Consider the following 132243-nt stretch of genomic DNA (forward strand, 5'->3'; position numbering starts at 1 on the left):
AAGAACACTGATTTCAAAGGCAAACCTGGGTTTGAATCCTGGTTTCAGCACCTTATGCAAGTTGCTTAAGCCCTCTGTGCCTCAATTACCTCATCTGCAAAATGGGCTTAAAAACAATACCTACCTGATAGGATTGGTGAGAGATTTGAATGAACTAATGCTTGTAAGTCCCTTAGCTCAGAGCCTGGCACAGAGCTAATGCTTCCAAAGTGTTCCTTGATATTGTCACTCAATCAAGCCTCTTCATTTTATAGACAAGAAAACTAGATTCAGAGAGAAGGGATTTATCTGCGGTCATATGGCCAGTTAGTGGCAGAGCCGAGACTGGAGCCAGACATCTCATCTCATCTCATCTCATCTGGTACAGACATCTTTCTACTGTACCACACAGAGCATCGTGCATTTTCCCTCATTTCCTAACTTTAAGCAAAAGAGGTTGGGCCATTTCCCAGTTGGCCAAGTTTGTGCTGAACCAGCAATGTTGCCAGAGTCGGGCATCCTGGAGTGCGTCCTGCAGTGCCGGCTCCCCTGTGAGCAGGAGCCAGCTTGAGTCTGACAGTAACAGATTCTGTTCTAGGAGCTATCGAGCCCTGATATAACTGATCCACAGAGCACTGCGCAACTGTCCTCTTATATTATTATTATTATTTTATTTAGAGACATCTGTTGCCCTCTCAGGCTGGAGGGTAGTGGTGCAATCTGGGCTCACTGCAACCTCCGCCTCCCAGGTTCAAGAGATTCTCTTGCTTCAGCCTCCCGAGTAGCTGGGATTACAGGCATGTGCCACCATGCCTGGCTAATATTTGTATTTTTAGTGGAGACGAGGTTTCACCATGTTGGCCAGGCTGGTCTTGAACTCCTGACCTCAAGTGATCGGCCCACCTCAGCCTCCCAAATGTCCTCTTATTATTAATTTACTTTCTGAAAGCTGAAGCTCCAGAAAGAAGTTCACTAGACAGTGACACCACCACCAGCTTTCAAATATTTTGGGAACAAAGTCTCTACGTCCAGCCAGCCTCCAATCCACATTCTTGAGAGTCTCTTTCTCTCCCCCCAGCCATCTCTCTCTCTCCAAAGACCCTCTCCTAATCAGAGAGACCGGATCATTGCCTATACTATGTGTCACTTTCCCCCACATCATACTATTTCACCTCAAATGCTCTTCTCTCTCCCTCTGCTCAAAGGACACACACCGACCACCACACATATGCCTAAGGTCTTTTGTTCTTTGGAAAGTGTTCAAATTGTCCACAGGAATATTTGGTTCTTGCTGGAAAAAGCCAGTAATCTACAGCCAGGGTAGGTTCAGTTCCTGGTGTCTCTGGAGAGGACAGATCCCATTAGCTCTGACAAACATCCCCAGTGTTCCTGCTCCTAATCTTTGTCAAATTTCCCAAAATCCAGCTAGACCCAGGGGCTCCTCGCAGGTAGTCCAGGCTGTGTCTGCTCCACTCAGTAGTCAGGTGGCCCACAGCTGCAAGGACCAGTCAGCTTTTTCTCAAGCCTGGGTCAGGCAAACTCTCTACATTTAGTAAACAGGGGCAAGGGGGATGCAGGGAGAGGTCTGAAAGATGGAAACGGAGAGAAGGGTTATGGTTAGGCTCCTTTCAACAGTTCAGTGATAAGGATGCCATAATTCTGTAGCAAAAAGATTGCCCACCTAGAAGTTAGGAGGGCTGAGTCCTAATCCTAGATCAGCCACTAAATGAACCACGTGCTCTTGGGCTGATCACTTTGCCTCTCTGCCTCAGTTTTCTCATTCTGCTATACAAGTGGGTTTGCCTTGAGAGTCTGTAAGAAGACTTCCAGCACTTCTGAAACACTGAAGTTTTTTAGTGACAATCTTTAGTTCACATGACATGTTACAGTTTTTCAAGAACTTCCACAAGCAGGCATCATTTGGAGCTACTGTGGGTTTGTTCCAGACTACTGCAATAAAGTGAAAATTGCAATAAAGTCAGTCACACAAGTTTTTTGGTTTCCAAATGCATATAAAAGTTATGTTTACCCTGTACTGTAGTCTATTGAGTGTGCAATAGCATTAAGTCTAAAACATCTTAATTAAAACATGCTTTATTGCTAAAAATGTTAACAATCATCTGAGCCTTCAGGGAGTCATAACCTTTTCGCTGGGGGAGGGCTTGCCTTGACATTAATGGCTGCTGACTGATCAAGGTGGTAGTTGCTTCAGGTTTGGGGTGGCCGTGACAATTTCTTTCTTTCTTTCCTTCTTTTTTCTTTTTTTTGTTTTTGAGATGGAGTGTCACTCTCTTGTTGCCCAGGCTGGAGTGCAGTGGCACGATCTCGGCTCACTGCAAACTTTGCCTCCCAGGTTCAATCAATTCTCCTGCCTCAGCCTCCTGAGTAGCTGGGATTACAGGCATGTGCCACCACACTCAGCTATTTTGTATTTTTAGTAGAGATGGGGTTTTTCCATGTTGGTCAGGCTGGTCTCGAACTCTCAACCTCAGGTGATCTGCCCGCCTCGGCCTCCCAAAATACTGGGATTATGGGTGTGAGCCACTGGGCCCAGTTCTGAAACTAAGAAAACAATGAAGTTTGCCACACAGATTGACTCTTCCTTTCATGGAGATTTCTCTGTAGCATATGATGCTGTTTGATAGCATTTTACTCACAGTAGAACTTCTTTCAAAACTGGAGTAATCTTCTCAAATCCTACTACTGCTATCAAACAAGTTAATGCAATATTCATAATCTTTTGTTGTCATTTCAACAGCGTTCACAGCATCTTCACCAAGAGTAGATTCCTTCTCAAGAAACCACACCCTTTATTCATCCATAAGAAGCAACTTCTCATCCATCCAAGTTTGATCATGAGGTTGCAGCAGTTCAGTCTCATCTTCAGGCTCCACTTCTAGTTCTCTTGCTATTCCCACCACATCTACAGTTACTTTCTCCACAGAAGTCTTGAACCCCTTAAAGTTATCCATGAGGATTGGAATCAACTTCTTCCAAACTCCTTTTAATTTTATATTTTGATCTCCTCTCATGAATCATGAATATTCATAATGGCATCTAGAATGGTGAATCCTTCCCAGAAGATCTCCATTTACTTTGCCCAGATCCATCAGAATCACTATCTATGGTGGCTATAGCTTTACAAAATGCATTTCTTAAATAATAAGACTTGAAAGTCAAAATTACTCCTTGATCCAGGGGCTGCAGAATGAATATTGGGTTAGCAGGCATAAAAACATTTATCTCTTTATAAATCTCCATCAGAGAGAGCTCTTTGGCAATGAGTTGCATTGTCAATGAGCACTAAAATTTTGAAAATAATTTTTTTTTTTCTGAGCAGTAGGTCTCAACAGCAAGCTTAAAATATCCAGTAAACCATGCTGTAAACCAATGTGCTGTCATCCAGGGCTATGTTGTTCCACTGATAGAGCGCAAGCAGACTCTATTTAGCATAGTTCTTTAGGGCTCTAGGATTTTCAGAATGGGCAAATGAGCATTGGCTTCAACTTAAATTCACCAGTTATCCCCTAACAAAAGATTCAGCCTGTTCTTTGAAGATTTGAATCCAGGCATTGACTTCTCTCTAGTATGAAAGTCCTAGATGGTATCTTCTTCCAGTATAAGGCTATTTTGTCTATGTTAAAAATCTGTTGTTTATTCTAGCCACCTTCATCAATGATCTTAGCTAGATCTTCTGGATAACTTGCTGCAGCTTCTGCTTTGGGACTTTCTGCTTCACCTTGCAGAAATCTCCATAGGCTTCACCTATGGAGATGGCTTCTTTCTTTAAATCTCATGAGCCAACCTCTGCTAGCTTCCAACTTTTCTTCTGCAGCTTCCTCACCTCTTTCTGCCTTCATAAAATTGAAGAGCGTTAGGGCCTTGCTCTGGATTTGGCTTTGGCTTAAGGGAATGTTGTCACTGCTTTGATCTTCTGTCCAGACCAATAACACTTTCTCCATATCAGCAAGAAAACTATTTTGCTTTCTTATCATTTGTGTGTTCCCTGTAATATCACCTTCAATTTCTCTTAAGAACTTTTCCTTTGCATTCATGACTTAGGTAACTGTTTGGTATAAGAGGTCTAGCTTTCAGCCCTTCTTGGCTTTCAACATGGCTTCCTCACTAGGCTTAATAATTTCTAGCTTTGAATTTAAAGTGAGGAACATGCAAATCTTCCTTTCACTTAAACAGTTAGAGGTCACTGTAGAATTATTAATTGGCCTAATTTCAATATTGTTGTATCTCAGGCAATAGGAAGGCCCTAGGGGGAGAGAGAGGGAGAGAGAGAGAGTTGGCGGAATGGCCAGTTAGTAGAGCAATGGAGCAGTCAGAACACACAATTACACTTATTAAATTCTCTGTCTTATACGGGTGCAGTTTGTGGTACCCTAAAACAATTACAATAGTAACATCAAAGATCACTGAGTATCACCAAAACAGATAAAATAATCACGAAAAAGTTTGAAATATTGCAAGAATTACCAAAATGTGACACAGAGACACAAAATGAACACACGCTATTGGAAAAATGGTGCTGATAGGCTTGCTTGACACAGGTTTGCCACAAACCTTCAATTAAAAAAAAAGCAATATCTGCAAAGTGCAGTAAAGCAGAGTGCAGTACAACAAGTATATCTGTACCTTATTTTGTTTATTTAATCCTCCTTAAAAACCCATTGATGTAGGTGAGGTATTTGGCAGATGACAAAACTAAGGTATGTGGTGAATAAGCAGTTATGGGCAAACCATGGCAGAGCTTACTGCCAAAATGAATGATCTCCACTTCTAGCCACTTCTGACTGAAGCTGCCCTTCTAGGGTTAGACCGCTCTCCCCAGTGAAAGGTCAATGAGACGGGCTCCTGGGAAATGCCAAAGAGGCTTTGTTGCCTTGGGTTCAGGGGTCAAAGGTCTAGACTGTTCCTTAAGTCTTTTTGACGTGTTTTTAACATTTTTGGACCCAAGGGCGGGTTTGACTTAGCTCCATACTCCACGTTTGCTTGCCTTTTGAACTTCAGAGATGAAAGGCAGATCCCATAGCACTTAAGAGATTTTCCAGAACACTAGCTGGTCAGGGCAGAGCTAAAGCTAAATCCAGGCCATCTACTTCCTATGGCTGAGCTAGTGCCCTCTGGAAACATTGGCATATGGTGGTGGCCTCTGCTGCCCTGGCTAACTTGAGTCAGGGTCAGGGTCTTCCTACCTGTAACCGCTTCATCCCCACCCCAGGCAGTGAAGCCCCACCACCTGTTTATGAGGTGGGTGGCCACAGAGATAGGCTGATGGTGAGGGGGTTTCACATACCGCGATAACTAAGGCCTGAGCCCCACCCACTCTCCACCCCTGCGTTTAGTCCCACTTGACAGATAGAAGATCCTAGAGTCCCTGAGCACTGCTAAGGGCTGAACTCTGTCCTCCAAACTCCATGCTGATGTCCTAACCCCTAGCATCTCAGAATGTGACTGTATTTGGAGATAGAGTCTTTAAAGAGGCATTAAGGGTAAACGCAGTCATTAGGGTGGGCCCTACTCCAACATGACTAGTGTCCTTATAAGAAGAGGAAATGTGGACACAGACACACGCTGAGGGACAACGCATGGGAAGACACAGAGAGAAGGCAGCCATCTGCAAGCCAAGGAGAGAGGCCTCTGAAGCAACCAAGTCTGCCAACACCTTGATCTTGGATTTCCATCCTCCAGAATAGTGAGAAAATAAATTTCTGTTGTTTAAGCCCCCAGTACTTTGTCATGGCTGCTCTAGTAGACTCATGCAGGCCCTTGCTCCAGACGCTGACCCCCTTGACCCTCCCTCGCTGGCCCTGCATTCTCCTCCACACACCCCTGAGCCCCAGCCCCAGATTCATCAAGTCCTTAGAGTCAGGAGAGTGGGCTCCATAAATCTGCAGCCACATTTTCCCATTTCAGGGCCTTTGAGGAATGCTGATTTGTGCTTCAAAGTGGGCCAGGGAAGGATAAGCTGCCTTTGGAGCATTTGAGAGACTGAGGAGAGAACAGGAATCACTGAGAAAACGGACTGATGAGTATGTTGAGTCAGAATCCTGCCACCCATGACAAGTCACCTCCCACCCCTCCAGAGTCTCCAGCTAGAGCACTTGCAGTAACAGTTTAGTGGGCCTTTCCAGGCGGCCAGGCATGTGCTGCCCTCCGGATTCATTAACAGGGTTTCTTGGGGTCAGAGGAGGTGCCAAGGCCCTGAGAGAAGCCAAGCCCCAGAGGACCCCCAAGTTCTCCCCTTAGACTCACATTCCTCTTGTAGGTGGGAAAGGGACGGAGAGGTGGAGGGGGGAACGCCCTGTTCCACACGCTGTATTTACTCTGGGCATAGCCAATGACTCCAGGGCCTTATCATTCGGCCCTCAGACTGGGCTGGGCAGGTCTGAGAGTTAGGGAAAGTCCGTTTCCACTGCCCTCAGGGAGAGAAGAAAGGAGGCGGCAAGGGACAAGCTGCTGGTCGGACCCACAATGAAAACGCTCCTTCTTTTGCTGCTGGTGCTCCTGGACCTGGGAGAGGCCCAAGGATCACTTCACAGGTAAGGAGACGTCCCCGCACTGTGTTCAGCTGAGTAGTCCCCTGCCCTGCAACTCAGGGCTGCTCTGGGATAGGAAAGCTGACGGGGAGATGAAGAGGAGGAGAAGCTGAGGGCTTGCATCAATGCATGGAAGAGGCTTACCCAGTGGCTGCTTGTGTATGGCCTTAATCTCCAGTCCGCAACAAGTCATTCTCCTGCCTCCACCTCCACGGAGGTGCCTTACCAAGTCCCAGGGGGCTTCTTGTGTTGCAAAAGAGCAGGAACCTGCAGTTGTGGTTTGTAGCTCAAAGCGCCCCAGTACTTCCCCAGGGATCTGACTGTCACTGCCCCCAAGAGTTTTTCTGTCCCTTTAAATCAGCCCTTCGTGATGTTCATGTAAAACTGCAGACCACCCCACATCTCCCATTTTCCTAGATCTCAAAGAGCTCATCTCCAGGAGGGGAGCCATTTCCACTCTAAGATTCTAAGACTCTACAGGGCAGAGATGAGGCCAGGCAGGCTGAGTGGCAGAGGACGCTGATCCCACCTGTATCCTGTGTGCTGTCTTGCAGATCCCCCCCTCTGTCTTCTCTAGCTGGCCCCTGAGAAAATGGGACGGGAATGGGGGGAAGAGGGAGGCAGAAGTACATCTCCTGCTCACATGGGGGTTTGTCTCCAGGGTGCCCCTCAGGAGGCATCCGTCCCTCAAGAAGAAGCTGCGGGCACGGAGCCAGCTCTCTGAGTTCTGGAAATCCCATAATTTGGACATGATCCAGTTCACTGAGTCCTGCTCAATGGACCAGAGTGCCAAGGAACCGCTCATCAACTACTTGGATGTGAGGCCTCCTGGGATCAGGGCTGGGGAGAGGTGGGAGCAGGAGGAAGGCCCAGCATTAGGGCATGGCCAGTGCCACATCAGTAGCACTGAAGGCCATTGTGGATTTCTTCACTTGGATGATGATCCATGGGGACTGATTCCCTGGGTCCCCATGGAGTTGGCTAAGCAGGCCCCAGTGTACCCAAACATCAGAGCTCTCTGCAGAAGGAAAGGGCTGGGGTGAAAGCATCATCCCACACTGAAGGCCCCTGCTTCTGCTCTCAGCTGGGCAGCTTACTGGCTGTGTACCCTTAGGCAAGTTACTTAACCTCTCCCAGCCCCAGTTCCCTGGTCTGTAAAACAGGTGGTTCTTCCTCCACTGCCTTTCCTACAATGTATTTATAAGAATCAGGTTAGCGCAAGTAAAATCAAATGAAGTAGCCAGAGGCTTGGTTTGATTTCCTCCCTCATGGCCATTTCTCTCCTCTTTTTACCTTTTACTTTCCAGTTTTGCCACTTCCCAGGCTCTGTAAACTCCAGTCTGTAGTACCCCAGGCTCTGGCCCCAGGGAGCTTTCCCTTGACTTCCTGGTGAGCACTCTTGTCCCTTCCCACCACCCACACCCTCTTTCCTTCTCACTCTTCCTTGCAGATGGAATACTTCGGCACTATCTCCATTGGCTCCCCACCACAGAACTTCACTGTCATCTTCGACACTGGCTCCTCCAACCTCTGGGTCCCCTCTGTGTACTGCACCAGCCCAGCCTGCAGTAAGTGGGGCCAGGAGCACCAGCAGAGAATGTCTGGGGGCTAGTCCTGGGAGTCCAAGCCTGGTACTCTGGGGAAGGGGGGCTTAGGTTCCAGAAACTAGCCATCCCTGCCACACCAGCTTCCCCTCTCCCACCTTTGAGTCTGCCCTGGAACTGCTTATAGCAGATATAGAGCAAGGCCAAGGAAGAACTAAAATGTGGCTGCTGTCCAAGATAGCAACTTTCATACTGATCAGAATTAATAGAAAGAAAGCCATTGAAAAGAGAAATCTTTGACATAATGACTCACTTCCTTTGGAACACCCAAAGGAATATAGGGGAAAGTTTAATTTAATTGGTTATTTCTGAGCAGGTAGGTGAGTCGGGTTCTAGTGTAGATAGTCTGCTTGCTTCAGGAGGCTTGGTAGCCTTATCTCCTGGTACACAGAGGTGGGGCTGTTGGGGCACAATGGCATGGGTGGGTCCATTTGGCCAGAGGTAACTCAGAGGTTTCAGTGAGGATTGGAAAAGAAGAGCTACAGAAAGATGTCTTGTTCGACACAGGACAAGTCCCAGAGACAGAATGTCTCTGGAAACCCCAAGGCTAGAGATGTCCATGGGTTGGGAGAAAAGTTGGGAGTAATTTCCTGGGGCAATTGTTTATCCCTGAGTTTCTTTTGAAGCCAACCTCTGACCCACAATGGGTGGCAGGGACTGTGGCAGGCACCTGATAAATGGCACTTATCTTGGTGTGCCTCATGAGGTCATTGTGGACAATCAGGTTTGCTCAGAGACGGCTATTTGGTCCCCAATTAGGCCACATCTGTAGCTAGAGGAAAATGTAGTTGCTCACTAGGGAGGGGCATCGCCAGGCTTCTAGGGGCCCCCACTCTGTGTTGAGAGCTGAGGGAAGAGACCCTGCCTCTCTGGGGCTGGGTGGCATTAGGGCAGGGATGCAGCCAGTGAGCCGATGGCGTAGGCAAGAGCAGTGCACTTCTTTCCAGAGACGCACACCAGGTTCCAGCCTTCCCAGTCCAGCACATACAGCCAGCTGGGTCAATCTTTCTCCATTCAGTATGGAACCGGGAGCTTGTCTGGGATCATTGGAGCCGACCAAGTCTCTGTGAGTGCAAGTCCTTCATCTTTTCTCTCTTGGACAGAAGCTTGGGAGACTTATTCAGAGGTCTTACATTTCAAATCTGCCTCAGGAATGGGTGGAAACAGGGGTTAGCACTAGCTTCTAGGAGAAAGGGCGAGTAACACTCCCCACCTGAGATGGTGGCAGTGGGTCAGTCTGCACAGCACGCTGGGCCCTGGGGGAGGGCAGCGCAGGGGGACTCTGGAAGGAAGCAGTGCCCAGTGCACAAAGCCTGGTGGCAGGGTGCACAGCTGGATCTCCAGTCTCTAGGGCATTGAGGAGATAAAACCAGGTCGCCATCTTGAAGGATAAAGAAGTCCACACCAGGGGGAGAGATTTGGACTCAGTAAAATAAGGGGTCAAGGTCTGAAATGGGAGTCCAATCACAGAGGCAAAGCAGAAGCCCAGTTGTCCAAAGGCCAAGGTCCAAACTGAACTCAGTGCTGAGCTCATGAGGTGTTCCTCAAACTCCCTCTGACCTCTGACCCTCTGACTCCCTCTGAAGTCCTATGAGTCCTAGAACCATGGGAATCAGAAAAATGTGGGGACAGAGACCCAGGTACTTTTTCAGGCTTACGGACAGCAATATATGCCTGGGCCTTGGGAGAAACAGAGGTTGACCTACCCATGGTGAGCATTGGTCCATGGGGTATTCCCGAGGCCAGCAGGGCACAGCCTTCATCAACGTCCCTTAGAGTGGGTGGAGTAGGACATATTATCAACTGAAAGAACACCAGAAGCAGAAAAACACCATCTATGTAAAAATATCATACAGATAAAACAATGCACTATATTTTCTATTGGAACTATGTATGCGTGTGTATACACACATTACATATATAATATATAATATCCATATATGAATATATGTAATATACAGTATATCTGTATATGTAATATGTATCCACCTGTATATATTATATAGATACAATATATAACATATTATAGTATATAATAATTGCATAATTATATTATATAATATATGTTATATATTATATAATTAATATAATATGTAATACATTACATTAATATATGTTATATAATATGTTAATTCTATAATATATAATATATTATAGAATATAATTGATATAATGTATTATATTAATAATATAGTATGTGTTATATAATAATATGTTGTATGTAATAATATATTACATAATATATTACGTTAATCTATTATATAATATATTGACATAATATATATGTAATGTGTATATATTCTGTTATATATAAGATTATATATATTATGACATATACATATATATTATATATCTAATTACATATAATATATATATAAAAGTAAAAATAACTATTTAGAAGGCTACATCCCAAATTTATCATCGCGATAACCTCTGAGATGCAGGGAAGGGACTGAAATTGGCATAGAAAGGGGAATTTGAGCCTATAGCTTGTCACTTATCTGTTGGCTCACCTGGCTGGTGTAGGGCAGCAGTCAACCCCACAGCAATGTCAGCTGCATTGCTCCTTCCCTCAGTTTCTCTGGCTCCAGGGCCAGGTGTGCACTTACCTCTGTAACAAATCATCAGCTTTTGCTGCATAACATCCCCATCATTGAGGTTGGAGACTTGGGGACAGTGAGAGAACAATGTGGGTTCCAGTCCACCCTCACCCTCATGGGTTCCAACTGGCCCTTTTTCTCCCACTTGACATGTATCTTCCCTTTCTGCTGTGCAAACTATAGACTGTTGCTGCAGCATCAGGACAGAAATAATATCCTAAAGTACACTGTTTAACTAGCACCTACAGTTGCGTATAATCATTATCTATATTCACATCATTATAGCTGTATCTATAATCTATAGTACCTCCTAATGGTTCTGCTTCTCTTATCAAACCCTGATTGACATAATAAATATATGACATGTGAAAATTTGTAGATGAAGCTGATGCAGCCCTTAAAGGGACCATTTAGCCTGAAATGCATGTGTTGTTAATAGAAATGCTAATGATCAATTATCTAAGCTCCTATTTCAAGAAACAACAAGAAAATGAGCAAACCGTAAACAAACAATAGCAAATCAAACGCAAAGAAACCAAAAGGAAGGAAATAATAAACAGTAGAATGGGACGCTAATGAAATAGAGAAATCACACGGTACAGAAAATTAACAAAGCCACGAATTAACTCTTTGCAAAGAGTAATAAAATTGGTTAGCCTCTCACATGACTAAATAAGAAAAAAGAAAATACAACTTAACAATGTTAGAAATGAGAAACAGAACATTACCAAAGTTATCAAAAATAGTTTTATATTGATAAATTTTACAATTTTCAAAAAATCAGCAAATGCCCTGAGAAATACAGCATACCAAAACTGATGCAAAAACAAAAAAACAGAAAATGTGCATCTTTTAAAGATATACTCGGTTATTAAAAAAATCTTTCCACAAAGAAAAGCCTCACTGATAAATTCTCTCAACACTAAAAAAAACAATCTTTCACAAACTCTTCCAGATATTTGATAAAGTAAAACACTTTATAACTCGTTTTATGAAACCAGCATAACTTTAATAATGAAACTTGAAAAGGACATTATAACAAAAGAAAATATAAAATTACAGACCAATCTTTCTCTCATGAATATAGATGCAAAAGTTCTAAATGAAATGCTAGCAAATAAAATCTTTTGGTATATAAAAAGATCATACAAGGGTCATCTTTCTAGGAATTTATCATTTAACAGAATAAAAGGAGAAAAATCATATGACCAATATGATTATATTAGTAGGTTAATAACATTCAATATCTATTCATGACTTCAAGAAAAACTCTTAGCAAACTAGGAATAGAAAGTAACTCCCTTAATCTGATAAAAATGAAGGGCTTCATCTAAAAGAAGCCCACAGCAAACTTTATACTTAATGGTGAATTGTCAAGAGACTTCTCCATAAGATCAAGAATGAGACAAGGACACTCAATCTCACCACTTCTATTCAACATTGTACTGAAAATCCTAGCCAGTGCAACAAGGCAAGAAAAAAGAAATAAAGAACATTAGGATGGAAAAGGAAGAAATAACTCTGTCAATATTAATATATGACAAGATTCTCTAAGTAGAAAATCCAAAAAAACTACAGAAAGGATATTGGGATTAATATGTGAACTTAGTGAAGTTGCTGGATATGAGGTCAACATAAAAAAATCATCTGGGGCCAGGCACGGTGGCTCACACCTGTAATCCCAGCACTTTGGGAGGCCGAGGTGGGTGGATCATGAGGTCAGGAGTTTGAGACCAGCCTGACCAACATGGTGAAAACCCATCTCTACTAAAAATACAAAAATTAGCCAGGCGTGGTGGCACACGCTTGTAGTCCCAGCTACTCAGGAGGCTGAGGCAGAAGAATTGCTTGAACCCAGGAGGTGGAGGTTGCAGTGAGCCAAGATCATGCCACGGCACTCCAGCCTGGGTGACAGAGTGAGACTCAGTCTCAGAAAAAATCATTTGGATTTATATATACAGGTTGTGGATCCTTATCCCAAATGCTTGGGACCGGAAGTCTTTTAGATTTCAAATTTTTTTCAGATTTTGAAATATTTGCATTATACTTACCAGTTTAATATCCCAAATCTGAAAATCCATCATCTGTAATGCTCCAATGAGCATTTTCTTTGAGCCTCATGTTAGCACTCAAAAAGTTTTGGATTTTGAAGCACTTCAGTTTCAGATTTTCAGATTTGTGATGTTCAACCTGTAGCAAGTAAAGCAAATGGCAAATAGATTTTTAATGACACTATTTATAATACCATCAAAACCATCAGCTACTTTGATGTAAATTTAATTAAAAATGCGCAAGAACTCTACTCTGATAATAGCAAACATTAGTAAATAAAAGTAAAAGACTTGCATAAAAATCGCAAATATTAATGAATAAAATTAAAATAAGACCTGTACTGAAAACTAAACCATGCCCATAGTTTGAATGACTCTGTTTCATTAAAAAGTCAAATTTTTCAAATTGATCTATGGAACCAATTTTATTCCAATCAAAACAACAGCATTTTTTCTTAGAAATTAGCAAACTGATTCTAACATTTATATGGATATGTACACCAACACAATCTTGCTGAAGAAAAACACTGGTAAATATTAAGATTTATTATAAAGTTACAATATTGTAGACGTGTGGTGTTGGCACAGAATTTAAAAAATAAATGGAACAGAACAGAAAATACAAAACTATCCACACAGTCATCTGACTTATGTTGAACATGATACTGCAGTATGTGGAGGAAACGATGGTATATTTATTAAATAGTGCCAGGTCATATGAATATCCAGATAGAAAAAAATAAATCTTAACTCCTACCTTACACATTATCACATTTCATATAGGTTCCAGATCTCAGTGTGAAAAGTAAACAATAAAGCTTTTAGAAGAAAACATGAGAAAATGTTTTCATGACCTTAAGGTAGGCAAAATTTCTGAAACAAGTTACAAAAAAACAGCGTACAATAAGCACAATGTTGAGTGACAGAAGCCAGATACCAAAGAGCTCATATGGGATGATTTCATTCATATAAAATCCAAAAAAATAGACAAAGCCAATATATGCCATTAAAAGTCAGGAGACTGGCTTTTCTTGAGGAGGGGCGCAATGATTGGCAGGTGCATGAGGGCTTCTGAAGTTTGGAATGTCCTGTTTTTTGGGAATATAGCAAGCATCTTTGTGCTCATTTAGTCAAGGAAAGTTGGGAAGGAGAAGAATTAGCTTCAAGACAGAGGAAAATCCGGGAGTCAAATCCTTTGCCAGCAATCCCCTGTGCCATTCTCCTGTGGGCTTTCTCCTGCCAGGTGGAAGGACTAACCGTGGTTGGCCAGCAGTTTGGAGAAAGTGTCACAGAGCCAGGCCAGACCTTTGTGGATGCAGAGTTTGATGGAATTCTGGGCCTGGGATACCCTTCCTTGGCGGTGGGAGGAGTGACCCCAGTGTTTGACAACATGATGGCTCAGAACCTGGTGGACTTGCCAATGTTTTCTGTCTACATGAGCAGGTAAGGCCCATCAAGTCTGTGAGGTTAAAGTCAGTTATAACTACAGGGAGACAACACATACACTTGACTTAGCAGTCAAAAGACCTGGTTTGGGTCTTTATCTTGGTCTATTATCAGCTGTGTGATCTTAGTCAAAACATTTAACCTCTGAATATTGAGGAAATGGGATTTGCTTCATCAAGTAGTTGTGAAAACACTGCAAACTCTACTACACTGGCTTAAATTTAAGGAATCTCTGGGATTGGTTCTTCATTGATGCTGTCACTAAATATCAAGCTCCTATTATACGCTGAGTATGATGCTCACATTGGGGACACAGTGAAACAAGAAAGACAGTACCTGCAGGGGGAGGAGGCAGAAAAAAATGAAAAGTTAAGCTGACAATAAAATAATTGCTTGCTGATGGATGAATAAACAAAATGTGGCATATCCAAACAATCAAATATTATTCAGCCTTAAAAAGGAAGAAAATTCTGAGACATGCTACAACATAGAAGAAACTTGAGGACATAATGCTAAGTGAAATAAGCTAGTCACAAAAAGACAAATACTGTATGATTCCACTTAGGTGAGGTACCTAGACTAGTCAAATTCATAGGCAGAAAGTAGACTGCCAGTTGCCAGAGCCTGGGGAGGGGAAGTGAGGAATTCTTAAACCATTGTTGATGGCTTAATGGGTATAAAGTTCCAGTTCTGTAAAATGAAAGGTCTGGATTTTACAACAGCGTGAACACACTTAACACTACTGAATTGTAGACTCAAAAATGGGTAAGATAGTACATTTTATGTTACATATTTTTACAGCAATTTTTTAAAATTGCATTGTTGTTGGAAAAGGTCACGAGGCTCACCTGTTTCTAGGCACTCTTGCCCGGCATCCTCGGAGGGTCATCTCCTCTTCCTCCTTACACAGGACGGTGATTTCTGACCTTCCTGACTTTTTCCAGCTCAGACCTGGCCTGCATTCACACTGTTTCGGCATAAGCCCATTCCTCTCTTTCCCCTCTCCCACATGGAGGGTCCTGGATTTTCCCTATCAAACTATGTTTCCTCTCCAGCATGACGGCACTCAGGACCAGGCCTAGGCAGAGCTGTGAGTAAGAGAGGCAGGTTTTCTAGACACTTCTGTTTCCCCTTGCAGAACTTCCTTCTCCCGTCACCTGGGAAAAGTGGGCTGTAATGGGGAATATCAAGGCTTGGCAGTCAGACCGGCCTGGATTTGAATCCTGCCACTTACATTGCTTCATCTCACTGAGGCTCAGTTTATTCCACGGACCACTAGTTTGATGTGAGTTAAATAAGTTTAGACAGATAAAATTCCCAGTACATGGCCTTGCACCAAGGTAATCAACAAATGTGAGTTCCTTTCCCCACTCCCTCTGTAATACCACTGTCCTAAAATTCCTACAGGTATTCACTTCTCTCCCTCTTTACCACCCTGATTTCAATTTTGTATCTTTCTGATCTTTTTCCTCCTCAAAATGAATCTGTCTTAGGTCCTATTTCTCCAGAATCCTGCTAGGTCCCAGAACATAATCTGAGAAATCAATACCAATGAAAATAAGTTTCCAGGCTCTAGTAAGTCATGATACATTCATATTAGCCTCTTTGCCTTAACATAAGGAGTGAATAATACAAAAACGCCAGGCACTGTCACAACCATAGTGGGGAAGATACTTTAGGAAAAGGTGTCTTTGGGGGTTGCTTCAAGTCACACAGTGTGTACCCACCCAGGATGGTCCTGGCGTTGGTTCTGAATGACAGACCTGCTGGCCCCGTTTCCCACCTCCTTAACCTTTTTATCCAAGAAGCAGACGGACATTCACAAATGGTCAAGGGGAGCTGTTTCTAACCTTGGGTCAAAAAGGCCCAGACCAATTCACTTGCAGTAGTCAGATTCCCGGTCTCAAAGCCCAGGCTGATGTTTCTGCCTACCTGGGTGCTTGGCATGAGACCAAGAAGCAAAGGGTCCTAGCTGAGGCTCACCTCTAGAGTTTTGCAGTGGCCCTTCCTGGACAATTTGTCTTTCTCTCCATGTAGTAACCCAGAAGGTGGTGCGGGGAGCGAGCTGATTTTCGGAGGCTATGACCACTCCCATTTCTCTGGGAGCCTGAATTGGGTCCCAGTCACCAAGCAAGCTTACTGGCAGATTGCGCTGGATAAGTGAGTATTTCCCATGAAGTAGTGACAGTATTAGTGGTAAACTCAAAAGAGGCACAACTCAAACCCAATTAACTGAAAAACCACTGGTCACTAGCAGAGGATGCCAGAAGCTTACTATGGTTGGAGGTATGGAGGTGCTGAGCAAGTGTGCAGGAAGGGACCTCTGTAACCAGGGCAGCAGACACAGCTTCCTTCCTTGTACACGTGGCGTGCTTTTAACTCAACAGACAGTCAATACCAGTGCACAGCCTGCTCCCCTTTGTTCTTTTAACATTAACACACAAGGCAAGGGATGAGTAACATGGGGGGTTGCACAGGTTAATTGGACTCAGATCTTGCCCTCAAAAAACTTGTACAGAAGATGAGATGCACCCAAACCGCTATCCTGCAAAATGGAAGGTGGTCAGTGCTCCAAGAGAGGTGCCACCAACGTGATCCAGCAGACAGGCACGACAGCTTCTATCTGAAGAACGCTCCAGTGTGTCATGGAGGGGGTTACATTGAAACTGAGCCGGGAAATATATACAGTATCTGGACATGAAGCAATTGGGGAAGTAGGACTACATGCCTGCCTCATACCTAGCGCCATGCTAGACAATGCAGGAATTGGAAAAGTGTAGTTCAAGTTTCAATTCAGCTAGGATTGACTTCCTACAAGGTACCAGGCATTAGGAATGCAAAAAATAAAAGGCCTCAATGCTCACTGTCTATTGAGGGTTTTTCAAACTGTAGGAATTCACCTATTTATGGGTCATGACATTATTTTAGAAGATCCTGACCTGACCAGGCGTGGTGGCTCACACTTGTAATCCCAGGACTTTGGGAGGCCAAGGCAGGTGGATCACAAGGTCAAGAGATTGAGACACCTACATTTTTTGATGAATTGGAATACAGTAGAAAATACCAAAGTGCACTTCAATTGCACGAATGGGTGTGTGTGTGCACTGGGTCAAGAAGTAAACAGATTTCTTCCTGTGGATCTCAGTAGAAAACAATTGAGGAACACTCATATGGTGGGTGGAAATCATTGATGTGCTCCAGGCATTGGAGAGCCCAAAAAGGAGTGGGAGTTTCCTAGGAGCCAGGGGAGGGAAGGTGGGCCGACCACAACTCTGTCCCCTCAGCATCCAGGTGGGAGGCACTGTGATGTTCTGCTCCGAGGGCTGCCAGGCCATTGTGGACACAGGGACTTCCCTCATCACTGGCCCTTCCGACAAGATTAAGCAGCTGCAAAACACCATCGGGGCAGCCCCCGTGGATGGAGAAGTGAGTGCCTGCCTGGTCAAGGGAGTGGTGGGGGCAAGAGAGCCAGGCCTTCTCTTGGGAGGTGGGAAGGCTCTAAACGGATCCTCCATATTGGGTTTTAGTATGCTGTGGAGTGTGCCAACCTAAACGTCATGCCGGATGTCACCTTCACCATCAACGGAGTCCCCTACACCCTCAGCCCAACTGCCTATACCCTACTGGTAAGAACTGTTTCCTTATTCTGCAGGCCACAGGGCCCTCCCCACATGCCTGCCACTTCCCCTTTTCAATAGCCGGCACTTTGCCCTCCTTTACCCTAAGCCCTGCCCCACATTGTTCTGCTCTGACGTGGCGTTCCCTCTGGGAGGGACACAGCTGCCTGTGGTGGAAAGACCATGGGGCTTGTTCTAATTTCCAGTTCTGCCATGAAGCAGTAGTGAACTTCCGGCAAGCCATTTAAGGAAGTCTTCTGATATTGCCATGTAGAACTTTTCAACTGACAAAGTTTAATCTCCTCAACCACCAGGTCAGACTGGAGCTATTACTATCTCATTTTATAGGTGAGAATATCGAGACTCAGAGAGTCAAATACATGGTTCAAGACATGAGCTGTTTGCAGGGAGGAGTGGAGAATAAGATTATATTTGTTCTAACATACAAATTAACATTCCTCCTCTAGCAAGCAAATGTCTTTTGTTGCAGTAAATTCTCAAGTTTATAGGGAAAGGGAACTCCTAGACCTTTTGGACACCTGTGAGCACTTCACACCACTCTTGGTCTGAATTTTCAGCATTGTAGGTATTCGGCACCACACTTCAACACACTAATTTTTCCAAGAGTCACTCACAGCATCAGGGTGACTGCATCAGAAGAGGGGTGCTAAGGTATAGACTGAGGGCTTCAGCCCTACCCCTAAGCCTCTATTAACTCCTTACCAAAGCCACCAACAGACAATCCAAATAAAAACAAATGTTTGCTTTAAAACACAGCTTCATGGTAAGTCCCCTAAGCTCCTGCCACATAGGGATTATGGAGCTGCCACTGTGAACACCACACTGAGGACCAGTGAGACATTTAGACTGAGCCCTGTTCATTAGTCCACACGCCCATCAACACCCCAGCACCCCCACACTCTCACCTTCCCCCATGTGAGTTGAGTCCCTGCCCAGGTGGAAATTATTGATGTGCTCCAGGCACTGGAGAGCCCAAAAAAGAGTGGGAGTTTCCTAGAAGCCAGGGGAGGGGAGATGCGTGGTTCTTTCCTGGTATGGTGAGTGGTTCTTTTAGAAGATTATTTCAGAAGATCATGACCTGACCGGGCATGGTGACTCACACCTGTAATCCCAGGACTTTGGGAGGCCGAGGCAGGTGGATTACAAGGTCTTGTGCTGGTTCTTTCGCAGCACAGCGCGTGGTTCTTTCCCACCAGCAGATTTCAATCAGAGCCGCCTTAATCCATCAAAACTGCTGTAAAAATTTTGACTTTTCATGTCCTTCCTCTCAAGAAGTCTCCCTGAGCTCTCTGCAAATTTTCCCACACCCTCATCAGCAACTTCAAATTTCAAATGATTGTTGGAAAGACGACACTTGCCTGGTAGAGCACGTCTTTGCCAAACTAAAAATTAGATTGGAGAAGGTGACACTCTTCTCTTGAACAAGGGATGCCTACTTGCCTCAACTAAAGGGGGTCACTCAAATGTTTGTTCCCAGAACATCGACAAGAAAATAGCAGTGGATAGTCACTAACAGAGTTCTTTCTCTCCCTTAACAAAAACTAAGCTGAGCTTCACTAGAAACTAAAGAAACCAGAATTTAAACCAAGGTCTTCCGGTGCCAACCCTTTTGCTCTTCTAGCCAGGCAACAAGGGTTTCCCAGTTGTAAAATGATGGTGATGGGGGCAGGTGGGAGTATGTAACAGACGAACAGTTCTCAAAATTGTAGAACATAGACCCCAGGCCCGTAAGAATGGACTTGTGCAGACAAACACTTTATTAAGCAACCTAGGGTAGAGACATATGAAGCAGGAGGAAGAACCCACCGACCAAAATGGTGGAACCCACCAGCTATCCAAGGCCATCCAGTGCCAGCCACCACCACCACACAGGCAGCCTCCAGGCAGTACTACTACATTCTTCCCCCATATGTCATTTGCGTCCTTTCCAACCCCAGGACTTCGTGGATGGAATGCAGTTCTGCAGCAGCGGCTTTCAAGGACTTGACATCCACCCTCCAGCTGGGCCCCTCTGGATCCTGGGGGATGTCTTCATTCGACAGTTTTACTCAGTCTTTGACCGTGGGAATAACCGTGTGGGACTGGCCCCAGCAGTCCCCTAAGGAGGGGCCTTGTGTCTGTGCCTGCCTGTCTGACACGCCTTGAATCTGTTAGGTTGGGCCATTCTTTACACCTACAAAAAGTTATTTTCCAGAGAATGTAGCTGTTTCCAGGGTTGCAACTTGAATTAAGACCAAACAGAACATGAGAATACACACACACACACACACACACAGACACACACACACACTTCACACATACACACCACTCCCACCACCGTCATGATGGAGGAATTAAGTTGTACGTTCATATTTTTTATTGATTTTTGATCATGAAAATCAAAAATTTTCACATTTGATTATGAAAATCTCCAAACATATGCATAAGCAGAGATCATGGTATAATAAATCCCTTTGCAACTCCACTCAGCCCTGACAACCCATCCACACACGGCCAGGCCTGTTTATCTACACTGCTGCCCACTCCTCTCTCCAGCTCCACATGCTGTACCTGGATCATTTTGAAGCAAATTCCAAGCATGACATCGTTTTGTCCATAAATATTTCTAACATCCTTAAATATACAGTCGGAATTCAAGCATCTCCCATTGTCCCACAAATGTTTGGCTGTTTTTATAGTTGGATTGTTTGTATGAGGATTCAAGCAAGGCCCATATATTACATTTATTTGAAATGTCTGTAAGTGTCTCTCCATCTAAAGAGTTTAGCACATTTGAACGTTGCTGGCTGAAATCCTGAGGTGTCATTTGACATGGTTCTCTGAACTTATCTTTCCTGTAAAATGGGAGTTAGATCTGGAGGTCTGATTTCGTGGCAAAAATACTTCCTAGGTGGTGCTGGGTACTTCTTGTTGCATCCTGTCAGGAGGCAGTAATGCTGGTGCCTCTCTATTGGTAATGTTAAGACTGCTGGGTGGGTTTGGAGTTCTTGGCCTTAATCATTCATTACAAAGTTCAGCATTTTACCTGATCATTTCAGCGGTCATTGATGATCATTGCTGAGATCCACACTATAATTAGGGGTGGCAGAACAGGGGTTTTTCTAATTCTGCTATCCCTTTGGCATTTGTTAGTTGGAATTCTTCTATAAAAAAAATAGGCCGGGTGCAGTGGCTCACGCCTGTAATCCTAGCACTTTCAGAGGCCAAGGTGGGCAGATCACGAGGTCAAGAGATCGAGACTATCCTGGCTAACATGGTGAAACCCCTTCTCTACTAAAAATACAAAAATTAGCCAGGCATGGTGACACATGCCTGTAGTCCCAGCTACTCAGGAAGCTGAGGCAGGAGAATCGCTTGAACCCAGGAGACAGAGGCTGCAGTGAGCCAAGATCACGCCACTGCACTCCAGCCTGGCAACAGAGTGAGACTCCTTCTCAAAATAAAAAAATAATAATAATATTTGGCTGGGCGCGATGGCTCACATCTGTCCCAGCACTCTGGGAAGCCGAGGAAGGAGGATTGCTCGAGCCCAGGGGGTCAAAGCTGCAGTGAGCTATGACCGTGCCACTGTACTCCAATCTGGGTGATAGAGCAAGACCTTGTCTTAAAAACAAGATAAAACAAAACAAAACAAAACCTTTCCCTCATCAACCATTTGCCCAGGAAAGAAGACAATTACTTGGGGTTTTGTTTCCTTTGTTTACCAGTTTTCAGAATGAGTTAGTGCTATATTAAACACCAAAGAATTTTAAACATTTGATGTGTTTCAACTCACCAGTTTTTTCTTTAATGCCAAATCACCCTATCTTTAGCCAGTGGGTGATCTTCAAGTTAGTTCCTGTGAACTTTTCCAGCCCATCTTGCACACTTCCAGTCCAATATGTGGCATCAGCCATTGTTCCACAGAATCCTGGTTCCTCAGTGGCCTCGGGTAATGACGTCATGTCTCTAAGACACTCACCTCTCAGAGCTGTTGGGAAGAATCAATGATCTTACCTAGGTGGAAGCACCTGGCTAAGAGTGGTAACTTCCCTTCCGATTTGGGTGTCATGCTCAGAGTAGATCACAACTACACAGCTGCACACATACATTTTTTGTTTGGTTTTTACTTTTATTTTTCCTTTTTAACCAAATTATTGCTTTTAAAGTCAATTTAGAACAGCCTGATACAAATAAGCTATCAAAGCAGTGTAGCAGAACAGTTAACACTGGCTCCAGAGTCAGGCAGGCTTGGATTTCATTCCTAGCATCAGTTGTGGGACTTCTGCACCTCAGTTTGTTCATCTGTCAAATGGGCATGATAATAGGAACTACAGTTGACCCCTGAACAACACAGGTTTGGACTTGCATGATTTCACTTATTCACAGATTTTATTTTTTCAACCAAATGCAGATCAAAAATATAGTATTCAGCCAGTGCTGTGGCTCACACCTGTAATCCCAGCACTTTGGGAGGCTGAGGTGGGTGGATCACTTGAGGTCAGGAGTTCGAGACCAGCCCGGTCAACATGGTGAAACCCCATCTCTACTAAAAATACAAAAATTAGCCGGCCATAGTGGCAGGCAACTGTAATCCCAGCTACTCGGGAGGCTGAGGCAGGAGAATTGCTTGAACCCAGGGGGCGGAGGTTGCAGTGAGCCAAGATCGTGCCACTGCACTCCAGTCTCAACGACAGAGAGAGACTCCATCTCAAAAAAAAAAATAAACAGTATTCTCGGGATGCAAAACCCATGTATGTGGAGGATGGACTTATCCTCTATGTGAGTTCTTCAGGGCCAACTGCAGGACTTGGGTGTGTTCAAATTTTAGTATACTTGGGGGTCCTGAAAGCAGTTCCCCACATATACCAAGGGACAACTGTGCTGCGTGGGGTTACTGTGAGGATGCAGTGACATTGCACATACGTAAACATTTACCTAGCTTACATGCCTGTGCTCATCAGGCCACAGACCTTCACTCTGCATAGGCAAGTCTCATAAAAGGCAGAAAGCCCTAGAGTAAATGGTTTTATGATTTTTCATCTAAGACAAAGCACCCTGAGCCATGTGGGAGCCCATTGTCAGACAGCACTCCTGCAGGCTTTCGGAACGGCCATTTCTGTGCAAGGGCCGCCCTGGCTGTTGAACGTGCTGGTCTGGTGCTGGCCAGGAGTCTGAGTGGTGGAGGCTGCAGTGTGAAAGTGATGCCTAAGCCACACAACGTCATTCAGTCTTCACAACGACTCTGCTGGTTCTGCCACAGAAACGCTTCTGTGATCTGTTTCCTTGTTCCCACCCTCCAGTCATTACCTTTCACCAGAAATATTCCAGGAACATCCTGACACTGATTCTGTCTCTTGCCCTCCGACAAACCAGTGTCTAATTGGTAAATATTTCTGAAGCCCAGCTCTAATCACACCCTTCCCCTGATGTACACTTCGCAATGGTGCCCCGCTGCACGCCAAATGCAATCCAAGCTGATGCAACTTCCAGGGTTCCCAGGGCCTTGCCTCAGTTTGATCACCTGTTCTCCCTGGACATCTAGTCTACCCTGCACCAAACAGAATCACCCCGATTTTCTTACTTATACACTTAGTCCTAGGATTCCTTCTCCTCCGTTCATCAGAGGAACATGCTGTTTCCCCAAAATGACTCTCTTTCAATGAGTGTTAAGATGACAGTGAAAAGCTGTCAGACGCAGTGCTGTGAGACACTAGACTGAAATCTCAGCCCATGGGATGCACTGTGAAGGTGCTCAGCTATGACTTGGAGCCCTTCCCGTATACTCTCTCTTCTGCCAGCCAGAGGTTCAGCATCTCCTCTCGCTGGCCCCACATCGCTTCTCTGCATATTGAGCCTGACTTCCTGCTCCATTCACCACATATCTGCACATTCCTATCCTCAGCACCCTTCAAGCTCCAATTCAAGTTCCTCCTTTCCATAAAGCCCTCTTCAACGTCTCCTAACTAGAACTAATCTCTCCCTCCTCTAAATCCCCACAACCTTACGCTGTGTTTCTTATGCCTTTATTCGCTCCATGTTTTATTTCCACTGATAAAATGAAATTCTCCATTTCTGCACCCCCGAAAGGATCTGAAAGGCCCAGATCATTGAATGAACACCTACAGGAGGGAAGGAAGGAAGCAGTGAGGATGAATACAGCGTCAGGGCCTCCTCTGCGGGGTCGAAGCTGGCGTCATTCTCCTCTGGAGCATGTGTCACAGGAACAAAAGGGAAATTGCTGACTTTTCATCCACGTGGCTGGAGGAAGTGGGCACTAGAGTCTGAGGGTGGCTGACGACTTGGCTTCCAAAGGTGTTGGGATAGTTCTGCAAATAGACCCTGAAAGTACCAGTTTCAGTCCCATGTGCAAAGGCTATAAGGATCAGCATGGACAGTTCTCTTCCCATTCCCAAAGCACCCTCGGCAGCAGCGGGCCCCACAAGAATGCTCACATCTTCTCTGAAAGAGGATCAAATGCGCCTCTACACCCCTATGGGGGCTCGCTGTCTAATCCCTTCTCTCTCTCTCTCTCACACACACACACACACAAGTGTTCACTTAAAACTTGGCCTCAGAAAAAAGTAGAAGACTATGGGGGGAATTTCTAAAGGGCAACAATTTAAGAACAAGTCAGTCATCAAAAATTAGTGTTTGGCCTGAGGGTGGCCTGATGCCCGCTTTCCCAAGTCACCCAAATGGAACATTTGGGGTGAATGTGCTCTGGGGTGGAGGTTTTCCAGCTTCAGTGTGTGCTGCCCAGTGCTGCTCTCCACGGAAACCTTTGCCTCCTCCCTCCAGGCATGTTTGCTAATTGAAACAAGGAAATCAGCTTCAACTTTTTTTTCACTGAAGAAACCACACACAACATACCCAGGCCAGGCCTGTACCTGGCACCGTGAGCAGCCCAATGTGGGATTCAAGGATACTCGCTCTGCATCCCCCGGAGAAATGTGTAGTCTAATCGGCCAGATGAGACGTAGGCAGCAGCCACAGAGCAGAGTCAGAGACTTCTGTTGGACACGAGGAAGAACTCCCTGACCCAAAGGATTATTAGACGAAGAATGGGCCCAAGGAGGCACAATCTGCCCCCAGAGATGTGGGGGCAGAAGGGGGCATCCAACCCATTACACGCCTTGAGGGGGCTCCGGCGAGGCCTTATAACCCCTGACCAAGGCCTGTCTAAACTCACTTCATTCTGCTTTCATCCGCCAGTCATAGCAATTCCAGGCATGGTTCCAGGCAGCTCAAAGAGATACCAAATTAGCCGCATGCTAGCGGCGTTTTAAATTGCTGTAGTCTCCTAGGTACTTCAGGTTGGGTGACAATCCTCACTTGAGAGGAGACGTCAGGACTTGCTTCATCTCACAAGCCTGGTGTGGAGTTTAATGTATGTATTTGTTGTGTGTGTGTGTGCGTGTGTGCGTGGCATGGGTGTGTGTGATGTGTTTGTGTGATGTGTGTTGTCTGTGGTATGTATATATGTTGTTTGTGTGTGTGGTGTGTGTGTGCGATGTGTGTGTGGTGTGTGTGGTACGTATGTAGTTTGTGTGCATGATGTGTATATTGTGTGTGGTATGCATATGTGTTGTTTCTGTGTGTGATGTGTATGTGTGTTGTTTGAGTGTGTGGTGTGTATGTATGTGTGTGTATGTGGTGTGTATGTGTGTGTGTGGTGGTGTGTCTGTGGTGTATATGGTATGTATGTGGTGTGTTTGTGTAGTATGTGTGTATTCTGTGTGCCATGTATGTGTGGTGTGTATGTGTGTAGTGTGTATTGTGTGTGGTATGTATGTATGGTGTTTGTGTGTGGTGTGTATGTGTGGTGTATATCTTGTATGTGGTATGTATGTGTGCTGTGTATGTGGTGTGTTTGTGTTTTGTGTGTTGTGGTATGTATGCATGGTATTTGTGTGTGGTGTGTATGTGTGGTGTGTTTATGTAGTGTGTTGTGTGTAGTACGTATGTGTGGTGTTTGTGTGGTGTGTTTCTTGTGTGTGATATGTATCTGTGATGTTTGTGTGTGGTGTGTATGTATGGTGTGTGTGTGTGATGTGTGTGTGGTGTGTTTGTGTGTGGTGTGTATGTGTGGGGTGTGTGTGTGTGGTGTGTGTGTATGGTGTGTTTGTGTGATGTGTGCGTGATGTGTGGTGCATGTGTTATTTGCGTGTGTTGTGTGTGGTATGTATGTGTGGAGTTTGTGCATGTGGTGTGTGTGTGTGGTGTGTATATTGTGTGTATGCATGGTGTTGTTTGCATGTGTGGTGTGCATGTGTGGGGTGTGTGTGGGTAGTGTGTGTGGTGTGTGGCATGTATGTGTGTTATCTGTGTGTGTGCTGTGTGTGTTGGAGTAGGGGAGGAGTGTGTGTGTGTGTGTGTGTGTGTGTGTGTGTGTGTATACAGGTACTGGGATAAGGGCAAAGCATGAGGACCAGAACCTCTTCCTACCAGGCTGGTGGTAGGACTGAATCTTCTACCCATGTGTATCTAAAACCTCAACGAAAACAAAAGGGCCCCTTTACTGGGTGGCTTCCAGCAGCAGAAGCAGAAGTTTCTAAAGCCAACCAGAGGCTCTTTATGGTGCCCACAAATGGGGCATGTTACCCTCCAGGCCCCCGACCCACAGCTCCCACCCTCATCACCATGGGCCAGGGTTCCTATAAACGAAATTCTTGAAGGGCCCAAATCCAGTCAGCTCTGGAGCCTAGCTTTTCCATTCCACTCCACCCCCTCCACCCACACAGCTGAGGTCACCCGGCCCAGCCTCTTTTGCAACTTTCCCAAGTCTGTGCACGAGAGGCAGAGGAGGAAAACTCAAAGGGAAGTGGCGTGGCTTCAACAGACTTTCTTTTGCCTGTCTTTGTCCCAAAGCCTTTTCCCTGGCCCTGCTGAGACCATCGCTCTAAGAAGAGACCACCAGACTGAGAGAGGACTCCCAGCTGCCCTCAGAGCAGAGGCCGAGTGCTGCACAGCCACAGCTGTAAGTGCCCCGGAAGCTTGTCTCAGTGCTTCTGTCTGACCTCGCAGCCCTGGGAGTTATTTGGGTATTTGGGTGGAGGAGTGGAGGCAGGGAATGCAAAGATGAGATTTCCAATCTGGCAGCTGCAGAGTTTAGATCCAGCCCAAAGACCCCACCCTGGAGAAACTCCCAGGGTGTGGCAGCAAGAAAGGACTTCCCTGCCTGTGCGAAGAGCCGGGGCCCAGCTCGGAGACCCACAAAGGCCATCGGTCCCAGGACGCAGCTGCTGGCCCAGTCAGAAGAGGGTGGCGCTGCTGCCTCAAATCTGCAAGACCTGCCAGAAACTAGAGCCCTGCGTGAGGGCAAAACCCTGCTGTCACCCAGAGTCCCCCTGTGACATTGACAGAGCTCCTTCTGGGATGAAATTGTGTTGGCCCAAAGATCTCATCAGGGGAAGCTTGGCCCCTGGAGTAGGAAATTATCACTCCTGTTCTAAATCATAAATATTTCTCCTTGCCCAGTGCTGCAATGCCAGGGGAGCCAATGAATAGAGTCAGACGGATCTGGGTTCTATATCCAGTTCTTGACCCAGGTATCCATTGGGCTTCAGTGGCATTTTGTAAACTGCAAGTGCTCTATAATTGCTAGGTATTATGTATTAATGCAAATAATTTCTTTGGGCTTACAGATCAATCTCCTACCGCGAAAGTCCCACGGAGATAGTAACTTGTCTGTATCTTTAGATCTGCACAGTGCTGGGGCTTAGTAAGCATGCCTGTGCCAGACAGATGAACAGATGGATGGATGAGTGGATGGATAGCTGTTCATGGAAACCTCTAGAATCCCAGCATTGGTCAGGCTCTTTGGTGGCATACAGAGAGGTGTGAGGCACAGCCCTGCCCTCCAGGCATGGACAGTGTACTGGAGGAGACAAGACCCTCAAATAACCTAAAGAACGAGAGCACCGAGCCACCTGAAACCAGGGCTGTAGGTGCACTTGCCAGAGGGAGCAGGTCTAGACCTGCTAGGGTTGAGGTGGGTAAGGCGGAATTATGAGCATTACTGGGAGGCAACAAAGCCTTGTGCTCTCTAATAGCCTCTTTTCACAGACAAACTTTGCTTCCAAGATTGTAGGTCCCATTATTTTTTAGGGTGGATATATTTGTCCTTTTCCAAGGTATGGGTTCGGGAGGGGAGGTGCTGAAAGTGGACAAGAGCCTGGTCAGATAGTACTATGCGGGCGGGAGACTCTGTCTGCTTCAGAATCCTCACCTGCCCCTGCTCACTCATCTCCTGTCAGCAGAAGTGATACCCCACCCAACACAGATGCGACAGAAGATTGTGCCTGGTTTCAGGTTGGAGCCAGCGGGGTAGGGAGAGAAAGGAAGTGAGAAGTGAGAGCAAAGGGGGTTCCAGCGTTCTTGGAGGGCTGGTCCCAGACCCTGGGGCTTGGCAACAACTCAGTCCTTCTTACTCCACAGGAGCTGAGCTACCCTGTAGCTTTGGCAAATGGGCAGGACCAGGACTCCAGGCTTAGAAGTGCTGCCAGGCAAGAAGGGGAAAGAGTTGGGGACCTTCCGTGGGGAGTGAGTCACCGCAAGTTCTGCTCTGTGTGGACTGGGGCTGGCTGAAGGCAGAGTCCTGCATTTCAATCCTGCTTTTCACTGTTACTTAACAGTAAAGGATGACTCAGTCTGGCCTCTAGGAGGATTCGTTGGTTTGAAGCATCTGAGTCAGCTGAGTGGGTGGAATGAGGCTTAAAAAGACGGCTATTGCCAAAGCCCGCAGAGATGACATGGAAAGGGACTCCAACCACTGAGATCTGCATGCGCCTCCTAGGCGAGCCAGCCTGTGTCACCCCACAAGCTGCCCCCACCTCCCACAGACCTGGTCCCAGTCACTCTCTTGTTGCTCCTAGTGACGCTGGGCCCAAGGACTGGGCTCTTATAAAATAGCAGCCTCAGCAAACTCCTGCCCTTCTAGGATGGGGTAGGGGAACCTGCAGTGGCAGCACACCCTGAGTGAGCATCCAAGGGGAAGGAATCAGGGAGGGGGTGGGATGCGGGAGCCCAAAGTTAAGGCTGAGGTAACTTACAAGAATCTTGAGCACCTTTTCTGTGGCCCTCAGGAGAGATACTCCTAGGAGCAGGAGGCAGCTCCATGGGGCAGGTCTAGCTCTACCTTTCGTGGATGTGGAAAAGATAACTCAAGCACAGGGTGGTGCTTGGCATAAATGACCTTTGAGGTCCTTGCAGGAGTGTGCTGGAGCAGGCTCCACGCTGGTAGCTTGAAGTCAGCCATGGTAGAAGTGTTTACACCACGGGAAGTGGCAAGCATGACCTACCAGGGCCCTGGCCTCTAGACTCACCCCCTCTCCCAGTTGGTAAACAATTATCTGGATCCTTCCCAACTTGGAGACCGTGCTGTGCTATAAGATCATGACGCATGTCACCTGCAGAGGAAGCCACAGCCACAAGTGATGTCCATTTTACCCATGAGGGAACAGATGCCCCAAGGTTCAGTAACCCACCCAAGGTCACAAATGTGTGGAGCCAGAATGAGAATTCTGAGTCCCAAACTCATGATCACTCCATGGCACCAGACATCCTCACTCTCTTGCTCACGGAAGTAATTTGTCTTATCTGAAAGTCACGCTCAAATTACTTTGGGCTGCCATCCACACATCTTTTTAAAGAAATGTTAAGTGATTATTTGATATTCTTAAATTACAAAACAACTTAGCCTTGTGTAACAAATTTTAAAACAAAACATATGTAACGTAAGATGATAGCGCTTAGCCTCTAATCTACCTTTCCCATCTCTCTTATGAATCATTTAGTGTATATCTCTCCTTAGCTTTCTGTATCACACTATATAAAACATTCAGTGATTTTCTTTTTTCTTACTTAAAGGCATCATGTATAGCTTCCCACGTCATTATTTCATCTTTTTAAAACCGCCCTTGGCCAGGCGTGATGGCTCACACATGTAATGCCAACATTTTGAGAGGCCGAGGAGGGAGGATCACTTGAAGCGAGGAGTTTGATACCAACCAGGGCTACAAAGCATGATCCCGTCTCTACAAAAAATGAAAAATAAAAAATCAGCCAGGCATAGTGGCATACACCTGTCGTCCCAGCTACCTGGGAGGTTGAGGGGGGAGGATCACTTTAGCCCAGGAATTTGAGGTGGCAGGGAGCTATGATCATGCCACTGCACTCCAGCCTGGGCAAAAGAATGAGGCCCTGTCTCTAAATAGATAAATAAATAAATAATAAAACAGCCAATTGTTCCAGAGTATTAATGGATCAGAATTGATGTAAAGAGTCTCATATTGATGGACAGTTAGATTACAGCAGTGCTTTAGCAATCATCTGTACAAATACGTGTTTGAGCATATGCATGAGTATTTCTGTAGGACAGATTCCTAGAATGAGAACCTAGGCTGTGCGTGTATTAAGTTTGTTTTTTTTTTTTTTTTTTTTGAGACAGAGTCTCGCTGTCACCCAGGCTGGAGTGCAGTGGTGCGATCTCTGCTCACTGTAGTCTCCGCCCCCAGAGGTTCACGCCATTCTCCTGCCTCAGCCTCCCAAGTAGCTGGGACTACAGGCGCCCGCCATCTCGTCCAGCTAATTTTTTGTATTTTCGGTAGAGACGGGGTTTCACTGTATTAGCCAGGATGGTCTCGATCTCCTGACCTCATGATCTGCCTGCCTCGGCCTCCCAAAGTGCTGGGATTACAGGCATGAGCCACTGCGCCCGGCCGCGTGTATTAAGTTTTGATATTGTGCAATTGCCTTCCAAAAAGACTGTGCTAATTCACACTCTATCAACAATATACAAGAGTGTTTCCCTAACACACTTGCCAACCCTAAATATTGTCGTCAATCTTTTTAAAAATTTGAGAATGGCATGAACCCGGGAGGCGGAGCTTGCAGTGAGCAGAGATCGCGCCACTGCACTCCAGCCTGGGTGACAGAGCGAGACTCCGTCTCAAAAAAAACAAAACAAAACAAAAAAATTTTGCCACTCTACTGGGTGAAAATAAACGGTATTTTGAAATGTTAATTTCCTTGATAGTAAGGTTGAGTATCTTTTCAAAGCTTACTAATTCTTTATAAGATTTCAGTTGGTAACTTGTTCACGTTCTTTGCCCATTTTTGATAGGTGTGTTGCCTTTTATTATCTGTATGAGTGCCTTACACATTGTGCATAGCGACCTACTGTTGTATGTCTCACACACACCTTCTACCTTCCTTGTCCTGCCCCAGCATTCCCTTCCTAAGCACACCGCTGGCCTCCCTGCATCAAACCCTCACCCATCCAGCCTCTGAGCTCTCTAACAGGGGCACTATGGAGCAGGGCATGTGAGTCTCATTCTAGTTTTACAGACAGTAGAACCCAGTAGTTAAGAGAGCCGGCTCTGGGGTTAGGCCTGGACTCGAATCCCAGCTTCAAACCCTGCTCTAACACGTGCAGGCTTTCTGTCTTTAAGGCTGAACTGCTTAACTGCTCTAAACATCTGTTTCTTCAATGGTAAAACAGATAATAATAGTATCAATCTCACAGGCTATGTTTGTGTGCAATAAAATAGCTAACATTTCTTGAGTCCTTAATTTGTGCCAGTAAATGTATCACAATATCCTATGAATATTGTATTCTGTCTGTTCAATGTATTATAATAACGTATAATTCATTTACCCCTGACAATGCTATTGTGTATTTGTGTATTCACAAAGCCCTCAGCACAGTGCCCACCAAACAAATGTTAGCTTGTAACGTGAGATGTACTCCAGCCCTGCTGCATGGTCGTGTGACAGCGTGTGAAAGCATTGCCCTCTGCCTAGCATGCTGCATCTCTGACCCTGTGGCCAGTCCTCACACACAGCTCCTGTTGGGCAGCTCCAGTTCTCTCCACCCGCACTGTATCTCTCTGCCACTTTGGCAGCCTTTGTCTGTCTCCTCCAACTCTCCTAGGGTTTTGTTGAAATTCACCAAATCTGAGCCCAATACCCTAGATTCCTGTGCACACAGATTCCATGGGTTCAAACTCTGGTGATTAGGAGGCATGACACAGGAAAGCCTTCTCAGCGTTTTTTGTTTGTTTGTTTGTTTGTTTGTTTGTTTGTTTGAGACCGAGTCTTGCTCTGTCACCCAAGCTGGAGTGCAGTGGCAAGATCTCGGCTCACTGCAACCTCCGCCTCCTGGGTTCAAGCGATTATCCTGCCTCAGCCTCCTAAGTAGCTGGAATTACAGGTGTGCGCCAACAAGCCTGGTTCATTTTTTTGTATTTTTAATAGAGATGGGGTTTCACCATGTTGACCAGGCTGGTCTCGAACTCCTGACCTCATGATCCGCCCACCTTGGCCTCCCAAAGTGCTGGGATTACAGGCACCCGGCCTGCCTTCTCAGCCTTTGATTCTAACACTAGCTCTTCCATTTACTCCCTGTGCAGGCTTGGGTGAGTTGTGATTACTCAGCTTCTTGGAGCTTGGTTGTACTTGTCTCAGAGGGTGATAGTGAAGATGGCCTGCCCTCGGTAGAATACTTAGCACAGCCCACTGCGGGGGCTCAGCCAGTGCTGCCTCTTCTCCCGCTTCTTCCTGCCTGCCTTTGGTTCTGACTCTCTTTCTAAGGCATCATGTTGCTTTTTAAAGCTAAGTTAGCACGTTGTATCAATGCCTTTAGGAAACAGCTTCCCTTTGCTCCTAGGCCCCTTCCAAACTGATAACAAATACTTCGAGAGCCACGCTTTTTCAGGGGTTTCTGAGCCATTTCTCCCTTGGCTGATTTCCCTTGTGGACAGCAGCATCCATTACAAAATGCCAGCCCAGGTTCAAGCCTTGAATTGCCACCTTCTACATGTTGGAATATAGGAAATGTTTGCTGAGTGAATGAATGAATGAACGAATGAGTCAGTGCCAGGATCTTTGTTCAGATATTTACAGCCCATCTTAATCTTGCTTCCTTTCCAGCCTTTCCTCCCTTTACACCTTTCACCTCACCCTTCCCTGAAGCAAATTGCCCACTTTCTCCATTCATCTGTTCCCAAGGCTTTGGTTATTTCATTCCCTCCCCAACCACATGCTTCATTTCTTCAGGACCTAATTCTGCTGAATTCGCAAGCACTTTCCCCATGCCTCTCCTGGGGTACTGTGTATTTTCTCTCTGGTGTCATCACTTAGCCTCTGTCCTTTCTTCCTTGGTGACTCCGTGTGGTGGGTTCCTATTTGCTCCATCTCTGTGCTGTTCCAGTGTCTAGTGCAAGGCTTTGCATGCGGTAGGCATGAAGGCATTTGCTGCATGAATGCATGGATCATCAAGAAGACCCATTGCTCACCATGCCAACCCAGCACTCCTGGGTTAGAGCAGAAGTTCCAGTGCCACCAACTCCAGCTCCTAGGACAAACAGCTCTGAGCAGAGCTTCAAATCACCTTTGGTCTATGATATGGTTTGGCTTTGTCCCCACCCAAAATCTCATCTCGAATTGTAATCTGAATTGTAATTCCCATGTGTTGGGGAAGAGACCTTGTGGGCGGTGATTAGATCATGGGAATGGTTCCCCCATGCTGTTCTTATAATAGTGAGTGAGTTCTCAAAAGATCTGATGGTTTTATAAGGGGCTTTTCCTCACTTTGCTCTACACTTCTCTCTCCTGCTGCCATGTAAAGAAGGATGTGTTTACTCCCCTTCCACCATGACTGTAAGTTTCCTGAGGCCTCCCAAGCCATGCGGAACCAATTAAACCTCTTTCCTTCATAAATTACCCAGTCTCAGGCAGTTCTTTATAGCATGAGAACAGACGAATACAGTCCATGACATGGTTCATGAAGGGGACACTAACAATCCTAAATCTCTGGGGGCTTCTCGTTTTAACTTTGTGTCCCAAGCACAGCTCTCATGGCCAGTGAGGTCCAGCTCCAGCAGATAAAGCATTTTTCACCAAGAAGGCATCTTGAGTCTTTGGGGCTCAGCTGGCTCATTCTCCAGTTGGAAAGCCAAGACTCAGAGAGGGAAAGTAACTGGCCCAAGGTCACACAGTGGCAAAGTGAGAACCAGAACCAAGACCACAGGATGTCCTATTAACAGCTTTTTCCAAGTACCAGGGGAAATATAAGCTGGCCAACTTTTGACACCTTATCTGAGAAGAGTCAAGTCAAAGTTTACTCAGCATGCTTAGTGCATCCAAAGACAAAAGACCCAGGAGTCAGGGATAGTGGATATGCATATGTGCATATATGGATGAAACAAAGGGCCAGTTAAGCATGTATCCTACAACAGTTTTGCTTTACCTTGTCAAACACACACACACACACACACACACACACGCATTTACATTTCTCTTATAGGAACAAGACATATTTATTGTAAAAAAAAAGAATGTATTAAAAAGCATAGAGAAAAAAATTAAAATCATGTAATTTCCTACCAACCAGAATTAATAACTTACATTTTTTAATTGACAGATAAAAATTGTACACACTTACCATGTACAACATGTTGTTTTGAAATATGCATACATTGTGGAATGGCTAAATTGAGGTAATTAACATCTGCATTACCTCACATACTTACTTTTTAGTGGTGAAAACACTTAATATAAACTTTATTAGGAATTTTCAAGAATACAATACATTGTTGTTAACTGTAGTCACCATGCTGTATAATATATCTCTTGAATTTACTCCTAGCTAACTGAAATTTTTTGTCCTCTGACTAACATCTCCCCAGCTGCCCACCCAGCCCAGCCCCTGGTAACCACCACTCTACTCTCTACTTCAACGAATTCAATTTTTTTAGATTCCACGTATAAGTGAGATCATATTGTATTTGTCTCTTTGCCTGGGCTATTTCACTTAACATAAGGTCCTCCAGGTTTACCCACATTGTCATAAATTGTAAGTTTTTTTTAAAGCTGAACAGTATCCATTGGGTACATGTACCGCATTTTCTTTACCCATTCATCCATTGATGGACACTTAGGTTGATTCCATATCTTGGCTACTGTGAACAATGCTGCAGTGAACATGGGAGTGTAGACATCTCTTCAACATACTGATTTCATTTCCTTTGTCTATATATCCTTTAGTGGAATTGCTGGAATTTTTAATATATTTCTTTCCAAGCCTTTTTCTATACAAATGGGAACTCATTTAAGTGTTGGGGTGGTATTGTGTGTACAGTTTACCATCTTCTATTTTCTTTTTTTAAATTATTATTATACTTAAGTTCTAGGGTACATGTGCACAAGGTGCAGGTTTGTTACATATGTATACATGCACCATGTTGGTGTGCTGCACCCATTAACTCGTCATTTACATTACGTGTATCTCCTAATGCTATCCCTCCCCCCTCCCCCCACCCCGTGACAGGCCCCAGCGTGTGATGTTCCCCTTCCTGTGTCCAAGTGTTCTCACTGTTCAATTCCGACCTGTGAGTGAGAACATGCGGTATTTGGTTTTTTGTCCTTGCGATAGTTTGCTGAGAATGTACCATCTTCTGTTTTCTATTTAGATCCTAAGGGATCCTAGGTCATGAGCATTTTCCCATATTATTGTAATATTCTCAAAAACTCCATTTAATGACTGCTTAATAATTCATTGTGTGCTATGATTTAACCACTACTTTAGTGTTGGATGTTTATAAACAGTACAGTGAAGAATATTCTTGAACAAGAGTCTTTACCCACATTTCGGATAATTTCTTTAGGACAAATTCCTAGAAGTGGAGGGCGGGAACATTTTTAGGGCTCTCAATATTTGCTGCCAATAGCTTTCCAGAAACATGTATGAATTATACCCCCGCCAGCTGCATTAGAGAGGAGCCTTTTGATTCTGCAGTTGCAGCAAGACCTCAGGCTGGGGGAGGGGCACTCTTCCATCCAAAGCCTCTAGGCAGTCCTGACAATGGACCCCTTGTCTTGCCCACCCCCATCTCTTCTTCCTGTACGCCCCTCCATCCCTGACTCCAGGCTGGGCTGTCTGCAAGGCCTCTGTTCAATCCTGTCCTGCCTTCTTGGCACTCCAGGCTGCCTCCAAGAGCAGGGTTGGTAGAGCTGAGGGATGAGAGATTTGCCCGTCCTGGAGAGTCACCACCCCTCCAGCTTTGGGGAGGCCCCCAGGGAAAATGAGGGAAAAGATATATGAAGATTGCTGAATTATGTGACTCTTTTGGAGAACCCCACCCAGTCCTGGGCCCAGGGCAGTAACTTGACCATTGAAAAGGGGAAAGCAGAGGCCACACTCAGCGACAATGGCTGCAAGGAACACTGGCCAGCATGTGGATGACCTCTGTTTCCTTACAGGCTCTGAAGCCCCTCTATGAATCCCCGGAAGAAGGTGGACCTGAAACTCATTATCGTCGGAGCCATTGGGTAAGCCAAGCTCAGCTCTGGGAGTTGGGAAGCAGCCCCTCACCCAAGGACAGTGAGACCTCCTGGTGTGTTCCCACCTCCCATAGGTCCCTTTCTGATTCAGGGTGACACCAGCAAGTGTATCCCATCCCCCAAAAAGAAGCTTAGTTGAGAGAAAGAAGCTGCATGTAAACAGATGGTTTCTAGCCCTAGATCTGCAGTGACTCTGCAGTAACCAGCTGTGGGAATTAAGCAAGCCATTTAGCATCTATCTGTCCTCCCATGTCCTACACACACAGAAAAAACCTGACCACCACTGTAAGATATTCCACTGTCTCCAGACTACTCTGCTCACTTTGACTGGCTTCTACGTCTAGAAACCTTTTCCTACTCCCTTCCTATTCAAAATGTGGTCCATGGACCACAGAAATTTGAAATTCAGAATCTCAGGGAGAGACAGTGGCAAGAGGGGCCTGGGAAGATTCTGAGAATGGTATGGAAGCATGTGCATGTGTGTTTGCATGTGTGTGTTCACGTGTGTCTGGAATTTTCCTCAGTGTGGGAAAGACCTCCCTCCTTCACCAATATGTGCACAAGACGTTTTACGAGGAATACCAGACCACACTGGGGGCCAGCATCCTCTCCAAGATTATCATATTGGGTGACACAACTTTGAAGCTACAGGTGAGCAGCCCTCCTTTTCCCTCTTCAACATACATATACTGAAAATCCCCCCCACGCCCTGACAGCCACTCATGTAGCAATGTGCACCAGAGCTAGAACGGTCTAGAGCAGAGATGGGCAAACTTCAGCTCATGGGCCAAATCTGGTCCACCTCCTATTTTTGTAAATAAGACTTCACTGGGGCACAGCCATATCCATTGGTTAACTTATCAAGTTATGCACTACAATGGCAGAGTTGAGTAATAACTGGCATATAGAGACAGAATGACCTGCAAAGCCTAAAATATTTACTATCTGCTATTTATAGAAAAAAAAATGCTGATGCCTGATCTAGAAGGAAGGACATTAATCCAGGAGTTGAGAGACCTCATGCCTAGTCTCAGATTCTCTGGAAAACTTGGCAGGTGATCTTAGGCAAGACATTCCCAAGGTCCAAGTTTCCAAATCTGTCAGATAGGAATAACAATTGCCACCTTGATGACCCAGAGGAAAAATGAGAGCTCAGATGTGAAATTACTCTCAGGATGTTAAATGTTACTGCAAAGGTGTTGGAGTGTATGTGGGTGGGAGGGTTCTTCTGTATGAAAAACCATATGCACCTGTACCAGGCCTTGCTGCTCCCTACCCAGCAAAAGAAGCCTTGACATGATGTAACCCAGCTGGGCCTCCTTCCAGCCACTCATCACAGCCCCATGGGGCGGCTGCTTTCCCCTCCAGATCTGGGACACGGGCGGTCAGGAGCGGTTCCGCTCTATGGTGTCCACGTTCTACAAAGGCTCCGATGGCTGCATCCTAGCTTTTGATGTCACCGACCTGGAGTCTTTTGAAGCCCTGGATATCTGGCGGGGTGATGTCCTGGCCAAGATTGTCCCCATGGAGCAGTCCTACCCCATGGTGTTGTTGGGGAACAAGATTGATCTGGCAGACCGGAAGGTACTGTTCATTCATTTATTCATTCAACAAACATTATATGAGCACCCACTATGTGCCAGGCACAGTGTTAGGTCCCACGCATACAGAGCTGAATCAGGCATAGTGCTTACTTCAGGAATTTCACAGTCTAGTAGTGGATACAGACATTTTAAAAGATAATTATAAAATAAAATGATTATGATACAATATGGTAAATGAAATGACAGAGATACACCTAGGGTATTTAGGGACCACAATAAAGGGGCATCTACCCAGGCTTAGAATATAGGACAGGTTTCCTGGAAGAGTTGGGTTCTGGGCTGAATAAACGGCATGATATAAGCTGAGAAATGAAGGCAATTTTGTCCAGAGACAGGGAACGGAGGAGTTAAGGCATCAGATGTAGGCAGGAGGCAGGTCTCAGTGGAATTTGAATTAATCTGTAGCACAGGATTTCTGCCTAGGGTCAAGCTGGAGGTCTGTAGTTATAAATTCTTGGGTATACAAGTTTTCTGGGGAAGAAATAATTTTTTTATTAGCTTAAGCATATTCCAGACCATCGGGTTAACCGCTTGACAGCTGGTCTGCTCCGTGACGACAGTGACCCCACTTGCGTAGGTGTTTACCATTACAGGGCATTGAGAAGACAGCACTTTTAATCCTTGCCTACTAATGAGGAAAGAATATGGTAGACTGAATTTGTAAAAGATGCTCTTGGGCCAAAAGTCCAGATGCCACCAAAAAGAGCTGTTTAAACTGTTTCTCTTTTTAGTGTTTCAAATAGAGAAAAGTAATGGGGAACTGGATCATCTGAACTGCATTTTCACAATGGTTCAAATAGAGAAAAGCAATGGAAATGAGGCATCATTTGGCATGATGAAGTGTGTTTATGGATGGAGAAAGGGAGGGAGGGGTGGTGCTTCCAACTGAGCTACCATCTACAGAAGGGAGAGCCTCTGGTTCATAGAGAAAGAAACATTTTTGGTTTGGACATGCTGAGTTTGAGGAGCTTGTACAACTAGTTGGAAATGGCCAGCAGGCTTTGGAATGCATAAGAATGAAATTTCAAAGAAGTCTGTGCCGGAAATAGAGATCTAGGAGTCATCGGTTCTGTGGTCACTTCAGGTTGTAAACTCCACGTCAATTCTCTAATTGCAAATATCTAGCCTCAGATAATAAGTAAAGTCCTAAGTTCATTCAAAGGCAAGGTGTCTCCATTTTTCCCCCACTGGGACCAGCTGTGGGTGAGAACCTTGTGGTCTGAAAAGGAATAGGTCCTTAGAATCTCGTGGCCAACCTTGATGTCCACACTTCCTCCTCTTATCTGGGATAGTAATTCCGATTTCAGACCCTGTCAGGAGTGAAGCAGGAAGAGGGAGAAGAGGTCAGGAGAGCACGGCAATTCTAATTTGACTGGTACTATCATAAGATAGCCTTGGTCGGGCGCAGTGGCTCACGCCTGTGATCCCAACACTTTGGGAGGCCGAGGCGGGCAAATCATGAGGTCTGGAATTCGATACCAGACTGGCCAACATGGTGAAACCCCATCTCTACTAAAAATACAAAAGATTAACTGGGCGTGCTGATGGGCGCCTGTAATCCCAGCTACTCGGGAGGCTGAGGCAGGAGAATCACTTGAACCCGGGAGGTGGAGGTTGCAGTGAGCTGAGATCACTCTACTGCACTCCAGCCTGGGTAACAATGTGAGACTTCGTCTCAAAAAAAAAAAAAAAAAAAAAGACAGTCTTGCACTCTCTGGCTCCTCTGGGAACATTTCGCTGTACCTCCCATGACAAGGGTCTTGCATTCTCCTCCTCAAACCCTAGCTTTCAGCATCCCCACCCCATAGGGGTCACCTTTTCCTCCAAGCAGTCTCTAAGTGGGATTTAGCCGGCCCCAGCCTGTTGCTCTTGCTCCCTCTCTCTCTCTCTCTGTTGAATCCACATGTCCTTCACAAGGCACACTCATGCATTCTGGCTCCACTGGGGGGCAAGGGTAGCTGGTGCAGCCTCTTCTCTCTCTGCCCTGTTGCCTGTTGCCTCAGATACCTCAGGTGTGTGTCAGACACCAGTCCACCACATCCACCAAACTCCAGCCATTGTACATTAACGACTCTCCTCAACATCATCTTTCAGCTAGAGGTGGGTTTTTACCTGTTCCTCCTCTTGGGAGAGGCAAGGCTAGTTGTATCCACAACACAACTCTCTCCAAGAAAATCCCTCCTAATCCTCATTTTCAAGCCCTTTATATCCGTGCTGTGGGATTTAGAGTCATCCAAGAGAGTCTTGGTCATGAGCCTTTGGGAATATGTACCCAGAGTGGACTGCCTCCACCTGCTTTATATCTGACATCTGTCCAGTTGTTGTGCCTCTGCCAAAACTTGCATTTTAAGTTCCATCTTGTTTCATGTCTGTAGGGTGTGAGGAGGGAAGCTGGGGGAGTTCAAGATCAAGAGTCCGTGAAATAAGTGGTGCCATCTTCTATTGAGAGGGAGGAAACCAATACAAGGCTTAAGAACCATGAGGAAGCTTTGCCAGTTACTCTTGGGAGAAGTGGGAGGAGGAGCTACTTGGGGACAAGGACAAGATCTGATGGGTGACACCAAGGACTCCAATGAAGGAGGAGACTGTGAGTTTGAGGTGGGGTCTGTATAGGGTACAAGCCAGGAGCAAGGAACTTGGACTAGGGCTTTTTTAACCAAGAGAAGATGAACGACAGAGCTGTGAGGGCACCGAGAAACCATGAAGGAAAGAAGAGGGACCAGGGAAGGCAGAAGGGCTAGGGCTGGGGCGGCGGAGGCTGGGGAACAGGGCAGCAGGAGGAAGGTCCTGGGGAGGTTGAGGGAAAGGAGATCGGGGCACAGGAGACCAGGTTTCTTATTTTACAGAGGCCCTGAGAGGAAGAGGCTGACATGGAGAGATTGTGGGCAGCAAGGGATTTCTGAGGCTACCATGAGAGGTGGCGGCTGCGTGTTGAGGGGTTAGGAGGCCTCACCAGATGGCAAGTGTTTAGTGAATGAGGGGCACCTGGCAAGGTGAGGAGGGCAGGTGGTGACTTGCAGGAGTAGAGGGGGTCCAATCCAAGCCTCAGGGTGGGCGAGCTTTGGTGTGCAGAGAGAGGAAGAACAAAGGTTTGAAAGAGGCAGTGAAGCACCAGGCAAGCCAGCCCCTCTGTGGGATCTGTGGTGAGTAAAGTTTGCAAATAGCCCCAGTGGGGAGGGCAAGAGGGGGCGCTGGGGAAGCATGACTCTAGGAAAAGCCAGGGTTCAACCAGACAGGGAGGTCCCTGGAGAGGATGGAGGAGGGGTGAGGAGAGGATGGAGGAGAGGGGAGCCTGTCTCTCAACAAGGTAGGCCCAGAGAAGGGGTTTGTAGGGAGGTAGAATAGGATAGGGGAGGGGAGGAGGCACTGAGCGACAGTGAAATCAGGACAGGACGTGGAGAGGACGAGGTGGGTGGGAGAGAGCAGAAGGACTTTAATTCTGAGACCTGGGATTATAAAGCCCCAAGAGGAGAGGCTGGGAAGTGCCGGCCCTCAAACGTCCTTACTCTGCACAGACCTAGCAAGGGCTCTGCCTGCCCCTGGTCGGGTGTGGACGTGGAGAAGGGGAATCAAGAGGTACGTTCTTGAGGCGCCTTCTCCTCGGAGCCCGACCCGCATATGTGGGCTCACAGCCGCCCACCTGGTCCATGTGCCTCCGCGGCCCGGACCGGTTCCCTCCTCTGCGGGGTGGAGACCAGAACACAGACTTCCTGAGACTGAGTAATAATAGGAAGGATGTGATTTCCATAATGAAAATAATGGAACAAGGAAATGATCCTCCTTATTATTATCTCCAAGGGACAGCTGGGAAAATATAGCAGCTTCTCCTACCTAATAAGAAGAAAATGAGTATTTAAAAATGTACTGCAGCTTGGCCCAGTGGCTCACGCCTGTAATCCCAACACTTTGGGAAACCAAAGTGGGGGGGATAGCTTGAGCCCAGGAGTTCGAGACCATCCTGGGCAACATGTCGAGACCCCATCTCTAAAAAAAAAAAAAAAAAAAGAAAATGTTTTTAATTAGCCAGGTGTGGTGGCACACCTGTAGTCTGAGCTACTCGGAAGGCTGAGCTGGGAGGATCACTTGAACACGGGAGGGAGAGGCTGCAGTAAGCCAAGATCACACCACTGTGCTCCAGCCTGGGCGACAGAGCAAGACACTGAAAAAAAAAAAACCCACACACACACACATACATACATCATATATACACACATACACATACATATATACACACATATTTATAATATATATTGCTAGTTTAGGAAGGTGAGAAAGTTCTGAAGATGAACAGTGGGGAATGTACAATGTGCACACAATATGAATGTACCGAATGCCCGTGAACTGTATGCTTAAAAATGGTTACAATGAGCCAGGTACATTTTATCTTTAATCCCAGCGCTATGGGAGGCTGAGATGGGAGAATCGCTTGAGGTCAGGAGTTCAAGACCAACTTGGGCAGCATAGCGAGACCCCCATCTCTCCAAAAACAAAACAAAACAAAAATTTTTTTAAAAAGTGTTTAATTTAAAAATGGTAAATTTTATTAGGTATATTTACCACAATAAAACAGGCATATATAGCCAGAATAATTTTAAAGAAATTATTGATTTAGCTTAAAAAAAAATCCCTGCCCCTTCTACAGAAGGTAATAGTGAAAAAAATAATTAATTAGAAAGAATAGCTTTGCTGGCATCTGTGCTACAAGGAATTTATTCACTGGGGCGTGAATCATTTGCTCTGTGCTCAGGTGGGTAATTTCTGAGTTACCAGTGATTCCGTAGACTTAAGATCATGTTTTCTAAAAATATCCTTTGTTATTCTTAGTGATGGTTTAATGGTTTAGTAATTAACATTAGTAATGCTAATTTTAGCACTTGTATAATCGATTATTTTAAATGCACATGAGATGGAAAAGCCTCATAAATAAAATGATGGCAACTGGACTAATTTTGTCAAATATTTGGCCTCCAATGAACAAGCAAAATTGTAACCAGAAAAGTGAAATATCAATAGTATATTGCTGACCAAAAGCAACATGAATGCAAGTAATACTTTCAGAATAGTCATACTTCCCATGTCGCCAACTATCACACCCTGAGCTTGTTTTCAGAGTCAGAGCCTAAGTTATAAATAACTTTCATTTTATAAATAAAAGATGAGACAATTTTTAAAATCATGAAACTGTCTCTGGGATTGGAAGAGAAAAGTGAAAAATACTGTCTGGGGAGCTTTCTTCCCAGGCCAGCTTTCTGAGGTTGCGGTGGGGAGGAGGGGGAGATATAAAAAGAATGTTAATTTGCAACATAATCACAATGATATTTCGGAGTCTGTATGCAATCATTCCAAACCAAACAGAGAGCAGGGAAAAATGAGATTAAAAAGTCTGTCATAACCGGGCACTTGGGTAGATCTGGTCACGGTAAGTCAGAGGAAAGGGTCAGCTGAGATCAGCTGGGACTTTTTATCCCAGTAAGACAGACATTCCCAGGACCTGCAGGAGCCACAGAGACAATTAAACAGGGGCAGTGTTTGATCTGCCTCAGCCTGCACTGTTCTGGGAGAGGGGTGGAATGGTCCTTTCTCCATGAGAAAGACCTTGGCTCCCCTAAATAAATTGAAATAATGATTATAAAGTGCCAGGCTCAGCAAATGCTCAATATGTGGTCATTTCCCCTTCCCCAAATAATTAGACATCAAACTCAGGGGTACCAATCGTCTTTGGAAGTAACCCAGAGGGCTTCCAGAGCATTTCCAAGCCAACATCACAAATTGAACGCCGTTCGCACTTGGGCGGAGATGTAGTCATTCAGCCTGTGCCTAGTGGCTCATGTGTGCCAGACCAAGAGCTGAGCTCCTGACCCTGGGCTCCCAGAGGGAGACAGAAAAGGACAGGCACGGTTCTTATGCAGTGCCCTGTAGAAGGCAGCTCAGATGCCAGGGAGAGCACTGAGCTGGGGCTACATCCAAGCTCTGCCTTCTCTCAGCTATGTGATCTGGGGCAAGTTGCTGAACCTCTCTGAACCTCAGTGTTTTTGTCTATAAAGTGGAACTGACAATGCCCATCTCACAGGGTTATGGAGAGGATGAGATGAGTTCATACATGATAAAGTGACTAACACAGTGCCTGGCCCATAGTAGGAGCTTATTAATTGTTCCTAGGACCCTGCCCTGGGGAAGCAAGGTCAGCTGAGACCCGAGACTGCCCAGCAACAGGCCTCCTGAGTGTGAGCCTGCTTAGCTGGGTTGGAGAAGAAAGTCCTCCCTTCCTGCCCTTCCTAGCTGGTGTCTCTCATGTGCAGCTCTCCTTGAAGAGACTGACAAAGGAGGCAGTGGTGGAAGACGCTCTTAGTTTAGGCCTTAGGAAGGCAGCAAAGTGCAGTGGGCTGTAATTCCGCCAGGCCTGTGTTCAAATCCTGCTTAGCCTCACACACTCTGGGCAAGTTTTTTTCCTCCAGGCCTCCATTTTTTCATCTGTGAAATGGAGCTAACAGTTCCCACCTCCTACATTTATATGTAAAGTTATAGACGCTTGGGAGGTTCTCAATAAATGGGAGTGGTGGTGGGCCTGGTGGGGATGGTGGGGATGTGATGGTGGCAATGGTGGTGATGGCAATGATGATAATACAGGAACCACGCCTATTTCTTTCCCTCATTCAGGTACCCCAGGAAGTAGCTCAAGGCTGGTGTAGAGAGAAAGATATTCCTTACTTTGAAGTTAGTGCCAAGAATGACATCAATGTGGTGCAAGCCTTTGAGATGCTGGCCAGTCGGGCTCTGTCGAGGGTGAGTGGCTGTGGTGGCAGGACCTGCTAAGACTGCCCCCTGGATTGGGGAGCGTCTCAGGAGCTTCCAGAGAAGAACATCTTGGGTACGGGCAGAGATGTGGGTGGGACAGGATTGCTCATCGTCTCAGTTAATTAGTTGTGGAATGGGTTCAACAGCACTCCAGTTCTGGAACCACAGAATGCCAGAGGTAGAAAGCTACCTTAGAGCATGCAGTCAGAGGTCTGTCAATCCAGCTAACTAACCAAATCCCTTGTGGAGTATCTAAAAACTCCAGTCCTATACCTGAGCCCTGGAGATCCTAACTGAGGAAGGGTTTGAGAAGTGATGGTCTAGTCCAATCTTCATTGGTGGAAGGTGCCAGGCATTCACCCAAGTGAAATATCAAACCTGCATGAGTTGCTGACATCTCCCAATCAAAAAGATGAATAGACGTAGACCCCTAGGTACGAAGGTTCGGCAAGAATGTGTTGAGTGTGTGATAGGCACTGTACAGGCCTTGGGACCCTCTGTCTCAAGAGGCAGGCAGATGGGCCCCTAAGTGACTGCAATACAGTGTGGTCTGGTGGGGCAGGACTTGGGGGTAGGGCCTAGAGGAGGGGTGCACAGGCAGCCCATGCTGCAGGGAAGGAGAGGGGTGGGGGAGGAGGCAAGGAGAGGGAAGAAGGGAGTGGGAGAAGGGAGCAGTTTCGGTTGATGGCCAGGTTTCTAGCTTGGCAAATGAAGAGACAATGGATTAGTGATTCCATGAGCCAAGCAAGACAGGGAACAAAGGAGAAAACAGAGGCTTCATGAGAGAAAGGAGTAATGACGTCCATGTGAGCACATTGCATTCAAGGCTCCTGGAGACACCAGGTGGAAACATCTGAATTCTGCAAGGAGGTGGGGAAGACCGTGGAAGGCTGCCTGGAAGCAGTGGCGTGGTTTTAATGTCAGTCTGATGTGGAGTTTGGAAGCCCTGGGATTGGCATGGGGAGGGGCTCAGCTTGTGTCATCATTCTGCCACATCTCATCAACATGGGCTTCTTAGCAGAGGGGAAAGGATCATCGCAGCAATGGTTCTGAATTGAGGAAATGGGCAAATGAGGGTAGGGGACTGGAAGCTCCCTTATGTGGAAGCATCCGCCGCCCTCATGGGATGCCCTCTGCAGCTGCTATGGAAAGAAGTGTTCCAGGCCCCAGCGAGGGGTTGTCCCAGAGAGAAAGAGGCAGCAGCTACCTCTAGCGGCTGCTCAGGGAGCAGAGCCCAGCTAGGCATCCTCAGGCCTCAGAGCCCTGATCTTAGGGTTCCCCCGACCCTCACTGGCTCTTCTTCTGCTTCCCCTCCAGCCCTCACTGTCTCGGGAAAGGGAAAGCAGCAAGGTATCCATCTCTTGGTGCTTGATCAGGAAGTGTGGCTTTATTACATGGGCAGTGTAGTTGGCCCCCGAAGCACAGGCGTGCCTGCTCTTGCTGTCCTCCTGGAGTGCTGAGGAATGCTGTTTGACCTTGGTGGTGATATTGATCAATAATCCTCCACAGGCACAGTGCAGCGACTGCCAAATGCTTAGTCACCAGGAAGCATCCATCAGCCCACAGCCCGTGTCTGTGCATGCTTAGCACCTGTCCTATCTGGGGAAGGAGTATCCTTTATTCTTCAAATGATGTCCTTCCTACTATATTGTGGTTAAATCAGGTCCTTCTGACTGTGTCGCTGTTATGACGTGGTGCTGTTAGTAGACAGTGGCTTGTCTGCTTGCATTTTTTTTATAACACTCTTTCTTGGCAAAAGAATAAATGGGTAGCAATCCCATGTCGGTCCCCCATGTTTATGGGGCATGTGCACTGATCAGAAGTCTGGAAGTCACAGGTGTGGTACCTGCGGTCAGACTGGCCTGGATTTGAATCCTGCCCTGGTTCTCTCAAGTGGACCCCTTGGCAAGACATATGACTATTCTGAGCTTCCATTTCCTCTCTATAAAATGAAAATAATTTGAGTCCATAAATATCCATTGAGTTGTCAGGCTAGAGCTGGAGATACAGCCCTCAGTGCACTTGAGGTCAGTAGAGTGAGACATCCATAAGTGACTGTTCCGGAGTGACAGGAGTGCTGTGGGGGATGTGATTAAGGTGACAAGGTGACTCCCAGGCAGCTGGTGGTGAGGATGAGGATGTCTGCTCTGAGAAGTGACATGTCAGAAGGTTTGGAAGGCAATTCACAGTTTGCAGGTGGAGATGGTAGGCCATGGTGGGTGTAAGCCAGAGGGGAAGAAGGGCAGAGAGAAGGCCAAGGCCAGAGACCCAGGCATGATTTCCTGGGGCTTACAGGAGACACCTACTGTAGGTCATGTTGGCAAGAAGAAGAAACCTGGCGTGGAGGAATGTCAGAGCATGGGGACACAGTTAGTGAGGAAGCCAGCAAGGCCACCAAGGCCTGGTGCACCCCGACCAGGAGTTCAGATGCCATACCACAGGCCCACACCTTCCAGACGGCGCTGCTAGGCTGCCCAGGGTACTCAGGAGCTCACGCAGGACCTTGAAACCCAACAGGGCACAACTTTCTGCAGTGTCTTTGTTACTTAGAAATTTGAAGGAGAAACTTGTTCACATAAAAACAAACACACTGAACTAGGGCATAGAGTGTAAAATTCACATCAATTCTAAAGATGAAACAGAAGTTTACAAATATAGATTTTGAGGTCAAAGAAAAGTTTTCAGACGCATTTCCTATAAGGAACTTCCCTTCCTTCCCAGGGAGATTGTGGGCTTATTTGCTCCAGCCCAGGGTGTTTTGAGAGGAGAATGTGGGAGGCGCTTCTATAATAAGAAGTGAGCCCCCAGCTGGGGTGGAAGAGCTGGGCCTCTGAAGTCTGAACGATCTGGCTTTATACCTGGCTCTACCTCTCACTGTGTGTCCCTGAGCAAGTCATGCAGCCTCTCTAAGCCACCACTTCCCTAACTTTAAAGTACAAATAATAATATCTTCCCCATGAGGTTATTGTGAGGGTTAAATAAAATACTATTGTAGTGCAGAGAGGGCATTACATGCTGTTTTAAAATGGAGCTGCGTCATAGGGTTTTCAGCAAGGGAGCTTCGTGCTGCTGAGAGGATGGGCTCCATGGGTGATGATGAAGAGGCTACTGCAATAGTCCAGGTGTGAGAGGATACAGCTGGCAAGGTGAGGGTGAATTAAAGAGACTTTGGAGGTAGAAACATCAGGAGCTGATGATGATCAAATGCAGGGAGAAAGGAACGGGAGCAGTGTAGGCTGATGACCAGGTTTCTAGCTTGGCAAATGAAGGGACAATGGATTAGTGATTCCATGAGCCAAGCAAGACAGGGAACAAAGGAGGAAGCAGGAGCTTCATGAGAGAAAGGGATAATGACGTCCATGTGAGCACATTGCATTCAAGTTCCTCGAGACACCAGGTGGAAACGTCTGAGTTCTGCAAGTGAGCCTTGTAGTAAAGAGAGCGATATTTGAGGCACCCGCTGAGAGCAGAGTAGGTGTTCAGTTAACATACTGAAAGAGACCGGAGTAGGTGTTCAGTTAACATTGTGAAAGAAACCAGAGTAGGTGTTCAGTTAACATTGTGAAAGAAATCACAGTAGGCGTTCAGTTAACATTGTGAAAGAAATCAGAGTAGGTTCAGTTAACATTCTGAAAGAGACCACAGTAGGTTTTCAGTTAACACTGTGAAAGAAACCAGAGTAGGTGTTCAGTTAACTATCTGAAAGAGACCAGAGTAGGTGTTCAGTTAACATTCTGAAAGAAATCAGAGTAGGTGTTCAGCTAACATTCTGAAAGAGAACACAGTAGGTGTTCAGTTAACATTCTGAAAGAGAACAGAATAGGTGTTCAGTTAACATTCTGAAAGGAAAGGTAGATTACTTAAGTAACCAATTTAGCCACATTCAAGGATTAGGGTATTTAGTTGTTCCAAAATATGATGAAGGATGCCCTAATAATTAAAGAAGAGATATCCACCAGCTTTGGAAGATATGGGGTGGTGAGGTTTTGCTCCAGAAAGTCAGCAATGCCGGCTGGGCATGGTGGCTCACACCTGTAATCCCAGCATTTTGGGATTACATCCGGTGAGGCAGATGGATTGTTTGAGCCCGTGAGTTCAAGACCAGCCTGGGTGAAACCCCATCTCTACTAAAAATATAAAAAACTAGGTGGGCATGGTGGCACGTGCCAGTAGTCCCAGCTACTTGGGAGGCTAAGGTGGGAGGATCACCTGAGCCTGGGAAGTCAGGCCATGGTGAGCCATGATTGTGCCACTGCACTCCAGCCTGGGCCACAGGAGTGAGACCCTGTCAAAGAAAGGAAGAAAGGGGAAGGGGAAGTGGGGGAGGTGAAGAGGAAGGGGAAGAGGAAGGGAAGAGGGAAGGGAAAGAGAGGGAGAAGGAGGAGGGGGAGGAAAAGTTAGCAGTATCATCCCTGCTGGGGCTTGTCAGGCCCAGCTCCGGTAGCATGAGATATCACCTAGAGGCCCAGTTCTTTTGGGGTTAATTGGAAAAAGACAGAATCACCACATCCAGTGGAGGGAAGTGGCCGGGCTGGCAGCTGCTCAGTGAATCACAGCAGCTTTACATGGTCCTCAGGATGCAGGACTTAAGGCAAGGCCACCAAGGCGGCCAGATTGGGGGAACAGAGACAGACTCCCACAGTCACACGCCCACTGAAATGCTGCAAGCATTGGAATAGCGTTGTATTACTTATACAGTTAGATTCACAAGTTGTCAAGAGGCCTGGGGCCTGGAGAAGAGAATGACATAGAAACCTAATTATGGCCTGGAGGTTTTGCAGGAAATCTGAGGAACAAGATGCTGCCATTGTCAAGTGAAAATGATGTCATTAACGGAAAGAGCTCAGCGGTGACTTGGACCTGGGGAGGGTGCAGATGTTATTAGGGCAACACTGGCATGAAAACCTCAGGCTTTCATGGGCAACAAATGAGGATGTTTCTCACACCTACCCCAGACGGCGCTCGCTCTGCTAGTCCCAAGATCCTACCAGGGTGGGGGTGAGAGATGGGGGATCCCCAAGAAACCAACTCCGTGATGAAGGGCTGGACCCAGGTTCAGCACCACGAGCTCTGTGCCATCGGGGTACATTACTGCTCAGTCTGGGGGTGGCAGTGAGTGATGGGGTGTCAGAGGATCTTCTTATGTATTTGAGGGGACCACCATCATCAAGGTGCAGGAGGCAGGGCTGCACACCACCTCCTGAGGTCTAGGGTCATAAGCATTAAGGGTTTGGTGGATATTCACCAGCTGGGTGTCTGGCCTGAGCCTGGGAACTACCGGGGAGATAAAATCAGAGACGAGGAGGCAGCACCCCTGTCCCTGGAAGTTGCCCCCTAAGAAGGACACTTGAGATGGACTGCCAGGGACAATTTTGTGTGATACACAGGAGGCTCTGCCCCTGCTCAGGTCCACACCAATGTAGCACAAACCCCTTCCACATAGAGTGAATGCTCATCACTCACCCCAAGGCCCACAGTACTGGCTGTGGGAGGAACATGACCGCGACTGAGCTCTGTGACTAGCGGAGGCCATAGCAGCATGAAGAGATGGGATTCCTTGAAGAAGAAAGCCTTCAGCCTGAGGAACCCATCTGCTTAAAGAAGGGCCCCGTCCTCCATACCACCCCAACCCCTGAACTGGGAAGCGGGGGCAGGCTCTTGGTGAGAAGTGGAGCCAGCTGGAAAGGCAGAAGCTTGGCAGACTGAGAAGGGGCTTCCTCTGGACCCTTGTTGGGACAAGAGAGACTGGAGAAGCAAAAGGGCCCAGGAGAAACATTGAGTCCGTTTTAGGGAGGGCTGCCTGGATGTGGCCAGGACAGAGGACCGACTGGGCTTTTCTAGGCATGAGTAGGGGAGGCTGGGAGGTGGACAGGATGAAAGGAGGTTGGGGTATTGGGATATATTTCTCCAGGAGAAATGAGGAGTGGCCATCACCTCTCTGCTTAAGCCCAAATGACACCTCAGCTGTCTCCTCTGGAGAATGGAAGGTTATAGGACATGGCTGGAGGTCAGGAGACTTGGGCCACTAATTCAGACACTGACCTGCTCTGGACTCCTGGGAAGAGGCTGGAGGGGAGACACAGGGAAGAAGGAGGGTGGGGAACTCCAGTGGCTTCCCTGTCTGAGCCTTAGTTTCCCAGAAGTATAATGGGGAGGAAACAAGAGCCCAGGCTCTGAGGCCTACTAAGAAATGAAGGGCGGGCGGTGCACTCTGTATCTCAGGACATGAATGCTGGCCTCTCTTTCCTTCCCCAGTACCAGAGCATCTTAGAGAATCACCTCACAGAATCCATCAAGCTCTCGCCAGACCAGTCAAGGAGCAGATGCTGCTGACCTCCGGACGCCTGCTCCGGATGCCCAGAAACAGAGCCTGCCCTGAGCCTGCTCACCCCAGGCTTGAGAACAGGTGACCATCCCCCTCCAGCCCCACTGCCTGCCCAAGCACAGCGCAGGGGGCCTAAGTTCTGCGGCAGAGCCCTTGACCCCGGTGCTGGACCCAGAGTCAGAGGGCAGCCCCTGGCTCAGGCTGAGTATAGTGAGAGAGTCTGGATGAAGCCCGGAATGTCAGAGCCAAACCCTGGCCCCGCGGAAGTCACAGTTTCAGCAGTGGCTCCAGCTTTCCCCGCCCATCCACCCCTCAAACACTCCTGCTCCAGAATGCACATCTCCGCAGACCGGCCACTGACTGGAGTCTGGTTACATCCTCCTGTGGACAGACCTTCCTCACCCGCTCGCACCTCACGCCCCTCAGCCACAAGCAAAGCTTTGGACAGTGGCACAGTTCAGCCTCCTTCAAGGAGCAGACTAAGGAGTAAAGGTCTGGACCCCACATGCCAGGCCTGCCTCAGCTCCTGGCAGAAGCTCTCGTGCCTGAGAACCCCTCTGCTCCCTCCAGGGTAGAGGACTGAGGGAGCACAGGAGAAGCCGCGAGGGACCGTGGCTCATTCCTCCTTGCTGGGTGCTCAGGCAACTCACATAAATCTCTGAGTCTCAATTTGTTTATCTGTCCGGTGGGGGTGAGATGTGCCTTGCCTGTATCACAGTGTGGTTTTGAGGACCAGAAGCTGTGCTTAAATCTAGTAGCTGTTGTCAATATGCATTTATTTACTTCTTTGACAAGTTTATTTTTGCGTATCTACTATGTACGATGCATTGAAGTCCAGTGACAAACAAAACAGACAGGGACTCTGCCCTCCTGGAACCGACATCTGGTGAGGGAGAGATGCAGACTCTAGACAGATATTTCCAAATAGCAGGTAAGTGCTATAAACAAAGGGAAACAGGGTAATGGGATAGAGTGACAGGGGCTGGGATGAGTTGCTATTTTAGACGAAGTGGTCCAGGAGGGCTTCCCTGAGGAGGTGGTATTTGGTCTGAGGGCTAGAGAATGGGAAGGCAGCTGTCACCTGAGAGCTGGAGAAAGAACATTCCAGGGAGAGGGAGCATCAAGGCTCAAGCCCCTGAGGCAGGAACAAGCTTGCCATTTTCCAGGAACAGTGAAAGGACATCCATTGACCTAAGACTCAAAGCTGCCGTCCCAAAGACAAAGCAAAAGGGACCCAGCTCCCTTGGGTGGTTCCTTGATGCTCTGCTGCCTGACCACTAGAGGGCAGCAGTGCTCCTTCTCTTCCAGGCTGAGCAGCAAGTGGATGCTCATGAACACTTTAGGAGCTGGGGTTTTGTCCTTCAGATGCTCAAAGCTTGTTCACGGGGCACGGGGCATGTTGGAGGCATGTTCAGCCCTTTGGTATTTGTGAGGCAGAGAATTCCAATTTCTTAAGCCTAGTAAGAAATGAGCAAAAGCTTCGATATACATGACTCAGGCAAGAAATCAGCATCTGTGGCAAATACTAGAATGAGATGCAAGAAAGCTCACTGCAGGCAGTCTCCATCCCTGCAGATTCTAAGGCTGGAATCTTTTTCTTCTGGCTCCAGGCAGCACAGAAAGGGCCTAGCCTGGAAAGGGCGGACAAGATGTCCTCTCAGGGTCTTCAATGGCCAAGTCCACGCCCACCGCAGAATCTTTCTGTCTACCCAGAAGTATCCTTTCCTGAGTTCCAAGCCGAGCTGGGGATGTTAGCCTATGACTGTCATCTGATTTGGAAGGTATACCTAGGGATCGGGGGGAGATCAACAGGGGAGTTTGGGAGCCACTTCTCCCCCCCACTTGGCTCTGGAGTGTGAACTGGCTCATTCTGGACACCAGCATGGAGCCAGCACAGGAACCGGGGGGTGGCCTAGAGCACAAGCTCTATCTGTGTCCTTCAGAGCTCCCGGGAAAAATGATGTGCCCTCATGGGAATGGCATTTTGCATATCACACAGGCTGTCCTGGGAGTCAGACAGACTGGATTGTCACATGCAGTGTGTGCGCAGGGGCTTGTGCACTGCAGTGGACCTGTGGACCATTTCTAAAGGTGCACAACAAATAATAAATGTGTCCTTCTTTGTTTTTATCTTTTGTGCTACTTAGATTTTATATTTTTAAAAATACATCTACGTGGTTCGACATGAAAAAGATACTAAAGGGCAGACAACTAAAAGTGAACTGAGACTGGCTACATAATTTACAGAACCTGGTGCAAAATGGAGATGCCGGGTCTCTTGCTCAGACATTATTGAGTTTCAAGACAGCAACAACAGAGCCTTCTATCAAGGATGGGCCCCACTGAGGGCAGGTCACTCCTTCATGAAATCAATCCTTAGCAAACAATGAGTCTCAGACACACTGAAGCTAGAATGGAAAAGATTCTGAGTCTGCAAGAGCCAGAGCCACGCTCAGATTCAATACGAGTTCCAAACCACACATTTTGCGCCTTCTTCAGACTCAGGAGCCAGGACAGAACGTTCCAAATGCAGGGTGGGGATTGCAGGAGCTGAGAACCCACAGCCTCCATTCTGTCACAACCAGGGGACACCTCGACCTATCCCCCAGGCAGAGGAAACTGAGCTAACAATCAGGGCCACACAGAGGCCCTCCCTATGCACCACCCCCCACCCCACTCCCACCCTGCTCCCAAGTCTGGGACTGGCCCTCAGTGCCCACCCCAGCAGGCATAGGGATTGGCAGAGGGAGGCAGCATCTGGAGGCTGTGACTTCAGGCCGGGACAAGTGGCGCCCACTGGAGCCTGGTTGGGGGTGTACAGGCAGCACTTCTGGGGTCCTTCAGCACCATCCCTGTAAAGAAGAGGGCCAGGATGAATAAGACCACCCCGTGCCCAGCACAGCCCCACTGCCAGGCACAGCTCCAGGCTGCCACTGAACAACAGGTAATCCAGGCCAGGGCTCTAGGTGGCACACGCCCTTGAGGCTTGGGAAAAAACAAAACCAAATCTTATCACCAAATAAACCTGGGCTGGGCCTGGGTGGCTGCCAAACCGGCAACGGGGATTTTGGGAAATGCTGACTGTTCCTGCCATTTGCTCCCACTCAACAGAAGTCCCCAACCCTCACTGCGAGTTTGGTGGCCTGTCGTGTCCACCAGCCATAGGCAATGCCTCCCTGCAAGGTCAGGCACCAGGCAGCACCCACGACGTGGGAGTCCTGGGACCGCACAGTCCAATGGGGTCCGCAAAACAGTCATGCCGGCAGTGACACCGGACTGGCTGAGAGATATGTGGCAGCCTAGCCGTGACAGTGGGCTGTGCGCACTCCGGGAGGCTCCCTAAGATGCGATGGGGATGGGCCAGGCTAGGCAGGAAGTTGAACTCCTACAGAGGGCCAATGGCCTGTACCGAGATTGTGTACGTGTCTGGGGGTGGTGTGTGTTGTGTGTGGTGTGTGTATGGTGTGTGGTATGTGTGATGTATATGTTCTGTGTGTATAGTATGCTGTGCGTTTGCGGTGTGTGTGTATGATGTGTGTTTGTATGTGGTGTGTATTGGGGTCTGTAAATGAGGGTGTGTGGGGTGGGTGGGTGTAGGTGGCATGTGTGATGTGTGTGGTGTGATGTGTGTGGTGCATATGTGGTGTGTGGGTATGTGCATGTGTGGTGTGTGTGGTGTGATGTGCTATGTATGTGGTGTGCATGTGTATGATGTGTGGTGTGGTGTATGTGTGCATGTGTGCTGTATGTAGTGTGATGTGTATGTAAGTGGTGCGTATGGTGTGGTGTGTGTGCATGTGTGTAGTATGTGGTGTGTGCGTGTGTGGTGTGTGTGTGGTATGTGTGTGATGTGAGTGATGTGTGTGGTATGTGTGATGTAATGTGTATGTATATGTTTGTGTTGTGTGTGAGGTGTGTGGGGGTAGTATGTATGGTGTAATGTGTGTGTATGTGGTGTGTGGTGTGAGGTGTATGTGTGTGTGCACGTGTGTGGTATGTGGGGTGTGCATGTGTGGTGTGTGTGTGTGATGTGTGGTGTGGTATATGGTGTGTGCATGTGTGGGGTGTAGTGTAGTGTGTGTATGTGGTGTGCAGTGTGATGGGTGTGTGTGTATGCATGGTGTGATGTGTGTGTGTGTGGTGTGCCGTGTGGTATGCGGCGTGTGCATGTGGTGTGTGTTGTGTGTGTGTGTGATGGGGAGGGGAGTGGGCTGAGAAGGCAGGAAGGCAGAGTGCCTGCTGGAGTATGGACACCATGGCTCAGGCGTGAGGTGGGGGCAGCACGGGAGCAGATGAAGGGATGGGTCTGGACAGCACCACTGCCCTGAGCCTTACTTGTATCAGAGAGTCTCGGAGCAGCCCAGGAACGGGGTCATTTGCCTCATTTTAGATGAGAGGACTGAGGCTTCCTCTCCCTCCCGGTCAAATCCAACCAAGTCCTGCCAACACCACCCTCATTATCTCTCGGTCCACCTATTTCCTCCAGGTAGCCTTCCTGACCCCCAGACCAGGTTAGGGGCCCCACCATGTGCCCACCCCCGACTCTCCCTTATCACAGTGCCAGAGCATCAGCTCTGCTAGGACAGAAGTGCCACGGGGCAGAGATTTTCATGGGTTTTGTTTTCCGTCATCTCCCCTCTGCCAAGAGCAATGCTTGACAAGCAGTTGGTACTTCATATTTTTGGAATGAATAGCTCCTGCAATATTTCACCATAATTGTTTGTCTATTTGCCCTTAGGCTGTAATCTCCTTGAAGGCAGGACCTCTTTAGATTCATCATTTTGACCCCAGCACCCAGCAAAGAGATTGGTGCACAGTAAGCGAGAAATATTAGTGGAATAGAATAGAATATTAACACAACTATTTAAAAAGAATAATGAAAAGCTTATTATGATGATATGGACTAGACATCCAAGACAGCTCTTTTATACTTTCAACTTCCAGCTCTTTGAATGCATTACCCAATCAAAAATGTAAAAGAAGGACATAAATATTAGTAGAAGGCAAGGGAGTGAGAAGGAGGAAGAGCAAGCAGGGAGAGGGGTGGAATCCCAGCCAGGATCCAGCTGCCTCCAGTCAGTCACATCACATGCCCTTGAATCCAAGGCTGACAAATTTAGATTCCGCTGCAAGAGAAGGACATGCATTAAAAATCCCACAAGCTCACATGCTCTGGCAAAGATGCCAAGTCTGGCAGGTCGGGTGAGATGGCCACTATTGTTCTTGGTTCTCCTGTGTCAGTTAAGAGGCCAGTTTTCTCCTGGGACGTTGGTCAATAACTGCAAATGTTTCCAACCTCAGAGGCTCAGCTCTGAAGATAAACTATCAAGTCTGTGCACTGCTCCGTGGATTACCATATAAATTACCATTCTCAGGGTAGATGGTTCTCAAGGTTAACCTCAAGGTTTGCTAGGTAGTCAACACTTTGGAGCCCCCTTTCCTAAGCTCAACAGTGCCCCTCAAAAGACTCTCCTCCAGCTTATAAGCTGCAAGGAAAATGGTACAACTACTTTGGAGCCGTATTGAGGAAAAATATACCACAAACAAGCCCTGCAACCCTGCAAGCCCACCCCTGAACCCACATAACCCTGTCAGGTGCATCAGAAGACATGATGAAGAATTTTCTTTGTAGCATTGTTTGTAATAGCAAAACAAAACAAAACAAAACAAAAAAACCACAACTGAAAATGACCTCGACGTCCTTCTACAGGAAATTGGATACATAAAATATGGCACACTGTGTTCAAACAATGGAATTTCACAGCAGTGGAAATGAATAAACTGAAGCCACATATATCAGCTGGGTGAATCTCAGAAGCCTGTGGAAGATGCAAAGCAAGCTGCAGACGACATCACAAAACACTGACATACAGTTCAAAACAAAACAAAACTGAAGGGTTGTCTTCACACATGTTTATCAGAAACACATGGTTAAAACAACCAAAAACTAGCAAGGGAATGATGAAACTGGGATTTAGATAGTGGTCACCTTGGAGTGGGGGTGGTAGGAGAAACGGGGGAGTGCAGTAGGGGTGAGGCACACACCGTGACAGGCCTTGTTGGAAACGGTTTATTCCTTGATCACTGTCAGTCATTTTATTATCATACTTTCTATCTTAGTTGTGTGTTAACACATATTCTTTTTTTTTTCCGAGACAGAGTCTTGTTCTGTCGCCCAGGCTGGAGTGCAGTGGTGCAATCTCGGCTCACTGCAACCTCTACCTCCTGGGTTCAAGCGATTCTCCCGCCTCAGCCTCCCGAGTAGCTGGGATTACAGGCATGCGCCACCAAACCTGGCTAATTTGTTTGTATTTTTAGTAGAGACGGGGTTTCACTATGTTGGCCAGGCTGGTCTCAAACTCCTGACCTCAAGTGACCCACCTGCCTTGGCCTCCCAAAGTGCTGGGATTACAGGCATGAGCCACCTTGCCCGGCCAACACATATTCTTTTTCATGACTCAAGTATTCCAGCGTAAAGATCTAAACCATAGCCTGAGCTTGGAGTCAGGCAGGCCTGGGTATGAATACTGACTTTTCCATAGTCGAGTGACCTTGGGCATGTCATTTAGCCTCTGAGTCTCCCTTATCTCACCAGGATGATAATACTTCCCTCGAAGCACCCTACTTATGTATGAAACGTGCCCGGCACATGGTAGATACTCAATGCATTTTTTACAATCTATTTGTGAATTCGGGCATTTGGACTCTGGGATTCCCCGTTGTAGGCTAAGGATACGATAAATGAGAGCTGAATGAATGAATGAGTGAGCAAACAAAAGAATTCAAAAATTCTTTTACTACTTCTATATCTCCTCCTCTGAATGCCCTCTGGAACTCAAATCATCTGGTTAGCATTGGGGTCACTTAAAATAAAATTTAAAATCCACCTACTTAGAGTCTCTGGAAGCAGGTAGTGGATGAGCTTTGCCCCATGAAGATTCTGCCTCCACCCTCCAAACTGAACAGAAGATCCCTTCGGGATGAACTTGCCATGTCTTCCCTGCCCCACAGCATCTGGCACATTCTGGGCCCACCAGCTGCTCCTCATGAAGGCAGCTGCTCATTGGAAGGAAAGGCCACCAGTTGGCAGGTATCTCCCCAGACGTTTACCGGCTTGGGTCAGTCCCTCTTGAATCTATAGGAGTTTCCCTAGACCTTAAAGTCCCTCAGCAACTTTGGTCTTATTTAGGACAGCCTATGATTAGAGGAAATTAAATGGATTTCCAAACCCTGAAAATAGGCCTTCTTTTAGGCCGTCTGAGAATCTCTGCTAGGCTCTGATTTATTTCCCCCTTTGGCTTGTTTGTTTTCTTTCAGGCTAGATCTGGGGAAGGAGATTACCTGCAGAATCATGGATAGAGAAGTATATTTGAAGTCAGACAATAAAGCCTCTGTTTGACCTTAAGACAGACCTATCATTTCCAGCTTCATTCAGCTTTCTCCTCTGTAAAATAGCAATAGTAATGATTTATTGCTTACTTCACAAGGATGCTGAAAAGATAAAATAAAGCCATGAATATATTGGTGATTTTGAAACTATGAAGTTCTTTATAACCTGGTACAGAGAAAGAATACTGGATTTAGAGTCAAGATACCTAGTATTTTCTCTTTAAGTGTTGAGGCATATTATGTACCAGACATGTTCTGAGCACTTTATGAATGTTAACTCATGGTAGTTGTCACAATATTCTTATGAACTAGGTGTTATATTATCATTCCCATTAGGCAGATGAGGAAAGTGGGGCACAGAGAAGTTAAGTAACTTGTCCAAGTTGCACAGCTATTATGCGGCAAAGCTGAGATCCAAACCCAAATAGCCCGGCTCCAGAAACTGGTCCCCTTAACTAGCTTTTCTCCCTCCTGCTTGAGAAGTTTGAGCCTGGCTCTGCCACTCACTAATTCTTCTGTCCTTCATTCATTCATTCCACATACACTTACTGAGTGCTTACTATGTGCCAGTACTGTTCTAGGGCTGGGCATGGAGCAATGAACAAAACAGGCTGTCACAGAGCTTGCATTCCAGCAATTACACAAGGTGTCCAGAAGATTCAATGCTGTGGAAGATGAATTAAGCAGAGCGAGGGGCTAGAGTGAGACCTTGAGCCCATGGTGTCTTCTCTTTGAACCTCTGCTCTCCTATTATGCAATGTAGATACTGAGGCCGGCCCTGCCTCCTTTAAAGGTTTAGGGGGCAATCAAATGAACTATAGAGGTGCATATAGGATATAAACCATAAAACACTATTCTCATGAAGAGGTTGTACATTCACCGCTCTTGCCTCTTTGTTCCTACGGTGCTTTGTTCGTACCTCTAAGCTACAGTCACCCTTGTTTCATAATTGGCCAGGAAGTTCTCTGTGTCATCCAATAAACTAAATATTTGAGGGCAGGACCAGATCCTGGTACAAAGTAAGTGTGAAACAAAGGTATCCTTATTAGTATTAATAATCACGATTTAATGAGTCCCTAATAGTGCCAATTACCACCAGACACTTATGTACAATGCTGAAATTAACCTTCAGTGTAGAAGTTATTATTATGCAGCTCCCAGGGGAGAAATGGAGGCCCAGAAAGCTGAGAAATCTGCCCATGGCCATTCACCAGTGAGCGACAAAACCACAATCAGAACAGGCTCCAAAATCCACCATCTGTCACCAACCCCCTGTTCATCCACACTTGTCCAGTCAACAAATCTGGCTTGAGCACCTACTATGCTCTTGGTGCTTTGCCAGGTACTGGAGACACAGAGATGGAGAAGGCAGGTGAGGTCTCTGTCCATGTGAAAAATAGGACAAACAAGTTATCACGTAAATAAGGTGGGCACGGGTCTGATCCACAGGGAGGGCCTACCTAGGCTGGGAGGTGGAGGAAGGCCTATCTGAGGAAGGGACATCAGAGCTGAGCCCTGAGCAGTGACAAGGAGCTGGTAGACCTTCGAGACACCTGGGAGGAAGGGCTGAGGTGTGAATGAGCTGGGAAAGTTCTCTAAGCAGGAGGCGGCCTGTGCGCCTGGAGAGTCCCAAGAAAGGGAGACAGAGGTAAGAGGTGCAGTGAGAGGAAGGTGCGCCCACACTATACAGGCCCTGACAGACCAGGACAGGCATGGAGGCAGCCACTGAAGCTTTCCAGGTAGTAAAGCGATGTGATCTGAGGTCTCTTTTGGAACAATTATGAATCGTTGAAATAACATTAAAGCCTACTAATAATTATTATAACAATGTTTTCCAAAAAGCTTGTTTAGGAGACAAGAGAGAAGAGTGAAAAAGAAGGGGCCAGAGAAGGTAGAAGTAGGCTGGGAGCAGAGAAAGGTATTCAGCCAGCAAATGACTCTTGCAGGTGTTTCCTTTCAGCTTAGCTTCAGCTGAATCCAGACTCCTTTATCTTATACACAATCATAATCGGCTGTCAACGGAAATCACTAAGTAGACTTCCAGGCTTCTGCTATGAGAAGGATCAGTTTTCTTCCCCCTTCTCTTCCCACCCAAGGAAAGAGAAGGCCCATAACCCGGAAGAAGAGGGGCCCTTCGCGACTGCTTGGGGCAGGGTGTCTGTTGAGAGGCTCGGAGGATGCTTCTTAAGACAGTGTCTTGTCCTCAGGGGCAAGGCTTTTGATTTCTAGATGCAGGTCGGTCTCTGCCAAAATGTGGCCTGGGAGTCAGGCTTTCTGGGTGGCTTTGGCTGCCCTATGAGAAATGAACAGATAAACCACCCTCATCCCTGCTCCACTCCCACACATCTGTGAGTGGAAATTAGAGCCCACAGGGTGGGCTTAAGGAGAACATGCCAGACCTGAGGACCTTTGGGGCATCCTGGGTGGAATGGTGGAGGAAGGACGTGGCACTTCTGGGACGTGGCAGAGACCTCAGCTGTCTACACTCAGACGTCTACACTGCCCGTTTTCACCTCCCCACCCCCTGCACCATGCTGCTACCCAGTCCACTTCTCCCTCCTGGAGAGGAGGCAGATCTGCGTCTTAGGAAGCTGACCAGAAGCAAAGGAAAGAAAACTCAAAGAAAGAAGAAGCTTTTAGGAAACAAAAAGATTGAATTAAAAGCTGTCTGAAAAACTGAATAATTCTACCCATGCAAATTACATTAAATTATGTAAATTTATGTAAATCAATCACATTTCTCCCTCTTCTTTCCAAACCCATCATTTTGCACCCCTGGAGGTGTCTGAAAGTGAGGGATCCTGACCGAGCTCCTTGTGCTAACACAAAGCTTGAAGAGTTGAGTTTTCCAATCTCTCCCACTCCTGGGATTGCAGATTTCTCCCTTGGGCTCTGCTTCACTCCACTCTGACCACAAGAAAACCCCTTTCCCAACAGCCCTCCACCCCTCACAACTCCCTTGTGCTGGTGACTGGACAGGACATTTATGTAGCATATTTAGAGATGGGGCAGATTGGGAAGAGGGAGGAGCTGAAAATAGACTTCATGCAAATACAATCTCTTTATGCTAATGATATGCAAATATAACGTTTCCCTCTCCTTGGCCCCCTGGAGCCAAGAAATGACTTGTCTGTGTGCAGTGGACCAAAAAGAGGCCAGGAGAGAAAGCCAGGGGGAGGGAGAGCGGAGAGAGGCCTGAGAGCCCTGGCTGACCCCTACCCCCTTTCCCACCCCCAGACACAAGTGACCCCCAGTGAAGGAACAGCTGCCAAGACAGTCCAGGCCTGGAGAGAGCTATGGCCCAGGCGTGGGGCTTGGGGTGCGTGGGGGTATGGGGAACATCGCCTGTGCTCCCGAGCTTTTAGAACAGGTGCTGTCCCCCTTCACCTGCCCTTCTGTTGGGAGTGCCTCTCACCACCTCCCTCCACCTGTGTAGAGTTTGTCTCCCTGGGCGCTATTATCTTCTGCAGTTGCTCATAAATGACAACACCCCCCAGTGGCTGGGCCTACCCAGCACTTGAACCCCTTCTGGCTGGGCTGCTTGCCGGAGATTAGCTCCTCTTTGGAGAACCCACAATAGCTCTCCACAGCCTTTGTGCTTCTGTTTGCAGCAAATATTGAAGCTCTCTCCTGAAACCCATTATAGGCCGCTGAGACAAAGGCTTTCTGCCGGTCTCCAGGACAGAGCCAATAGCAGGATGTTCCTCGCTACTATACCTGCCGCCTCACCTGCCGCTTCTTCTCCAGTTACCCCAGGGAGGAGATGATCCACATTCAGATGAGGCATCTCTGTGCCAAGGCAGTGGACAGAGCAGATGCCATGATGCCCACACCAGGGTTTGCCCATTGGAGGGGATGTGCCCATTGGGTGGGCAGGGGTCACAAGTAGTTGGGAGACGCAAAGACCAATGGCGAGGAAGCCTGGACTGGAGCTGAGTAAGGAGCAGCAGGTGTGCTGAGCTCCCCTGCAATCAGGGCTTCACAAATGCTGTTTGCTGTGCCCCAAACATCCCTCCCTCCCACTCCCTGCCTAATTTTCAGGGACCAGTTTTATTCATCTTTCAGGTTGCAGCCTAGACTTCACCTCATCACCTCCTCCAGTAAGCCATCCTTGCCTCCCAAATTGAGGTGTTCCCCCTCAGCACTCACATCTGGTATTTTAACAGCCTGCTCACTTTCTGCTTTCCTCATCCCGGCCTTTGAGCTCGAGGCATTTTCATGCAGAAAACATCTGACACAACTCCTAAACATGGCAGATGAATATGACTGCATAAATGAACGACTGAATGAATTCAGCAAGTATGGGCTGTGCCTCATCCTGGAGTCCTCAGAATTCTGACTCAAGGGGTGTTAGGTCATGAAAGGCCCTGGGAGAAGGGCTGAGAATCTTTCATGGCCTTCCTTATGGACACCTCAGTTGGGTGAAGGGCAGGCTGGGATGAAAGTCCACCAACCATGCGGCCTCGGGTGAGTCTCTGAACCAACCCAGGCCTCAGTCCCCTCATCTGGCAAATGGGAAGAACAACATTGGAAAGACAGAGCGGGAGAATGCTCTGAAAACAGCAAAGGGGTTGTGTGGAGCTGAGGTGTGTGAGCATGGTTATGTGGAGGGGATGTTACGGACCTCGGTTTGGGGCGGGAGAAGAAACAGAGGTGTTTCCCGGCAAGCGTGTTGCTCTGGCAGGCAACCATTGGCCACTCTGTAGCAAGCACTGGGCGGGAGAGGACATGGGGATCCTGTTTCCAGGCCTGAGGGAAGAGGCGGCCCGGCAACTTCCAGCGGCAACCCTGGGGCCTGGGAGCAGCTGGCCACAATCCCCTGCCTGCCCCTCCTCTCTCCTGGTCACTGCCAGTAAGGAGCCTGGTCCAACAGGCCGGGAGCTGACTCCAACTCACTGCTGGGCAAGTTACTCATTTCCCCTCCCCTCAGTTTCCTCTTCTATAAAGTAGAAATAATAACAGTGCTACTGCATACGGCTGCTAAGAAGATTAAATGAGATCAACTATATAAAGTACTCAGCACCGCTCCCGGCACATAACAGGTGCTCAGTGAACCAGTCCACCATTCCCACCCGCCCCTTTACTCATCCTGTCTTGGTTTTGGGAATCACAGAAATCACCCTCCCATTTTACAGAGGGAGAATCTGGAGAGGTTCTGGAACTTACCAGAGGTCACCAGTGACTCAGGAATGGGAGTTAGACACAGACCCGGGGTGCCCAGGGTTCTACTCCCATTTCCCTGTGGTTTGGGGCTTGAATGAATGAATCATTTGGGGTTTGAATCGTTGCTCCATATGTACAAATCCAGGTCACCCTGAGAGGCTGCAGCAGAGGCTTCTCCTGTGCTCCTCTTACCCCCTTGGAAATGCTGGGCTATAGAAACCCTCAAAAAATAAATAGTGGGATGGCTGACATATTGAGAGACAGACGGCAAAGCAGAAACAATTCCCTGACCCCCACCAGGCTACCTGAGAGGCACCTGAAGTGAGCCGAGAACCCCAATGATGAAAAGAGGCATCTGAAAAGCAGACGTCCAACCGGGGAAAAGCAGGGCCGAGGCAGCTCCAGCAGCCACAGGGTTGTGGAGGGTTCCTCGCAGGCTTGGCAAGCCAGGCTGGGGCACCCGCTCTGAAATGGAGCTTTCCCCAGCAGGACGTCAGAGCTTGGGTGGCAGCCTGGGCTGTTCAGTGTGGCTGTCTCACAGCCTTTTAGTCACATAGGAGGCTGCTGTGGAAAGGAGGTGACATCCTTGAGAGCTGGCAGCAGTTGGCCTTCTAGATATGTCGCTGCACAAAGTGAGAGGCAGTTGGCAGGGAGGGGAGGGGGCACCCACAGGAAGGAGAGTGACTCCACAGAAGGGCATCCAGCCTACCAGGCACAACTTCCCACTCCCACCCAGGATCCCTGGCACAGCCTCATCCCACCTCCCAATTCCCCTTGGGGATCCAAGCCATGCCAGGCTGTTTGGGCAAGAACCACACCTGTGTATGCCACCCAGGTATCTGCCTGTGGACAGGGACAAGGATAAGGCTTTCCAGACAGACAGGACACTCTCCCTGACCTTCAGCTCATGAGGGAGGAATCAGGTGTCCCTTGTTCATGGCTCTGTTCCCTGTACTGAGCAAGTGCCAGGCACGTATTAGACAATAAAACACCTTTGAGGAACAACTGAATGAACTAACGAACTGTCCTCCAAAATCACTGGGCTGGGAGCATCCACAGCTCCCTCCTGGACCCCATATCAGTATCTCACAGGTCCCTTCCTCTCCTCTCACCTGAGTCCTTTCAGCTGTCATTTAATCTCCAGTTGCTTGGTCAAGAGTCTATTAAATAAGCCTCTCCCAGTTCTTGGATGGTGATAAGGTGCCTCCTCAGCCTTTTTTGGAAGAAGTAATCCTAAAAATATCTTTCATCACTTCCTTCGCTCTTGCCTTGGCCCGTCTCCAAGCCTTTCCTCAGATTTCCTCTTTGGATCTGAACCTGCGCATTCCTGGTTGGCTCTGCCAGAGGGAGAGGGCTCTTGTGTGAAGAAGTCTGAGGTGGGGGTGGCATGGGAGTGGCTGACTGGGAGGTAAGAAAGCAATTTTCTGCTTCAGGGGCATCCAGCCAGGGGAATGCCTTCCCACCTGTTTCTGAAACTCTGGTCATTCAACCCGTCTTATCTTACCGCCACCAACCCACGCTCCCTTCTGGCATCCTGGGAGAGCAGTCTCTCCCCAGCCAGGGGATGGAGAGATGATCTCATGTGGTGGATCTAGGCTTTACTGTTCTAAGAACTCCTAGGGGAGCTTGTTAGAATGTGGATTCCTGGGTTCCATTCCCCAACATTCAACCTGGAATGAGGTCCAGCCAGCTCATTCTTCACAAGCTCCCCAGAGGATGCTGACGGTCCAGGAACACTGCTCCCGGACCACCTTCCCAAAAGACCAAAGGTATTTGGTGTTTTGGTAGATGGATCCTGCAAGGAGGATGGATCCTGCCCACATCAGACAGGAGGCAGATGGAGAGGCAGGGTCAGGACCTTGGATCTGGCCACTGAAGAGGGTGAAACTCTCTCCTACCATCCCCCAGCTCTGGCCCCAGAACAGCAGGAAGACAGAGGAGGGAGGGGTAGGAAAGTCCCAGAGAAGAAAAGAAATGACACAGCCTGGCCTGGCCCCAGTTTCTTCAGTGACACGAGGTTTCACGTGGTCCCAGGCTCCAAACCAGCAAAGACTGGCTTCCTTGTTGATGAAGAAGTCTGGCTGCTGGATCAAGGGGGGAGAAGGGCAGGTGGTGGCTGACCTCCAGCCTGAGTGAGGATCTGTAAGCCTGTCCAGTCGTCCCTCTCATCTCTGCCTCCCTTTCTCAGGAGTCACTCCAGCCCTGAACCTGATAGCCCAGCTCAAGGCTCCTGAGCCTCCCCCAGCCCGAAGAAGTGCAGCAAACACTCCCCCACTGCTTCTTCACCCCATCCAGGGGAGACTCCACCCCAGTCCTGCAGCCCTAACCTCTAGATTCAATCAGTCTCTGTGCAAGCCTGCTCCCTACCCATCCTCACCCCAGAGAAGCTCCCGGGAGTTCCAGACACCCTTGTGTTCAGAACTTCAAGTGCAGAGTCCTGGGCTGGGGATTCTGGCTCTGCTGCTAACTAGGCCTGTGATCTGGGGCAGGCGACTGGCATTCCTGAGCCCCAGGATTTTCATTTATAAAGTAGGGCTCGTAATCCCTGCCTCCCTATGAGGATGAATGAGAAAAGCCCTGTGGAGGCCCCTAGTGTAAAACTCTCACTTTGAACAATCACTATGTTTCTACCATAAGCTCAGCTTTGAGAAACAGCTCCCTGGTAGTCAAAGAGGTGGGTGGCTTCCAGATAAAGGTGTCTTCAGCCATTGTCCTCCCTCTGCGTGGTATCTGGTACTCTCTAGGAGTGCTTGATCGATCCAATGCCTGCTCTGTTGAATAGACATTACGTACTCAGCCTCAGCCAGCCTGGCCTTGCACTGGCCCTCAAACACCCAACTCTCAACCCCCCACAACACACCCTCCTTCTAACATACCCAAATCATAAGCACCTTTCAAAGCCCAGCTCAACCCCAGCCCTCAAGAGCCCCTGCAGACTCCAGTGCTCACTGGGTACTCCCCACATCAGGGTCACCCATCAGTGTTCCCTCCCCAACTAGATCCCACACTCCCGAAGAGCAAAATCACATTCCAAAAAAGTCAAAAGACGCACAACACAAACTGTCCTCACATCTGTCCCTTGCTGGGGACTGGGAAGGAGAAGCATCAGGTAGTGTCACAGTTCCCAGCACAGAAATCCAGGGTCAGGGGTGTTCCATCTGGTGGCCTGCCAGTCTCCGTGTTCCCAGTTCTGACTGGCAGGGGCTATGGTGCGAGAGAGAGAGCTGGCCACTGGCAGAGCCTATTTTCTCACAAGCAAATGATAGCCCAAGGACTTGGGGCACTTTGCGGAACATTTTACTTTTCAGAGCACTTCGAATGTGAGAGACTGAAAGGGGCCTTGGGGACCATCTTGTCCAACACTCCTGGCTCCATGTTACAGATGAGGAAACAGCAGAGATGCACCCATAGTTGCCTGGGCTGAGGGGCGGAGCTAAAGTCCAGGTTCCTAGCACCCTGATCTTACTTTGAACCACCTGGGGTTGGGAGGAGGTAGAACAAACAGCTATGGAATTGACAGAGCCTCCAACATTCACACTTAATTTAGTCTTCCTCCCTAACCTGTGACATAGGTATTACTGAGTGCATTCTAATTTTCCTGCTGCAGGAGGAGGCTCAGAGTGGTTATGGCACCTGCCTAAGGTCACACAGCTGGTACATCTGGAGCTCTGCCCCTGGGCGCCAAGCATGCCAAGCTTTATTAGAGACCTGAGCTCTTAGTGTTTCACTGGGCTGGAGGAAAGGGCCTCTTTGCCTCCTAAGTGGGAGTGGGAGTGGGAGTGTAGCCACAGTGGGAGGTAGGAGGGAGCCTCACTTTATAAATTCTTATTCTCATGGCATCCTGAGAGGACTTCCCTCAAGGTTACACAGCTAGTGTAAGTTGCTGGCAGCTTTTGGGGCTCAGCAACATGGAGCTCTTCTATTTTTGGGTGGTTGCCCCTCTCTGCAGCTCTCTACCTGTATATAAGAGCCCCATGATGGGGACAACTGTGGGGACCCAGAACTTATCCACGCACTCACTCATTCCACAAGTACCTGTTGAGCACCAACCATGTGCTAGGCAGTGTGCTGGACACTGAGGATGCTAAAGTGAATGGGACAGTCAGACAGAGCCAGAGGGGCTGGGGCACCCAGGGAAGGAACTGGGTCCACCTTGGCCCTCACCTCTTGGCCACTAACCTATACTATATTCTAGTTGGGGAGACAGATGCGTAAACAGAGAGGAGTTGATCACTCATCGTGCTGGCTGCTATGACAGCACTGTGCAAGGGGTCAAGGAGCCCAGGGGAAGGTACCTGTTCCAGGTTGGGGGATGATAGAAAGAGAAAGTTTGCTAAGTTCAGAAAGCTGTGCAGAAGTCAGCCTGGCAAAGGAGAAGAAAGGGCATTCCAGGAAGCAGGGCAGACAGTATGGGCAAAGGTGTGGGGAAACAAACAGCTTGGCACATTAAGCTGTTTGTACACACTTAAGAGAAAGATCTGAAAGGGTGTACACCCAACTGCTAAGGCAGGTTATCTGAGGAAAATTAGGTTATTTAGACTTGCTTTTTTATTTGCACATTACTATCTTGTTTGAATTTTTATAGTAGGCAAAAAATTACTTTCATAAGCAGAAAAATATATAACTAATAAAGAGCGTTCTGTGTATGATGGAACTTTGAGAAGCGTGATGTTTGGGAACAGAGAATTGGAGGGGGTACTGCTGGGAGTGGAGGAGAAAAGCCAGGGAGCTGTCACAAGTCCCTGGACCTGGGGAAGCAGCAGGTTGACACCAGCCTCCAGGCAGTGGCCTGGGGTGTTCATTAATTGGGTGATTCCTTTCCTGGGAAGCTGCAGGGCAGACCCAGGGGGCTGGGGGGAGATGTCAGTCAGTTCAAGCTGATGTCTTCTAGCTAAAGCTCCAGGGAGTAAGCAGATCTTTGGGGTTCTGGTTGCCCCCGCATCCCAAGCTAAAACTCTCATTTTCCCTTGGGCAGGAGTCATGCTAGAGGGAGGCTGATTTGAGAGGTGGTTCCCACCAGCAGCATCAGGGGGTTCTAATTGGGGTGTCTTTCTTGACCTCTTTTTCACCATCTCACTCTCCAGCCTGGACCTGGGCTGGACTGCTAAAGGACAAAATGCCTGAAGCTCTTTGAACAAGGTCATTTGCAAAAAAAAAAAAAAAAAAAACCTTGACCTTTCAAATGAGTTTTTACAGACTTCGTCATTTTTCTCTAGAAAATCCTCTATTTGTCCTTTGCCAGAGGAGGCAGAAATAACTAGCAGACTATAACTCAGGTGTGTCATTCAGACACACACACATTTAGTTTCTTCTCCATTCACTGTGTTCCGTAGGAAATGGCTGCAATTTGAGGAGTGACAACACTGTCCCCAATTCAGAATAACCTCTTCTTCACTGGTGCTCGGAATTTTGTTTTGGGGTTATCATCTTCGTCCTAAAGCTTGTTTGTTCAGTCTCTCGCTTTTTTTTTTTTCCTACGATGGATGCTGTGGAATGGTTAGGAGGGGTGATTTCCCAACCATTTAATGCAGGTTCATTGGTGCATATTTTCCCGTGTGGAGGTCACGGGATGAGATGGTATTATCAGTTCCACTGCTTAATATGAACTCAGTAAGGAAATGCAGTGCCTGCGGACAAGCTAGGGGTTCTGGCTGATGTACATAACTAATACTTTCTTCTCACCTTGGGGACTGTGGAGAGTCTCCCCAAAACAAGATTGGAAGAATCCAGTTGTTCAGAGGAAGAGGGGCTTGATGTGGGGCTGAGACTGAGACGCACATGGAGCCAGGCCCCAGAGTGACCATTTCACCATTGGCTAGAAAAATGTAGAGCTGCACTCTCTCCCAGCTTGGGGCTGCCTTCTACAGCCTCAAGAGGTTAGGAGCAGCTCTGGGAGACAGGGATGAGTCTTCTACAGTGATGCTGCTGATAAACATGATGGGCCTCATGGATGAGGTGGAAACAGTAGGCAGACAGAGGGACGTTTCAGAGAGTATCTGATTTTAAAAGTGATGATGTGGAAAATCATCAATTACCAATCAAAGTCACGTCATGTGTGCCAGAAAACATGGAACACATATTTGGGAGGCAAGTGGGGAAAGAAGGCAGGGTTGGGGGTAAGGCAGGGCTCCGCTGACCTAGCTGTGTGCTTGAATCGGCTGAGGAGCTTTTACACAATGCTCAGAAGCAGGTCCCACCGAGGCACAGTCAACCTGAATTTCTTGGGACAAGGCCTAAGAATCTGTATTTTTAAAAACTCCTCCAGAAGGTTCTGAAATACAGCCAAGTCAGATAAACCTAACTGTGGTTAAGATGAAGATGGGGGCTGGAGGAACAACCACAGGGTTAGGGCAGGAGGGAGAAGGGAGCCTAGGTCTGGAAGGGAAGGACTGGAGGGAACAGACTGGTGGCAGGTAGCTCTGTGCCCATTTCTGGTGGCCTCCTGATGCCGAGAGAGCCAGTGAAGAAAGAACCAGAACCCCTTCACTCTGAGTTGTTTCAGAAGCAAGCTTCCTGTGGCTCAGTCAGCCTCCCCAGGGGCAGAGGCCATCTGGGGAGGAGGAACACCCCCTCTTCCAACCAAAGCCCTGATAAAAGGAACAACTAAGGTTTCCCTTCGGGACCAGCAGGATGGACTAAGAGCAATTTTCTGGGTCCCTCAGGCCCCACATACCACTTGGCATTTCTCATCAATGCTTAAAATGCCTTTGCCAAAAGCTGTGCCTCTCCCGCTAAGCCATGCCATGGCGGGTCAGGGAACTCCAAGTGAAGGGAAAACTGTGACACAGAACCTAGAGCCTCGGTTTTACTCGATGTGGCAAGGTGGGGAGGGGAGAACTGCTTTCATATCACAGATAAACTTGGGCATAGTGGGGAGTGGATGCCTCATCCACATGCACTTTTTTTTATTAAAGACAGGATCAGCTGGGCACAGTGGCTCACTTTGAGAGGCTGAGGGGAGCAGATCTCTTGAGCCCAGGAGTTCGAGATCAGCCCAGACAATTTAGTGAAACCCTGTATAAAGAAAGAGAAGAAAGAAAGGAAGGAAGGAAGGAAGGAAGGAAGGAAGAGAAAAGAAAGAAAGAAAGAAAGAGAAGAAAGAAGAAAGAAAGAAAGAAAGAAAGAAAGAAAGAAAGAAAGAAGAAAGAAAGAAGAAAGAAAGAAAGAAAGAAGAAAGAAAGAAAGAAAGAAAGAAAGAAAGAAAGAAAGAAAGAAAGAAGAAAGAAAGAGAAAGAGAGAAAGAAAGGCAGTCTTGCTGTGTTGCCCAAGCTGGTCTCAAACTCCTAGCCTCAAGTGATCCTCTCACCTCTGCCTCCTGTGTAGCTGGGATTACAGGCATGAGCCACTGTACCCAGCTTACATGCACTTTTGAGGTAATATATAATTCTTCAATGACACATCTCCTGAAACTGTTCCAACCTCTCCTCTCCCTTTTCCTAATTTTTGTTATTTTGGGTTTTCTGGTTGCTGCCTTTCGGACTTTCAATATCTTTAAATCTATCTATCTATCTATCATCTATCTATCTATCTATCTATCTATCTATCTATCTATCTATTTTCCTTCCCTCCTTTCCTTCCTTCCTTTTTTCCTTCCTTCCTTCCTTCCTTCCTTGCTTCTTTTCTTCCTTCCTTCCTTTCCTTATTTCTTTATTTCTTATTATTAATGCATCAGCTCTAGATAGTGCCTATCACCCCGCCTCTGGGAGGGATGTGGGAATTTATATCCTCTGCTCCTCCTCCAGGTTTCTGTGAGCCACAGCATTACTTTTATATCATCACAGTTTTAAGTCTTCTGCACTTTGTCTATGGGTTGTGTCTAAGAATGAAGCTGCGCCCACTGAGTGCCGCTGAGTTGCACCTTCGCGTTCCTGTGGAAACACAGCCACAGCTCCCCATTCTTAGGGGAGCCTCGGGGGAAGTCCAAGAGGCACGGGCTGTGGAGCCTATCGGGTCCCATTCAGAGACAAACTCAAGTCAATACCCTTTAGAGGCAATACCTCAGTGGAAGGCGGTGCAGTTACAGTGTAACCGGGACTATCAGTCATCTAATGTAAATGGCTGGTGAGCAGATCCTTCTGGTTTTGCTGCGGAGGCAGAGGAGGGCATGAAGAAGGCAGAGCCTTATGTGCCTGGAGTGGGAATAGTCCATGGGGCTGGGGGCAGGTGGTGCCCAAAAGAGCAGTTAGTAGCAGAAACAGGAGGCTGGGAACTGAAAAACAGCCCAGCTCACAGATGTCTCTTGGCTCAGCCCTGTTTACCTTCAGGTGATCAAGGACAAACAGTATGAGTGCTCTGGGGTGTTGACCATGCCCTTGTACACACAGCTTCCCTGGACTTAATGAAGATTAGATTTGGGGACATGATTTTTGGTGGTTAAAAAAAAAAAAAAGAAAGTTCTGACTTTTTATAAAGCAGACTCTTTGCTGAAGCCTGCAGGAGTCATTATGCTGAGAGAAGAAACCTTCACCCAAGTACATATTGTATGATTTCATGTATATGGGTGAAGTCATAGAACAGGCAAAACTAAATCTGGTAGAAAAAAAACACAATCAGAACAGTTGTCACTTGGGGATGGGGCAGGGATTTATTGGGCATGGGGGAGCTTTCTGGAGTCATCCTCATGTTCTGCACCTTGATAAGGATTTGAGATGCACAGGTGTAGGCGTTTGTCAGAACTCATGTATGGCACATTGGAGAATTGTGCATTTCCTTGTATGTAAAACTTATCTCCATAGAAAAAAATAACTGTGACAAATATTGAACTCTGTTAATGATATGATGCTGACGTATTGGCCTAAATGGCTACTGATGTCTGCACCGTGCTTTGAAATGCTTCCAAAAATACAAGGGATTGATGGATGGATAGAGCAATGGGTAGTTGGGTAGATATGTGTTCTGCAACACAGAACAAAATGTTAAGAGAAGACTCTAAGTGGCGGGTATACGATGTTCATCATAGAAGTCTTTCAACTTTTCTATACGTTAGAGAAAAATTTTTCATGATAAAATGTGGAGATAGGAAGAATTAGGGTCAGAGAACCATCCTACCTCCGTAGGACCCTCTCAGTTCCTCTCCCAAGGCCTTGGTTTGTTTGCTTTGGTGGAGCAGAGGCCAGCAGCTGTTCTGTAGCTCTCTTCCCTGGCTTCTCTCTTACACTATCCCCTGTGTTCATTTGCTTGGGCAGTCCCAATAACCACTGTAGATGTCATTGGACTGCCAGACACATGGAAATCTGCATCTCACAGACCCCCCCAACCCTTCCCTGTTCTGAGAGCCAAAGGGTCCTGCTTCCCAGGTAACCACTTGCCCAGCAGGCTAGTGGCCCCCCTTCTCTGTATTCAAAGCCAAGAATGCTCTTTCTCTCCCACTCCCAGGCATAGACATAACCAACAGGTATAGTTCCTACATGGCTCTTGCTTCATTCTTTCATTGCTTTTCTCTCTGCCTAGGCTTGAAGGCTTTCACCAGTAAGGTTTTACACACTATTCATCCGGCTACTTCTAGGCAAGTCCACTTGAACTGTCTCTACCAGCCCTACCCCCACCCTCTTCACCAGAGGATAAGCATTTTTTTCATGTTTATAGAAACTATCATACACCCTTCAGAAAATTCCACACTATCCAGTCTCTGATCTAATACCCATACCCTGGGAAGTTTTCCTTTGTGTCTAACCTGAATCCTGCATGCTGCTTTTCTATAGAAGCTGAGGGGCCTGGGGCTTGGGGTCTGTGGTTCTTGATCTGGGTATGCTCATGTCAGGTGTGCAGGGCTGTGTTTGTGTAATTGGTGGGGCAGCAAAATCAGGGGCACTAGGGTCAAACCAACCTTTCTTCCCTACTGGCCCGTTATCCTACACTCCACCCAGGCACCCAGTGTGACTAGGCTACTTGAGGTGAAAGAGCAAGTCCCCACCCCACCCCCACCCCAGTCTTCCTGGGCTGAGGACTTGTCTCAGATGACACTTCCCCACCCAGAGGACAGCTAGTGTGGTTCACCTTGGGTTAACCCATCTGGAGGCAGCAGCCCCAGGGGCAGGACCCAGGATGGGACATTCAGTCAACAGGTAAGCACTCTTGTTAAAATGTTTAGTATGTTTCAGTCCGCAAAGGAGACAAAACAAGCAAACATCCCAAATCTTATGCTCCCGGAATGAAGCCTCCCATTAGAGCCAAATCCCTACTTCCCAAACCCCAACTTCTTCAGACAAATCTAAGCCTACAGAACAATTTACGTTACAGTCTTAGAGTAAGGGCAGAAAATGGAATAGGAACCATGTATGTGACAACAACAAACTCTCTACTTGGTCTGGGAGAGGCCGGCATGTCTTTCACATTTACAGAAGAAGAAACTGAGACCTCAATTGGTGAAATGCCTCCCTCAAAGTCAACACAATGCCCTCTTCTCGAAGCCATCCTCAATGTTCACAACTTCCTGAGCGTAAGTCACAAACCATCATTTTTCAGCCTGTCAGTGTATAGAAATAAGAGCACAAGGCTAGAAGTCAGGAACCCTGAGAGCTAACCCAAGCTTGAGCATATCCTAGGTGGGGGTAACGGATCCTCAGTCTCCACATATGCAAAATGGGGATAAATAGCTTCAGAAAATGCATACCAAAGCACTCTATAAACTCTAAGTGCTCTACAAATGCAAGGAATTATTAAAGCACTATTTTTTCTTAATTTCGATTAGTAGCACAACTTCATCTATCACCTGCTTACTATAAGAGACAATAAGAGGGGCCTGGAAATTACTAACCCACAGGGTTCTTTCCTGATCCGAAAGACCTCCAATGCTTGCTTTCTCTTCTCACCCTAAGCAGGAGACAGAGGCGAGCCAAGCAGGAAGACTATGCCCTCATCCAATGAGGCTTAACTTATGCTAGGGCATTAATTACCAAGCTTCCATTGTTAAAGATGCACAGGGCTAGGTGACCCGGAAGACCCTATACTAGAATCCAGAGTCTGGGTAGGTCTGGTGAGCTAGTGAATCAAAGGTCCTCCAGACCTCTATTTACAGGAAAGGAAGAGTCCCTGTGATCAAATCCCTTGGCGCAGAGAAGAACTCAGGAAATGGGCTTCTATGACCTCTTTCCCCAGCTAGGCCCTTGGGTTCCATCCAGCCATTAGAGAGGGGGTTGGGGGGATGGTGCAGGACTACAGCAGAAGCAGAAAGAGCTGTTCTCACCAGGGACTTAATGAGACTCAGGACCCATGTGTGTGTTAAAGACTAAAGTCCCGTTACAAAGAGAACCTCGATACAGTAGATTACGGAATATAGGAGTTTTTCTCTTCTTGGGACACTAGTGAGTCTCAAAGTGAGCAGTCCAGGCTGCTGGCATTCTCGGCTTCCTGAGATCATTCACAGGCCCAGGTTCCTTCCCTCTGTTGCTTTCCCACTTGCCAGGCCATTGTCATCATGCATAGTGAAAGCTGGGTCCCCACCACATCTAGGCTCCAGCTGGCAGGAAGAGGAGACGGCATGCAGGAAGCATGCCCAGCAACTCAAGACCCAGACCTGTAAGTGGCCGGCTTCATTCTCCATTCCACAGTCCAGTGAAGACTCAGCCACATGGCCACACCTCATTACAAGGAAGGCTAGGAAGTGGAGTCCCGCTTGGCCACCATGTGTCCTGCCATAATGCAGTCTCTGACAGTGGATAGCTAGCAGTCTGCACCATAGCACCATCAGGGATGGGACAACACAGTGTGACACAGATTGGAGAGATGCCACAACCCACACTTCTGCATGGTACACGATGTGGCAGCTGGTCATAGTGTGCCCTGAGATGCTGGGCCCTCAAGGGTTGGAGCTCCGCGACATGGCACCAGAGCAGGAGAGCAGAATTCCCAGGAGGGACCCTGTCTCCATGACCCGTGGGCAAGAGACAGTAAGACCAATTCTGGAGCAGAAGAGACTACCCAGAGACACCCCAGAGACTCCCAAGCATAACCATGGCAAACTGTAGCTGAGGAAGGACAGGAGCTCTGAGCCAGAGGGAGGGGACACAAGCCAGCAAAATGTGAGTAAGTCGCAATCACATGAGCTCACCAGCTGGTGGGGTGTGGCTGCAACTGAAGCACATCTTTGGAACCCTTGGATCTCCAAAGAGCATAACTACAACCACAATAAATTATGGTTATTCTAATTGCCCAGGGGCAGGACCCAGGATGGGACGTTCAGTCAACAGGTAAGCACTCTTGTTAAAATGTTTAGTATGTTTTGGTCCGCAAAGGAGACAAAACAAGCAAACATCCCAAATCTTATGCTCCCGGAATGAAGCCTCCCATTAGAGCCAAATCCCTGACAACACGTGGTCAAGTATCTAACTGCAGTTACCACCTGAGAGTGCTATGGGAGGTACAACCAGAGCACACGGCAGGCGTCAGGGAGATGTGGCTTGAGCTGAAGTGCTTTGGAAGCCGAGGCGAGAAGGGAGAGCATTCCAAGCTCGATGGGGAGAGGGCATAGAGAAAGGGCAGTGTTAGTGGGCTGGGCCCTCTGGGGCTGAGAAGTGTTAGACCTTGAGCTAAGTGCTTTTCATGCATTACTTTGTTTAATCTTCCCAAAGTCACCCTGAGGTAGGTGCTGCTGGTACCCACATCTTGCAGATGAGGAGGCCGAGAGCTCGGGGAAGTTTATTAACTCATCCATAATCACACGGCTTGTTTCTGGAGGGGACAGAGCCAATCTCAGGACACTCCAGTTGCACACAGAGCCTGCACTCAGTCTCCTTGCCAGGGCCAGTGGGGGTGTCAGAACTTCTCAGGCAAACTTGCTCCTGCCCTTGGCAAAGAGCCCCAGATGGTCACATCCCAGGCTGGCCAGCCCCTGCTGCCTCTGAGCTCCCTGCTCAGTGGAGCAGCTCAAGTCCTGCCCGCAAGCTTGGCGTCCTGCCTGCCCCCTGAAGATGTCTTCAGCAGGAATCGCAGCCAACGAATGTACCAGCAGGACAAGACAAGCTAAATGCTCAAGAGGCTCCCAGGGAACAATGCGGCCCTGTGAGCAAGCCAGGCCAGAGCACAGTCCTGGAGCACTAACAGGAATTGGCCCCAGCTGACCAAGAACCCACTCGCTCAGTGACCTGTTTCCTGTACTCTGGGGGTGAAGGTACTTCTTGAGGGTTGGACCCCAGCGCCACTCAGCCAGCCTTTGTCACACCTACCTAAGGCCTGCCTGCTGTGCTGGGAGACCCAGAGAAGTGGCCCCAGCTGAGGTCCCAGCAGGCCAGTCCCTGTTTTCCTCCTCCACCCTCACACTGGGCCCACTTTGCTCAGGGAATCCCATGCACAGTTCACACTTGACCCCAATCCCAGATGGGGAGTGGAGTTTAGGCTGGTCAGGGCACCCAAGTGTGTCCCAGACTAAAGCCCTGGCTTGGTTCCAGTGTCCTTCCTAGGGTGGACATGCCCTTTCTCTAGGGCTGCGAGCCTATCCTTGACCCTGCTACCATCTCCACCTTAGCCGTCGGTGATCAGTTCTGGGGAGGTTGCTGGAAAGCGGGAGGGTAGAATAAGGGAGCTAAGTACCCTGACTTTGGCAGGTAAAAAACCCCACAGCAATAGGAGGTTTACTTTGCAGAGGGGTGCTGATAAATTTCTGGACTTGTTCCCCAAACACTCATGGTAGACACATGCCTGTCCACGCTCCCTTCTCTCCAATGTGAACTGGAGCAGCCCCTGCTGCAAGACTCTGTTCTTGCAAAAGCGGCCTACGCCTGTGGGTCTGGCTCTAGAGAGCCTGGTTTATTCCTTAGGCAGGAAAGCTCCAGGTATCTAGAAGGTGAGAGGGCTCAGCTGCATCCAGGGCTAGGCAAAGGACCACTGGTCACCAGGGAGCATGTGGAGGTGAGAAGGGAGAAAGAGGAAAGGTGTACTACATACCCAAATCCCCCTCTCTTTTAGACAAGCGTTCTCACTCTTGTTCAAAATTCTCACTGCAGACACACACACACACACACACACACACACACACACATTCACTCACACCCTTTCCACTTGGCACCTTCCAAAAGGAGAAAAGGCAGAGGGGGCTGGGGCTCCAGGGCTCAGGTGCAGGTACTGCCACCATGGTTTTGCTCTGCTGGAGAAGCTTGGGTGGGGAGCCTTCTGGAACCCATTCTGCCACTTGGCTGCATCTCTGGGAGCCTGTGAGGCAAGACCTGCAAACGGGAGCTCTGCACTCCTGGCTCCCCGGGACAAGGGAGCAAGGGCCATTCACTGTGCAGTTGAGAAGGGCCTCGCCTAGCTGGGGTATGGCTGAAGGGCTGATTACACTGCGCTATCAGAGAGATGATGGAGATAAGCAGATGGCCATGCCACTAGTGGTCATTCCTGGGCCCTGTCTTTGTGCCGGAAGGAAAGGAGTTCACCTTACAACCGCACCTCCTTTTTTGCCACTCAGCCCCCTTCACAGATGAATAAATTGAGCCTGGGAGTTTAATGCTTTGCCCCAGGTCTCATGACTAGCAAACCCCAGAGCCAAGGTCTGAGCCTAAAGTTTTCTTTCTTCCAGTACATTCCGATGTCTCGCAAGTGCTTGTGATACAATCCCGGGCCTCAAGGAACCACCGGGAGACAAAACTAACCTAGAAGACCTAGAATACCTCACTTTCCACCGGCAGTGAGGTTCAGACTGCATAGCTGTTGGCACTCAGAAAACAGAGGTCTGTGTGGTCAGGAGTCACCAGGGAGGAAGAGTCAGGTGGGCTGGATCAGGTGGTGGGTATTAGGCACCTTCCAGTCTCAGACTCTTTCCTGGAGAATGTGGAATAGGAAGAGGGAGATGGGAAGGTATCATTTTCCTATGACTTTACTGCAGTCAGAAAAACCACCTCTGCCATAATACCCTCGCTGCCTAAGCCAGATCCTAGAGATGGGGTGAGGCCTGGTGCCCAAGATTCTCAATTCCATGCTTCTCCAGCTCTCTCAGTTCTCCCTGAATTGGGGGTCTACATCCCCTGCTTAGAAGCAGCCCCTACACCCAGGTTAATATGTGCTTGGCTTAAGGCCCCAGTGTCAGGATTGTAGCCAAGAGGCCCATCAGTCAACATGAACCACCTGGAACTCACCTCCTCCTTAACTCCGGCCCCAATCTCAGCATTCCCAGGGCAGTGTGAACTGCCCTAAACACCCTCACCCAGGCCAATTTCTGGTTCTGAGCAGAATCCTTTCCTCTTTCTAGAAGCTGCAGGACCCACCCACCTAGGAGTTGTATCCCTCTGGGCTCCCAAGCCCTGACGCTGCAGACCTGCTCCCCCCACACCCCCAACCCCAACCCTAAACCACTCCTAAAGGAGTGCCGAGTTCAGGTGGGCAGAACAGTCCCTCTGCAGCGGCAGCTGGCATATGCCCACCTCGGAGCCCAGGGTGTGTCTGGGTAATGACCGAATGGGGAGTGGGAGGAGGTCCCCACATGACTTCTTGCCCTCTTTGTGGAGAGAGGGCTTGGTTTGTGCTCCAGAGCCAGGCTGGAGGGATAGGATGGGGTCCTGAGGCAGGCACCGACCTGAACCGTCTCCTCAGCGCTGCCATTATCTCTCTTGGTGACTTTGGGCAGGTCCCTGGCCCTCTCTGGGGCCTCGGGTATCTCATATTTAAATGAGAAAGGTGAACCAGATGGACCCTAAAGCCCTTTCCTTGTCTCCTGTTCTATGGCTTGTGCCACGTCCTTTCCTCTGGCCTCAGATGTGCAGGGATCATGGTCAATGCTGACCTGACTGTCTCCAGACAAGAACTGTCCAGACCCTCGCCATCTCAGAGTCCACCCTAAGGTTCCTCCTAACATATTGTCCCCCAGCTCTGTCATTGTGTGTATTCTAGAAGCCTCCTCTGCCTGCTCCTGCCAGGGTCTTGATCTCCCAAAGAACTGGTTCTCACTGGGTCTTGCATGCCCAGTGCCTAGCACAGTGCTGGGCACATGCTAGGAGTTCCCTGTGTTGAAAGACCAAGCACTGGTTGGCATCACCCTACTCACCTTGCCTTCCATGTCTCCTGACCAGCCTAAGATACTCACAGCTGGGGTACTTGAGCCCCTGGGCTTCCCAGGGGAGAGAAGTGAGGATTCCCCTCTCCTTGGGTACCTCTGCAGTCCCACCAGTCCGCAAGCACCCATGAAACTGGCAGCTGCGCAGGGCCAGGCCAGATCCTGCCACTGCAGGGCAGGGTGGTGAAGACTCTGCTGTCTTTAGCCTTAAGGTATTTGCTTAAGTCATTGGGCTGCTCTGCCCAAAACATGTTCCTGCCCACACCCTTGGCACCCACACAGGGCACACGTGCAAGAAGCCAGCAGATGCAGATAAGACCAGAGGCCCAAGGATGGACAGAGATGGCAGAATTTGTCTCCTTTTTGCAGGTCTAGCCTGAGTTTGCTCATCTGAAAAATAGCTGTTTCTTAGCAAGATCAGCTCAAAGGTGAAATGTGTCAGGAGGGAACCTTAGGAATACTTTGGGTTTATCTGCATAACTCAGTGTTATGTGTGACTGTTCAGTGTGACCGTGTGTATGTGTGGTCACAAGCTCTGGATCACAGGGGAACACAGGGCTGGGCTTTAAGGCAGAGAATCTTGGGTGCGTTCAGAAGTCGAAGAGGACTTGGGAACAAGCTGGAAATCCCTTCTAGAAACAGTGCTTCCAGGGGCAGCCACCATCCTACTTCTTCCTGGGAGTCCTCCCCCACCTGGGGTCTATAGCTCAGGTGTCCAGGCTGCAGCTGTGACTGACCTTCCTGCCCTCCTCTTGCCGGAAGTCGTCCCGGCTCCTTCTCTGTCCCCTGGAGGGCTGATCTGGGCACCTCTCCCCTGTACTCCCATAGCACCCTATGTTCCATGCTGCAGTGGTTTCTTCGCCTTCCTGTCTTCCTCACCAGATTGTGAGATCTTTTCAGGACAGGGATTGTGTCTGATTTATTTCATTTTCCCCAGGACAGGATCCTGGCACTTGATAAGGGGTTTCCAGTGAATGAATGAATGAATGAATGAATGCAGCATCCCACCCTAGGGCTGGGGGTGAAGTAGGTTGCTTCCAAAGGATTCTCTCTCCTGCTCCAGAGAGAGGCATAGGGTTGCTGTTCATCGCTTTCATCATGAAACACAGACGATTTAGCAAAACTCAAGGCTGAGCTGCTATGGCTGTTAATGTGTCCTTAGCTCCTTTCTCTTTGTTTCTGAGTCTTTGTCTCCATCACTTTTTCTCTGTGTTTCTATTTCTGTCACCTATCTCTCCATATCTTTGTGTTCCCTCCACCAAACCTAAATTTGTCCGCACTTTAATTCTACCCAAGATACCCCTAAGATGCCTTTTCAGCCATCAGGGCACTCCCCCTCCTGTCTTCTGCTTCCCTAGCCTCTGATCTGGTTTCCTTCTTCCTGGGCCTCCCACCAATGACGAGCCCCAGATTCTGAGGCCCCTGTCCATCTTCCTTGGTGACTTCAGAGGAATCTCTGGGCTCATCTATCTCTACTGCCCCTATAATGCAAGGGCTACCTGCCCAGAATTTTGCTGAGACAGTAGAAAAGTTTTGAGGAGGACAAACAACAAGTTTCCAATTCCAGCATGTATCCTGGAGGCCCCAGACATCTTCGTCCAGGTTACGTTAGGAGTTACACCTGCAAGGGAGCCTGATAGTATCTAAAAGGTATGGTCTTTTATAGGATCTCATCCTTAGCTTCTCAGGCTCAAAGGTTAAGGTGATATCGTAGACTAAGCAGAGGATTTGAAGCCATTTTAGCCAAGTTAGATTCCTGTCTCTTCCATCCAGATCTTCGTGATCTTGGACAAGTGATTTCACTTCAGTCAACTCAGTTTACTCATCAAAAAATGATAGTAACATGCCTATATGTTTGGTATAAGAATTAAACCAAATCACCTGTGTGAAAACCAAGTGTTACTGTGGAAACTAGGTCAGACTCAGGAGATACTAACTCATATTAATAAAACTCACACTGGACCAATGGGTAGCCCAGAATGTCCACGGGTCATTTAAAAGAGAAGCATGCCTGCAAAAGCAGCCCTAGATGCTCCAGCCAGCTGGGCAGTGCATTCTCTGCCCTAAAGGACGTACAACCAGAAGATTCCCTGGTGGACATGGTGTCTCAGCAAGGGGACTTAGTTGTTTGATCTTGATGGCCACTGTCACCCGGCTATAGGAAGAACCTAATGACTCATCTGCTTTCTAGGAATTTCCTGGCCAAAGTTTAGAACAGGTCAGGCTACCCATGACACTGGACAATACTGAAGATGCATGGACAAATTCTCGCCCTCTGGCATTTCTTTGTTTAAAGACTCTATCATACAACTGTTCATTCATTCCTCAAATCTATATTGAGCTCCTCCTGAGTGCCGGGCACTGGGCTAGGTGGGTAGGGATACAAAAGAGGCACTGCCCCCTTGCCCTCCTCAGGGAGTTCACGGTGTTTTCAGGAAGACTGACAATTCCATACATAATTACCATTAATTGTGGTCAGTGTTATGAGAGTGAAGCCGAGGAAGCCAGAGGAACGAATGTGCAACATGTCAGCTAAGTCCACACAGGGGTCTGGGGAAGGGGTTCCCGAGGCAGCGTCCATGCACACATCCCTCAGCCGGGTGTCAGGGCACACTTGGGTCACTTGAATTCTGGCTCTCTTCAGCCGGTTGTCTGGCTACACCCTGACAACTCTGAGTGACCTCGGGTGTTTCCCTAGTCCCCACAAGCAAAACATCTACAAACTATCCCTTGGGTTGGGCTTGCAGACAATTCACTCTTTCATTCATTTAACAAATATTTATTGAGTCCCTATTATGTACTGAAGCTAGCTCATTTCACCAGGGGGAACTTTCGCCCCAACTTCCAGAGGTGCCTTACTGAAGCCCCCTGCACTGATTCCAGCCCACTTCAGAGCCTCTGGTTCCTTTTGGAGAGATGGGAGGACAACTGAGGACGAGGAGAGTGCAGCCCTTGATGTCTCAAAGAACGGGCAACTGGTGTCAGGTAGGGACTCTCCCTCCCAGGAAGTAAATTAAGAAACTCCCCCACCCACCCTCCCAGCCACTGTCCAGAATTGCTTTCTGGGGTCCTTCCGCAGCACTCAATGGGCCTGGGATGGGCAGCTCTGCTGGCAGCAGCCAGAGCAGTGCCATGACCCAGGGAGACATTAATTCCTGGAAGCAGCAGAGGGCTGTGATTGGAGATTTGCTAGCCTTCAGGTCGCCTTTCATAATTGTTCTAAGTCCAGTTTCTTGAGCTCTTTCACCAGATTCTAAACCCCTGTGTTCTCTTTGCACACTACCTGGAGGGCCAGGAATAATTTCCCCCATTGCACTGATGGATAGACCAAGGCACAGAGCTCACAAGCGACTTAAGATTGGGGACAGAACTGGGAACCAGGTCTCCACCACAAACCAAAACCGCCTAAAGGCTCCCAGGGCCTCCCAGACATGGTTCTTCCCCTTCCCCAGGGGTGTTCAGAGGACTACTGTCTTCCCACCCCCTAGATCTCCAATCTTCAAAGCAAGCAGCCCCAAGAGCACACCCCTCAGGTGGCCTCAATAGCGCCCATTGTCCAAGAGGCTCTTCGGCCTGACCCCCAGCCCCATAAGCAGCAGGACAGCAAGCTCAGAGGAGCTTGTCCTGCCTTGTCCCCCTCCTCTGCCTCGTCCCCCTCCTCCCGGGCCGCCTTGGGGGAGCCTGTGGGGCAGGAGCCCCACTGAATGTGACCTATTGTCTTCGGGGTGGATTTAGGAAGTGCCAAGCTCCCATCAAACAGCCCTGCTCCCCAGGTAAAACAAAAAAACGGCTGTTCATTTGGGACCTTTCCCCCCTTATCTCCTTTTCCTATCTCCTCAGGCTTAGCTATGGTGTAGTGTTCAAAACCACTTCCCCTCTGAGCCAATCAGAAGCCGGGGCTCACCCCGTGGCCCTGAGGAAAAGTTATTTATAAACGCCTCCCTGGATTATTTGAGCAGAGCCCTTTCACACACCTCAGGAACACCTTTCGGCTGCCCGCTCCCCAGACACACCTGCAGCCCTGCCCAGCCGGCTTTGCTCACCCACCGGTAAGCCCCACCCAGCCCAGCCCACCCCACTGGGCTGGGGTCAACCCTGCAAGAGGGCAGGCACCAGGGGTACCGAGAGGAGGGATGACAGGAACCAACTGCCAACCTGAGCACAAGTAGGAAGGACACTCTGGCCCCTGGAGTCTGAGAGCAGCCTCCCAGCCCTTCTCCTCTGAGGAGCCCTTCAGGTCTTCACGTCCATGTAAGGACCTGGGCTGCAAGGCTGGGCTTGGCTGAGGGAGCGAGTAGGGTGAGGGTGTGGTGGAGGAGGTCGCCAGACCCCGAAACAGAGCGAGGCAAAGGCCTCCGAGGGAAAGGAAAATGTTAGACCTTCCTCCGCGCCAGCCTTTGAAGCTGTGGGCTGCTCCTCTCCCTTTCTTTTCAAGTCTTGGAGGCAAAAGCTCTTAATGCTTGACTCACCAGCCTACTCTGTGTGGCTGTCTCCCCGTCCTTCTACCCCCGAGACATCCTCCTTCACTCATTTACTTCTCCACCAGCTCGGGGAACTTAGCATGGACTACACAGAATCCCATGTGTCCCCATTAGTCCTGAGAAGTTGGAAGAGGTGGAGGGGGAGGAAACCGAGGCGTGGGAGAAGGTGAGCAAGGGACCAGCTCCATCAGGCAGGCGGGTGGGCGGTAGCTGGACCTGGGACGCCCGACTCATTGGCGAATGCTTCAACACAGAAGGGCTTGGGCCAGGACAGTGGATGGGCAGCCAGCTCTCCAGGCTCTCAGTCTCCAAACCCCTCATCCTGCAGCTCCAAGGGGTTCCAAGCCACTCTCAGGCGGTGCCACCATTCCTCAAAACCAGCACAGAGGGTCCCCAGCTGAGACCTAACAAAGCTTTTATTATTCCAGCATCAACTGCCCCCTTACACTTGGCCCCACAGGTCTGAGCACCAGAAGAAGACCTTGGAGTGACACAGCCCCCCAAGTGGGCAGACTGAGAGAGGGTTTTCCCCCTGAGTGGCTTCACTCATGCAGATGACCCTTTCTCAGAGGCCCCACAGTACCCCCCCCCCCACCTCCTTCATCCTGGCCCTGGCATTCAGAACCTGGCAAGATCCTGCTTGGGCAGCATGGAGACCAGCACGGCCAGGAGCACCTCCACTGCCAGGATGGCCTTCCCAGGCACTTCCCAGAGCTAGCCACCTGCTCTCTGAGTCTCATTTGTATAAACCCTGGGGCAGAGACGGACTCCTCTTTATCTTTTAATGCCCAGAGTCTTCCGGAGATTGGCATATACCCAGTATTCAAGAGTGCCTCTTAAACCGTATAAACAGCCAGACTGACCCTCGTGAACTTGCTGGGGGAGTCGAGGACCAGCTCAACACTAACCAAGCTTTGGGGCCTGTGGGGTCACTACTTGGAAGATGGAGGGGGCAGAGCCACCCTTTCAAGGGGAGTTGATCTTCACTGGATGCCTCTCTGGGCTTTTGCCTGGATTTCTGGGACCAGAGCAGCTGGGCCCTTCACTGGTCTCCTTGCCCAGGCCCTGCTTCCAAGTGAAAGCAACCCCAGTCTCCTTAAAGACTTCTAGGAATTCAACCTCAAGTGCCCATTCCAGGGAGCCCATGACCTTGTCAGTCTTGCTGTTAGGAAGTGATTCTCAAAGTCTAGCCTTGGTCCCTCTTTCTGGAGCCTATTTCCTCAGCCCAGCACCCATTCCCAGCAGGGAAAGTGCAGAGGGAGGGAGAGTCGGCCTGGAGATAAGGAGTGGGGATTTGGGGGGTGGTATCAGTGAATCTCTCCCCTACACGGGATGCAGTCTCTAAGACACCTTAGGGACATCTCATCCTCCCCTACACTGAGGAGGAAATTAGGCTGGGGTGAGGAGCAGGGAGAGATTTGCCCTGGAAACACAGAGACAGTAGAAGGAAAAGGAGTGTTTAAAAATGCCTTGGGGGGCTGGGCGCAGTGGCTCAGCCTGTAATCTCAGCACTTTGGGAGGCCGAGGAGGGCAGATCACTTGAGGTCAGGAGATCAAGACCAGCCTGGCCAACATGGCGAAACCCCGTCTCCACTAAAAACACAAAAAAAATTAGCTGGGTGCCATGGTGCGCACCTGTAATCCCAGCTCCTGGGGAGGCTGAGGCTGGAGAATTGCTTGAACCCAGGAAGTGGAGATTGTGGTGAGCCGAGATCATGCCACTGCACTCCAGCCTGGGTGACAGAGGGAGACTCCATCTCAAAGAACAAAAACAAAAACAACAAAACAAAACAAACAAACAAACAAAAAAGTCTTAGGGGTGCAGAGGCCTCTACATCCTTCCTCCTCCTGCCAGGGATGCAGTCTCCCACTGAGACCCCAGCCAGCTTGTCTGTCCCAGCTCACATTCACACCTGGGTCACTCAGAGGCTGCTTTTACCCTGTGACCCCCACCCTGGATGAGGCAGGGAGGCAACCAGCAGCTAGAGCAAAGGGGAAACCTCAAGGTGACCTTTCCTCTTCCCAGAACACAGCAACCAGCTGGCTAGGAACCAGTGATAAGGACGCCAGGGTGGGTTGGCCAAGCCGGGGCTGTTCCCGTACCTGGCACACATGCATCAAAAACCCCCTCCCCCACATGCACACCCCCGACAGGACTGAGGGAGGAAGTCAGCCTGGGCCACAGTGACAGGATCACCTCCAGATCCGACCAAAACCCACAAATGGGCCCCTCACTGTTCTGCTCCGCAGATGTTCTACCCTCTTCTGACAAGATTTTCTGCTGTTCCTCTCATCAAGTCCTGGGAAAATTTGGAGGGGTTAAGGCATGGGGCAGCGGGTGTAGGGGCAGATGGAAAAAGGAAAGCCAAAAAAAGGCAGAGTGCCCACTAGAGATGGCAGAGCAAGAAAGAGGCTCCTCTGGAGTCATAGCAGTAATGATAATAGTTGGAGTTTATTGCATGCTTCTCATGGCCAGGTGCCAGTCCAAGCCTTTCGGTGCATCCACTCGGGCACTGTCTCTGCCTGAGCCCGTCTCTGCCCAAGCTCATCTCTGCCTACAATATTTGGATGGTGTTGACAGAGATCTGGTCAGAAATGTGACTGGGAGAAGGTACCAGGGGCTTGTTTGGCATGAGCTCATTGGAGGAGAAATCCTGGAGAATCTCAAGAGGGGATCTGCTCCAGCCTGTGCCCTCCCTGCAGGGTCTATTTTCTCTTTGCTTCCCCTCTCCCAGCTCTTCCACCTCGCAGGACCCCCGCATCCCCTCTGCTCCAGATTTGACCCACTCTCCTGCCAGGGCATGGGAATGGCCCATGCACCCACATCTCCTGCCCTCTGCTCTCCCCGGCTCACCCCCTACTCCCCTTAAAGCCTACAGACCCCCTCTAAGTCCCTTCAGCTCTTTGGGACCTGCCCCCCTTCCCTGCACAGTGGAGGAGGGGCAGGGTCACCCTTTTGTTTCTCAGTATTATCACATGGCACCTGCTATTTATCCTTGGCCCGGTAGGGGGATGGAAGGCAGTGGAGGGGTGGTGGGGGCAGGGCTTGTAGATACACACCTCTGGCAATAGGGCACTTGACTTTTTTTTCCAGCGATGCTGACATCACTTAGCATGGCTGTTTGTTTGTTTAACTGGGGATCAGATTGTTATGTTCCCTATACCTGGCTCTCTTTCTTGCTCCCTCTTCCACTTTCCTGCCCCTAACATAGCATCTAGCATCGTGAGACACCCTCTCTGAGGATTCCCTGGGACTCCCATCCCTGCTAGTTCTCTGAGGCTCCTCCTCCCCACCATGCCACCCACCCTTTTCCATCACTCCCATCCCCCTTCCCTCCACCTCTTGTCCTCACCTGAAGGGCTGGCTGGGGATGAAATACACTTGTCTTTTACGTCCCACCCCACCTCAACCCCTATTCTTGGAATTAGGAAGTGCGTTGAGGGCGCCTTCTCACCAGGAGCTGGGGCAGTTCCTGTGGCTGCAGATTTGCAACTCTGGCCATCATAGTCCTGGGAAACCAAGGTCAGGAGGGAACCAGAGCCCTCGAGAGGAGTAACAGAATCCAGAGGTCCTGTCCCATCAGCTGGGGTGGCAAGGTCACCAGGGTGGTCAGAAAGGGGCATTCTGAGTGCCACTCAGGGAAAACATTGTCCTGGGATCAGCTTTGTCCCTGGAAGGTCTGAAGCCCCTTCGAATAGGAACACTGGAGTTAAATCAAGTGCAGTTTCTTTATCTGCAAAATGAGACAATTGCACCAATGTGGTCCTCGAGTTCTCTTCTATACAAAACTTTCTGACTCTGACTGGCTGCTGGGTTCTCCTCTTTAGGCAAACTCAGGATTGTGAAAGCTCCCAGAGCCTTCTCCCCTTCAGCATCCTATTTCTGGGATGGGCAGAGGGCATGGGAAAGAGACAGATTTGGTATTCCAGTAAAGCAAGGGAGGCTTTTCCTCTGTTAGCCTGTGTCAGAGGGGACTCCCTAGTATCTGGTGCTTCATCTGTCAGTGAGCCTGCCAAGAGGGGCAGAACTAGTCCTGAGTCACCTACCTGTTGCTCTCTGAAGGACTTCCACCACCCCTGCCGCTTTCCTCCCGAAGAAAAACGGCCAAAGCCCACACTAGTGTACAGGCTGGAGGGGTGCACATGGAGATCCTGGGAGAAAGAGAAATCCTTCAGGGTTTCAAGGTGGTCAGGAAAGGCTTCATAGGCAAGAAGGAGAAGGGAAAGGAGTGGGAGAGGAAGGAGAGGGATGGAGGAGGAACTTCAACAGGTCTTAAGGATGGGCGGGTCTAGAAAGGCAGAAATGAGTCAGGGCACCTCAGGTAAGGAGGAAAGTGGGAACAGAGACCAAAGCTTGTTTGGCGGGTGCAGAACAGACCAGCCCAGATGGTGTGGAGGGACCTAGCCAACAGATTTCCTGAATCCACCAATACAAGGCCAGAGGGTAAAAAAACAAAAATGCCAAAAAAAGAAGTTTGGGCCTCATCCTCCTGGAAATGGGGGAGATAGAGGTTTCAGAGCAGGGAGTTTAGGCTGGGTTGGAGGGGCACAACTGGAGACCAGCAAATCAATTCTTGCAGTAGTCCAAATATGAGATAAGACTTGAAGAGGGAGGCAATGGGACAGAGTGGGTGGAGGTATGGAGGCAATGGACAGGACAGAAGGACATGAAGGAAGGAAGGAAAGGAGGGAGGAAGGTAGGAAATAGCAATAGGATTTGATGAACAACTGAATATGGAGGCTGAGGGGTAGGGAGAGGACAGGAATAAGGATGGGGGTGGGCTGGGTGGCAGGAAGAAAGGTACCACTGAGGAAGTGGGGAAATCGCAGGGATGGGGCTGGGATAGTAGGGTTCAGCGGAATCAGATGCTAATAACTCCCTTCCCTGCAAACTCACTACCGGAACTTAGACCCTTTGAAAGCAGCCTAGGAAGATGCTTCAGGGATCACTGCCTGCTGGTTGGTGTAGAAGCAAGATCACCCATCACCTCCTCTTCCAAAGGGCTCTTCTTTTCTGATTCAGCCCCCCTTGAAATTTTTGGCTTTTCTTTTTTGCAAGTGGTCTGTTTAATGGCCTGGGCTAGACTCCCCAAACCATGAGTCTTTTTCTGAAGCAAGGTCTGGAGCTCTGGGTTCCTATGTGGGGAGGTCATGCTCACCACTCATTGAGCTCCCCAGGCAAACCACCTGGACAGCCAGACCCATGCAGACTCTGGAGCGGGTGGAGAGGAAGAGCGAGACCACCCCGCCTCACGGGCGTGTGAAGGGCCGGCAGCCTCTGAATAGTCTCTGCTAGGAGGTAGAAAGCACCCTCCCATCTTAATCACAGTAATCATCACCACTACCATTTACTGGGTGCCTATAAAAGGCCAGCCTCTTCATGCACATGATCTCACTTAATCCTCATAGCATCTGCCTGCGACTGTTATTATCCCCATTTACAGATGAAGAAACTGAATCTTTGAACCCAGGTCATCTGGCTCTCAAACTTGTGCTGTTTTCCTTAAGCCACCCCGTCTCTCATTTCTCCCACTGAAATGTCTCACATGCCATTGCCCTTACTCATTTCTGCCCATGTCTCCTCCAAAACGCCATTTATCAATTCGCTCAACAAGTGTTTGTTGAATACACACTAAGGGCCAGGCGAGGGGCTGGGCACAGGCGCTGGGGGCAGGTTCATTCTCCCACCTTCTCTTCTGCTGGGTATCACCTGTGGGGTCTTGCAGGGCATCCCACCCTCACCTGTAGTTCAAGTGGACCTTGGGATCCTAAGACCAAATGAATGGAATGCACCAGCCCAGCCTTCACCAACTTAAGCACAATCTTATTCATAATAGAAACTCACATTTGCATCACACTTTACATTTTACACAACTCTTTCTTATCCATTAACTCATTTGATCTTCACGACAACCCTGTGAAATATGTCTGTTACCCCCATTTTAGTGATACAGAATCTGAGGTTCAAAAAGTAATGTTGCCCGTTCTACCTCCTTAACAAAAGCAGGACTAACCCAGGCTCCTGGACCCTTCCACAAAAGGCATTAAGCAACCTGCTCCCCTCTGATAACCTCCCCTCTCACCCGGGCTCTCCTCTGGGAAGTTGGGGGCATCTCTAGCCCCCAGGTAGTTACTCATTTTCTACCCCAACTCAAATCTTTTGCCAAACTGGCCACAGCCACCACACACTCCCCACCTCCCAGATACAAATCCTCACTCTAAGCCTGCCCCATCTCTTTCTTCTCTGTCCTTCTTTCTCTGTGGTCCTCTGAGCAACTTCTCCCAGCTCTGGGAGGTAGAGGGGAGGTGGGAGGCCCAGTAATTGGAAGAGGGAAGGGGAAAGCTTCCTACAGGGAACTCCTCCGGGGCTCAGGGGCCCTGGCACTCAGCTCTGCCCATCTCAGCTCCTGGAACGTCAGCGAGGTTGCGCAAAAAGTGAGGAGGAGAGGAGTGGCAGTACACAAGGGTGGGGGAAAGGTTAGGCACAGGAAGCCGTGGGAGAGAGAGCCGGCAGGTGGACCATCCTGGTTTCCCACACACACCATTGTCCCCCTGGGAAACCTGTTGGTGAAGTTCTAGGTGTCTTGTCCAAGAAGGGTCCTCCCGAGGTCATCTCAGCTATCCCCCTGCCTCTAGGCAAGCTGTTTTCTGTTTCTTCCAAGCTGACTGGCTGAATGGTAGGAGCCTTTCTGCCAGGGAAACTGAGGTCTGGGGAGGGAGTATGGCTTGTGGGGACACCAGGGGTCAGGGGAGGGTAGGGTCCACCTGCTGAATCAAGTGGGGACTCCTGCCCTCATACTTCTACCTCCCCTTTGCCTGGTGCTCGGTGGGGGTGATGGTGACACCACAGGTGTGGAGTGCCAGCCACGTGCTGAGCGCCAAGCAAAACAGCCAGGGCGAGTGTATGCATCATCAATGCCTGGGAAGGAAGGCCACTCATGAAGGGAGTCTGACGGAAAAACTTGACAGAGGGAAGGGAGGCACCTTGCTTTATCGGGGCGGGGAAGGCCAGAATAAAACTCTGCTGCTGCGAAGACCAGAGAGAGAAGGCCTGGGCTGGTACTAGGAAGGGGTGTTCCCTCACCCTCCCCTCCTCTGCTTCTCCCAAAGCTTGTAAATGCCCCAGATATGAGCCAGCCCAGGCCCCGCTACGTGGTAGACAGAGCCGCATACTCCCTTACCCTCTTCGACGATGAGTTTGAGAAGAAAGACCGGACATACGCAGTGGGAGAGAAACTTCGCAATGCCTTCAGGTAACTGGTCCAGAACCCAGACTCCTGCCTCCTCTGCTCCCTACCAAAATCCTTTCTGCACCAGGACATGGCTTCTGCACCGGTATCCCTAAGATGGGGTTAAGGGAAGCCCTGGGGAAGCAAGGTTCTGAATGATGAATTTAAGATCCTACAACCTCATCTGTACTGAGACCCCCAAGGAGGATGGGGAGCAGGAGCAAGAAGCATCCAGAAGGGTTATATGGCATTCCCAAACCCCTGCATGGGATCTCCCATATTCTCAATCCACCCGGGTCTCTCTGGGTTTGTTAAGGCGTGGTAGATGAGCATGCTACATTATGGAGGGGTGGGGAGCATCAGAGCCCTTGCTCCATGCCCTATTCCCTCCTTACAAAAAATACCTGAAGTTACCATCACCCCAAGTCTTTGTCCTTTCCCTCCCAGATGTTCCTTCCTCCATTTGGTCCAGAGAATGCCAAAAGGAGGCCCTAAATTTCTAAGCTTTCCTGAGGGGACCTACCGGAGTGTAGTCCTACCAGTGCCCAGGCTCTTTCCACTCTCAGCTCCCTGGAAATGCGATGGTGGGTATGAAACCTTGTCCCTAAGAAGGCGCTACACAAGGTGATCCATACCCACACCCCAGGAGGCTGGGGCTGCAGGTGTCACCCTCCCCATTCCCAGACTCCTGGCAGACCTCCTCTGGCCCAGCTGTAGGCTCACTCTCCCTCACTCCCCTGGGGAAACGGCTGATTCAGTTACCTGGATTGAGGTCGCTGGCAATGGCTGAAGTGGAGACGCAGGTGGAACTGGTTCAGGCCGGGGGACTCACCCACTTGAGTTTGTACTAAAAGCCCCAGCCCAACCCTATTTCTCTTGGGAGGCTCCATTTCTGCCCAGTTACAGTCTGTCCGCACAGCTGTGCTCCTCAGACAGGTGGTCTCTGCCAGTCTTTGTGCCCAAAGACTTTAGGGCACAAAGTCTGAGGATGAGAAGATCTGCTATTGTCCTAAAAGATTAGGATAATGAAAGCTGTAAAGGGATATAGCAAACTAACAATTCCTATGATACTGGCATGAGAGCCTTGAACAGTGCCTGGCATAAAGAAGTGCACCAATAAATATTTGTTTCATGAATGAATGAATGAATGAATGTCTAGAAAGCTAATCCCTCTCAGCCTCTGTTTTCAGCTCTTCTTTCAAGCTTCAGATTGCTTTGCCCAACATACAGCAGAATTGCAAGTAAGGTTGGGCATGGACTAGCCCTCAAATGAGTTGTTTTTCTTTCCCTAGCCAGCTCTCTATTCATAAGTCCAGCTTTCTCTGCCACAAACAGACCTGATGGAGCCCCTGCAGGGCTGGTTCTCACTTCGAGCAAGGCTTTAGAGTTGCATTAAGCCATTTATCCCCCGTCCACCTCCCCTTCCAGCATCCCAGGGATGGCAGAGTCACCCATGAGCCCCAGAAGGGACAGGGGAGAAGATATTGATGGTGATGCTTTTTCTTGGAGTGTTAGTTGGAAAAGAAATCTGCCCAGACTTTCCAAGATACAAAGCATTGTCTTTGTTGGTTTCAGTCTTGGGTGATATCCAGGGGACCGAGTGTCAGGGAAACTATTGTTGAGCAACAGCAAAGACCAGGAATTGGAGCTGGGCAGGAAAGGAAGCCTCATCAGAGCAGGCCAGTGAGTCACCAGATGGGCCCTAAGTATTTGAGTTCCCTCAACTGGGAGAAGGAAAGCAAATGCCCCTCACCCACTTCCAGTCATCAATCCACCAGCTGTCACCCTTGAGTTTGTAAGCCCTTGTTCCTACCGCTCCTGAGTTTCTATGAAAGGACCTTGAGGTGTTCAACAAACAGGGAAGGGATCAACTCTCCCCACCCTGCGTTGACCAATGAATTCTTCCCTCCTCTGCTGCCCAGTGAATTAACAGGAGAAAGAACTCCGGTATTGGAGTTACCACACATAAAGGATAGTGAGTCAGCAGAGTGCACCCTGCAGGAACAATAGAGCCTTCCTTTTCAAGGAAGTTCTAAGAAAAATGGCAGCAGGCAGGCCCCACTCAGGTGTATTCACTCATTCATTTATTCAACAAATATTTACTAAGTGCCCCTGTGCAAGGCTCAAGGTGTACAAAGATGAACAGGAGAGCTAGACTTCTCGCCATGCGTGGTGGGGTTTGCTGCCTAGTGGGAGAGATAGACAAAAAGCAAGGAATGCACACACAGGATGCACACACAGTGGCAGGAGCCAAGGCGCAGGTACCTGGGACTGGGATCAGACAGACAGGACTCAGAGGAGCCTTTCCCAGAGAAAAGCCATATGAGCCAGGGGATGGATCTGATACCTCCGAAGGCTGAGCCACCATAACACCCATACCTTTAAGCCAAGTCTTGTAAACTCCCCAGGTAAGCAGCTGGCAGTCAGAAGACCTCCAGCTAATGCCCAGGGCAAGTTGACCAGCTCTCAAGAAAAAGTTCCTGCCTTTTCTTCTCAATATCCCTGGCACACAGTTCAGTGAATTTTGAATGAACCAATGAGTGAAATGAGCAGGATATGATAATCCCTCTCCAACATGGAATGTCCAAGCCATGCAGAGCTGACTGGAAATTTTTCCCTTTCCCCTCCAGATGTTCCTCAGCCAAGATCAAAGCTGTGGTGTTTGGGCTACTGCCTGTGCTCTCCTGGCTCCCCAAGTACAAGATTAAAGACTACATCATTCCCGACCTGCTTGGTGGACTCAGCGGGGGATCCATCCAGGTCCCACAAGGTGAAGGGGCTCCCTCAGCCAGGCCTGGATTGCCACCCACCCCACCATTCCTCTCCTCATCCCCACTCCATCCCACTGTGATCCCCATAAGCCAGTCATGCTGCTGAGCTTCAACCTCGTTGTCCTCTGCAGGCATGGCATTTGCTCTGCTGGCCAACCTTCCTGCAGTCAATGGCCTCTACTCCTCCTTCTTCCCCCTCCTGACCTACTTCTTCCTGGGAGGTGTTCACCAGATGGTGCCAGGTAAGGCCTCTCCCCTCTGGGCAGGCAGGATGACCCAGACCACAAGGATGGGAGGTGTGGCAAAGTGGGCTCGGGAGATTTTCCATCTGCATTTTCCTGGAGTTGTTGCTGGTCAGTCCTAGGGGAATGGTCACTGTGAATGTCATTTCCAGGTCCTTGGTGACCTTAGAGAAACCACTGAGCCTCTTTGAGTTCAGTTAGCATTACCTGTTCCATCTTCCTCCCAGGAATGAGAGGAAGACTTGGCAGAACAAGATATACCATATGCTATAACATGCTTAAACAGATGTGAGAAATCACCATCTAACTCCCTGGTTGGTCCCAGCCGGCCACTACAGGGACATTTGGACTTCTCTGGTGCTGAGTGAGATGGAGGAAAGCCTGGTCACAAGGGCTGGTTTCTGGTTCAGGCTCTGCTTATATTTCTTATTTCTGAGTTCATTTCCTCATGTGTCCCATAATACAATATTGACTGTTGAGGTGAAAGCACCTTGAAAAGCATAGATCATGGTTAGAGTGAGTGGTTGTTATTATTATGATGGAGAAGAGCCTTGGAGGTGCAGGGATCCATCCCCCTGGGGGTCGGGAAGCGTTCCTGGGCCCCTTTCTGGTTTCCATGGGTGTGGTCCAAACCTCTGATTTTTGCTGGCTGGGTGGGGCACCACAGGTACCTTTGCCGTTATCAGCATCCTGGTGGGTAACATCTGTCTGCAGCTGGCCCCAGAGTCGAAATTCCAGGTCTTCAACAATGCCACCAATGAGAGCTATGTGGACACAGCAGCCATGGAGGCAGAGAGGCTGCACGTGTCAGCTACGCTAGCCTGCCTCACTGCCATCATCCAGGTGAGGCGGCAGCCCCCAACCCTGCTAGAAGGGCATCAGACCACCCTGCCCCTCCCTCAAAGCCTTAGCTTTGATGCTAAATCTGATTTAGGGGGCTGGGTGTGGAGGCTCATGCCTGTAATCCCAGCACTTTGGGAGGCTGAGGCGGGTGGATCACTTGAGGTCAGGAGTTTGAGACCAGCTTGACCAACATGATGAAACCCCATCTCTACTAAAAATACAAAAATAAGCCAGGCTTGGTGGCATGCACCTGTAGTCCCACCTACTCAGGAGGCTGAGGCAGGTGAATCACTTGAATCCGGGAGGCAGAGGTTGCAGTGAGCCGAGATCACACCACTGCACTTCAGCCTGGGTGACAGAGCGAGACTCCGTCTCAAAAAAAAAAAAAAACAAACAAACCCAATTTAGGGCTCTACCTCCTCCCTCCTCCCTCCTCCCCATCCCAGGGCTAAAGTGAACCTTGAAAATTAACAGTATCTCCTCATCTGCATCTAGCAGGACCATACAAAAAAACAACAGCTGTACCTCGTAAAACTGTCCTGAGCCTTAAAACTATAAAAGACTCACAGCCTCTCTCCATTATCCCATGGAGAAACCCAACTCTCTGCCAGCACAATCTTGCAGACTGCTAATTTTCTCTAACATCCCTCACTGCACTCCAGCCTCCTCTGCTCCAAGCCACAGCAGCAGCTGCACAACATAAATTGAGCTTCTGCAAAGGGTTGCAAAGGATTCTGCTAGGTTTTATGAAGGGAGGCACAACATGACAGAATGCAAGAGCAAAACGCAGTCCCAGAGAGCACTTTTCATTCACTCATTCATTCAGTTTTGTGCCAAGAACTAGGCTAAACCCTGGGATACAAAGATAAGTAAGAAAGAGGTCCAATTCACAAGTTGCTTACAGCCCAGCAGAGGAAGGAGCCATGTCAACAGATAAATTTGTATGCAGTGAGATAAGCAGCAAAGTAGGGCCATGTACAAAGACTGTAGGGACACACAGCAGAGTCACGGAGGACCTCAAAGAGGAGGTGACAATCCACTTCTCTTAAAGGATGAGAACTTAACCAGGAACAAGATATACAGAGGATGGTCCAGGTAGAAGGAATAGTGCCTAAAAACACTGAGGCCCCAGAGAGAGTGATCTGTCTGCCCAGGGAAAGTAAGGGGCTTGGTGTGGCTGGAGGGTAGAGGGCCCCAGAAGAGGATGGAAAAGTAGGCAGGAACCAGCCAATGAGATCTGGGGTCTGTTCTCTAAACAGCGACTTTGGGTCTGATTGGCAGTTTATAAGGATCATTCGGGCTACACAGAGAATGATGAGTGGGAGGTGGATTAGAATCAAGGCAGGGGACCTGTTGGGAGACTCTGCAGAGGCCCAGGCAGGAATAATGCTGGCCAAGACCAGGTAGAGAAAGAATTGGGGCTGGACTTGAAAAGAACATTTTACCAGGAGCTTGGTGATAGACTGGATGTGGGAGGTAAGGGAGGATGACTCTCAAGTTTTTGGTTGGGCAACCAGGTTAATGATAGTGTCATTTACTGAGAGAGAAAACACTGGGGGAGGACCAGACTTATTTTACAGATAAGCCAAAGCCAGAGAGCTGATGTGACAAAAAGGCCCACGCTCTAAAGGAGCTGAAGGTGTGATGGCAGCCATGTAGAGCACAGTGAAGGGCAGGTGAAGGTCACAGATTGTCCATTTCTCTCAAGCTACTGCTATGCTAGGATTGCACGGAGCTCCAGACCTGGGTGTGGGTGGGGCGGGTCATTGGAACTGCTGAACCACATTGGTCTTCCCCCACCAACCACCCTTTTCCTCCTCTCAGATGGGTCTGGGCTTCATGCAGTTTGGCTTTGTGGCCATCTACCTCTCCGAGTCCTTCATCCGGGGCTTCATGACAGCCGCCGGCCTGCAGATCCTGATTTCGGTGCTCAAGTATATCTTCGGACTGACCATCCCCTCCTACACAGGCCCGGGGTCCATCGTCTTTGTGAGTCTGGGGATGCACCCCTGCCAATGGGGCAAGGCTGGAGCAGACACATGAGGAGGTTGTACTGTTTTAAGATGTTGTGAGCTCCTCATTGCAAGGGCTGACTTAGCTGTTGTTCAGAGAGGATTCTGAGGGGGTTTCTGTCTTGGGAGGGTCAAAGTCATGACCTTGAGGCTTACTGAGGTTCTTGGTAGTTAATCCCTGCAGAAAAGAGCTGTACATTCTCCGCCGGTTCCCCATTCTAGTGCCCCAACCCCTCCCTGCCTGGAAAGTCCTGCCTTATGTCTAATCTCCATCCCTCCTCCTTCAGCCCAAACTCTTCTAAAGAAAAAGAAAGCATTCCTTTTCTAGCACAAGTTCCCCATGTGCCTTTTGGGAGAGGGCGGTGGATGACGTGACAGGGTTCCTATCAGGGTTTTAATTCTGTCTTGTTGTGCCTCCGTTAGCTTTGATGACATCCCTTCCCTGGGTCAGACACCCAAAGGTGGGCAGTATGGGAAGAAGGGGTGGGAGCCTGTGGGCATGATGCTCTTTCCCCCAGACCTTCATTGACATTTGCAAAAACCTCCCCCACACCAACATCGCCTCGCTCATCTTCGCTCTCATCAGCGGTGCCTTCCTGGTGCTGGTGAAGGAGCTCAATGCTCGCTACATGCACAAGATTCGCTTCCCCATCCCTACAGAGATGATTGTGGTAAGGACCTTGTCCAGAGCTGGGGTGTTGGGGGGCCAGGCTGTGAGACGAGGAAGCCCCTACCTTTCCTCATCCCATCCCCTCAACTGGCAGCCAGTGGGACCGGAAGTCAGATGTGAATCCATCCCATCCCCCATATGTGGCGTTTCCTCTCTTTCTACTGCTCTAATAATTCCCCCTAAGGAGGCAGGGGAGTGGGATTCAGGGTCCCCAGAGAAAAGGGAGACTTGAGAGAGGCCCCAGCCCTGGCCCCAACTTAGGGCCAATCCCCATTCTCCACTCTGGGGTTTGCAGGTGGTGATGGCAACAGCTATCTCCGGGGGCTGTAAGATGCCCAAAAAGTATCACATGCAGATCGTGGGAGAAATCCAACCCGGGTGAGTCCAGGTGGCCCAGAAGCCTGGCCCACCTGCACCACATGCCCCACTAAGGCCTGAGTTCGGAGAGGGAGACAAGATGAACTCTATGAAAGTGCAGTCGAAACTGTATGACACTGACCATGTATGAATTATTACTCTTACGGTTTCCTGAGAAGGGCCACACAACCGGCCAATGTAGGCTATTTTATGAAAAATGAGTCTTAACTGCCGCACTCCCCTTATAAATCTCATTCAACTGATGCTGTTAAACAAAGCCTCTCTGATCAGCCCCTTGCTGGCTCTTTGCCTTGCTCTAATGCATTGGTTCTTTGTCCATGTAGAAAGGGAACTATTAGGTTCAACCAGATTCATGAAGCATCCACTCTGTGCCAGGCACCATGCTGGGCCCTGGGAGGAAAGGGACGACGCTTGTCCCGCAGGGTTGGAGCAGGCAAGGGAGGGAAGACCACACAGCACCAAAGGTCTAGGGGTCTGTGGACTCGTGACCATACAGGGTTCAGAATCTGGGAGTTAACAAACGAGGCCCTACCACGTACTGGCCCAGGGACCTTGGGCAAGTTAGCTTCTCTCAGCCTCAGTTTCCTCCTTTGTAAAACAGGAGTGATGGTCCCTACCCTATGGGGTGATGCTGAGGATTCAGACTGGATAGGATAACTTAGGCAAAGATCCTGGCACACCATGGGGGCCTGGCTGGTCCCTGTGGGCTGGTGAAGGACTTGGCTGCCCTCCCCACTGACACCCTTGGGTTGTGCCTCCTTCCTGGCTCCTCTGCAGGTTCCCCACCCCGGTGTCGCCTGTGGTCTCACAGTGGAAGGACATGATAGGCACAGCCTTCTCCCTAGCCATCGTGAGCTACGTCATCAACCTGGCTATGGGCCGGACCCTGGCCAACAAGCACGGCTACGACGTAGATTCGAACCAGGTAGCTCTGGCCACCCCCAGCAGGACTGGGCAGGACGGGTCAACTCAGGCCTGGCATGAGATATCTTGGGTGGGGAGCTCATTGGGCTGTGAGGCAGGCTGCCTTGAGTGTGGGAGACAGGGGTTCCTCTGACCCCAAGAGGCTGACCTTGTCTTAACTGGGAATGTGTGACTTTATAGTCACTGGGTCACTCTCAGGTCCTAGGCCCACAATCCAGCTTGCATGCCTGACTGCACTTGGTCCCCAAGCCCCCCAGCCCCACACTGGCTTCTAATCCTGTCCCCTCCCGGCAGGAGATGATCGCCCTGGGCTGCAGCAACTTCTTTGGCTCCTTCTTTAAAATTCACGTCATTTGCTGTGCGCTTTCCGTCACTCTGGCTGTGGATGGAGCTGGAGGAAAATCCCAGGTGAGCCTTGTTCTAGGGGAGTTGGGGGGAGGAGGTAACAGAACAGTTGCCCCAAAGAAGCCTGGGCACTGCAAGCCAGGCCAGCTCTTCTCCAACCCCCTTCTTCCCTTCTTAGTCTCCACTGCACCAAAGCCATGGATTGGAAATAAATCAAGAGCAAAAATTTCACACCTTCCCTCTATTCCCGACTCTTTCTCGGAATAGGTGGCCAGCCTGTGTGTGTCTCTGGTGGTGATGATCACCATGCTGGTCCTGGGGATCTATCTGTATCCTCTCCCTAAGGTAAGAGCCCAGCCATCGAGCAGAAGACAACGAGAGACTCCAATAAGAACAATCCCTGAGAGTTATGTGGCACTTTGTGGACTACAAAGTGCCACCATTGTCATACTTAGTCTCAACCACAACCTGTGAGGTAGACAATGCAGGTTTCATCCTCCCCGTTTTACAGGTGAAGGAAACTGAGTCTGAGAGTCTAAGTAACCTTGTCCATAGTGAGGCAGCTTACAGCGCAAGGCTGGTCCCAAACTCCAGCCTTCTGGCCTCAGAGTCTAATCCCTAGGCAACATTTGCACCTACCCATGAGTACCAGGCTCTCATATAGCCCAGCTAGGAGGGCTCTAGGCATGCATCATTTAGAGATGAGGGAAGAGAGATAGGGCAAGGATGGGACCAGGAAGGACCCCATGGCTCTAATGGCAGCACTTTCCAAACCTAAGATCGAACGCAGAGATTTGGGGGATCAGCCAGGAGAGGTGTTCCAGAGCTCCATCTCTGGCCTGCCAGGCTTCGGGGTCGGTTATGTGCAGGAGGGCAAAAAGAAGGGGAGACCCTGGGGGCCTGGAGCAATGTTCTGCTTCTCTAGTCTGTGCTAGGAGCCCTGATCGCTGTCAATCTCAAGAACTCCCTCAAGCAACTCACCGACCCCTACTACCTGTGGAGGAAGAGCAAGCTGGACTGTGTAAGTATCGGGCAGCCTCTGGGTACTGGCCATGCCCCGCCCTCTCCTCCAACCCCACAGCCCTGTCAGTTAGCCCTGTCCTAACAATGAACCCTCTAGTCTGCTGCTTCCTAATTAGCATAGATGAGTGGTTAAAAGTCCAAGTTTCAAAGTGAAACATCCTATGTTCAAACCCTAACTCAGCCATCTGCTGGCTCTGTGGCCAACAGCAAGCCCCTTAACCTTTCCCATTCTTGGCATCTTAACCGGGGAAACGGTTATTTTATACTCTCTGCCTCCCAGGGTTTTCTAGGAAGAAGAAGCAAGGTAATACAAGTAAACATGTTGTCTACATCGTATTTTATACTCAATAAAGCTTAGCTATGACTACTTTATGACATATAGCTCCAAAAAAGCAAACGGAAATAGTTTTTATTTTTTTAAAAAAAGCCCTAGAACATAAAGCCAGAGGACCAAAATCTTGAGCAAGTTACTAGACTTCCCTGGGGTTCTATTTCCTTATCTGTAAATGGGGGTGAGACTCATGCAGTCATGGTTGCGTCAAACGCTGGCTCCGAGGATTAAATGAGATCACAGTGGGAAAACACCACATGAGCACAAACATTCTGGAAACATGACTTATTGTTTTGATTAGTCACACATTCCACCGCATCTTCCGCTGGGCATAGTAATGAAGGCCAGTGTGTTTTGATGACACTGCCTTCTCTCCATTTAAGCCCCACCATAACCTATGGGAGAGGATTTAACTAAACTTTCTTAACAATGATGAAACCAAGGCTCAGAATGGTTAAGTAAATCGTCAAAAGCTACAGAGGTAGGAAGTGGTAGAGTCTGGATTAAAACTCCAAGTCCTGGACTCCAGACCTCTAGGCTGTACTGTCTCATAGGGAAGGGAGGCTCACCCATCTAGGGCAGGGAAGAAAATCCTTAAAGCCAGAGAAGTGAGTGGCTCATCTGTGGTCACCCAGAGACAGAGTGATGAGGACAGGGAGAAAAATTATACCTCAGTTCCCAGCCCAAGGATCTGCTTTGACCATAACCCAACAAGCCCCCGCTATGGCGATATTTCCTTAGGTTCATATGGCGGCTTTTGTTTCCATTTGCTCTTCACAGCAATTCTCTACAGGAATCTGGGCAGATTTATTTCCTTTAGAGGAATTTGCGGGTCTTAAAATCTATGGGGGGCAACTATCAAAACTTCACCCAATATTGCCCCCTCACCCACATACAAAACCAGGCCCCCAGCCGATCAGAAAGCACTGCTGAGCTCCTGTCAGGGCCCACGCAGCTCGCTGTGAGACAGAGAGAGGGAACTCACATTTATTGATCACCTACTGAGCATCCATCACTAGGCTAGGACTGTCACATTCCTTAACTTTTGAATCCTTTCATAAGGTAGACATTATTATTCTCCTTTTGTTTCACATAGTCATTAAAGAACAAAACTTTGGGCTGGGTGCGGTGACTCACACCTGTGATCTAGCACTTTAGGGGGCTGAGGCAGGAGGATTGCTTGAGGTCAGGAGTTCAAGGTCAGCTTGGGCAGCATAGAGAGAGCCATCTCTAGAAAAACAAAAAGTTAGCTGGGTGTGGTGGCACGTGCCTATCGTCCTAACTATTCAGGAAGGTAAGGTGGGAGCACAACTTGGGTGAGCTGATCTTGCCACTGCACTACAGCCTGAGCAACAGAGCAAGACCCTGTGACTCCAAAAACAAACAAACAAACACATTTTGAACCCAAACAGATCTGACCCAAGATGCATGCTCTTATAGATGCCGCCTCCCTGCGTGCTGGGGCTTCTATTAAAAACACAGATAAGATCAGGCAACCACAGTCAATCTAAGGGAAAGAGGAAAGTGTAACCAAAGCACAAATACATAAAATATTGCAAAAACACAACTTTAAAAAAAAAGAGAAGAGAGGCTCTGAGGTTGTACTAACAGAGAATGGCCTTGGTTAATCCAGGAAGACTTCCTGAAAGAGGTTGTTTTTTCCCCAGGTCTGCTTTTGACATCTCTCTTTTCACAGTGCATCTGGGTAGTGAGCTTCCTCTCCTCCTTCTTCCTTAGCCTGCCCTATGGTGTGGCAGTGGGTGTCGCCTTCTCCGTCCTGGTTGTGGTCTTCCAGACTCAGTTGTAAGTGATAGCTTCTGCCCTCCCAGGCCCACAGTCGGGTCCCTGGGCCAGCCCGCAAAGGGCTCCCATGCCATGGTCTGGCTTAGTCCACTGCACCTTCCACCTCTGGGCCTGGCACTGGAGGTGCTGCCAGGCCCAAGGAGAGCCCAACCCAGCCAGGACTGTGGGCACAGTCTGGGCTGTTTGACTTCTCATATCCTGAAAACCCCAGAGAAAGTCAGCATAGTCTTGCTGGGGACGTCTGGGGAGAGGGAAGTGGCAGAGAAAGGAGGGCAAGGGCAGGTGGTGGATTCAACATCCTTCCAAAGACACTGCCAGAACCCCAAACCAAATGGGACCCCACCGCAGGAGAGTACCAGGGTGGAAGACAGAAGCTGTGTTCTACACACTGGGAGTATCACAGAGAAGGGGTCTTGGCCAAGGCAGGGAGGATGCTGAATGTCGGGGGAATCCTGTCTTCTCTTCTTGAGAACTCAGAACAAGGAAATGATGACTTCAGGGCAACTCCCACCACTTCTCCGACCACTTCTCTTCCCTGCCCCATGGTCTGGGAGCTATGTCAAGGGCGTGCCTGTCATCCTCATAGTTATAGGAGGCCACAGGCCACCAGACATGTGTCTCCAGTGCAAAAAGACAGACACAGCAAGTCTGGGGGTGAGGACAGGACCCCATCCTACCTTGGCTCTGCCCCCGCCCCAGCAGGGGCACAGTTCCAGGCCCATGTGCCATTAGCATTCTCATGTTTTTCTCTTCCTTCTTCATCCAGTCGAAATGGCTATGCACTGGCCCAGGTCATGGACACTGACATTTATGTGAATCCCAAGACCTATAATAGGGTAGGTAATTCAAGCTTATGACCTCCTTCTTTTGCTCTGCACCACCCCAAGAAGAGGTTGTTTTTTAAAGCCAATAAAGACATTTCTGCAACTTGAGCTCAGTCTCCCTGTCACAGGCCCAGGATATCCAGGGGATTAAAATCATCACTTACTGCTCCCCTCTCTACTTTGCCAACTCAGAGATCTTCAGGCAAAAGGTCATTGCCAAGGTAAGGCTCAGTGCCTGGCAACCAAAGGCTCTGGACGGAGAGTGGCCAGAAGATGGAAGCAGAAGGGTGGTGGGAGCTGAGAACAGGCCACTCCCGTAGAGGATGGAGGTCAAGATTGCTGTTGGCTCTCTCCCTACAGACAGGCATGGACCCCCAGAAAATATTACTAGCCAAGCAAAAATACCTCAAGAAGCAGGAGAAGCAGAGAATGAGGCCCACACAACAGAGGAGGTCTCTATTCATGAAAACCAAGGTGAATGGAGACCAGGAGCAGACCCGTGCCCTGCTCTCCTGCCCATTCTGATATTGCCCCCTGTTACTCATGGTACCCCGGGGGCCCCACTTCCTACCCTGACAGGCAAAGACAGAAAGTCTCTGGGAACACTGCCTGGTGGCCACTGGGCATTTTTCTCCTTTTTTTTTTTTTTTTAAGAGATGGAATTTTGCTCTTGTCATCCAGGCTTGAGTGCAATGGCGTGATCTTGGCTGTCTGCAACCTCCACTTCTGGGGTTCAAGCGATTCTCCTGCCTTAGCCTCCCAAGTAGCTGAGATTACAAGTGCCACCAGGCCAGGCTAATTTTTGTATTTTTAGTAGAGATGGGGTTTCACCATGTTGGCCAGGCTGGTGTCAAACTCCTGACCTCAGGTGATCCACCTACCTCAGCCTCCCAAAGTGCTGGGATTATAGGCCTGAGCCACTGCGCCCAGCCTGGGCATTTTTCTTTTTGGATGAGGTGCTACCATCTCCCAGGGAAGCCACTGAACCCCCACGGCCCTTCCCCATTTTCTGGCCAAGATAGGACATGGCCCATGGACTTTTGAACAACCCAGAGGGGAAGCAGCAGTGAATTTCCTGGGGAACCCAGGCAGCCCAGGGCTAGCAAGGCTGGGGTGGGCATGGGAGTAATCCTTGTAATCCCAGCACTTTGGGAGGCCAAGGCGGGAGAATCACCTGAGGTCAGAAGTTCAAGACCAGCCTGCCCAACATGGCGAAACCCTGTCTCTGCTAAAAATACACAAAAATTAGCCAGGCGTGGTGGTGGGCACCTGTAATCCCAGCTACTTGGGAGGCTGAGGCACGAGAATCACTTGAACCCAGGAGGTAGAGGTTGCAGTGAGCTGAGATAGTGCCACTGCACTCCAGCCTGGGCAACGGAGGGAGACTCTGTCTCAAGAAATAAAGGAGCTCAGTGTCCCCAGAGGGGCTTTTTCCCTGACAGAGTGGGCTTGAGGCTTCAGTGCCTCTCTTGGCTGGGTCCTCTGACTTTGTCTGGGTTGTAGGAGACCAAGTTTGCAGGCCCTGCCTAAGAAAGGGCTTTGGGAGAGGCCTCTCTGGTGGAGCTTTCGGGGTCTGTGTTCACCATCACCGAGGAGAGTTATTCCCCTCCACCTACACCCTCCATGCCCCTGCTTCAGTCACAGCAAGGTCTGGCTCAATCTGGTGGTCCCTGACTCTGCCCACTGTCCCCACCCCTCCAGACTGTCTCCCTGCAGGAGCTGCAGCAGGACTTTGAGAACGCGCCCCCCACTGACCCCAACAACAACCAGACGCCGGCTAACGGCACCAGTGTGTCCTATATCACCTTCAGCCCTGACAGCTCCTCAGCTGCCCAGAGTGAGCCACCAGCCTCTGCTGAGGCCCCCGGCGAGCCCAGTGACACGCTGGCCAGTGTCCCGCCCTTCGTCACCTTCCACACCCTCATCCTGGACATGAGTGGAGTCAGCTTTGTGGACTTGATGGGCATCAAGGCCCTGGCCAAGGTGAGGCCCTCAGGGACAGCAAGCACCACCCACTCCACCCCCTCCGCTCTGCTCTCCACATTCCCTTTCCGGGGAGCCCTCATTTCAGGAAGCTGAGGGAGGAAGCTCACCAGGGAGGCTAACGGCTCCTAGGAATCCCTCCTTTCCCCAGACGCTACCAGGATGGGACATTCTCCACAGAGCAGGCCCAGACAGCCCGTGACAATGAGTGGCGGGAGAAGTCTACCAGAGCTTCAGGCCCCCGTGCTTCCAACACCCCCAGCAGTGGCCATCCCAAGTCCCTCTCAGCCACCAGGAACCCACCCAGGGTCTCTGAGGAGGGTCCGTTTTGGCTCCTGGTTCATGATCTGCTGCCCTTGTCCCTCATTCACCGGCCACCCTAGGAGAGGAAAAGAAATAACACCAGTGCCCCACACCATCAGGCCAAACAGACAGTCCACGGGACACCTTGAATGAATGTATCTATCTGATAACTTTCCAGCAGCCACCGCCAATGGCGGGAGTCAGCAAACCTCAGAGCTGGCTCAGATAGAGGCAAGCCAGGGGAACAATGGGCACAGAGAGTGTTCGGACTGACTTCACCATCAACCATGCACAGGGCAGGCCCCATACCCAGCCTTGGGCTTGGGCCTCAGCCGGCTTCCTTAGCCGGGATCTGGAGTCCAGGCCAGCCTTGGCTGAAGCTCTAGACTCCCTGAGGCTCCATCCTCCCCTGCAGCTTCTGTCTGAAGCCACAAAGGAGTCTGGGAATCTAAGCTACCAAAAGAAAAGATCAGCCGGGCATGGTGGCTCACTCCTGTAATCCCAGCACTTTGGGAGGCCAAGGCAGGTGGATCACAAGGTCAGGAGTTCAAGACCAGCCTGGCCAACATGGTGAAACCCCGTCTCTACTAAAAATACAAAAATTAGCCGGGTGTGGTGACGGGCGCCTGTAGTCCCAGCTACTCGGGAGGCTGAGGCAGAGAATTGCTTGAACCCAGGAGGCGGAGGTTGCAGTGAGCTGAGATCGCGCCACTGCACTCCAGCCTGGGCAACAGAGTGAAACTCCATCTCAAAAGAAAAAGAAAGAAAAGATCTAGCCCCACAAGAAGGGGCCATGGTGACTTTAAGTGCCCGCCACATTGGCAAAACTCCATTTCCGCCCCACTTCCCAGAGAAGCCGTCAGCCAACACTCCAGGGAGAAGTGGTGTGCTTTGCTGCTATTTTTATCTTTGGCTGCTGGGCTCTTGGGGTTGCTTATTTGTTTGGCTTCCCCTCTGAAGTACGTTTTGTGAATCACTTTTGGGACCCACTCAGAACATTCCTTTCCTTTTGCCTCCCTACCCCAACACTTCTAGCTGAGCTCCACCTATGGGAAGATTGGCGTGAAGGTCTTCTTGGTGAACATCCATGGTAAGAGAAAGAGGACATTTAGGGACTGAAAGGCTGGCAAGGAGTGTGGGGTAGGAACAGGTTGGTGGGGTCTGAATAGTGAGGAGGTTGGAAATGAGAGCACCCAGATATCTCCCCTCAAGCTGCTGCCTGCTCATAAAAGCTTCAGGTGCAAGTCCAAAGAGACTGCTCAGATTGCATAAACATCCTAGGGGCCTTAGTGACAGAGTGGGGGTGAGGGGGTCATGGAGTTACAAAAGGACAGCTAGGATTCTAATCTACCCCATAACTAATTTGCCATTATCCTTGGCTGAGTCACTTTATCTCTCAAGAGATCTATTTCTACCTATGTAAAATGACAGGGTTGACTAGATGGATTTGAGGACCTCTCGCAATCAGAAACTCTGTGAATCTATATAGGCATAGAGCACACAGTACCCTAATTCCCCAGGGAACATGTAAATATGCAGTTTTGTAGGCATACAGCCTCCAAAGGGTGCATATACACAGCCTCAAGGACGTGGCCACAGAGCAGCAGACATTTACATCACTAGCATGTATGCAAAGTGCAGAGATGTGGGAGCAAGTGCACACAGACACACAGGAGAATGTGAAGGGGCACATGCGCACACACCCAGCTCCCTGCACTGGGTCAGACCCCCTCCAGCAGGGCTGCAGGTCCCAAGCTCCGCATGGCCACACTTGGGGAGAGAATCTGCAGTGACAATGACCTGCTATCATATGTTCTGGAGTTAGAAGCAGTGGATTCTCCCCAACCTCACTGGACACCCCCTCAGGAAACCATCTCTAGGATTAAGAGTAATAGTTCTGCCACAAGTTGGACGTTCTGGAAAGGTCTGGGAAAACAAGAGGAAGGATGGGTCCTTGGGGGATAGAACTGGCAGCGGCCTTCTCAAGGACGGCTTAGGCTTTTCCATGCAAATCACCACAAAGTACTGACTCCCCAAATCAAACTGCTTCCTTCTGCCCTGGGTTGAAACTTCAGCATCCTCAAGTTCATGTTGCCCTCTGCCGTCCAGAACTGATATTGCACTGCCAATGCCATGGCCCTCAGATACAGCAAGAGCTCAGACCTCAGGCCTCTCCCATCCCTGCTCTGGTCTCACCATCTTCCCCACCCCCCAATGGCTATTATCTTTCTGAAGATGATCCAATCCACAATGGCTGTTATCTTTCTGAAGGTGATCTTTTCTCCTTCTAGCCCAGGTGTACAACGACATTAGCCATGGAGGCGTTTTTGAGGATGGGAGTCTAGAATGCAGGCACGTCTTTCCCAGCATACATGACGCAGTCCTCTTTGCCCAGGCAAATGCCAGAGACGTGACCCCAGGACGCAACTTCCAAGGGGTAAGGTCCTTGCACCTGGGGAATTCTAGGCTCCAAGGCACTGAAATAGCAGGACCAAGAGGCATTAGAGAGAACACAAGAGAAAGTTTAAGTTCCAATATCAAGTCTGCCGTTTCCGTTTTCTGAATCTCAATTTCCTTATCTATAGAATGAGCACCATCAACCAACATTATCTACCTGTCTGCGTTTTTCTTTTGTTTGTTTTAGGGTTAAATGATAATTACATCTTTTGTGTCACTTGAAAGCACTTGTATATTGTAAAAATTCTTTATCAATATAAATTTGCTGGTTGCACAAACACCCAAAGCATAGTAGAGAAGACCCACTCTGCCGGCATCGTTCCCTGCCTCCTCCTCATCTCTTTCTAAAGGGGGCTTTGGGGAAGGGAGGGGAGGGGAGTAAGCCTACCCATTTTAACTTAGCGGAGCTTAGAGACTTCAGGCTGGTGAGAGATAAAGAGATTGGGTCTGAGTTTTGTCTCAGCTTTTTGACATTTAATTTACTAGCTCAGTAAGTGACATACAAATGGGATACAAATAACATCATCTAAAACTCCAGAAGACTGGGGAGTCAGAAAAAGCCTACCCTCTTGGGGTCCCTGCCCAGATCTCCAGTCACCTCTCAGCCCTCAGGGTCCCCTCCCAGCTCAGCTCCTGCCCTTGGCCTCCCAAGACTCTGTTTGTGCCCCAGCCCTGGGTAAAAACCTCCCCTGCCCTCTGTGGGTCATAAGAAAGGCTTTTCTGGCCCTAGAGCAACGATTTGCTCTTTGCCTTAAGAGACTGATGAAGGTGAAACCATCTGTTCTAAATGCTGAAAGACTGCCCAGGAACACACAGGGTGCTGGCTCCTGCCCTCCATGCCTAGAGGGAAACCCTGGGGAAACAATGGGCTTTCCTGCTTCGTGAACTTGTCGGCAGAGCAAAGAGGGAGATTCTGGAGGAATCTGCATAATTTGTTAGTGCACTAATCATGTTCAGCTACTCTAGTTGATATGTATACTTGATTTGTTATAGACTTATAAATAATTTATAGTTTATATAATATATACTTGCATATTATAGACTACATTCACAGATACAAATCACACACATAAACACTCACCTTTTCAACAGCATTGTGAGGGACAAAGCAGGCAAAGCGAGGCTGGTTATCAGACTTTAACAGATTAGAAAACAGATTCCCAGGAGGACAGGAATTCCCCAAGGTCAGGCAGCTAGCCAGTAGTTTTTCTAAGCTGGGTAAAACCTTCCCTGCCTCTAACAGCCCACAAAGGAGGGAAGACCGCGATACACACCTGTCCGGTATAAGGGGGAAGATCACAGCCGTGCTGTTTTTGAGAGGCAGGTGAGGGAAGGGGGAAAGAGGATAAGTCATGTTTCAGGAAGCAGTGTCCAACCAGAGCTGGCCACCTGTCCCTCTTCCTGCCACCATGCACCAACTTTGCTGTTCAGTCACTGAAGCTCATTCTGCACCGGCTTCCTCTCTTCCAGGCTCCAGGGGACCCTGAGCTCTCCTTGTACGACTCAGAGGAGGACATCCCCAGCTACTGGGACTTAGAGCAGGTGAGCTGAGGGACGGGGCTGTGAGGGTGGGAGCAGGGTGAGGAGGGGAAGGATGGGGTCGCTGTCAAATACAAGGCGTTCACTCAGCTGTCTCACCTCCAGCCCAGAGCAGTCACATTCAAGGCCACAAAGATTTGTGGTCATCTTTGTTTCTTTTTCTTTTTTTTTTTATTTGAGACAAAGTCTCGCTCTATCACCCAGACTGGAATGCAGTGGCATGATCTCGGCTCACTGCAACCTCTGCCTCCCGGGTTCCAGCGGTTCTCCTGCCTCAGCCTCCTGAGTAGCTGGGACTTCAGTCCTGCACCCAGCTAATTTTTGTATTTTTAGTAGAGACAGCTTTTCACCATGTTGGCTGGGCTGGTCTCGAACTTCCAATCTCAAGCAATCTGCCTGCCTCGGTCTCCTAAGTGCCTGGATTACAGGCATAAGCCACGATGCCTGGCCTTTGTTTTCATTCTTCTCACTCCCTGAAAGGCATCGTGAGGAGAGGGTGAGTCACTGGACCAAGTCCTAGAGAACCAGTATCTATTCTTACTCTCCAACACGTCACCCATGTGACCCTGAGCAAGCCACATACACCCTGGGCCCTAGTTTTTATCATCTGTGAAATTAGGGAAACATACATAATACCTGTCCCATCCACCACACAAGATTGGCGGGGCAGTCACTTGTTCTTTCATTAATTCAGCAGGTATTTATGGCGTACCTACTGTTTGCCTGACGCAGTTCAGGATGGGCACATAGCAGTGAGCAAAACAAAGGCCTCTGCCTTTTAGAAACTTACGTTCCGGTAGAATAGATTAATTCTGGGTCTACAAATGAATTATTATTGCATGTGGACAAGCCTTAAGAACTAAAAGATATGTGGCTGGTGGCGATGGTTCACATCTGTAATCCCAGCACTTTGGGAGGCTGAGGTGGGCGGATCACCTGAGGTCAGGAGTTTGAGACCAGCCTGGCCAACATGGCAAAACCCCATCTCTACTAAAAGCACAAAAACTAGCCAGGGGTAGTGGTGCACGCCTGTAGTCCCAGCTACTCGGGAGTCTGAGGCATGAGAATCACTTGAACCTGGGAGGCAGAGGCTGCAGTGAGCCGAGATCATGCCACTGCACTCCAGCTTGGGTGACAGAGCTAGACTGTCTCAAAAACAAACAAACAAAACAAAACCTAAAAGGTATGCGGATATGAGGGATCACCATCCCCACAGGGCCCCTGGATTAACACCACCCCACCAATGCCCTGAATTAAAAGAAACCAGATGACTGGCTTTGGGTCTATGAGAAGTAGTGTCTCTCTTTATGCCTCTTCCCATTCTTTTTGACATTGAGCTCCATGGTGCTCTGAATCCATCTCTCACAGTGCTGATGGCAGGTGGGACAGATGAGAAAATAGAGCTGGAGCCACAGAGATTTGGCAGACTGATTTCTGTGCCCTCTTGGAATCTCCAGCACTTTCCAAAAAGCCTGGATAGGACCAAAATAGCATATCAAGGACTATTGTCTAAAGAAAGGACTTTAGAGCTTGTCTACTGCCAACCCTCATTTTACCCAATGAGGAAAGTGGAGCTAAAAGGGGGCAAGGGACACGTGGAAGGTCACACAGCACACGGGAGGTGATTCACATGTAGATTTCAGCACCTGCTCCTGCAACGCTGGACTGGTTCACCTCCTAGGCTGACCCTGCCTCTCCCCTGTTCACACACACTCTCTCGCACGCACACACACACACACACACACACACACACACACAGAGGCACACATGGTGCCTCGTTCTGGCCAGGGGTTCCTAGGGTCACCTCTTGGTTGCAGCCACTGTGACCCCAACTGGTCTAACCTCTCTCTTCCCCTCGCACTTCCTTCCTGTGGTTCCTGCAGGAGATGTTCGGGAGCATGTTTCACGCAGAGACCCTGACCGCCCTGTGAGGGCTCAGCCAGTCCTCATGCTGCCTACAGAGTGCCTGGCACTTGGGACTTCCATAAAGGATGAGCCTGGGGTCACAGGGGGTGTCGGGCGGAGGAAAGTGCATCCCCCAGCGCTTGGGTTCCTCTCTCCTCTCCCCCTCTCTCCTCCCTTCCTTCCCTCCCCGCATCTCCAGAGAGAGCCTCTCAGCAGCAGGGGGGTGCTACCCTTACAGGAGTGAGAGTCTGGTGAGCCCACTCTTCACCCGTCAGGCCCTGGCCGCAATGGACAAGCCTCCTGCTCACTCCACCCCACCCACCTCTGCCCTGTCCTTGGCAGCTGAAGGACACCTTGACTTCTAGCTTTTACGAGTGAGCCAAAAACAGAAGGACAAGTACAACTGTGCTGGCCTGCTGTACAAGCTTCAAAGTGTCCCAGAGCCCACACGGCTCGGTGTCAGATGGTGTCAGGCTGTCACGGGACATATTGGTTAGGACTCTGGCTTGCCTTCCCCAGCTGCCTCAACTCTGTTTCTGGCAGCTCTGCACCCAGGGACTATATGCTCTCCACACCCAGGAGTCTAGGCCTTGGTAACTATGCGCCCCCCTCCATCATCCCCAAGGCTGCCCAAACCATGACTGCTGTCAGCAAGCACATCAGACTCTAGCCTGGACAGTGGCCAGGACCGTCGAGACCACCAGAGCTACCTCCCCAGGGACAGCCCACTAAGGTTCTGCCTCAGCCTCCTGAAACATCACTGCCCCTGCCCTCAGAGGCTGCTCCCTTCCCCTGGAGGCTGGCTAGAAACCCCAAAGAGGGGGATGGGTAGCTGGCAGACTCCTCTGGCATACTAGTAATAGATACCAGTTATTCTGCACAAAAGCTTTTGGGAATCCCTCTTTGCACCCAGAGACTCAGAGGGGAAGAGGGTGCTAGTACCAACACAGGGAAAACTGATGGGACCTGGGCCCAGACTGTCCCCCTTGACCCCAGGGCCCATCAGGGAAATGCTTCCCTTTGGTAAATCTGCCTTATCCTTCTTTACTTGGCAAAGAGCCAGTCATGTTGACTCTTCCTTATCAGCTTGTGGCCCAGAGACCCAATGGGGTCCTTCTGCAGGCAAAGGTGGAAGTCCTCCAGGGATCCGCTGCATCCCCTAACTGCATGCAGATGTGGAAAGGGGCTGATCCAGATTGGGTCTTCCTCCACAGGAAGATTCCTTAACACGCTTAGGACCAGAGGCCATCTTCTCCTATGAAGATGAAAATAGGGGTTAAGTTCTCCATATGTACAAGGAGGTATTGAGAGGAACCCCACTGTTGACTTGAAAATAAATAGGTTCCATGTGTAAGTGTTTTGTAAAATTTCAGTGGAAATGCACAGAAAATCTTCTGGCCTCTCATCACTGCTTTTCTCAAGCTTCTTCAACTTAACAACCCCTTCCCTAACAGGTTGGGCTGGCCCAGCCTAGGAAAACATCCCCATTTCTAACTTCAGCCAGACCTGCATTGTGTGTCTGTGTGTTGAGTGAGCTGGTCAGCTAACAAGTCTTCTTAGAGTTAAAGGAGGGGGTGCTGGCCAAGAGCCAACACATTCTTGGCCCAGGAGCATTGCTTTTCTGTGAATTCATTATGCCATCTGGCTGCCAATGGAACTCAAAACTTGGAAGGCGAAGGACAATGTTATCTGGGATTCACCGTGCCCAGCACCCGAAGTGCCAAATTCCAGGAGGACAAGAGCCTTAGCCAATGACAACTCACTCTCCCCTACTCCACCTCCTTCCAAGTCCAGCTCAGGCCCAGGAGGTGGGAGAAGGTCACAGAGCCTCAGGACATTCCAAGTCAGAGTCCCCTTTGAACCAAATATCTAGATCCCCTGAGGACTTGATGAAGTGATCCTTAACCCCCAAGTAATCATTAACCCCCAGACCAGCCTCAGAACTGAAGGAGATTGTTGACCCAGTGGCCTGGAGTTGAGGCTCAAGGAGAGATCTGCAACATGTCTGAGGGTTGCACAGCCCGCTGTGGAGGTAAGATTAGAAACACATGAGGCAGAGGGAAGACATTGAAGAAAACATCTCTGCTGGAATATTTGGAAAAGAACACTCTTCTGGACCTGGTTGAAGCAGGAAAGATGGAGGCAAAGTAGTGAAATAATCCAGAATTTCAATACTTTTGAATGTTCTTAGTGATACTGACCTGTGGTAATATAATTCCCAGGGAGGACGGGGAACCTTATCTCTTGAGATATTTGCATAATTTATTTAATTTAAGCCTCATTCTCCTTTTGTTCATTTTGGTAATAAAGTGGATTTGAATTGTGAACAAATGCACATGTTTGGGTGGTTTTCTAGAAAAGCAAAACAAGTCACCTCCACGGAGACCTGGCCCTGCTTTGCATTATCCCAGGGGGGGAAGCAAGGAGGACTCAGATTTCTCCATAGGTCTCCCAGTTCCTCTCCAGATTCTGATTTTCCATCCTGGGAATGCATAAACTTCCACGATCCAGCTAAAGAACAGAAACTGGGGAGAGAAGATTGGGCTGAGGGGTCCACACACCCAGGACCAGTACCCACAGCCAACTCTGGATTTTTGTGGCTATAGTGGGTGGCAAAGCCGATCATCCCTCTGCATACCTTTCACTCACTAATTCTTTCACATTCATGGGATGCCTATTAAGGGCCAATCCCATCGTTACTTAGCAAAGCCTTCAGAATCCTTAGTGTGGGGCAGCACACAATCTAATCCCACCTTTCGCTCCCCTGTTTGTGAGACAATGCAAGGAGAGCAAAGCCATGGGATTCAAGTGTCATACAAGCTAGGTTGACTGTCAACTGTATTTACCAGCAATCAGAAAAGGAAGAAGATAAGAGGAATCACAGAAAAACAAAAAGCAAAGGCATAAAGGAGACAGCAAGAGGATGAAGCGGAAAGAGATGAAGGACCAGAGATTAGACAAAACAAAGAGGGAAGGGAGATGAATGGTCAATGGTACAGAGATACACAGGAATAAAAAGATGGGGAGAAGCCAGGCACAGTGGCTCACACCTGTAATCCCAAAACTCTGGAGATTTAAAGGATTGCTTGAAGCCAGGAGTTCAACACCAGTCTGGCCAACCCATAGTGCAACCCCATCTCTTAAAAAAAAAAGATGGGGAGAACTAGAAGGAGGAGAAACAGTTGAAGGAAGAGGATATGTTGCAGAGGCAGAGAAGTCAATGAGTCCCAAAATGATATTTATTTAAGATAAACTAATCTTGCTTTAGCTGCTATTCAGCTGAGCTGTGGGATTTGGGTAAATGAGCAATTAGCATCCCTCTCGTAGGAGTTTTAGACTTTTTTTCTAATGATGCTATCTTAGCCTGATTCCCCCTGGATGCAGAACCTGAGACAAAAGTCTGCACGGGCTATTCAGGCAATGATCTCAGGGAGAGGAGTGATGGGCAAGAGTGAAAACAGGGAGGCAGAGAAAGCCAACACAAGAAAGAGCCACTGTGAAAGGCAAGTGGGGCTCTACCCCACCAGTCCTTCCCAGGAGCCCTGTGAGAAGTATCTGCAAACTGTCCTAGAGAAACATTTAACACTCACACCCATAGTCCATTGATCAAGGATGGCCCTATGGGTATTAACTCTTCAACAAATGCAGGATGCATGGATATGCGTGCAGAGCAGTTCCCAAGGTGACCCATGCTAGGGCAACAGTGACGCACCTGCAGGAAGGAAGAGGTATGGCATGGCTCCTGGGAGGGGCTGGCAGATAAGACCACCCAGAACCATTATTCCAACAGAGGCTTCGTAGGAGGGTTTTGAGTGGCACATAAGTAGCATCTGAACTGGGTACGTTTCTTTAGCCTTTCATCTTCCAAACTCACTGTAACCTATGTAGTCGCCTAACTACAACATGGCATTAGTCGTATATAGAGGTAGCATAGAAGCATTTACCACCCGCCAGGGATGTTGTCAGAGGTGCTCCTGCTCCAGATGGTAGATCAAACAAGATGACACTAAGACCTTCTGTCTCTAAATTGCATAACATGAAAGCAGATTCTTTAGAATTATGCGAGTTACTTCTTACTTCCAGAACCAGAAGTAAACATTTTTCCTTCAACAAAGATTTTTGTTTAAATAAGGGATTTTTTTAACAAACTTTTTACTTGGAAATAATTTCAAACGAATAAAAAGTTGCAAAACTAAAAGTATCACAAGAGGCTGGATGCAGTGACTCACGCCTGTAATACCAGCACTTTGGGAGACCAAGGCAGGAAGATCATTTGAGGCCAGGAGTTTGGGACCAGCCTGAGCAACAGAAGGAGATCCCCACCCCTACCCCCCATTTCTACAAAGACAATTTAAAATTTTTAAAAATTAGCTGTGCACAGTGGCACATGCCTATAGTCCTAGCTACCAGGAAGGCTGAGACAAGAGGATCACTTGAGTCCAGGGATTTGAGATTACAATGAGCTATGATCACATCACTGCACTCCAGCCTGGGCAACAGAGCAAGACCCTGTTTTCAAAAAGAAAAAAAAAATCACACAATAAACACTGTATGCTCTTTAATCTGGTTCACTTATGGTTAACATTTTACTCCATTTGCTTTATCATTTATTCTTTCATTGTCTCTCTTTTCTTTTTTTGTTTTTAGACAGAGTCTCGCTCTTGTTGCCCAGGCTGGAGTGCAATGGCATGACCTCAGCTCACTGCAACCTCCGCCTCCTGGGTTCAAGCGATTCTCCCTGCCTCAGCCTCCTGAATAGCTGGGATTACAGGCACCTGCCACCGCACCTGGCTGATTTTTTTGTATTTTTAGTAGAGACACGGCTTCACCACATTGGCCAGGCTGGTCTCGAACTCCTGACCTCCAGTGATCCGCCTGCCTCGGCCTCTTAAAGTGCTGGGATTACAGGTGTGAGCCACCACCACCGGCTTATGTCTCATTTCTTTCTCTCTGTGGACATGCATAACTTTTTTCTGAGGCATTTGAGGATGAAGTCCTTTAACTTTAAATACTTCAATGTGTATTTCCTGAGAGATAGTCTCTTACATAATCACAGTACAGTTATCAACTTAATGCATTTACATTGATCCCATACTTTTATCTAATCTACCATCCATATACCAATTTTGTCAGTTTATCTAATGAAGCATTTTTTCTCTCCAGCACAGGATTTAATCTAAAGTCAGGTATTGAATTTATTTTCTTTTTTTCATGTATTTATTGAGATGGGGTCTCACTCTATCGCCCAGGCTGGAGTGCAGTGGAGCTATCACAGCTCAATGTAGCCTCAACTTCTGGGGCCAGGTGATCCTCCCACCTCACCCTCCCAGGTAGCTTGGACCATAGGTGCATGCCACTACTACTGGCTAATTTTTGGTGTTTTTTGTAGAGATAGGATTTCTCCATGTTCCCCAAGCTGGTCTCAAACTCCTCAGCTCAAGCAGTCCTCTTGCCTCGGCCTCCCAAAGTGCTGGGATTACAGGCATGAGCCATCAGGCCCGGCCAGGTATTGAATTTAGTGTCCTTTTATCTGGAACATTTCTACAACTCATCTTTGTCTTTTACAGCATTGACATTTTTCTAAGATTGTGGTTCACCCACCCTTTCTTTGTATTCCTCATTTTGCATTTGTCTGATATTTCCTCATGATTACACTGAGGTTTTGCATTTTCTCCCAGAATACTCCATAGGAAATGCTCTGTCCTTTTCTGCCTAACATATCTGGAAGCACATAATGGCCACCAGTCTCTCATAGGTGAAATTGATTTTGATTACTCAGTCAGGGGTGGTGTCCGACTTCTCCACTATATGATTACTGGGTTTTTTTTTTTTCTCTCTTGCAGCTTATAGTTTGTGAGGACACACTTTAAGACCATGCAAATATTCTGCTGCTCATTAAAATTTCCCCTAAGTATCCATTGACAATTCCTGTCTGATCCTATCAATACTACGATGATTGCAAAATGATTCTCCAATCCCAGCACACCGTCTACATTTACCAGTCCTAATAGGCATCCTACTATAACTAAGAACACTCGCTTCTCACCTTTTTCTACAATTTCCTCAAAATTGTATGTGTATGTTTTTGTGCCTGTTTATGTGCACATGTATATGTATGATATGTAGATATGTGTGTATGTACATTTGTAGGTACGGGTATGTAGCCATGTGCCACATAACAATGTTTCAGTCAATGACAATTGCATATACAATGGGATCCCATAAGATTATAATACTGTATTTTTATTGTACCTTTTTCTGTGTTTACATACTTAGCATTGTATTATAGTATGCAGTACAGTAACACACTGTACGGGCTTCTAGCTTTGGAGCAATAGGCTACACCATGTAGTCAAGGTGTATAGTAGGCTATACCATCTAGGTTTGCGTAAGTACGCTCTATGACGTTCACACAATGACAAAATCACCTAAAGAGACGCTTCTCAGAATGTGTCTCCATTGTTAAGCAATGCATGAAGAGGGCCCTAACTAGACATTGAATCTGCCAGCACCTTGATCATGCACTTCCCAGCCTCCAGAACAATGGTGTGTACATGGATATATTTCCTAGTGCTGACTGCTGAAATTTCCAAGAAGCAATGACACCCAGTAAAAAGGAACAAATCTAGTACCCAGATTTCAGCTTCTAACACCATTCCTTCCTAAAAGGAGACAGAACTTCTTAAAAGAAATGGTTGATTCCAAGGCCGGGATAGGATTGGTACAAGATAAGTCTGGAATATATTTTTATCCAGAAAGCAAGGAATTGTTCCAAAAAATTGATGGGAGTATGCCACAAGGTCACAGGAACCAGATCAAAGTGGCCTCTACGCGCAATTTAAGCACCAAAATAATTAAATACAAGAATGAATTTTAAACCGTTAAAAACAAGAATGGAGCTATTGCCAACGATGATGAGAGAGAGAGAGAATTAGAAAGGCTTTCTAGTTGCTAGAGACTGCATGTGTTGCCCCAAAATTCGTATGTTGAAATCCTAGCCCCCAAGGTGATAGTATTAAGGGCTTTTGGGAAGTGATTAGGTCATGAGGGTAGAGTCCTCATGGATGGGATTAGTGCTCTTATAAAAGAGACCCAGAGATATCTCACCCTCTGCCATGTGAGGTTACAGTGAAATGACAGCTATCTATGGACCAGGAAGAGGGCTCTCACCAACATCAAATCTACCAGCACCTTGATCTTGGAATTCCCAACATCCTTGGTTTCCCTTGATGTTGTCATCCCAACATCTGAGTTCTGGAAAGGTGTAGTGGCTACTGGCCCCCAGAGGAGGGCACACTGCAGAAGTGGCATGACAGTGTGAGGTGTTCCACTGACCAGCTCCTCTGTGAAACTGGTGAAAATTACTAAAAATAAAATAAAATAATAAAGCCTCTAGAAATAGTCCTAAGGGCAAACAGCAAATGAAGAAACATCTATTCAAGAAAATCTATGAAAATTTAATAAGAAAGCAAAAGCTATAAGCCTAAAACATATTTATGTTAGCCCCAAAGTACATCTTCATGTTCTTTATCTATAATAGCCCCCAAGTACATCTTTATGTCCTAGGTGAGGACAGACCCTACCAGATATAGAGGAAGGTCAGTCTTTACTGCGGATAACTGAAACTGTGGGTTTTACTTTACACATTTTCAGTTACCCGCAGGCAACCCTGGTCTGAAAAATATTAAATGGAAAATTTCAGAAACACACAATTCATAAGTTTTAAATTGCATGCTGTTCTGGGTAGCATGATGAAATCTTGCACCATCCTGCTGTAGTTCTGCCTAGGATGTGAATCACCCCTTTGTCCAGCATATCCATGCTTATACACTATGTGCTCATTAGTCACTGAGTAGCCATCTCAGTTACCAAATTAACTGTCACGGTATCACAGTGCTTGTGTTCAAGTAACCCCTATTTTACTTAATAATAGCTCCAAAGTAGGCCAGGCGCAGTGGCCCATGCCTGTAATCCCAGCACTTTGGGAGGCCGAGGCGGGCGGATCATGAGGTCAAGAGATGAAGACCATCCTGGCCAACATGATGAAGCCTGGTCTCTACTAAAAATACAAAAATTAGCTGGGCATGGTGGTGCACGCCTGTAGTCCCAGTTACTCAGGAGGCTGAGGCAGGAGAATTGCTTGAACCCAGGAGGCAGAGGTTGTGGTGAGCCCAGATCGTGCCACTGCACTCCAGCCCGGTAACAGAAGGAGACTACATCTCAAATAATAAAAATAATAATAATAATAGCCCCAAAGTACAAGCATTGTGACGCTGGTGTATTGTTATAATTGTTCTATTTTATTGTTATTCGTTAATATATTACTATGCCTAATTTATAAATTAAACTTTTTCATAGGTATGTATAATATGTACAGCAAAAAGGCTGGGCGCGGTGGCTCGCACCTGTAATCCCAACACTGGGAGGCCGAGGCGGGTGGATCACGAGGTTGGGAGATCGAGACCATCCTGGCTAACACGGTGAAACTCCATCTCTACTAAAAATACCAAAAAAATAAATTAGCCAGGCATGGTGGCGGGTGCCTGTAGTCCCAGCTACTCGGGAGGCTGAGGCAGGAGAATGGCGTGAACCTGGGAGACGGAGCCTGCAGTAAGCCAAGATCGCGCCACTGCACTCCAGCCTGGGTGACAGAGCGAGACTTTGTCTCAAAAAAATATATATGTATATATATGTACAACAAAAAAATAGTATAAACAAGGTTTTATACTATACAAGGTTTCAGGCATCTATTGGGGGTAGATGGAATATGTCACCCATAGATAAGTGGGGGACCAGTGTAGGTTTTATTAATTTAAGAGTATGGTATTTCTCTCCATTCGTTTAAGTCTTCTTTTGATAATTTCAGAAGTGTTTCCATATAGCTCTTACACACTTCTTTTTTTTGGAGACGGAATCTCACTCTGTCACCCAGGCTGGTGCAGTGGTGTGATCTTGGCTCACTGCAATCTCCATATCCCGGGTTCAAGTGATTCTCCTGTCTCAGCCTTCCCGAGTAGCTGGGACTACAGGCATGTACCACCATACCCAGCTAATTTTTGTATTTTTAGTAGAGACGGGGTTTCGTTATGTTGGGCAGGCTGGTCTCGAACTCCTGACCTCAAGTGATCTGCCCACCTCAGCCTCCCAAAGTGTTGGGATTACAGGCGTGAGCCACCGTGCCCAGCCAGCACTTACACATTTCTTAAGTTTAACCCTAAATATTTTTTACCACCTTTATAAATGGAATTTCTTTTATTATATTTTCTAACTGGTTGTTGTTGTTTACATGTATAAAGGCTATCAATTCTGTATATTAATTGTGCATCCAGACTACTTACTGAATTCTCTTACAGTGTTAGTAGTTTTGCTTTTGATTGCTTCAGGTTTTTCAGCTATATATTCTATGTCTGCAAATAATTATAACTGTACCTCATTTTCAAATTTTATACCTATAATTTTTTTCTCTTATCTAATTGCATTGACTAGTATCTGCAAAACAATGTTAAATAATAGTGAAGACAGCAGACATTCTTTATTATTATTATTATTATACATTAAGTTCTGGGGTACATGTGCACAACATGCAGGGTTGTTACATAGGTATACATGTGCCATATTGGTTGGCTGCCCCTATCAACTCGTTATTTATATTAGGTAGTTCTCCTAATGCTGAACATCCCCAGTGTGTGATGTTCCCCTCCCTGTGTCCATGTGTTCTCATTGTTGAATTCCCACTTATGAGTGAGAACATGCAATGTTTGGTTTTCTGTCCTTGTGATAGTTTGCTGAGAATGATGGTTTCCAGCTTCATCCATGTCCCCACAAAGGACATGAACTTATCCTTTTTTATGGCTGCATAGTATTCCATGGTGTATATGTGCCACATTTTCTTTATCCAGTCTATTATTGATGGACATTACGGTTGGTTCCAAGTCTTTGCTATTGTGAATAGTGCCACAATAAACATGCATGTGCATATGTCTTTATAGCAGCATGATTTATAATCCTCTGGGTATATACCCAGTAATGGGATCGCTGGGTCAAATGGTGTTTCTAGTTCTACATCCTTGAGGGATCGCCACACTGTCTTCCACAATGGTTGAACTAATTTACACTCCCACCAACAGTGTAAAATCATTTCTATTTCTCCACATCCTTTCCAGCATCAGCTGTTTCCTGACTTTTTAATGATCACCATTCTAACTGGCGTGAGATGGTATCTCATTGTGGTTTTGATTTGCATTTCTCTAATGACCAGTGATGATGAGCATTTTTTCATATGTCTGTTGGATGCATAAAGGTCTTCTTTTGAAAAGTGTCTGTTCATATCCTTTGCCCACTTTTTGATGGGGTTGGTTGTTTAAGTTCTTTGTAGATTCTGGATATTAGACCTTTGTCAGATGGATAGATTGCAAAAATTTTCTCCTATTCTGTAGGTTGCCTGTTCACTCTGCTGATAGTTTATTTTGCTGTGCAGAATCCCTTAGTTTAATTAGATCCTATTTATCTATTTTGGCTTTTGTTGCCATTGCTTTTGGTGTTTTAGTCATGAAGTCTTTGTCCATGCCTTTGTCCTGAATGGTATTGCCTAGGTTTTCTTCTAGGGTTTTTATGGTTTTAGGTCTTACATTTAAGTCTTTAATCCATCTTGAGTTAATTTTTGTATAAGGTGTAAGGAAGGGATCCAGTTTCGGCTTTCTACATATGGCTAGCCAGTTTTCCCAGCACCAGTTATTATATAGAGAATCCTGGCCGGGCGCGGTGGCTCACGCCTGTAATCCCAGCACTTTGGGAGGCCGAGGCGGGCGGATCATGAGGTCAGGAGATCGAGACCATCCTGGCTAACAAGGTGAAACTCCATCTCTACTAAAAATACAAAAATTAGCCGGGCGAGGTGGCAGGCGCCTGTAGTCCCAGCTACGCGGGAGGCTGAGGCAGGAGAATGGCGTGAACCCCGGGGGGCGGAGCCTGCAGTGAGCCGAGATCGCGCCACTGCACTCCAGCCTGGGTGAAAGAGCGAGACTCCGTCTAAAAAAAAAATAAAATAAAATAAAATAAAATAAAATAAATAGAGAATCCTCTCCCAGTGCTTGTTTTGGTCAGGTTTGTCAAAGATCAGATGGTTGTAGATGTGTGGTGTTATTTCTGAGGCCTCTGTTCTGTTCCATTGGTCTATATATCTGTTTTGGTACCAATACCATGCAGTTTTGGTTACTGTAGCCTTGAAGTACAGTTTGAAGTCAAGTAGCATGATGCCTCCAGCTTTGTTCTTTTTGCTTAGGATTGTTTTGGCTATGCAGGCTCTTTTTTGGCTCCATATGAACTTTAAAGTAGTTTTTTCCAATTCTGTGAAGATAGTCAGTGGTAGCTTGATGGGGATAGCACTGAATCTATAAATTACTTTGGGCAGTATGACCATTTTCACAATGTTGATTCTTCCTATCCATGAGCATGGAATGTTCTTCCACTTGTTTGTGTCCTCTTTTGTTTCATTGAGCAATGGTTTGTAGTTCTCCTTGAAGAGTTCCTTCACATCCCTGGTAAGTTGGATTCCTAGGTATTTTATTATCTTTGTAGCAGTTGTGAATGGGAGTTCACTCATGATTTGGCTGTTTGTCTGCTATTGGTGTGTAGGAATGCTTGTGATTTTTGCACATTGATTTTGTATCCTGAGACTTTGCTGAAGTTGCTTATCAGCTTAAAGGAGATTTTGGGCTGAGACAATGTGGTTTTTTAAATATACAATCATGTCGTCTGCAGAGACAATTTGACTTCCTCTTTTCCTAATTGAATACCTTTTATTTCTTTCTCTTGCCTGATTGCCCTGGCCAGAACTTCCAACATTATGTTGAATAGTAGCGGTGAGAGAAGGCATCCTTATCGTGTGCCAGGTTTCAAAGGGAATGCTTCCAGTTTTTGCCCATTCACTGATACTGACTGTGGGTTTGTCATAAAGAGCTCTTATTATTTTGAGATATGTCCCATCAATACCTAGCTTATTGAGAGTTTTTAGTATGAAGGGCTGTTGAATTTTGTTGAAGGCCTGTCCTGCATCTATTGAGATAATCATGTGGTTTTTGTCATTGGTTCTGTTTATGTGGTGGATTACATTTATTGATTTGGGTAGGTTGAACCAGCCTTGCATCCCAGGGATGAAGCAAATTTGATCATGGTGGATAAGCTTTTTGAAGTGCTGCTAGGTTTGGTTTGCCAGTATTTTACTGAGGATTTTTGCATAGAAGTTCATCAGGGATATTGGCCCAAAATTCTCTTTTTTTGTTGTGTCTCTGCCAGGCTTTGGTATCAGGTTGATGCTGGCTTCATAAAATGAGTTAGGGAGGATTCCCTCTTTTTCTATTGATTGGAATAATTTCAGAAGGAATGGTACCAACTCCTCTTTGTACCTCTGGTAGAATTCAGCTGTGAATCCTTCTGGTCCTGGACTTTTTTTGGTTGGTAGGCTATTAATTATTGCCTCAATTTCAGAACCTGTTATTGGTCTATTCAGAGATTCAACTTCTTCCTGGTTTAGTCTTGGGAGTGTGTATGTGTCCAGGAATTTATCCATTTCTTCTAGATTTTCTAATTTATTTGTGTAGAGATGTTTATAGTATTCTCTGATGGTAGTTTGTATTTCTGTGGGATTGGTGGTGATATCCCCTTTATCATTTTTTATTGCATCTATTTGGTTCTTCTCTCTTTTCTTCTTTATTAGTCTGCTAGCATTCTATCTATTTTGTTGATCTTTTCAAAAAACCAGCTCCTGGATTCATTGATTTTTTTGAAGGGATTTTTGTGTCTCTATCTCCTTCAGTTCTGCTCTGATCTTAGTTATTTCTTGTCTTCCGATAGCTTTTGAATGTGTTTGCTCTTGCTTCTCCAGTTCTTTTCATTGTGATGCTAGGGTGTCAATTTTAGATCTTCTCTGCTTTCTCTTCTGGGCATTTGGTGCTATAAATTTCCCTCTACACACTGCCTTAAATGTGTCCCAGACATTCTGGTACATTGTGTCTTTGTTCTCATTGGTTTCAAAGAACATCTTTATTTCTGCCTTCATTTCATTATTTACCCAGTAGTCATTCAGGAGCAAGTTGTTCAGTTTCCATGTAGTCGTGTGGTTTAGAATGAGTTTCTTAATCCTGAGTTCTAATTTGATTGCACTGTGGTCTGAGAGACAGTTTGCTGTGATTTCTATTCTTTTACATTTGCTGACGAGTGTTTTACTTCCAATTATGTGGTCAATTTTAGAAAAAGTGTGAGGTGATGCTGACAAGAATGTATATTCTGTTGATTTGGGGTGGAGAGTTCTGTGGATGTCTATTAGGTCTACTTGGTCCAGAGCTGAGTTCAAGTCCTGGATATCCTTGTTAATTTTCTGTCTTGTTGATCTGTCTAATATTGACAGTGGGGTGTTAAAGTCTCCCATTATTATTGTGTGGGCATCTAAGTCTCTTTGTAGGTCTCTAAGAACTTGCTTTATGAATCTGGGTACTTCTGTATTGGGTGCATATGTATTTAGGATAGTTAGCTCTTCTTGTTGAATTGATCTCTTTACCATTATGTAATGGCTCTCTTTGTCTCTTTTGATCTTTGTTGTTGTGAAGTCTGCTTTATCAGAGACTAGGATTGCAACTCCTGCTTTTCTTTGTCTTTTTTTTTTTTTTTTTTGCTTGGCAGATCTTCCTCCATCCCTTTATTTTGAGCCTACATGTGTCTTTGCATGTGAGATGAGTCTCCTGAATACAGCACATCGATGGGTCTTGACCCTTTATCCAATTTGCCAGTCTGTGTCTTTTAATTGGGGCATTTAGCCCATTTACATTTAAGGTTAATATTGTTATGTGTGAATTTGATCCTGTCATTATGATGCTAGCTGGTTATTTTGCCCGTTAGTTGATGCAGTTTCTTCATAGCATTGATGGTCTTTACAATTTGGCATGTTTTTGCAGTGACTGGTACCAGTTGTTCCTTTCCATGTTTAGTGATTCCTTCAAGAGCTCTTGTAAGGCAGGCCTGGTGATGACAAAAGCTCTCAGCATTTGCTTTTCTTTAAAGGATTTTATTTCTCCTTCACTTATGAAGCTTAGTTTGGCTGGATATGAAATTCTGGGTTGAAAATTCTTTTCTTTAAGAACGTTGAATATTGGCCCCCACTCTCTTCTGGCTTGTAGGGTTTCTGCAGAGATATCCACTGTTAGTCCGATGAACTCCCCTTTGTGGGTAACCCGACCTTTCTCTCTGGCTGAACATTTTTTCCTTCATTTCAACCTTGGTGAATCTGACGATTATATGTCTTGGGGTTGCTCTTCTCGAGGAATATCTTTGTGGTGTTCTCTGTATTTCCTGAATTTGAATGTTGGCCTGCCTTGCTAGATTGGGGAAGTTCTCCTGGATAATATCCTGAAGAGTGTTTTCTCACTTGGTTCCATTCTCCCCATCACTTTCAGGTACACCAATCAAATGTAGATTTGGTCTTTTCACATAGTCCCATATTTCTTGGAGGCTTTGTTTCTTTTCACTCCTTTTTCTGTAATCTTGTCTTCCCACTTTATTTCATTAATTTGATCTTCAATCACTGATACCCTTTCTTCCGCTTGATCAAATCAGCTACTGAAGTTTGTGTATGCCTCATGAAGTTCTCGTGCTGTGTTTTTCAGCTCCATCAGGTCATTTATGCTCTTCCTTACACTGGTTATTCTAGTTAGCCATTCCTCTAACCTTTTTCCAAGGTTTTTAGCTTCCTTGCAATGAGTTGGAACATGCTCCTTTACTCAGAGAAGTTTGTTATTACCCACCTTCTGAAGCCTACTTCTGTCAACTCATCAAACTCATTCTCCATCCAGTTTTGTTCCCTTGCTGGTAAGGAGTTGTAATCCTTTTGAGGAGAAGAGGTATTCTGGTTTTTGGAATTTTCAGCCTTTCTGCTCTGGTTTCCCCCCATCTTTGTGGTTTTATCTACCTTTGGTCTTTGATGTTGCTGAACTACGGATGGGGTTTTGGTGTGGATGTCCTTTTTGTTGACATTAATGCTATTCCTTTCTGTTTGTTAGTTTTCCTTCTAACAGTCAGGCCCCTCAGCTGCAGGTCTATTGGAGTTTGCTGGAGATCCACTCCAGACCCTGTTTCCCTGGGTATCACCAGAGGAGCCTGCAAAACAGCAAATATTGCTGCCTGATACTTCCTCTGGAGGCTTTGTCCCAGAGGGGCACCTGCCAGGTGCCAGCCAGAGCTCTCCTGTATGAGGTGTCTGTTGGCCCCTACGGGGAGATGTCTCCCAGTCAGGCTACACAGGGGTCAGGGACCCACTTGAGGAAGCAGTCTGTCCATTATCAGAGCTTGAACGCCATGCTGGGAGAACCACTGCTCTCTTCAGAGCTGTCAGGCAGGGACGTTGAAGTCTGGAGAAGCTGTGCCCACAGCTGCCCCTTCCCCCAGGTGCTCTGTCCAAGGGGGATGAGGGTTTTATCTATAAGTCCCTGACTAGGGCTGCTGCCTATTGTTCAGATATGCCCTGCCCACAGAGGTGGAATCTAGAGAGGCAGTTGGCCTTGCTGAGCTGCAGTGGGCTCCACCCAGTTCGAGCTTCCTGGCAGCTTTGCTTATGCTGTGAGCATAAAACCGCCTACTCAAGCCTCAGCAATGGCAGACACCCCTCCCCCCACCAAACTCCAGGATCCCAGGTCAATCCCAGACTGCTGCGCTAGCAGCAAGAATATCAAGCCAATGAATCATAGATTGCTGGGCTCTGTGGGCATAGGACCTGCCGAGCCAGGCACCAGGGGAATCTCCTGGTCTGCCAGTTGCGAAGACCATGGGAAAGGCGCAGTATTTGGGCAGAAGTGTACTGTTCCTCCTGGTACAGTCTCTCACAGCTTCTCTTGATTAGGAAAGGGAAATCCCCCAACCCCTTGCACTTCCCAGGTGAGGCGACGCCACACCCTGCTTCGCTCTCCCACTGTGGGCTGCACCCACTGTTCAACCAGTCCCAGTGAGATGAACCAGGTACCTCAGTTGGAAATGCAGAAATCACCCATCTTCTGTGTCAATCTCGCTGGGAGCTGCAGATGGGAGCTGTTCCTATTTGGCCATCTTGGAAGAGTCGACAGTAGACATTCTTATACCATTTCTGACTTTATTATAAATGTATCTATTTTTTTGTGATTAAATATGGTTCTTGTTTTGCATTGGGAAAAATATATATATTGTTATTTTGAGATTTTTATCAAGAATGGATGGACAGAGATCAACAACTGGCATGACAATGTGAGGAGTTCCACTGACTGGCTCCCCAGTGAAACTGGTGAAAATTATTTTTTAAAAAACATATTTAGGCCAAGTGTGGTGGCTCATGCCTGTAATCCCACACTTTGGAGGCCAAGGTGGGTGGATCAGTTGAGGTCAGGAGTTCGAGACCAGCCTGTGCAACATGGTGAAACCTCATCTGTACTAAAAATACAAAAATTTGCTGGGTGCAGTGGCCCACACTTGTAATCCCAACACTTTGGGAGGCCAAAGCAGGCAGATCACCTGAGGTCAGGAGTTCAAGACCAGCCTGACCAACATGGAGAAACCCCATCTCTACTAAAAATACAAAATTAGCCAGGCATGGTGGCACATGCCTGTAATCCCAGCAACTCGGGAGGCTGAGGCAGGAGAATCACTTGAACCTGGAAGGTGGAGTTGCAGTGAGCCGAGATTACACCATTGCACTACAGCCTGGGTGACAAAGTGAGACTCTGTCTGAAAAAAAAAAAAAGGAAAGGAAAGAAAACACACACACACACACACACACACACACAAAGCCTCTAGAAATGGTCCTAAGGGTAAACAGCAAGTGAAGAAACTTCTATTCAAGAAGATCGATGAAAATTTAGTAAGAAAGAAAAAGCTATTAACCTTCTAGAAGAAAACACAGAGGTAAATCTTCATGATCTTAAATTTGGCAAAGAATTCCTAGATATAACTCTGAAAGCATGAGCAACAAAAGAAAAAAATAGGCAAATTGGACTTCATCAAAATTTAAAACTTTTGAGCAAGATGGCTGACTAGAGATGCCTGGTGCTAGTCTCCCCAACAAGAAAGGACCATGGCAATAAATAAATAGCTAAGACTTGACTGGATTCTTGAAGGAAGAGCACTGGAGTACAGTGAGGAAGTGGAGATGCACCTGTGGTGATTGGAAGTACAGGAGAGCAACACGGAGGCACCTACCCTTTGTAGCCCCATTTCCCTCACCAGAATCAGATCAGCCCAGAGATGGGAAGGATTTCCCACTGCAAGGAATAGGTAAGCAGAAGATTCCTACTAAATACATGGCCACCACAAATACCTACACTCCGTACTATAGGAGAATCTCTCATTCCTCACAAGTCCTAAGCCCAGTTTGGAGAGCTACCAGGAATTCACGTAGTTGCCTTGCCCTGGATTAGGAGCACAAAGTATACACTCCCCACACTCCACCCACTCCCTGTGAGCCAAGCTGCTGCCGCATGGTGCAATATTGAGACCTTAGCCACTTCTGCAGTGTGCCCTTCTCTGGGAGCCAGTAGCCACTACACCCTTCCAGTACACAGATGGCTGAAGGCTCCAACCCCAGAGAGCCAGACCCCATGTTGGCTGACCCACTGTGTACACACACATGCTTCCAACCTGAGAAACAGAAACAGCCAGGTGAGCCCACCCCTGGCAAAGCCACACCATCATCACCACAAATGCTTTCAGCTTAGGCTACTGGGAAACTTGCAGACACCACTAGTGTGGACTATAGCTGAAGAAACTACATGGAGATTGCACTACAGCATCCACCCAGACCCAAGGCCAATGCACCCCACTGTACTGACATCCCAAGACCCATTCATACAAATAAACTTTTCCCTTGAAACCTATTCCATAAAAATAGAAAAGATGGCTTTTCCACCAGATAATCTAGAAACTGATGTAGAAATACATCAACATGAAAATGAAAGGGAACATGTCACCTCCAACAGAAAACAATAATTCACCAGTAACAGTAATCATAGCAAATATAAGAAATGCCAGAAAAAAAAACAATTAAAAATAATAATCTTAAAGAAACTTGACAAGGCCAGGCACAGTAGCTCATGCCTCTAATCCCAGTACTTTGAGAAGCCAGGATGGAAGGATGACTTGAGGGCAGGGATTCGAGATCAGCCTGGGCAACACAGGAAGACCACATCTCTACAAAAAAATAAATAATTAGCTGGGCATGGTGACACACATCTATATTCCTAGCTACTCTGGAAGCTGAGGCAGGAGGATTGCTTGAGCCCGAGAGTTTGAGGTTATAGTGGGCTATGATCACACCACTGCACTCCAGCCTGGACAAGAGAGTGAGGTCCTGTCTCAGAAACAACAATGACAAAAAAAATTCAGTGAGATACAAAAGAACACAAATACACAATTCAACAAAATCAGAAAAACATTTCATAAATTGAATGAGAAATTCAACAACAAAAAAGATAGTATTAAAAAAACAGCAGAAATCTCAGAGCTGAAGAATTTAATAAATTAAATAAAAATTTAGCCATACACTAGACCAAGTATATAAAATAATTTCTGAACTGGAAGACATGTCTTTTGAAATAAGACAGGAAGGAAGGAAGGAAGGGAGGGAGGGAAGGAAGGAAGGAGCCAGGCACGCTGGCTCATGCTTGTAATCCCAGCACTTTGGGAGGCTGAGGCGGGTAGATCACCTGAGGTCAGGAGTTCAAGACTAGCCTGGCCAACATGGTGAAACACCATCTCTACTAAAAATACAAAAATTACCTGGGCATAGTGGTGTGCACCTGTAATCCCAACTACTCAGAAGGCTGAGGTGGGAGAGCCACTTAAACACAGGAAGTGGAGGCTGCAGTGAGCTGAGATTGCACCACTGGCACACTACAGGATTTATGGACACCACTAAGTGAACACTTTTTTTTTTTCCTGAGACGGAGTTTCACTCTTTGTCACCCAGGCTAGAGTGCAGTGGCATGATCTTGGCTCACTGCAACCTCTGCCTCCCAGGTTCAAGCGATTCTTCTGCCTCAGCCTCTTGAGTAGCTGGGATTACAGGCACCCACCACCACACCCAGCTAATTTTTGTATTTTTTAGTAGAGACGGGGTTTCACCATGTTGGCCAGGCTGGCCTCGAACTCCTGACCTCAGGTCATCCACCTGCCTTGTCCTCCCAAAGTGCTAGGATTACAAGCATGAGCCACCACGCCTGGCCTAAGTGAAAAAACATTTATATTATGGATATTCCAGAAGGATAAAGGATGGTAAAAAATTAGAAAAGCATATTTAATAAAATAATGGATTCAACCCAAACAGGTCCTCTCTAAAGCATATTATAGTCAAATTGTGAAAAATCAAAGACAATGTAACAATTTTAAAAGCAGCAAGAGAAAAGTATCAAGTAACCTATGAGAGAAAAAAACTGTCTATGCCTATCAAGAATACTGCAACCAGCAATGCTATCTATAGGAAATAAAGGCTGGGCACGGTGGCCCATGCTTGTAGTCCCAGCACTTGGGGAGGCCGAGGCAGGTGGATCACGTGAGGTCAAGAGTTCGAGACTAGCCTGACCAACATGGTGAAACCCCGTTTCTACTAAAAATACAAACATTAGCTGGGCATGGTGGCAGTGTTCTGTAATCCCAGCTACTTGGGAGGCTGAGGCAGGAGAATCACTGGAACCTGAGAAGTGGAGGTTGCAGTGAGCTGAGATCACACCATTGCACTCCAGCCTGGGCAACAGAGCAAGACTCCATCTTAAAAAAATTTTAAAAAAAATTCACAGACAAGCAAAAACTAAGCAAATTCATCATCTCTAGACCTACCTTACAAGAAATGCTCCAGGGAACTGGGCACAGTGGCTCATGCCTATAATCTCAGCAATTTAGGAGGCTGAAGCAGGTGGGTCACCTGAGATCAGGAGTTTGAAACCAGCCTGGCCAACATGGTGAAATCTCATCTCTACCTAAAATATAAAACTTAGTGGCCAGGTGCAGTGGCTCACGCCTGTAATCCCAGCACTTTGGGAGGCCGAGGATGGTGGATCACAAGGTCAGGAGATCAAGACCATCCTGGCTAACATGGTGAAATCCCATCTCTACTAAAAATACAAAAAATTAGCCAGGTGTGGTGGCAAGCACCTGTAGTCCCAACTACTTGGGAGACTGAGGCAGGAGAATGGCATGAACCCGGGAGGCGGAGATTGCAGTGAGCCGAGATTGCACCACTGCACTCCAGCCTGGGCGACAGAGCGAGACTCCATCTCAAAAAAAAAAAAAAAACTTTGCTGGGTGTGGTGGCACATGTCTGCAATCCCAGCTACTCGGGAGGCTGAGCTAAAGTAATTGCTTGAACCTGGGAGATAGAAGTTGCAGTGAGCTGAGATCACACCACTGTAGCCTGGGCAACAGAGTGAGACTCTGAGAAAAGAAAGAAGGAAGGAAAGAACCCAGAGTGAGACTCTGAGAAAGGAGGGAAGGAAGGAAGGAAGGGAGGGAGGGAGGGGAGGGAAGGAGGAAGGAAAGAAGAGGGACAGAAAGAAAGAGAGAAAGAAAGAGAAACAGAAAGAAAGAAGGAAAGAGAGAGGGAGGGAGGGAGGAAGGAAGGAAGGAAGGAAGGCAGGAAGGAAGGAAGGAAGGATGGATTACTCCAGGGATGGTCAGGTGTAGTGTCTCAAGCCTGTAATCTCAGCACTTTGGAAGGCCAAGGCAGGAAG

The 132243-nt window shown here is 48.0% G+C and overlaps 3 protein-coding genes across 6 annotated transcripts; all 3 read left to right on the forward strand.

The window, feature by feature from the left end:
- Positions 1-5938: 5938 nt before the first annotated feature.
- CTSE (cathepsin E) lies at positions 5939-20603 on the forward strand. 2 transcript variants are annotated; one of them, XM_055234734.2, is made up of 10 exons: positions 5939-6020; positions 6414-6530; positions 7189-7345; positions 7978-8095; positions 9079-9197; positions 14026-14225; positions 16266-16388; positions 17513-17654; positions 17756-17854; positions 19804-20603. In XM_055234734.2, the coding sequence occupies exons 2-10, from the start codon at positions 6463-6465 to the stop codon at positions 19966-19968; spliced, it is 1191 nt and encodes a 396-aa protein (XP_055090709.1). In that variant the 5' UTR covers positions 5939-6020; positions 6414-6462; the 3' UTR covers positions 19969-20603. The 2 variants fall into 2 exon arrangements, with proteins under 2 accessions (XP_055090709.1, XP_055090708.1); XM_055234733.2 differs by lacking the exon at positions 5939-6020 and adding an exon at positions 6209-6252.
- A 5995-nt stretch (positions 20604-26598) lies between these two features.
- On the forward strand, positions 26599-53044 carry RAB7B (RAB7B, member RAS oncogene family). 3 transcript variants are annotated; one of them, XR_010114701.1, is made up of 7 exons: positions 26611-26825; positions 36110-36178; positions 36715-36841; positions 37559-37774; positions 44452-44577; positions 50845-51845; positions 52525-53044. XR_010114701.1 is itself a non-coding variant. In XM_055234735.2 (6 exons), exons 2-6 carry the CDS (start codon positions 36126-36128, stop codon positions 50920-50922), a joined length of 600 nt encoding a protein of 199 aa, XP_055090710.1. In that variant the 5' UTR covers positions 26611-26825; positions 36110-36125; the 3' UTR covers positions 50923-53044. The 3 variants fall into 3 exon arrangements, 2 of the variants coding, with proteins under 2 accessions (XP_055090711.1, XP_055090710.1); XM_055234735.2 differs by having other exon boundaries at positions 50845-53044; XM_055234736.2 differs by lacking the exon at positions 44452-44577 and having other exon boundaries at positions 26599-26825; positions 50845-53044.
- A 30361-nt stretch (positions 53045-83405) lies between these two features.
- Positions 83406-113925, forward strand: SLC26A9 (solute carrier family 26 member 9). The gene is made up of 21 exons (XM_055234737.2): positions 83406-83497; positions 91040-91182; positions 93789-93928; positions 94061-94171; positions 94839-95014; positions 96839-97003; positions 97545-97697; positions 97992-98074; positions 98852-98999; positions 99293-99406; positions 99611-99688; positions 100269-100364; positions 102394-102500; positions 103267-103336; positions 103453-103545; positions 103685-103798; positions 105026-105307; positions 106646-106700; positions 107902-108047; positions 109538-109609; positions 111490-113925. Exons 2-21 carry the CDS (start codon positions 91058-91060, stop codon positions 111535-111537), a joined length of 2376 nt encoding a protein of 791 aa, XP_055090712.1. The 5' UTR covers positions 83406-83497; positions 91040-91057; the 3' UTR covers positions 111538-113925.
- The last annotated feature ends 18318 nt before the right edge of the window (positions 113926-132243 follow it).

Source organism: Symphalangus syndactylus, chromosome 19, assembly GCF_028878055.3.
Source record: "Symphalangus syndactylus isolate Jambi chromosome 19, NHGRI_mSymSyn1-v2.1_pri, whole genome shotgun sequence".
Classification (NCBI taxonomy): domain Eukaryota; kingdom Metazoa; phylum Chordata; class Mammalia; order Primates; family Hylobatidae; genus Symphalangus; species Symphalangus syndactylus.

Bases quoted from the DNA above. Each gene is read 5' to 3' on its own strand.
- CTSE (XM_055234734.2), top strand. From the start codon at position 6,463: ATGAAAACGCTCCTTCTTTTGCTGCTGGTGCTCCTGGACCTGGGAGAG. The intron at 8,096-9,078 runs GTAAGTGGGGCC...ACTTCTTTCCAG, and splicing joins CTGCACCAGCCCAGCCTGCA to AGACGCACACCAGGTTCCAG. The intron at 17,855-19,803 runs GTAAGAACTGTT...TTCCAACCCCAG, and splicing joins CAACTGCCTATACCCTACTG to GACTTCGTGGATGGAATGCA.
- RAB7B (XM_055234735.2), top strand. From the start codon at position 36,126: ATGAATCCCCGGAAGAAGGTGGACCTGAAACTCATTATCGTCGGAGCC. The intron at 36,842-37,558 runs GTGAGCAGCCCT...TTTCCCCTCCAG, and splicing joins ACACAACTTTGAAGCTACAG to ATCTGGGACACGGGCGGTCA. The intron at 37,775-44,451 runs GTACTGTTCATT...TCCCTCATTCAG, and splicing joins TTGATCTGGCAGACCGGAAG to GTACCCCAGGAAGTAGCTCA.
- SLC26A9 (XM_055234737.2), top strand. From the start codon at position 91,058: ATGAGCCAGCCCAGGCCCCGCTACGTGGTAGACAGAGCCGCATACTCC. The intron at 97,004-97,544 runs GTGAGTCTGGGG...TCTTTCCCCCAG, and splicing joins GCCCGGGGTCCATCGTCTTT to ACCTTCATTGACATTTGCAA. The intron at 102,501-103,266 runs GTAAGTGATAGC...TTCTTCATCCAG, and splicing joins GTGGTCTTCCAGACTCAGTT to TCGAAATGGCTATGCACTGG.